We start from the raw sequence: 144,179 nt of genomic DNA on the forward strand, positions 1-144,179 counted from the left end.
GGTTGTAGTCTTTAAATAGTATTGGCCAGCCAATCAGATGTTGGTGTAATAATACTTCCTGCAGGCCATATCGAACTCCCTCTGCAGGAAGTAGTAAGCGGTGGAATGTCTGTTTCCAAAACAGCCGATGTTTACCATTGCGTACGCCTTGGGTATAGACAACCTCGGTTCTCCGTGGTGTTAGATGTGTTGCCAGCCCGCAGGGCTACTTTGGTGACGGCATAACACTTTACACACAACATTGAAAGACTGGTGGCGACCATCAATTGGAAACATACGAATGTGAGTCCGAAGTCATACAAAGTCTTTTGACTTCTATCGAAAGGGTTATTCCCGTCACTCACTGCTCCGAGAGTCTTCTCAGAGATAAACATTAATACTTGTTGCATCAGACTGGGTGGTACACAAGACTTAATAGGTTATGTACACTACTGGCCATTAAAATTGCTACACCAAGAAGAAATACAGATGATAAACGGGTATTCATTGCACAAATATATTATACTAGAACTGACAGGTGATTACATTTTCACGCAATTTGGGTGCATGGATCCTGAGAAATCAGTACCCAGAACAACCACCTCTGGCCGTAGTAACGGCCTTGATACCCCTGGGCATTGAGTCAAACAGAGCTTGGATGGCGTGTACAGGTACAGCTGCCCAGGCAGCTTCAACACCACAGTTCATCAAGAGTAGTGACTGGCGTATTGTGACGAGCCAGTTGCTCCGCCACCATTGACCAGACGTTTCCAGTTGGTGAGAGATCTGGAGAATTTGCTGGCCAGGGCAGCAGTGTAACATTTTCTGTATCCGGAAAGGTCCGTACAGGACCTGCAACATGCGATCGTGCATTATCCTGCTGAAATGTAGGGTTTCACAGGGATCGAATGAAGGGTAGAGCCACGGGTCGTAACACATCTGAAATATAACATCCACTGTTCAAAGTGCCGTCAGTGCGAACAAGAGGTGACCGAGACGTGCAACCCATGGCACCCCATACCATCACGCCGGGTGATTCGCCAATATGGCGATGACGAATACACGCTTCCAATTGCGTTCACCGCGATGTCGCCAAACACGGATGCGACCATCATGATGCTGTAAACAGAACCTGGATTCATCCGAAAAAATGACGTTTTGCCACTCGTACACCCAGGTTCGTCGTTGAGTACACCATCGCAGGCGCTCCTGTCTCTGATGCAGCGTCAAGGGTAACCGCAACCATGGTCTCCGAGCTGATAGTCCATGCTGCTGCAAACGTCGTCGAACTGTTCGTGCAGATGGTTGTTGTCTTGCAAACGTCCCCATCTGTTGACTCAGGGATCGAGACGAGGCTGCACGATCCGTTACAGCCATGCGGCTAAGATGCCTGTCATCTCGACTGTTAGTGATACGAGGCCGTTGGGATCCAGCACTGCGTTCCGTATTACCCTCCTGAACCCACCGATTCCATATTCTGCTAACAGTCAATGGATTTCAACCAACGAGAGCAGCCAGTTATTATTTTAGATCAATTTAAATACTAAAATTATTCTTGTCAAAAAGTTTGCCTTTTGCAAAACATTTTAACAGCAATTAGCATTACAGTGAGAAAAGCAGTTCATGTGTTACGTAACTGGTAGTGTAAAGAACTAGTAATTAATTTCATGAAGTATTTGCATGTTTGCTTTTGTCCATGACTGAAATTTTTCTGGATGATCGCCGGCCGCTGTGGCCGAGCGGTTCTAGGCGCTTCAGTCCGGAACCGCGCTGCTGCTACGGTCGCAGGTTCGAATCCTGCTTCGGGTATGGCTGTGTGTGATGTCCTTAGGTTAGTTAGGTTTAAGTAGTTCTAAGTCTAGGGGACTGATGACCTCAGATGTTAAGTCCCATAGTGCTTAGAGCCATTTGAACCATTTTTTTCTGGATCAGTGCTTTTACGAATGTCCATGCCTGTCAATATGTTACAACAGTAGCGTAATTTAATTTCAAAGTCAAGAGTTTTAATTGATTTCACTCAATTAAGCGAGCTGGCGACCGTTCATTTACAGCAGTTTCCAAACAGAGTCAAAATTAATCATCATTTCGGTCCAGAATTTCACTAGCTGGTTTCCGTATTATTTTGTACATTTTTTATTTCTGCCGATCGTTACTGCGCAAAGTAAATCGCACAATAACGATCTAGTTATGATAGCAACCGACTTTTTCCGGGTAATGCTTTCACTTCGGGTTCGATGCCTCATTCCAAATTAATATCAAACCATTAATAACATGGTAATACTTTAATTATTCTACCACCCAGCGAGGAAGGGAGATGTTATAAAACGACACTGCTATTATTTACTTTTCACTGAAATGACACAGCCCTAAACAGTGGCAACTCCAGTGCCTAGGCTGTTGCGCACAGTATCGATTGATCGCCAAGGTTGGCAGTGAGAGGAGGCAGAGTACGAGCAGCTCTAATTCCAGCGTCCTCTACTCGTCCAGTATTAGGATTACGAGAAGCCAGGAAAACGTGATAGCACTGTGCTGGGTTTGGGAATACGTACTGCACTAACACAAAGAGAATAGCGCTGACATGCCTTATTTAACTGCCTAAGATTAAGAAGGCAAATTAATTTTCTCACAAAAATAAAGATAAGTATTTGAAATTCGTCTATAGAGCAATAGAAAATCTTATAAAAATGCATTACACTGAGGTGACAAAAGTCATGGTATACCTCCTAATGTTGTATCGGACCTCTTTGTGCCCGACGCAGTGCAGCAACTCGGCGTGGCATGGACAAGTCGCTGGAAGTCCCTTAAAAAATATGGAGCCATGATACCTTGCAATGGTTCTTTATTTACGTGACCATTGCGGCACTCCAACTCCAGTTCTCGATACCAGTAATATCGTACTACTTTTCTGCGAAGTAACAGACATATTTTTGTGACAATATTCACATTTGGTTTTATTAATGTATAGGTGCTCCGATGTATCGATATACTACAGTGGTATGATTCTTGTGTGTATTCATTTCTGTGAGACTGTCATAATCTTTGACTTACTTGTAACCGTTTTGGCGCGAATGCGCACAGAGCAGTCTTTGTTTCACTTTGCAGAAGTTAAGTTGTTAATTTGCTATGTAAAAGAACAGTCAAGTATTGTTTTTGGTTAAAGTGGAAATAAAATATATGAAGATTGATACAAAACTGTTTCGTTGATGATGTGACAATTAAGAAGAAGTATATGTGAATTTACAAGAAGTTTAGTATAAATGTGGATCGTGAACACCAAGTCAAAAATTATTTCTGCTGTACCGTTGTTCTGATCTGGGATTGTTTGATCATTAAAAATTTCCTGAAAAACGCATTTGTTAGGTCTTCAAATATTGCTAAAATACAGATCTAGACCTCCAAGCAGTCAAAGTGGAATCACCCTAGAATCAACAAGATGAGCCATAACAACTTCGACGAAATCTACGTGGGAATCCATTCAAGATAAGTGCCAAAATTAATGATTTTTTACAGTGACTTCATTATTTCCAGTCCGACGATACCATCCACAGTCAACAACTTTGTTGTTGCCCGATAAAGCGAACATATGCTGCGTGAACAACATTATTAATCTGATTTCTAACCTACTTTGCAAGTGGTGGTATTGTTAGAACCTCCACAGCCATCTATAATTGTGAAATTGTTACCAGTGCAGGAACCGAGTAGAATAGTGCAGTGGTTAGCCCACTGGACTCGCATTCGGGAGAATGACGGTTCAAGCCGGCGTCTGGCCATTCTGATTTAGGGTTTCCGTGATTTCCCTAAATCGCTTGAGGCAAATGCCGGGATGGTTCCTCTAAAAGGGCACGGCCGCTTTCCTTCCCAATCCATTCCTAATCAGAGCTCATTTTCCGTCTATAATGATCTCGGTGTCGACGGGACGTTAAGCACTAATCTGCTCCTCCTCCTCCCCCCCCCCCCTCCTCCTACTCCTGTGCAGGTGTCTGTGCACGAACTGACCTCTCGATTATGGCCCATAAAAGTTCGATGGGACTCATGTCGGACGATCTGGGTGGCCAAATTATTTGCAAAAGTTGTCCAGAATGTTCCTCAAACCAATCGCAAACAACTGGCGCATTGTTATCCATAAAAATTACATAATTGCTTGGTATCATGAAGTCCATGAATGGCTGCAAATGGCCTCTAAATAGCCGAAAATACCCTTTTTCAGTCAATGATCGGTTGAGTTGGACCAGAGGACCAGGTCCATTCCATGTACATACATCCCACACCATTATGGAGCCACCACCACTGCACAGTGCGTTGTTGATCATTAGGGTCCATGGCTTTGTGGGATCTGCTCCACATTCGAATCCTACCATCAGCTCTTATCAACTGAAATCTGGACTCATCTGACCAGGCCATGGTCGTCCAGTTGTTTAGAGAGTCCAACCAATATTGTCATGAGCCCAGGAGAGGCCCTGCAGACAATGTGGTGGTGTTAGCAAAGGCACTTGCTTCGACCATCTGCTGCCATAGCCCATTAACGCAAAATTTCGCCACACTATCTCACCGGATACGTTAGTCATACGTCCCACATTGATTTCTGCGGTCATTTTACTCAGTGTTGCTTGTCTGCTAGCACTGACAACTCTACGTAAATGCCTCTGACCTCTGTCGTTAACTCCATGGTGAGAGGTAACGCATGAAATTTGCTATTCTCAGCACGCTGTCGACACTGTGGATCTTGGAAATACTGATTTCCCTAACTATTTTCGAAATGGAATGTCCCACGCGACTAGTTTCAACTACCATTCCGCTTTCAAGTTCTGTTAATTCCCGTCTTGCGGCCGTTATCAAATCGAAAGCCTTTTAACATGAATCATGACAGCTCCGCCAATGCACTGCCCTTTTATACCTCGTGCACGCGATACTACTACAATCTGTATATGTTCATACCGCTATCCCACGACTTTCGTCACCTCAGTGTTTTTGTTGTGCTATGTGGATGGAAGACGTATGTTCAAGACACCACCGATACCCTCGACTTGCCAAACATTATCTGTACGAGCGAATACTGGGAGCACTAGGCACGGAACTTCGTAGCAGAATGTATAACTTGCAGTATTCTGATTTATCTGTAACTATAAGTTTTATAATACTTGTGCTGCTCCAATAAAAACTGCTTCAGACAAACCTTCAAAAAACAGTTTGGATTACCAGCGTGTAAAATTAAGTAAATGTGATAGGCACTACAGTACCGACGGTTTCTGTATTCATTAAACATGCATGCCGGTGAGAATTTATCTTACGGGTCCACACGAAGGTGAAATCGATCTGACGTCTGTATTTTAGGCGCCACGGATTGGCAGAACTCAGGTTCTGGTTGACGGCTCACCTTCTGACTCCTATCGTTGCTCCGCACTTTTGCTGCGTTTCACGGATTTCTTAATATTTTGCTGAATGGGGACGGCAACGTTCGTGTTGATCGCCAGTCTTCTCGTCTCAAACCTTTGCGAGGCAACGGCGTTGGCTGCAGCGGATACACTTCCGTTGTTGAGACCTGAAGCACTCCGCGATATGTTTGTTTACTCAAAGAGGATACCCGCAAAAGCATCAACGCATACTTAAGAAAACGATCCATCGATAACAGTAAGGGCATACCTGGGCTTAGTCGACCGGAGCATTGCAACCCCAGCCCCCCCCCCCCCCCTCCCCGAAGGATAAGATGTGAAAGAAAAGGAGAAAAATTCGTATAATCGATTAATCAAGAGAAGTCTTTCGCTGTGTTAAAATAATGAAAGATTCTTTTGCAAAATATTGTGATGTAAGGATATGCGAATCGTTCTTCTCCTCTGCGGGTCAAAGATCAGTCTGCATTATGATACGAATATCAGTTAATTGAACAAATAGAATGAAGACGATGTGCATGAAGTCACAACTTAAATTCACTCCTTAAAGGCGATGGAGTGTCTAAGATGCTAATCATTAAACAACCTTGTGTTTCAAAACAGTTGAGAACACCTACACGGTATCTATCTGTCTGCCTTCATCCAAAGCTTTCAGTATGTAATGTGAGAAAAGTGCAAGTTGTGTTTCACTCAATCATTGTTTTTCGGAATATATGTTGGTTGGCACGGAGGAAGTCATTTTGTCGATACATCTCATTATGATTGAGCTCAGAATATCTTCTATGATTCTACAACAGAGAGATGAAAGTATGTCGGGCAGCAGTTTTGTAGACGACTTCTGCTGCCCTTCTAGCAAATGGGTATGCCCAGTGCTTTCGTCCAACAAGTAAACACAATTATTTAGTTTGAGGGATCTTCAATATATTAAGGTTATGAGGGGCAAGCAAATCAAAGCAAAGCCCCATGTTCTGGCCCTAATGCTTTTCATGAGCACTGCAGACTCAGGCACTTTGTTGCGAATTCTTCAGCAGTTAACCACTAGGATTTTAATACTCTCATCTGTGAGAGGAATTTCTGTCAGTCTTATACTGATACTTCTGGGTTTCCTACAGCTATCGTTATCTCGATTGGATGGAGAGTCACCTAATCTAAAAGAAAACCTCGTGTGCAGCCCACACACACCTGTGTATCAATCACTGATGTATAGTTTACACCTGATCCGTTTAGGGGGACCCTACAGTGCTCAAACCCATGGTGAAAGTCCAGGAAGTAGCAGCCTAGCTTGTCGTAGAACCTTCAAAGTCTCTGGTTGAGTCCTTCCACTCGACTCAGATCCAAGGGACCACGATCAGCTCTGAGAACAATGCTACAAATTGTATGCTTCGTTGAAATTCCATGCACAAGGCTGGTCTTCTCAACTGTTTCTGGCAGTTGCTGGAATGATCCAAGTATGACCTCAGAGCCCAGATGACAGGCATCATGTGTTCCAACGTGTGCCACATCCTTCAGTTGGTTACACTCTGTTCCCTCAATTGCTGCTGGAATAGCCTCTTCACCATGTTCAATAAGGCCCCCAGGCATACATACCGAGTACACCTAGAGTCCTTTCCTGTCCTGACATGAGTCAACACAGGTTTGCCCAAAACATGTGAACTGAGCCCCATTGACACAGTTCCCGCTTTAGTGAAAGACAGCACTCCGAATTTGTTGGTTAGGGGAATCATTATAATACCCTGAGTTCTCCCTGGTCCCCATTCATCCTGTACAGAATGCATAGACCTAATACTGAAACCCCACTCGCAGTGAAGTGGACGAGTAATGACAGATCTCCTACTTTCTGCAGAGAAGACAGGACCAGAAGAGGATAGCACTTGAGGTATCTCTCTGGATCAGGGAACAAGTAACTTTATACTAAGCCTGCCGAGTATCTTTTGAACTGTAGAGCTAAAAAAAAAAAAAAAAAAAACCCTAATTCATTGTATGAATTCATACAAAACCAGTTTTTTAAAAACTTTTCAATGTTAATTATAGTTGTCAGCAAACTCGAAAATAGAGTTAATTTATGATAAATGTAAACAACATATACTCTTTTTTTTTAAGGGAAAACTACATCTAACGCAATATATTAGTTACAGTATCTGGCACAGTAACTAAATCACAAACGCCATTTTCCTACAAATTACATTTGTACATGTCAATGGCAATTACAGAAAATTCTTGAAGTTGCACATTTATTTGTGTTGATATAGAATCAAATTCCGGATTATCTATGTGAATCACAAACGCTGATTTGCAAAGAAATAAGTTATCCAAAACACTCAACACCGGTAACTCATGAAAATATAGTTTTGCAAGCATCTGAAAATTTTCATAAATAACGTTTTTTTCACGTTATTATGCAACCAGATTAGAAAAAGATTGGTTTGGACGTGGATAGGCCTACTGTTCTCAAATATTTTAAAAGAGCACAAATAAGTTTAAGTCTACAATTAACGATAACAGTACGAGTTTATTGCGCCAGTAGTGAACGTATAAAATTTTGCGCTATATCACAATAAAAATTGGTAGCCATACAATCAATGAAAGACTATGCAGAAGCGATGCAAACAGTAAAATAAGCGAATCTAGAATTTTAAATCTTTACATGAATCTTGCACATGCGGTCTCACACAAAGGAAAATTTCGAAGTCGTCTTTTACATATAAATAAAAGTATTAATTGCACGGATTTTTCACTTAGTTGTTTCTGTGCCAACTTCTGGGATGGCATGCTGAAGAAGAGCGCTGCAGTGTGAGTTTATCTCACAAGGGGAGCCCGCCAATTGTGAAATTCAGATTCGATTCATACTGCGCATAATAAAAGCTCATGGCCAGAGGTGTAATGTGGCAAAGCACCAAGATGCACTTCTCCGCCGTTGTCGAGAAAATTGACAATTAAAAGAAACCGTTGCGGTGAAATACTCTCTACGATTAATGGTTTTCTACAGCGTCGTGGCGTAGCGGTAAGCGCTCGGGTTCGTAATCCGAATGTCGCCGGATCGAATCTCGCGCCATGCAATTTTTTTATTGTTAGCTTTTTGTAATATAAACTATTAATGAATTGCTTATGCATGTTGGTGAAGGCGGATCGCTCTCCAATTGTACCGCCTCCATTTTTTCCGTTTTTTTAACAGGGTGTACCAAAACTCTCCCGTCCGCACTGATTTTCGACGATGTTATAAGTTGCGCTAGGGACCGCATCTACCTTCTTTCGAAGTTAGCAGGCAACTATGCTGTTATGCGGCGGCTCGTTTCGGCCCATTCAACATCTGTCCTTCAAGTGTAACGAGCGAGTAACGGAGTTTATATTTCATACCTGCCACAGCGAATTTGTGTTCGTGGGGTCTCATTTCTAATTCGAACGTTTGACTTACGTTATACGTATTCGTTTCGGAATATCGTTTCTACGTCTTTCGTTAACTATACGTGGTTAACATTATGAAGACAATTAATAACATTTGTGAAATACATATTTGTTTGCGGAAAACATAATGATGTTCGAAGTCGCCAGTTTTTCCACGACAAACGACTTTCAACAACTTATTATATGCATAATTGTTGCAACTGATTGCCAGGAATATATATATATATATATATATATATATATATATACATCTGAATTACAAAAAGCAAATACTAAAAAAAATAAGTTGCATGGTGCGAGATTCGTTCCGGCGACCTTCGGATTTCAAACCCGAGCAGCGGCTGCGCCACGACGCTGTGGAAGGTTGTAAATCGTTGAGAGTATTTCACTGCAACTGTTTCTTTTAACTGTCGATTTTCTCGACAATGGCTGAGAAGTGCATCTTGGTGCTTTGCCACATTACACATCTGGCCATGAGCTTTTATTATGCGCAGTATGAATCGAATCTGAATTTCACAATTGGCGGCCTCCCCTTGTCAGTCAAAATCGCGAAAATGTGCAGTTATTGTATGAAGCAGTTTGTTACAGTTTACTGTAACATGACAATGCCCAGAGGTAATTTGTGATCCAGTAGCTGACACTCATTGGCAAATTGTGGCACATACACTGTCAGCTTCTGATGTTACATTCCCGTTTTAAGAGGCAGTAGTTGATGCACTCTGCCAGCTTATGGCACATAAACTATCAGCTTCTTATATCCTATAAGAATACTACTTAAGATCCACTGTCAAGTTATGGCACCTACACTGTCAGTGTCTGGTGTTAGTATACTACAGGGTGTCCCGCTCGAAAGAGGCCCCTCAAACGCGTGGAACTATATTGAAATTGCACCGTGCAATTCGAGACGTTTGACGTGGCAACGCTGCGCTCTGCGACATCATTTGACACAACTAGAGATGGGTCGAACTCGTTCATTCCCGTGAAGTACTTCACTCATTTCACTCTTTGCCGTGAAGCGTTCAAACGAAGTAGTTCATTCATGAAGTACAGAAGCCTGGCGAAGTTGTCCAGTTCGCCGCTCAGCCGCGGCTACGCTCGCTTCGCCTCGCTCGTACAATGAAGCTTCGTAATACTTCATAATTTTACCAACAGATGGCCGAACTATGAAGTTACGTCCACGTAACGTTTTGCGTCTTACAGCGTCTGAGGTAACTTAAATACAGCATGGTCGAAGGGGACAAAGGAAAGATAAATAGAGAAGCCTGTCACATATAAAGAAGGTATTACGTTTAACCTTGCTCGACATTTTTTCATGAAGCGCCAGAAAGAGTCTTCATCTGCCAAGTGAAACCTTATTTGTTGTGTTTATGGACTGAAAACTAGGGCTACTAACGAAATTAAGTCCAATTTTATGTTCCTTTTAAAATTTAATCCAAAATAGAATGAGTATGTTTACCACTGTCACAAAGTCTATATACCTACGTTAAGTAATTATTCAGAAGTTTTCCTGTAGATTTTATTTTTGTTGAGATTAATAACCCTCTAAATTCAAAACGTAAACTGTCACCTGTAGTCATTGGTACGATTACAGGTAAAATCCCTCTTTATTTTATTCGGAAAGCAATTTTTGTGTCTGTTCACGCTTATACAATGGCCAGCAACTCGCGATCGCGTAGAAGTAGTGAAATTTGGGGTTTCTTCGCCGATTTAGGTGATGGGTAAAGCAAAGTGCAACTGTTGTTGTAAGTGTATTTCACCGCGCGATTCGTAGACAGGCAGTAGAGGGAGGACTGAAGTGAAGGGAGAATGAGTGACGTAGCGCCAATGTAGTGGGAGAGGGAAAGAGGGTGAGTGAACGAACTAGAAAAAAAGTGTGGAGTGTGCTATCTGTGGAGGGTTTGAAGTACCAGTTCATTGAAATTGAGTGGTTAGTTCACACTTCACTGGAGTGAAGCGTTCATTTGAACGACTCATTCATGAGCTCCCCACCACTAGACACAACAGTGTGTCTCTGTGAATCGATGTGGCTGGAGCTCGGTGTTCAGTGTTTAGTGACAATGTATTGCTGTTATGTTGAAGGGTTCGTGTTTCCTGTGAAACAATATTGGGTTATTGGTTGCATTAAGACATGTCAGCGAATGTTTGTTGAGTGATTTGGCGAAAAGCATATACCGTCTAAATGTTAAAAGTTAAAGAACAAAGTGGGGAGCAGTGGAACAGTGTCGGATCTTCAAGGCGGGGGACGGCAGCCATTATTGGAAGAAAAACTGACTGACATGAAACGACGATTGTTGCCCTCTCCTGCAGAGTGCGTTTGACGTTTATCTCAGGAATGTGCAATGTCACGGAGCACATGTCACAGAGCCGTGAAGAAAGCAGGCATCTGTATCCATGTAGGTTTACAGTTGTTCAGGAACTGAATGTCAATGACAAAGACAAGCACATTACACTTTGCTGTTGGTTTCAACAGTTTATTGCTCAGAGGCCAGGAATACTACAGTACAAATGGCTCAATGATGAGGCATGATTCCACTTCCCTGGCTATATAAAAACTCAGAATACACGTTTGTGGTGTAATGAAAATCCACATGCATTGGTCGAGCACCCCCTGTATTCCCAAAAGATTCGTGTGTTCTGTGCAATATCATAGCATCACATCATCGGACCAGTTTTTTTTCAAGTCTACTGTGACAAGTGCAGTTCACATCAGTATAGTCTGGGAATTTGTAAACCACTTGGATGATCAATAACTTACCCTCAGCTGGCACCACATGCTGCACTTTTCAAGGGACCAGGATAAGATCGAATCATTTTTCACTGGCACAGTGATTTCAAAAGAACTGTGGCCCCCAGGGTCATCTGATTTAACATCATCTATCTTTTTCCTCTGGGGTTAGCCTAAAAGGCAAAGTCTACAAGAACTCACAGCTTGGAATATTTACGAGAGAACATCATCTGTGAAATCCAGGCAGTGACACCAGAAGTTCTGGCAGCGGAATTTGAAAATCTGTAACATCAACTATGTTTACAAGTCAAGGGCGGTCACTTCCAACACATTTTGCGATTCACCTATATTTCTCCATAAACAAGGTATGACATGATCATTTAATTTAATTTCCTGATTTTTATGCAAAACCTTTAAGCATAGTTTAAGTTTGTTTGTGGGACCTGTTTCGAGTGCGACACCCTGTATTTGAGGAGCAGTAGCTGATACCCATTGTCGGGTTATGGCACATACACTGTCAGCCTCTGGTTTTATGATCCATTTTTAAGGTCCAGTAGCTGACATCTACTGCCAAGTTCTGGCACATAGACTAACATCATGCAAATGGTACTCACCATGATAGAGGGGTAACAGCAGTCATCATGTCAACTGACCATCATTCCCCCAATTGCATTTGTGGTAATGATGATATTCACAATGGTTGATGGGTAATGGCAATCACAATGTCAACTGACCATCATTGTCCCAGCTGTGTTTGCAGTAATAGTAGTCACTATTATCAGGATAATAGCAGTCACCATACCTAGTGACTGTCATTGCCCCAACTGCATTCGGGTGGTAGTAGTCATTGTGATCACAATAATGGCAGTCACCAAGTCAACTGAACATCATTGTCCCATTATGTTCAGGATAATGCTAGTCACCATGTTAGCGTAATGGATGTCACCATACCAACCATCATTGCCCCCATTGGATTCAGCGTAATGGGGCTCACCATGATCAAGGTAATGGTAACTGATGCTTATCTGTGAAAAGGTGATGTATGATGCAATTTGTTACTTGTGTATTAATGCTGCTGGATGTCATGTAGTTTGTAGTGTGTGTCACCATAAGTCAATTCTTGTCAAGTTATTTTAACCTGTAAGTTAGATCAGTAATGTCATGCGTGGTTTCTTGTGTTTTGGAATGAATATGTGAATGTGTGTTTTGTACTCAAAATCCTTATGCATTTTGATAAATAATACAGACAATTTTGTTTTGGTCAATGTTTAAATTTTCCTGTGGATCAGAGATCTTTAGTTTTACTAGCACATTAAACTGCTTATGTGTTAGGCTTGTATTTTGACAAAGAATTTTATTTTGGTCCAAAGAACTTATGTTATAGATATAGAACTTTCTCTTCTGCATAGGAACTTTTCCATCATTACCTTTGACCATTTTGTGTTTACATTTTTGTCCATTGTGCCTTGCAAGAAGTGTGGTACGTAGATGACGAACTACATTTGTTGACAGGTGCAGTTTAACTTGTAACTTACATCAGCAATGTTAATATGCCAGCTGTGTGCATTACTTTATAATTTTATAGAGCAATCAAGTTACATCACTAGTTCCATGTGTGTTTTGTACTCAAAATCCTTATGCATTTTGATAAATAATACAGACAATTTTGTTTTGGTGCAATGATTGAATTTTCGTTTGGATCAGAGATCTTTAGTTTTACTAGCACATTAAACTGCATATGTGTTATGCTTGAAATCTATGTATTTTGACAAAGAATTTCATTTTGGTCCAAAGAGCATGTGTTATAGACATAGAATTTTCTCTTCTGAGTAGGAACTTTTCCATCATTAACTTTGACTGTGTTCTGTTTACATTTCTCATTTGGTGTTTTATGAAGCTATATTTGTGCATTATGAAAAATATCCAGTTTAAGTAATTTAACACATTAAATATCTTGTCAAAACACCATTTGTAGTAAAATTTGTTCTGACGAAATGTAGGAAAATGTGACATTGGTGGCTAAATATGCTACCACAGGTAAGTTCAAGACCAAAAATAATAAAAGAAGCAATAGTGGCCATTCAATAATGTTAATTATATTTTTCTTGAAAATTTATCCTTTTCCCTCCTAAAATGGTTCTTGGTCACCTTTGTTTTTGGCAACACTTCCTCATTTAGATGTAGGAGGAATTGTCAACTATTACTGCAACGTGTTATTTTTAGCTATAGTGGTTTGTACTGTTGTAGAATAATTTAGACATGGAAGTTATAATTTTGGCACCTAAAATGAAAGTGCATGGTCATTATTTAGGTGTCAGTGTAAGTTACGTAACTTCTCTCGTCCAGTAGCTGACTTATTATTTTAGCTAACATGCATTTTATAGAACAATAATACAGGCATTCTTGACGTGACAACAACATTGAAATAATCACTCTGTGTGTGTGTGTGTGTGTGTGTGTGTGTGTGTGTGTGTGGGTGGGTGGGTGGGTGGGTGGGTGGGTGTTTACATATTTTTGAGAAATAATATCGATATGGAAATAACATTGACATAAACTTCAATAAGCAGATTGGAAGGAAGTGAGCTGCTGATGAATGAGTTACATTGAATATGGATGGAAAAATAAAAAAAATAGCACATAGGAGACTGCCAATGAATTTAATGGATAATTCTCAGAGATTTCACAAAATCTGTTGCATGACACTAAGAACACTGTACTCACTCTTGTAATCACAGATGTTCTCGTGAACTCCCTTGTCCTAATAGAAAATATTATAAGAAGAAAGTTGAAAAAGGTCATGCCTGCCATGCATGACATAATCCCCCATTTTTTGCTAGAAATGTGTTCACACTATGTCTCTGATATCATAAATGCATCATTTGAGGAGGGACCATATCCTGGTCATCTAAAAATTGCAAAAATTCTACCAATATTTTAAAAAGTGGAAAATAGATGTAGCAAATTGTAGGCCAATCACATTCCCAAGACCTTTCCTATCATGCTTCCCTGGGGTACTGCTGATGATCTCATGAACACTTGCCAGGAAGGGTAACATATTATATTCTATTACTTAAATAGTCTTCAAGCCACTCATATATCTGGGAACCTATTCCACGTGCCGCCCTTTGTTAACATCCTACAATAGGACACTATTTCAAATCCTTGATGGAAATCTAGGTACATGGACTTTACCTCACTTAAACTTCCAGGCTATTAGGCTGTGGTTGATGAATGGCCTAATAGCCTGGAAATTTTAATTTCGTCCTTGGTTCTAAGGATATCATGTGAGGAAAGGGCAAACTAAATTTTGTATGGGTGATGCTTTCTAAATCTCTGCTGACTTGAGAACAGATGCTTTTCTGACTCAAGAATTCTGCTCAAGAATTCTGCAGCAAGGGCATTGTTCCATAATTTTGTGGGTCTGTTCTTTTACCCTTCTTATATACAGGAGTCATCCTCACCTTTTCCCAGTCACTTAGGACTTTGACACTGGGCCACATATTCATAGTAAATGCAATGCTGTAGAGCACTTCCTGTAAAACTGAATTGGTATTTCATCTGAACTGGCAACTTATTTATTGCTTCTCAGTGCTAGGGATGTCTGTTTCTGTGTCCTCCATATGAGAGTCTGTGCAGTATTCAAACTATGGTATGCCTGTGTGATCTTCATGTGTGACTGATTTTTTTAAATGCCAAATTTAAAACTTCAGTGTTCATTTTGTTGTCATCTATTACCACACTAGACTGGTTGAATAATGACTACACAGAAGCCTTCGAATTGCTAAGTCATTTTATACAGGACCAGATTTTCTTATTTTCCTGGCAAAAACCACAAAGGTATGATGGTGGAAGTTGTTGTGTGCTTCATGCATCAGCCTTTTTATAGACCATACCCTATTTCAATCTGTTATTAGCTGAGGCCTGTATTCCTTGGGAAACAGCTCTGAATCTATTAGCATTTTTAAATTACAGAAGCATGCAGTGAGAATACCATGTTTTAAAAAGAAGTATGAATACTGTAGGCCACTTTTCACACTATTTAAAATCTTGCACTTAGCATTCCTACAGACAATTAATCTGACTTGTTTCACATTGCAGCACTTAGAATTCCTAAACAAAAATCTCAATCATTACTTCAATTACATAACTTATGCATAAATATTACAGAACTGTGCTGTGATCAAGATGAATCTATATGTTTCATTTTTCAGTCATTGTAATTTCCCTGTGTTTGTTCATCTTGTAAATAGCAATATCACCTTGTAATTGATGTATGAGTTCACTTTCAATGGAGTATATATACTTGATATTTTGTGTTGCATATGTAATAGTGTGTGTATGTAGGAATCTACAAAATTGTGTATATTCATCACATACATATGTATCCAAAAATGTGCATTTGGTTGACTAAAACCAAATTATGTACATGATTACTTGTTGATTAATAAATAAATAATCCAATAAACATTGTGTGCTGCCGATTAAGCATATTTATTTTCGATAAATAATATAGACAAGAAAGTACTTTTACATATTTTCAATAAAAAATTATGATCATTTACATGTATTTGTACATGGGACCAATTTATACAATTCAGTTGAAGCTTATGCATTTTTGATAAATAATACAGACACAGAAATACTGTAAGTTACACCAGTATTGTCAATATGTTTAATATTTTGAACATGGTACCAATTTACACAATATTCAAGTGGTCCGACTGTTTTTAACATGGTTCCATTGTACGCAAAATTCAGATTTCTCGAACTGTCCACAGGTGTACTGCTGGTCCATAGTGTTCAACGGACACAATATTTCGGACATGTTGCCATCGTTAGGTGTGCTGACAAACTGAACTCCTGAGGGCAGGCGTCCGTCTTAAATCCCCTCCCTTCGCGAGGCGTTCTTTCCGCACCTGCATGTCAGCGGTCGTTGAGATGCTGGCGTTGGCGTCTGTGGTAGTGTCGGTGTAATTGCCTTGTCTGCCCTAGTTGTCTGTTCGTTTCCTTTGCTGAGCGTCTTTTTAATTAGACTCAATGCTGGTTCCCATGCCCTGTTGAGGTTGTAGCCGCAATCTCAGTTGATGAGTCTGTCCCTGGTACGAATTTCGATAGCCTCTCTAATGACGCTGTCCCAGTATTTAGATGTCTGTGCCAACCCCCTGGTATGTTGGTAGTCCATTTCATGAGTTTTGGACAAACAGTGCTCTGTGACCACTGACTTGTTGGGGTTGCCCAGTCGAGTGTGCCTCTGATGTTCTTGGCAACAATCTTTGATGGTGTGCACTGTCTATCCAATATAAGTCTTCCCACATTGACACAGAATCTGGTATATGCCAGCCTTCTGCAAACTGAGATTGTCTTTGACACTTCCCAATAATGCTTGTGTTTTATTTGGTGGGCAAAAGACAGTTCCTACTTGGTGTTTCCTCAATATTCGTCCTATTTACCCTGATAGTGCACCAGTATACAGTATATAGGCAGTGGCTATCTCTTTCTCTGTGACGTCTTCCATCTGCACATGCTGTACTGTAGAGGTATGTCTACATGACTCATTTTTGTGGGCAGCACTCATGGTTCTAATGATTATCTTCTGAAGAATTAGTAGCCTTGTACTGCTTCTAGAGTTTCCCCAGACAATTATCCCATACCAAATAACAGGTCCAAAATAACTGTGGTAGACTGTCTTTCTTGTGTCCATATGAGTGGCACCTGATAAAATAAAAATTGCAAAAGCTAGGGAATCAGCTGATTATTGTGGACATTTGTACAGGACATATTCCTTGCAATTTAGAGAAAAATTGCTTTCTCTGGGTCTTAGTGACGTTGAGCTTTAGTCCATTTTTGTGGAACCAGGATTCCAGTTTCCCCAGAACATTTTCTATACTATCTCGAATCTTTTCTATTTCTACATCTACATCTACATCTATACTCCGCGAGCCACCTTACGGTGTGTGGCGGAGGGTACTTATTGTACCACTATCTGATCCCCCCTTCCCTGTTCCATTCACGAATTGTGCGTGGGAAGAACGACTGCTTGTAAGTCTCCGTATTTGCTCTAATTTCTCGGATCTTTTCGTTGTGATCATTACGCGAGATATATGTGGGCGGTAGTAATATGTTGCCCATCTCTTCCCGGAATGTGCTCTCTCGTAATTTCGATAATAAACCTCTCCGTATTGCGTAACGCCTTTCTTGAAGTGTCCGCCACTGGAGCTTGTTCAGCATCTCCGTAACGCTCTCGCGCTGACTAAATGTCCCCATGACGAATCGCGCTGCTTTTCGCTGGATCATGTCTATCTCTTCTATTAATCCAACCTGGTAAGGGTCCCATACTGATGAGCAATACTCAAGAATCGGACTAACAAGCGTTTTGTAAGCTACTTCTTTCGTCGATGAGTCACATTTTCTTAGAATTCTTCCTATGAATCTCAACCTGGCGCCTGCTTTTCCCACTATTTGTTTTATGTGATCATTCCACTTCAGATCGCTCCGGATAGTAACTCCTAAGTACACTCCTGGAAATTGAAATAAGAACACCGTGAATTCATTGTCCCAGGAAGGGGAAACTTTATTGACACATTCCTGGGGTCAGATACATCACATGATCACACTGACAGAACCACAGGCACATAGACACAGGCAACAGAGCATGCACAATGTCGGCACTAGTACAGTGTATATCCACCTTTCGCAGCAATGCAGGCTGCTATTCTCCCATGGAGACGATCGTAGAGATGCTGGATGTAGTCCTGTGGAACGGCTTGCCATGCCATTTCCACCTGGCGCCTCAGTTGGACCAGCGTTCGTGCTGGACGTGCAGACCGCGTGAGACGACGCTTCATCCAGTCCCAAACATGCTCAATGGGGGACAGATCCGGAGATCTTGCTGGCCAGGGTAGTTGACTTACACCTTCTAGAGCACGTTGGGTGGCACGGGATACATGCGGACGTGCATTGTCCTGTTGGAACAGCAAGTTCCCTTGCCGGTCTAGGAATGGTAGAACGATGGGTTCGATGACGGTTTGGATGTACCATGCACTATTCAGTGTCCCCTCGACGATCACCAGTTGTGTACGGCCAGTGTGGGAGATCGCTCCCCACACCATGATGCCGGGTGTTGGCCCTGTGTGCCTCGGTCGTATGCAGTCCTGATTGTGGCGCTCACCTGCACGGCGCCAAACACGCATACGACCATCATTGGCACCAAGGCAGAAGCGACTCTCATCGCTGAAGACGACACGTCTCCATTCGTCCCTCCATTCACGCCTGTCGCGACACCACTGGAGGCGGGCTGCACGATGTTGGGGCGTGAGCGGAAGACGGCCTAACGGTGTGCGGGACCATAGCCCAGCTTCATGGAGACGGTTGCGAATGGTCCTCGCCGATACCCCAGGAGCAACAGTGTCCCTAATTTGCTGGGAAGTGGCGGTGCGGTCCCCTACGGCACTGCGTAGGATCCTACGGTCTTGGCGTGCATCCGTGCGTCGCTGCGGTCCGGTCCCAGGTCGACGGGCACGTGCACCTTCCGCCGACCACTGGCGACAACATCGATGTACTGTGGAGACCTCACGCCCCACGTGTTGAGCAATTCGGCGGTACGTCCACCCGGCCTCCCGCATGCCCACTATACGCCCTCGCTCAAAGTCCGTCAACTGCACATACGGTTCACGTCCACGCTGTCGCGGCATGCTACCAGTGTTAAAGACTGCGATGGAGCTCCGTATGCCACGGCAAACTGGCTGACACTGACGGCGGCGGTGCACAAATGCTGCGCAGCTAGCGCCATTCGACGGCCAACACTGCGGTTCCTGGTGTGTCCGCTGTGCCGTGCGTGTGATCATTGCTTGTACAGCCCTCTCGCAGTGTCTGGAGCAAGTATGGTGGGTCTGACACACCGGTGTCAATGTGTTCTTTTTTCCATTTCCAGGAGTGTATTTTACGGTCGTTACCGCTTCCAATGATTTACCACCTATGGCATAATCGTACTGGAATGGATTTCTGCCCCTATGTATGCGCATTATATTACATTTATCTACGTTTAGGGAAAGCTGACAGCTGTCGCACCATGCATTAATCCTCTGCAGGTCCTCCTGGAGTACGTACGAGTCTTCTGATGTTGCTACTTTCTTGTAGACAACCGTGTCATCTGCAAATAGCCTCACGGAGCTACCGATGTTGTCAACTAAGTCATTTATGTATATTGTAAACAATAAAGGTCCTATCACGCTTCCCTGCGGTACTCCCGAAATTACCTCTGCATCTGCAGATTTTGAACCGTTAAGAATGACATGTTGTGTTCTTTCTTCTAGGAAATCCTGAATCCAATCACAAACCTGGTCCGATATTCCGTAAGCTCGTATTTTTTTCACTAAACGTAAGTGCGGAACCGTATCAAATGCCTTCCTGAAGTCCAGGAATACGGCATCAATCTGCTCGCCAGTGTCTACGGCACTGTGAATTTCTTGGGCAAATAGGGCGAGCTGAGTTTCACATGATCTCTGTTTGCGGAATCCATGTTGGTTATGATGAAGGAGATTTGTATTATCTAAGAACGTCATAATACGAGAACACAAAACATGTTCCATTATTCTACAACAGATTGACGTAAGCGAAATAGGCCTATAATTATTCGCATCTGATTTATGACCCTTCTTGAAAATGGGAACGACCTGCGCTTTCTTCCAGTCGCTAGGTACTTTACGTTCTTCCAGCGATCTACGATAAATTGCTGATAGAAAGGGGGCAAGTTCTTTAGCATAATCACTGTAGAATCTTAAGGGTATCTCGTCTGGTCCGGATGCTTTTCCGCTACTAAGTGATAGCAGTTGTTTTTCAATTCCGATATCGTTTATTTCAATATTTTCCATTTTGGCGTCCGTGCGACGGCTGAAGTCAGGGACCGTGTTACGATTTTCCGCAGTGAAACAGTTTCGGAACACTGAATTCAGTATTTCTGCCTTTCTTCGGTCGTCCTCTGTTTCGGTGCCATCGTGGTCAACGAGTGACTGAATAGGGGATTTAGATCCGCTTACCGATTTTACATATGACCAAAACTTTTTAGGGTTCTTGTTTAGATTGTTTGCCAATGTTTTATGTTCGAATTCGTTGAATGCTTCTCTCATTGCTCTCTTTACGCTCTTTTTCGCTTCGTTCAGCTTTTCCTTATCAGCTATGATTCGACTACTCTTAAACCTATGATGAAGCTTTCTTTGTTTCTGTAGTACCTTTCGTACATGATTGTTATACCACGGTGGATCTTTCCCCTCGCTTTGGACCTTAGTCGGTACGAACTTATCTAAGGCGTACTGGACGATGTTTCTGAATTTTTTCCATTTTTGTTCCACATCCTCTTCCTCAGAAATGAACGTTTGATGGTGGTCACTCAGATATTCTGCGATTTGTGCCCTATCACTCTTGTTAAGCAAATATATTTTCCTTCCTTTCTTGGCATTTCTTATTACACTTGTAGTCATTGATGCAACCACTGACTTATGATCACTGATACCCTCTTCTACATTCACGGAGTCGAAAAGTTCCGGTCTATTTGTTGCTATGAGGTCTAAAACGTTAGCTTCACGAGTTGGTTCTCTAACTATCTGCTCGAAGTAATTCTCGGACAAGGCAGTCAGGATAATGTCACAAGAGTCTCTGTCCCTGGCTCCAGTTCTGATTGTGTGACTATCCCATTCTATACCTGGTAGATTGAAGTCTCCCCCTATTACAATAGTATGATCACGAAACTTCTTCACGACGTTCTGCAGGTTCTCTCTGAGGCGCTCAACTACTACGGTTGCTGATGCAGGTGGTCTATAGAAGCATCCGACTATCATATCTGACCCACCTTTGATACTTAACTTAACCCAGATTATTTCACATTCGCATTCGCTAATAACTTCACTGAATATTATTGAATTCTTTACTGCTATAAATACTCCTCCACCATTGGCGTTTATCCTATCCTTGCGGTATATATTCCATTCTGTGTCTAGGATTTCGTTACTGTTCACTTCCGGTTTTAACCAACTTTCCGTTCCTAATACTATATGCGCACTATTTCCTTCAATAAGAGATACTAATTCAGGAACCTTGCCCTGGATACTCCTGCAGTTTACCAATATTACGTTGACTTTTCCTGTTTTTGGTCTCTGAGGACGGACGTTCTTTATCAACGATGATAATGTCCTCTCTGGTAAGCCGTCAGGTATTTTATCGTTTCGCCCAAGGGGGGGTCCCTCTAACCTAAAAAACCCCCATGTGCACGCCACACGTACTCTGCTACCCTAGTAGCTGCTTCCGGTGTGTAGTGCACGCCTGACCTGTCTAGGGGGGCCCTACAGTTCTCCACCCAATAACGGAGGTCGATGAATTTGCAACCATTATAGTCGCAGAGTCGTCTGAGCCTCTGATTTAGACCCTCCACACGGCTCCAAACCAGAGGACCGCGATCGACTCTGGGCACTATGCTGCAGATATTAAGCTCAGCTTGCACTCCGCGTGCGATGCTGGTTGTCTTCACCAAATCAGCCAGCCGCCGGAAGGAACCAAGGATGGCCTCAGAACCCAAGCGGCAGGCGTCATTCGTTCCGACATGTGCTACTATCTGCAGCCGGTCACACCCAGTGCGTTCAATAGCTGCCGGAAGGGCCTCCTCCACATTACGGACGAGACCCCCCGGCAAGCACACCGAGTGCACATTGGCATTCTTCCCCGACCTACCCGCTATTTTCCTAAGGGGCTCCATAACCCGACTAACGTTGGAGCTCCCTATAACTAATAGGCCCGCCCTCTGTGACTGTCGGGACCTTGCCGGAGAATCGGCCACTGGCCCAACAGGCGAGGCATCCTGTGGTGGCTCGGAAACGATGTCATCACCACTAGGAAGCACCCCGTACCAGTTGGAAAGGGGTAAGGCAGCTGCCACGCGGCCAGATCCCACCTTCGCCTTTCGGCCAGGCACGCGCGAGCCCACCACTGTCCGCCATTCACCCTGGAGTGATGGCTGACCGGTAAGATGCTCACTGCCGGAAGACGCAGCGACATGAGGGGTTCCATGCGATTCCAAGGCCACCGAAGTAGGCATAGGTCTCACCACAGTTGCCCCAACGCCACTACGAGCCGACGCCTGCGCCTCGAGCTCGATGAGCCTAACAGACAAAGCCTCCACCTGCCCCCGAAGAGTGGCCAATTCTCCTTGCGTCCGCTCACAACAACCACAGTCCCTACACATGACTATGTTTACCCTACAAGCGAACGGTGTACTCGCCTTATTAGCAGCAGGAAATCGAAGTGCTCTCTCACTGACGGTCTAACCGACACTGAGCTGTTCTAACCAAACAAACAAAAGCCTGTACGATACGAGGGTCGATAGCAACGGCGATACTGTACACTACACTGTTATTAAAATAAAAGGTTGTGTCTAGTAGGCACTCAAACACGCAAGAAATTACAAAAATAAAATAGTAACTACCCAGATAACTGAAAATAAGTTGTACCTGTTTGAAGCTTGTAAAAATGTGTAACAAGCGAACGGTGTACTCGCCTTATTAGCAGCAGGAAATCGAAGTGCTCTCTCACTGACGGTCTAACCGACACTGTCAGGACTGAGGTGTCATCTGTGAACAAGACTGAATGAGCATCAATATTTAATGATAAATCAATTATGTGCAACAAGAGCAGGTAAGGTCCCAGTATTGAAGCCTGTAGAACTCCTTGGGAAATTGTTTTCCATTCAAAGTGGTAGCTGACATTAAAATAACTCTTTGTTTCCTTTCTGTCAGATAAAAGTTGAACCACTGTAATGCAGTATCTTTGATCTCATAGCTCTTCAGTTTGTGAAGTAACAATGAGTGGTTCATTGAGTCAAAGGTTTTTGTAAGATCACAGAATATTCTTGAGGCTTTTGTACCCTGGCCTAGTGATGTGCTTATTTTTTATGTAAATTCTCTGATGGCATTTATAATGCTTTTTCCTCTTTGAAAACCAAACTGATTTTTTACAAATAATGTCATTTACTGCAAGGAAATTTTCTAGTTGTTTTGCCACAAGTTTTTCAAATATTGTAGAAAAAACAGGAAGGAACAACCATTCTTAACACACTCCATTCACAAATGAAACTGAAACAGAATTTAGTGTATGATTCAATTAAAATATTCTCTCCCAAGTGGTTTACAGTGATTTTCAGAATAAAGATGGAGATGTAGGAGTATAAATTTATGTAGAAAATTAGAGAGTAAGAAATACTGATTTTTTGATAATAGTTTGTAATTTTGTACATCCAAGAACGAGGAAAAAGTTATTTAATTAATTTTTCTTTTATGGGGATCAGGTGTTAGTCCATGGCATGTTTTTGTGCCTAATTTTTCGTCTTTTAATGATGGATATATCATCGTAGGCTATAAAGACTTGAATAACAGTTTCAAACAGAAACAAGATTAGCAAACCAATTTGTGATCGAGCCAACAGAGTTGTACTGACTTGGGTTAAGGTGCTTCTAGCGAAAAATAGTCAGCAGTGTTTGCTTTATTTAGCACTAAGACCCACAACTTGTCTAATTTCAATCCTTCAAAAGAACAGAAACAACTTTAGCAGAAAAGAATGACTGAAACGAGACAGGTTATGGGCCTTAGCATGAAATAAAACAAACAGTGACAGTTCTTCCTCACTATGACCTCTGTAACAATGCTGACATGACTCTGCAGTCTGTGGTCTGATGATGTCATAGCCTGATGAAATTGTTACCTGAATTTTTACACCTCTCATGATGTCTCTAACATCAAGGAATAGAATGTTTTGAATCAATGCCTAAAGCATATTAAACAAAAATTCCCAACTATGCAAATACCAGCCATGAAACCCTGCACTGATTGATCACTCAAGTAAAACAAAAAGTTTGGGTCACTAAGCACAAACACTTCATTGGCAGTTTACTGTCTCACAAGGTTATTCAAACCAATGCACTTCTTCAAATTATCTGTTTGTTCCTGTTTTATCATGCAGCACAGTACATGACATTATTTCACTTTTTGTGGCATTGTTGATTGTGTTAATTAATTTTTAACATTTTTTTGTTCTGAAGTAATAAGATGTCTTATTAGTTAAAGACAGAAACCCATAAGAAACAGTATGTTTTTATGTTTAATTAAAATGTACCTTGAAGTGGTGTGCAGTATGTTACATGGGCAGTGATGCAGGGAAGATGAGCTCTTTTATTTAAGGAGTGAACAGGGAAAACTTCTTGACATTCGATTTCACTTCAACAAAGTATTTAAAATGAAGTAGACTATTTTTCTTATCTAACTTTATTTCACTTTTTGCCTCAAGTAGACAGGGAATGGTATAATGCAGTGTGTGAGTATATGAGGGGAGATTGGAGGAGGGAGGGAGGGGGTGGTGGGGAGGAGCTGGTTGTGAGAGATGACATGTGGATGACATGTTGAGTTGGGAAGAGGGTGGGCAGGAGGGAGGGAGTGTCAGGCACCACATTATGTGTTTGCTATGGGATTCCCACAGCTGTAATTACACCCCTGCCTCAAACTACTATCTTTTTCTGCAACAATCTGCTCAAAATCTAACACAGTTTCTATAAAGCATTGTGGATATGTTTTGCAGTTAACCTGACCATGTGTGGGTAATATTAGCTATTCAGGCGCCATAAATGGTAAAATTCATGTAACAAAAAATAAAAGTAACTTCTGTCTCTGACTCATTATTTAAAAAAAAAACACTCTTCTTAAAAAGAACACATAATTGAGGCAGCTAGGACATATCAACAAAAGTTTGTGATGATTTGATCTCTATTGGCATTTATCTATCCAGAAATGGTAAATCCAATCACATGTGACATCATGTGAATGTCTTCTACCTTCTTCCAGTGACAATGTAAAACATGTCACATGAAATAAATACATTATTATTAAAAGGATAGTTTACTACTCACTATATAGAGGACACTTCGAGTCACAGACAGGCACAGCAAAAAGACTGCTACACATCTGAATTTTCAGCCTAAAAGCCTTCTTCTAAAGTAATTAAGACACACACAGGGACAGGGGTCATGTGTGTGTGTGTGTGTGTGTGTGTGTGTGTGTGTGTGACAGAGAGAGAGAGAGAGAGAGAGAGAGAGAGAGAGAGAGAGTTGTGCTTAAGTGAATGTGTGTGTGTTCCCCACTTTAGAAAAAGGCCTTTTAGCTGAAAGCTCAAATGTATAGCAGTCGTTTTGCTGTGACTGTCTATGTCTCAGACTCAGTCACACTGTAAGGTGAGTAGCAATCTATCATTTTCATAATGTCATAAATACTTTGACATTACACTTTCTGCAGTATAAGCCCACTTACAGGGCCTTCTTCTGTCTCTTGGTTGCTACAGTGTCACATTCCATTGCTTCTCATTTTATGACAATCTTTTCATGTCTAGCAATTCTCCATTTCACACATTATCTATTCACTTAATTATTAACATTTTTTGCATATTACTGCAAATGTAAAAATTTTGTGAAGCATCTTTCAGTGCCAGTAGACTTTTTTATTTGAGAAGATATTTATGTAGGCAGTCAATGTGTTGGCCATTCACTGAAGCCATAGGTTTCCAGTGCAGACTGGTTATGTGGACTGGGAGGTTAGTATAACACATAAAAATGCACAATAATACTGTGAGGCTTAATCCATTGTGAAACAGTTAACTACTTGAGTCAGGTTGATTTATATCTCTTTTCTTAAGGCATGGTCAACATCAAATCTATGAGAAAAAAATTTAGTTCACAGTTGAGATTTAGTGTGTAGTTTATTGAATTACTTTGACTACATGACATAATAACAAAATTTTATATGTGTCTTTCATTACAAAGCCATTGCCATATGTTTTGTGGTATAAAACATAGGAATAGTAAAACTTCTTGTGGTTTAAGCCTCATAAAGTTATAATTAATATCTGTCAGTAAGTTTTCACACATAAGTACAAATATTCCTGTATCACATGAAAGTATACATCATCAAAATATGCCTCATCGATCTGTTTTTGGTCGTTTCTCAATCCATGATTTAATTGATGGTATGTTCACAACTTTGTTCCTTAGTGTTGCAAGGTGTGGATAGTCTCTGGTTATTTCAAATTCAAGATCATGATCGAAAAGTTCTTGCATAGTTGTGAAGTACAGATCACCCCAAGTCAACTGAAAATGTAAAATAGTTATTTGAAAACATAATTTAACTGTTATTCTAACAAAGAACAAATTCTAGTTACTTATGTTATAATGTGTTATTTTCCTTGAATTAATGTGTGATAATAAGAACGGTAAGAAAAGAGTAATCACAAAGTGAAATCTTGATTCACATTGTGTATTTTTGACTTCCACTATTTTTGCATGTGTGCTGACATTGTACCACATGTTTTTACTTGCCATTGATTGCAAAATAAACTTAATGGCATGAATAAGACTGTAAGAAACTTACTTTAAAGAAGTAGTACTGATACTAACTTAAATGTGAGTAATGTGTTGTTAGAAAACCACCAATCTCAGGCTACTCAAATGAGGACACTTATGACTAATTGCACAATGTTTATTGAGAACTGTGATTCAATAGATAGTAAAAAATATAAAGTGCACATGAATAGGACAATCTTCTGCAGCCAAGAAAACTTGGTATTTTTAGTTTTTTTTCACAATGAGTGGTTTCAGCAGAATTTTGCTGTCATCATCAGATCTTCAGAAAATTCTTCTTAATTCATATACATGCCACACATACAACGAGAACACTTTCCGTGGCCGTGCGGTTCTAGGCGCTGCAGTCTGGAACAGCAAGACCGCTACGGTTGCAGGTTCGAATCCTGCCTCGGGCATGGATGTGTGTGATGTCCTTAGGTTAGTTAGGTTTAACTAGTTCTAAGCTCTAGGGGACTAATGATGTCAGAAGTTGAGTCCCATAGTGCTCAGAGCCATTTGAACCAACACTTTCCACTCATAGGAATTGACACCATGCTGGCTTGTCAAACACATAAAAAGAATATATAAAATATCCATTGCACCACTGTGTGCTCAGGAGTGGATGTGATCAAATAGAGAGTGCAGCCGTGGCCTGAGCATATCATAGTTTTTCCTGTCTGTCAGAATTTTGTTTTATCAGTGAGGAACTTTCTCCTTCCAAAAACGTTCACACTTCTCTCTCTCTCTCTCTCTCTCTCTTTCCTACGCACACACACACACACACACACACACACACACACACACACACACACACACACACACACACATAGTTGTAAGGCACACCATGGAAGTCAGCAGATGGAGCCATAAGTTCAATAACCATCAGAGACAGCCACTCATTGATATGCGCACGGCCTCTTGCCCACACCCTCTGCTGGCTGTCTGACAGCTTTTAGACATGGGTCCTGCAAGTTCTAACTCAATTACTTGTTTACATATGGATTATTGTCGAGTTATTGTGAGCCACTAAATGGCTAGTGTACCTTTTATAATAAGCTGCTTTCTAGGCTTAATGAAGTCTGTCATGTTAGCCATTTTGTGATAATCTTTTGTGGGATTCTCTCTCTCTCTCTCTCTCTCTCTCTCTCTTCCCCCATTCTCCCCCCCCCCCCTCTGGCCCACTTCATCACACTCTTGGCCCTTTGACATGGCACATTATCTTGTTGAAAAATGCCACTGCCATCAGGAAACATAATTGTCATGAAGGGGTGTACACAGTCTGCAACCAGTGTACAATACTCCTTGGCCATCATAGTGCCTTGCACAAGCTCCACTGGACCTGTAGATGCCCTTTTGAATGTCCCCCGGAGCATAATGGAGCCACCACCAGCTTGCCCGTCCCCCAGTACAGGTATCAAGGAGCTGTTCCCCTAGAAGACAATGGATTCACACCCTCCCATCAGCATGATGAAGAAGGTATCAGGATTCATCAGACCATGCAATGCTCAGCCACTGTGGCAACATCCAGTGCTGATGGTCATAAGCCCATTTCACTCATAGTTGCTGATATTGTGTTAACGCTGGCACATGCATGTTTTGTTGGCTGTGGAGGCCCGCCATTAGGAGTGTTTGGTGCACTGTGTGTTCAGACACACTTGTACTCTCCCCAACATTAAAGTCTGATGTTAGTTCTGCAACTGTTCACTGCCTGTCCTGTTTTATCAGTCTGTCCAGCCTACAGCATCTGACATCTGTAATTGGCCACCCAACTGCACGACGTCTGGATGTGGTTTCAACTTGGTTTTGGCGTGTGTTGAAGACGGTCATCATAGCACTCCTCAGACACCCTAAAAGTCATGCTGTTCCAAAATGTTCATGCCAAGCCACCAGACCATCACAATCTGCCCTCAATCAAACAAAGATAGATTGCACACCTACCCCATTCGACACACTGACAGCATGGTCACTGATACCACCATGCACTGTGCATGTGTCTGATTAGTAGTAATGCCTCACCAGGTGACCCTGCTATACCCTGAATGCATTTATTTTGAGAGTTGGTGTGTAGTCATAATGTTCTGGCTGTTCATTGTATATGGATTTCTTTCTAGATGCGTTAATCAAAGGAGAGAAATATCACGTCTGCTTGTGTGCCCACTTTTGTGAACCAAGTAAAGATTTCAGTGAAATGAATCTGAGATATAACTACCTTAAAATAATGTCAAAGCTGGCTTTTGTAACAGAATACTAACTGATAATCCATTACTTTCACATACCTTACCACCTGCAAGATAACCACCATTATTTTTCACCATTGCCTCTAATTTTGCATAGTGAAATGGTACTGTTTCCTTAATTAGTTTTTCTTTCAGATTCTTTTTTCTTGATTCATTTGTTTCAAAGAAGAACTCTTTTATAGCTGTGTAAGATAAAATGAAAGAGGGGTGAGATAAATATTCGATTTAATTTTTACAGCACATTGAGCATTACTTCATTTAAATGTAACACATAAAATATATATATAATAGAGAGAAACATTCCACGTGGGAAAAATATATCTAAAAACAAAGATGATGTGACTTACCAAATGAAAGCGCTGGCAGGTTGATAAACACACAAACAAACACAAACATACACACAAAATTCAAGTTTTCGCAACCAACGGTTGCTTCATCAGGAAAGAGGGAAGGAGAGGGAAAGACGAAAAGATGTGGGTTTTAAGGGAGAGGGTAAGGAGTCATTCCAATCCTGGGAGTGGAAAGACTTACCTTAGGGGGAAAAAAGGACAGGTATACACTCGCACACACACACATATTCAACCGCACATACACAGACACAAGCAGACATTTGTAAAGGCAAAGAGTTTGGGCAGAGATGTCAGTCGAGGCGGAAGTGTAGAGGCAAAGATGTTGTTGAAAGACAGGTGAGGTATGAGCGGCGGCAACGTGAAATTAGCGGAGGTTGAGGCCTGGTGGATAACGAGAAGAGAGGATATACTGAAGGGCAAGTTCCCATCTCCGGAGTTCTGAGTGGTTGGTGTAAGTGGGAAGTATTCAGATAACCCGGACGGTGTAACACTGTGCCAAGATGTGCTGGCCATGCACCAAGGCATGTTTAGCCACAGGGTGATCCTCATTACCAACAAACACTGTCTGCCTGTGTCCATTCATACAAATGGACGGTTTGTTGCTGGTCATTCCCACATAGAAAGCTTCACAGTGTAGGCAGGTCAGTTGGTAAATCACGTGGGTGCTTTCACACATGGCTCTGCCTTTGATCGTGTACACCTTCCAGGTTACAGGACTGGAGTAGGTGGTGGTGGGAGGGTGCATGGGACAGGTTTTACACCGGGGGCGGTTACAAGGGTAGGAGCCAGAGGGTAGGGAAGGTGGTTTGGGGATTTCATAGGGATGAACTACGAGGTTAAGAAGGTTAGGTGGACGGCGGAAAGACACTCTTGGTGGAGTGTGGAGGATTTCATGAAGGATGGATCTCATTTCAGGGCAGGATTTGAGGAAGTCGTATCCCAGCTGGAAAGCCACATTCAGAGTCTGATCCAGTCCCGGAAAGTATCCTGTCACAAGTGGGGCACTTTTGGGGTTCTTCTGTGGGAGGTTCTGGGTTTGAGGGGATGAGGAAGTGGCTCTGGTTATTTGCTTCTGTACCAGGTCGGGAGGGTAGTTGCGGGATGCAAAAGCTGTTTTAAGGTTTTTGGTGTAATGGTTCAGGGGTTCCGGACTGGAGCAGACTCATTTGCCACGAAGACCTAGGCTGTAGGGAAGGGACCGTTTGATGTGGAATGGGTGGCAGCTGTCATAATGGAGATACTGTTGCTTGTTGGTGGGTTTGATGTGGACAGACGTGTGAAGCTGGCCATTGGACAGATGGAGGTCAATGTCAAGGAAAGTGGCATGGGATTTGGAGTAGGACCAGGTGAATCTGATGTAACCAAAGGAGTTGAGGTTGGAGAGGAAATTCTGGAGTTCTTCTTCACTGTGAGTCCAGATCATGAAGATGTCATCAATAAATCTGTACCAAACTTTGGGTTGGCAGCCCTGGGTAACAAAGAAGGCTTCCTCTAAGCGACCCATAAATAGGTTGGCGTGCGAGGGGGCCATCCTGGTACCCATGGTTGTTCCCTTTAATTGTTGGTATGTCTGGCCTTCGAAAGTGAAGAAGTTGTGGGTCAGGACGAAGCTGGCTAAGGTAACGAGGAAAGAGGTTTTAGGTAGGGTGGCAGGTGATCGGCGTGAAAGGAAGTGCTCCATCGCAGAGAGGCCCTGGACGTGCGGAATATTTGTGTATAAGGAAGTGGCATCCATGGTTACAAGGATGGTTTCCGGGGGTAACAGATTGGGTAAGGATACCAGGCGTTCGAGAAAGTGGTTAGTGTCTTTGATGAAGGATGGGAGACTGCATGTAATGGGTTGAAGGTGTTGATCTATATAGGCAGAGATATGTTCTGTGGGGGCTTGGTAACCAGCTACAATGGGGCGGCCGGGATGATTGGCTTTGTGAATTTTAGGAAGAAGGTAGGGGTGCGGGGTGTCGGTGGGGTCAGGAGGTTGATGGAGTCAGGTGAAAGGTTTTGTAGGGGGCCTAAGGTTCTGAGGATTCCTTGAAGCTCCACCTGGACATCAAGAATGGGATTACCTTGGCAAACTTTGTATGTAGTGTTGTCTGAAAGCTGACGCAGTCCCTCAGCCACATACTCCCGACGATCAAGTACCACGGTCATGGATCCCTTGTCCGCCAGAAGAATGACGATGGATCGGTCAGCCTTCAGATCACGGATAGCCTGGGCTTCAGCAGTGGTGATGTTGGCAGTAGAATTAAGGTTTTTTAAGAAGGATTGAGAGGCAAGGCTGGAAGTCAGAAATTCCTGGAAGGTTTGGAGAGGGTGATTTTGAGGAAGAGGAGGTGAGTCCCGCTGTGACGGAGGACGGAACTGTTCCAGGCAGGGTTCAATTTGGATAGTGTCTTGGGGAGTTGGATCATTAGGAGTAGGATTAGGATCATTTTTCTTCATGGCAAAGTGATATTTCCAGCAGAGAGTACAAGTGTAGAACAGTAAATCTTTGACGAGGGCTGTTTGGTTGAATCTGGGAGTGGGGCTGAAGGCGAGGCCTTTGGATGGGACAGAGGTTTCGGATTGGGAGAGAGGTTTGGAGGAAATGTTAACTACTGAATTAGGGTGTTGTGGTTCCAGATTGTATTGATTGGAATTTTGAGGTTTTAGGGGGAGTGGAGCTGGAAGTGGGAGATTGAGTAGATGAAAGAGACTGGGTCTGTGTGCAGTGAGAGGAGGTTGAGGTTTGCTGGAAAGGTTGTGAAGGGTCAGTGAGTTGCCTTTTGTCTTTAAATATGTCTGCTTGTGTCTGTACATGTGTGGATGGATATGTGTGTGTGTGTGTGTGTGCGAATGTATACCCGTCCTTTTTTCCCCCTAAGGTAAGTCTTTCCGCTCCCGGGATTGGAATGACTCCTTACCCTCTCCCTTAAAACCCACTTCCATTTGTCTTTCCCTCTCCTTCCCTCTTTCCTGATGAGGCAACAGTTTGTTGTGAAAGCTAGAATTTTGTGTGTATGTTTGTGTGTCTATCGACCTGCCAGCGCTTTCGTTCGGTATATATATATATATATATATATATATATATATATATATATATATATATATATATATATATATATATATATATATAGTCAGAGATTATTTAAAGAACACAGATTAGGTATTGAAAAACATGCAACAAAAATAAACATTAAAACAGCTCCATCATTCTGCAAAGTATGTTTGTGACCCATTAATTTTGATGAGGTGCAGCATACTAGTTAGAGGCCCATAGAACTGATGCCTGTAAAAAGGCATCTCCGCTCCACCATTGAAAAAAACTGACATCAAAGATACACATCAGGCATGCAGCTTAATATTTTCCAAGAATAATAGCATTTGGTTGTTAATCTTCATTTTCAACATCTCTGCTACTAATGGGACATCCTCATCAAGCATTACTTTTCCTCAACAGTAGTTGTCAATACCAGTATTATTTTTCAAATTTTGTACAGTTAAGTATTATCTCACCTACTTTTCTGAAAACTTTTATATAATTTTGTGCACAATATATTATATTTGAAGCTAAAATTTGTGGAAAGGAATTATTGCATTTTGAATATTATAATTGATAAATACTAGTTCTGAATGTGCAGTTAAATTTGTTTTCTTCATTAACATTTGAAATTATGAATTATTTGGCACTGTTAACATTTCTATTCTTAATTAAGAAATCTAGTACTGTTTATTAATTTTATTTTTGGTTTCATTTATGAAATAATAATAAAAACTAATATAAAGTCATTTGTCGAGAAAAATGTTAAACTGTTTGGAATACTGTTATTACTGCAGAGTGAGGTAGTAGTAAGCATGCCTTTAATGTGATCAGACATATTTTTGTATTTTGAGTGAACAATGTAATTTCAGCTTTGTTAATGTGAAAATTCATAAGACTGTATGACATACTGAAATGTGACAAAATATATCAACGAAATAACAAAAATTCTGCAACAACACTCTTCAAGTTTATTTAGGTCAATTCAACCATGAGGACCTAACATTTTAGAATTTCAGCTTTAAGAATCAGACCTCTAAACAAGAAGAACTGTAGGCAACTCTGCACGAAAAGCTATGTAAACTAGAAAATTTTTTGTAATCTTCACTTCTCTCAAATTTTCCATAAAAGACTTTGCTTATTGTGGACAATAACTGGAAATAGGTGGGAGGTTCATGCTGTAGCAACAGTTTTGTCATCATGATGTGTTATTCTCATTTCTTAATTTAACACTGTTTTCATAACTTATTTCACATCTCCTCATCAGCAGATAAATCAAGACATGTAATATAAATGTAATTGAACTCTTTCGGCAAAGTTTGCAAAAATCAGGCACAGAGGTCATCATCATCAGTTGGCTGTCTAACAATGAAAGCTGAGTTTGTACTTCATCAAATTTGGCTAAATGACCTTGTATACCACCAAATTCTTCCCACATAATGTTATGAAATTTGTGTTGAAGCAGATCAATGTTTTTGGGTGAGTGAACATCATAAATTTTACTAGACTATCCCAAATCTCTTTAGCAATTTTGCAGTCTCCAACACAATGTAAAGGTTTGGTGTCAAGTGATAGAATTCATTGTTTCCTTGCCTTTGCCTTAGCCTTGGTCCGTTTAGCAAGGCTGGTTTTGTAATTTCATCTGTTTCCTTCTGGCTTAAGCAGTTCACCATTTATGACATCAAAGATTTCATGACATTCTAAGATAGTTCTCATTATGATTGTCTAAGTCCCCCAATTTCCTTCACCAGTGAGTTTTTGAATTTGCTATCTTTTGTCAGCCTTTGTCTATCTTTTAGACTGCTACAGTGTCAAGTTACTATGGAAATTGGCTACTTTGTAAAAACTTTATCAACTACACACATCAGCTACCATGTTGACAAAACATTAAACGCCGTTTTGAAATGAAACACAAATTCAAGAAACACCACAAAAATATGACAAAACTACAATACCACCAGTAAATAAAAAGAAACACCCTTTCCATCACCAAAGAATGAAACTATGATGATTTATGAGATACAACTTCCGAAGGTTATTAATACGGATATGCAGGGTGTCACATCTAAACCTTTCACCACAAATATCTCTGGAACCACAATGGATATTGACAGATGGCTTTCACGGGTATGAATGTACAGCAGATGCTCATAACAGCAAATACTATGAGACATTCTAAACCATGTGCAAATATCAGTTTCAGCACAAACTTATACACTCCTGGAAATGGAAAAAAGAACACATTGACACCGGTGTGTCAGACCCACCATACTTGCTCCGGACACTGCGAGAGGGCTGTACAAGCAATGATCACACGCACGGCACAGCGGACACACCAGGAACCGCAGTGTTGGCCGTCGAATGGCGCTAGCTGCGCAGCATTTGTGCACCGCCGCCGTCAGTGTCAGCCAGTTTGCCATGGCATACGGAGCTCCATCGCAGTCTTTAACACTGGTAGCATGCCGCGACAGCGTGGACGTGAACCGTATGTGCAGTTGACGGACTTTGAGCGAGGGCGTATAGTGGGCGTGCGGGAGGCCGGGTGGACGTACCGCCGAATTGCTCAACACGTGGGGCGTGAGGTCTCCACAGTACATCGATGTTGTCGCCAGTGGTCGGCGGAAGGTGCACGTGCCCGTCGACCTGGGACCGGATCGCAGCGACGCACGGATGCATGCCAAGACCGTAGGATCCTACGCAGTGCCGTAGGGGACCGCACCACCACTTCCCAGCAAATTAGGGACACTGTTGCTCCTGGGGTATCGGTGAGGACCATTCGCAACCGTCTCCATGAAGCTGGGCTACAGTCCCGCACACTGTTAGGCCGTCTTCCGCTCACACCCCAACATCGTGCAGCCCACCTCCAGTGGTGTCACGACAGGCGTGAATGGAGGGACGAATGGAGACGTGTCGTCTTCAGCGATGAGAGTCGCTTCTGCCTTGGTGCCAATGATGGTCGTATGCGTGTTTGGCGCCGTGCAGGTGAGCGCCACAATCAGGACTGCATACGACCAAGGCACACAGGGCCAACACCCGGCATCATGGTGTGGGGAGCGATCTCCTACACTGGCCGTACACCACTGGTGATCGTCGAGGGGACACTGAATAGTGCACGGTACATCCAAACCGTCATCGAACCCATCGTTCTACCATTCCTAGACCGGCAAGGGAACTTGCTGTTCCAACAGGACAATGCACGTCCGCATGTATCCCGTGCCACCCAACGTGCTCTAGAAGGTGTAAGTCAACTACCCTGGCCAGCAAGATCTCCGGATCTGTCCCCCATTGAGCATGTTTGGGACTGGATGAAGCGTCGTCTCACGCGGTCTGCACGTCCAGCACGAACGCTGGTCCAACTGAGGCACCAGGTGGAAATGGCATGGCAAGCCGTTCCACAGGACTACATCCAGCATCTCTACGATCGTCTCCATGGGAGAATAGCAGCCTGCATTGCTGCGAAAGGTTGATATACACTGTACTAGTGCCGACATTGTGCATGCTCTGTTGCCTGTGTCTATGTGCCTGTGGTTCTGTCAGTGCGATCATGTGATGTATCTGACCCCAGGAATGTGTCAATAAAGTTTCCCCTTCCTGGGACAATGAATTCACGGTGTTCTTATTTCAATTTCCAGGAGTGTATATTTTTTTGGAATGGACACAGCATATTATACCATATGCAATCAATAACACGAGAAATCACAATAAATAGTGTTGGTTGCATCACAATATGTCAGTTAGATCATGAGAAATTAGAACACAAAGTTGATGCATGAAAAAGACATACGTGCTTTACTGAACTTTTTGACAGTACTACAATGTACATAAAGGTAACAAAATACTGATAACCACTGGCCAGAGTAAGCAAAATTAGTGGCTGTCAAAGGGTAGCACAGAAGGGTACATGCTATTTGTACATACACTCCTGGAAATGGAAAAAAGAACACATTGACACCGGTGTGTCAGACCCACCATACTTGCTCCGGACACTGCGAGAGGGCTGTACAAGCAATGATCACACGCACGGCGCAGCGGACACACCAGGAACCGTGGTGTTGGCCGTCGAATGGCGCTAGCTGCGCAGCATTTGTGCACCGCCGCCGTCAGTGTCAGCCAGTTTGCCATGGCATACGGAGCTCCATCGCAGTCTTTAACACTGGTAGCATGCCGCGACAGCGTGGACGTGAACCGTATGTGCAGTTGACGGACTTTGAGCGAGGGCGTATTGTGGGCATGCGGGAGGCCGGGTGAACGTACCGCCGAATTGCTCAACACGTGGGGCGTGAGGTCTCCACAGTACATCGATGTTGTCGCCAGTGGTCGGCGGAAGGTGCACGTGCCCGTCGACCTGGGACCGGACCGCAGCGACGCATGGACGCACGCCAAGACCGTAGGATCCTACGCAGTGCCGTAGGGGACCGCACCGCCACTTCCCAGCAAATTAGGGACACTGTTGCTCCTGGGGTATCAGCGAGGACCATTCGCAACTGTCTCCATGAAGCTGGGCTACGATCCCGCACACCGTTAGGCCGTCTTCCGCTCACGCCCCAACATCGTGCACCCCGCCTCCAGTGGTGTCGCGACAGGCTTGAATGGAGGGACGAATGGAGACGTGTCGTCTTCAGCGATGAGAGTCGCTTCTGCCTTGGTGCCAATGATGGTCGTATGCGTGTTTGGCGCCGTGCAGGTGAGCGCCACAATCAGGACTGCATACGACCGAGGCACACAGGGCCAACACACGGCATCATGGTGTGGGGAGCGATCTCCTACACTGGCCGTACACCACTGGTGATCGTCGAGGGGACACTGAATAGTGCACGGTACATCCAAACCGTCATCGAACCCATCATTCTACCATTCCTAGACCGGCAAGGGAACTTGCTGTTCCAACAGGACAATGCACGTCCGCATGTATCCCGTGCCACCCAACGTGCTCTAGAAGGTGTAAGTCAACTACCCTGGCCAGCAAGATCTCCGGATCTCTCCCCCATTGAGCATGTTTGGGACTGGATGAAGCGTCGTCTCACGCGGTCTGCACGTCCAGCACGAACGCTGGTCCAACTGAGGCGCCAGGTGGAAATGGCATGGCAAGCCGTTCCACAGGACTACATTCAGCATCTCTACGATCGTCTCCATGGGAGAATAGCAGCCTGCATTGCTGCGAAAGGTTGATATACACTGTACTAGTGCCGACATTGTGCATGCTCTGTTGCCTGTGTCTATGTGCCTGTGGTTCTGTCAGTGTGATTATGTGATGTATCTGACCCCAGGAATGTGTCAATAAAGTTTCCCCTTCCTGGGACAATGATTTCACAGTGTTCTTATTTCAATTTCCAGGAGTGTAGTTTTACATCAATTACACAATGGTACATGCCATGTACAGGACAAGTCACTGAACATCTTTAATGGCTACGACATAATTTAATCATTGCAGATTGTGCAATGCATACATTAATGTGCAGTAGTACCAACAAAACAAAGATACATCTTCTCTGTAATACACAAAATGTATGCCAGTGTGCAATCACATGTCTCACAGATGAAACACTACAAAGTATGTTTGAAGAGATCGCCATTTGCTTGGCAACACCAATGTGCACACTCCACCATGGATCCATTCACAGCTGTCAGTGTTTGTGCTGTTGTTGCAGCACATGCAGTGGCAATACAGGCTTCCATGTTGGCCATTGTTATTGGAATCTGCTGATGCATCACATCTTTCACATGTCCCCATAGAAAAAAGTTCATGGGGGTGAGGTCCAGTGTCTACACTAGAAATTGCTGAATGGGACTGTCCCATCCATTTGATCGATGTGGGAAATGTTGGTTTAGTGCATGTCGTGCCACCATGGCATTATGTGCAGGGCTTCCATCATGCTGATACCACAGTATTTGATGCAAATGAAGTGATAGGTCTTTCATCAGACCAGATAAAGTACATCTCAGGAGCCACTCATACTGTCTGTCACCCATTAAGGCTGCCATTGATGAATTATGGGCCAATAATGTGGTGCCTGCCGTGCCACCATGGCATTATGTGCAGGGCATCCATCATGCTGATACCACAGTATTTGATGCAAATGAAGTGATAGGTCTTTCATCAGACTAGGTAAAGTACATCTCAGGAGCCACTCATACTGCCTGTCACCCATTAAGGCTGCCATTGATGAATTATGGGCCAATAATGCGGTGTGATACAATATCACACCATACACTGACACTCCACTGATGCTGATGTTCAACCTGGCAAATTCATTGTGGGTTTGACCTGTAGTGCATGTGGTGTAAGTTGACATTCTGATGGTTTGTAAATGTAGCCTCATTGGCGAACATTACCCTATGCATAAAGTCATGGCCTTGACACAGAACCCACTGACAGTATTCCAGATGATTGTGAATGTCATTGCCACAGAGAACTTGATGTAGTGCCACATGATATGGGTGGATACTTATTCAAGGGATTCCCACCTGTCTCCTCATTTCATGAATATTTGCATGAGGGTTTACTGCAATGGTGGCCAGTGCAGCTATCTCTGCTGCTTCATGTGTTATGCCTCTGCGATGGATTCATAGTTGTGGAGACAGCTGTCCTGTCACTTGAAGCCTTCTAACAAATTCATGAAGGTAGGGCAGGTTGGATGACATCTATGAGGGTACCGCTGGGCATAGACCTGTGCTGTATGTGTGCCATTTTGGTGACTTTCTCTGTACAGTAATGTCACATCCAACATTTCATCATTTGTGAATATCATGTCAAATCCCTAAAGTGGATGAACAGTTAAATTAATATCATGATTATAACAGTGACACTAGTTACAGTGTACAGTACACCAGTGCTGTGTATGCGTAAATTCTTCCACACAGAACAACCTACTTCGTAGTGAGCCATTCCCACACACAGCACTGATTGTGGTCCATTCCTGTACACAACTGCAGAGGTGAAGGGTTGGCCTGGGTGATGTAAGGAGCACTGGCTGGTACTTTCCCTGTAGTCTGTACATAAATAATTGTGGCATGAATCCCTATTATTACTTTCAGCACTTGTAATAACACTGAAAGTAAGAACACATATGTCAATCACATTACAGTTACATGCAATGTGCGGTTCACGATTGCATCACAGAACCTTCAATAGCAGTTTGTTTCATTCATTTCATGTATCATATCTGCATTCCAATTTCTTGGGATGTAACTGATGTATTGCGATGCAACCAATGCCATTATTATTGTGATTTCTCATGTTACTAGTTGCATATCTAATAATATGGGGTGTCCATTTAAAAATACATAAGTTTGTGATGAGACCAATATCTGCACATGATTTGGAATGTCTCATAGTACTTACTTTTGTAAGACTCTATGATACATTCATCCCCCTGAAAGCTGTTTGTCAATATCTGTTGAGTTCCAGAGATATTGGTGGTGAAAAGTAACATTGGAAACAATAATACTTTCACATTATTGTTATTATTATTATTATTATGGTAATGTAATAGATAGGTGGAAAGAATACATTGAAAGCCTCTATGAGGGTGAAGATTTGTCGGATGTGATAGAAGAAGAAACAGGAGTCGATTTAGAAGAGATAGGGGATCCAGTATTAGAATCGGAATTTAAAAGAGCTTTGGAGGACTTACGGTCAAATAAGGCAGAAGGGATAGATAACATTCCATCAGAATTTCTAAAATCATCGGGGGAAGTGGCAACAAAACGACTATTCACGTTGGTGTGTAGAATATATGAGTCTGGCGATATACAGGGTGTTTCAAAAATGACCGGTATATTTGAAATGGCAATAAAAACTAAACGAGCAGCGATAGAAATACACCGTTTGTTGCAATATGCTTGGGACAACAGTACATTTTCAGGCGGACAAACTTTCGAAATTACAGTAGTTACAATTTTCAACAACAGATGGCACTGCAAGTGATGTGAAAGATATAGAAGACAACGCAGTCTGTGGGTGCGCCATTCTGTACGTCGTCTTTCTGCTGTAAGTGTGTGCTGTTCACAATGTGCAGGTGTGCTGCAGACAACATGGTTTATTCCTTAGAACAGAGGATTTTTCTGGTGTTGGAATTCCACCCCCTAGAACACAGTGTTGTTGCAACAAGATGAAGTTTTCAGCGGAGGTTTAATGTAACCAAAGGACCGAAAAGCGATACAATAAAGGATCTGTTTGAAAAATTTCAACGGACTGGGAACGTGACGGATGAACGTGCTGGAAAGGTAGGGCGACCGCGTACGGCAACCACAGAGGGCAACGCGCAGATAGTACAGCAGGTGATCCAACAGCGGCCTTGGGTTTCCATTCGCCGTGTTGCAGCTGCGGTCCAAATGACGCCAACGTCCACGTATCGTCTCATGCGCCAGAGTTTACACCTCTATCCATACCAAATTCAAACGCGGAAACCCCTCAGCGCCGCTACCATTGCTGCACGAGAGACATTCGCTAACGATATAGTGCACAGGATTGATGACGGCGATATGCATGTGCGCAGCATTTGGTTTACTGACGAAGCTTATTTTTACCTGGACGGCTTCGTCAATAAACAGAACTGGCGCATATGGGGAACCGAAAAGCCCCATGTTGCAGTCCCATCGTCCCTGCATCCTCAAAAAGTACTGGTCTGGGCCGCCATTTCTTCCAAAGGAATCATTGGCCCATTTTTCAGATCCAAAACGATTACTGCATCATGCTATCTGGACATTCTTCGTGAATTTGTGGCGGTACAAACTGCCTTAGACGACACTACGAACACCTCGTGGTTTATGCAAGATGGTGCCCGGCCACATCGCATGGCCGATGTCTTTAATTTCCTGAATGAATATTTCGATGATCGTGTGATTGCTTTGGGCTATCCGAAACATACAGGAGGCGGCGTGGATTGGCCTCCCTATTCGCCAGACATGAACCCCTGTGACTTCTTTCTGTGGGGACACTTGAAAGACCAGGTGTACCGCCAGAATCCAGAAACAATTGAACAGCTGAAGCAGTACATCTTATCTGCATGTGAAGCCATTCCGCCAGACACGTTGTCAAAGGTTTCGGGTAATTTCATTCAGAGACTACACCATATTATTGCTACGCATGGTGGATATGTGGAAAATATCGTACTATAGAGTTTCCCAGACCGCAGCGCCATCTGTTGTTAAAAATTGTAACTACTGTAATTTCGAAAGTTTGTCTGGCTGAAAATGTACTGTTGTCCCAAGCATATTGCAACAAACGGTGTATTTCTATCGCTGCTCGTTTAGTTTTTATTGCCGTTTCAAATATACCGGTCATTTTTGAAACACCCTGTACCATCTGACTTTCAGAAAAGCATCATCCACACAATTCCGAAGACGGCAAGAGCTGACAAGTGCGAGAATTATTGCACAATCAGCTTAACAGCTCATGCATTGAAGCTGCTTACAAGAATAATATACAGAAGAATGGAAAAGAAAATTGAGAATGCGCTAGGTGACGACCAGTTTGGCTTTAGGAAAAGTAAAGGGACGAGAGAGGCAATTCTGACGTTATGTCTAATAATGGAAGCAAGGCTAAAGAAAAATCAAGACACGTTCATAGGATTTGTCGACCTGGAAAAAGCGTTCGACAATATAAAATTGTGCAAGCTGTTCGAGATTCTGAAAAAAGTAGGGGTAAGCTATAGGGAGAGACGGGTCATATACAATATGTACAACAACCAAGAGGGAATAATAAGAGTGGATGACCAGGAACGAAGTGCTCGTATTAAGAAGGGTGTAAGACAAGGCTGTAGCCTTTCGCCCCTACTCTTCAATCTGTACATAGAGGAAGCAATGATGGAAATAAAAGAAAGGTTGAGTGGAATTAAAATACAAGGTGAAAGGATATCAATGATATGATTCACTGATGACATTGCTATCCTGAGTGAAAATAAAGAAGAATTAAATGATCTGCTGAACGGAATGAACAGTCTAATGAGTACACAGTATGGTTTGAGAGTAAATCGGAGAAAGACGAAGGTAATGAGAAGTAGTAGAAATGAGAACAGCGAGAAATTTAACATCAGGATTGATGGTCACGAAGTCAATGAAGTTAAGGAATTCTGCTACCTAGGCAGTAAAATAACCAATGATGGACGGAGCAAGGAGGACATCAAAAGCAGACTCGCTATGGCAAAAAAGGCATTTCTGGACAAGAGAAGTCTACTAATATCAAATACCGGCCTTAATTTGAAGAAGAAATTTCTGAGGATGTACGTCTGGAGTACAGCATTGTATGGTAGTGAAACATGGACTGTGGGAAAACCGGAACAGAAGAGAATCGAAGCATTTGAGATGTGGTGCTATAGACGAATGTTGAAAATTAGGTGGACTGATAAGGTAAGGAATGAGGAGGTTCTACGCAGAATCGGAGAGGAAAGGAATATGTGGAAAACACTGATAAGGAGAAGGGACAGGATGATAGGACATCTACTAAGACATGAGGGAATGACTTCCATGGTACTAGAGGGAGCTGTAGAGGGCAAAAACTGTAGAGGAAGACATAGATTGGAATACGTCAAGCAAATAATTGAGGACGTAGGTTGCAAGTGCTACTCTGAGATGAAGAGGTTAGCACAGGAAAGGAATTCGTGGCGGGCTGCATCAAACCAGTCAGTAGACTGATGACCGAAAAAAAAAAAAAAAAAAAAAAAAAAAAAAAAATATATATATATATATATATATATATATATATATATATATATATATATATATATATATAATAGTCATGTAAACAATAAGAAAAAGTTAAGATTACTTAACTGGATGTTGACCATGGAACTAATATACACAACTGGTAGTTGAGATGGTTAGTTAGACTCTGGCTATCAATATTACAGTCCATACTTAACAAGTCTTTTGACATCTTCATATCATGAAGTTTGAAAGTTTAAGAAAGGCTCTATACTTCCACTAAAATTTTAAGTCACTTCTTAATAACAACATAATCAAAAAAGATTATTATTTATCTATTTCATTATAGTCTCATAGCTACAATTTGAACCCTGGCTGTATTCATTCTTACACAAATTATTACTATCAACAGCATGTTTTTCCTATAGATCAGCATATTATTAATTTATTGAAGTTCTTCAGTACACTGTAGATTTTACTTTGGTGGTGTCAAATTTGTGATACAATGGGTATAAGAAGCTAAATACATCTGGCCAATGCTAGTATCAATTTTTTTGAAATTTAAAATTTGAAATAAAAATGTCAACTTACACCATCTCAAGTCATCGATAGCATCAACTGCTGCATCAATTTGTGCATTATCCCAGTCATTTTCAGCCAGTAATCCATATTGCTTTGCTAGGTAGCGACATATGGGAATGGACTGACCAAGTTTCTTTCCATCAACTTCAAGGACAGGTAATGTTCCATACGGTGTATCTACAGGAATATAGTTTCTATTTATTAGTATGGTAAATTAAACAATAGTAAATAACATGATTTCAAGGTGAATGAATAATATTTCATTTTAACAACATGTTTCATGTTATTTAATAAAAAATTTATAAATATATGTCTAATATATTTTTACTAGCTGTTGTCATGTTTTCATCAACAGCTTCTTATGAAAAAGAACTCCATGTGGAACAGATACTGCATGTTATTACACTCTACTTTATTTAAAAACATAATCGAAATTAGACAAATAAGAAATTATTCTTCAGCAAATAGCTGAAATGTTTAATTTTGTAACATACACAGACAACAATTAACCATAACGAAACAATACCCAACTGCACATAAAATTTATTCCATAAAAGATTAAGTTGTAGCTTAATAAATCTGCTATTTCGATATAGATATTTTTAAGGGAATGATGGATAATAAAGGAAAATTCTGGAAATAATGGACAAAATTGTATGAAAGAAAGGACACTGGTCATGTGACTGTGATGCTAAGTTCCAGTAGTTTTGAAATGTCAGGAACAAAAATTTCATTATGTACATAACTTGGTATAGTGTTTCAAGAGCCATTGCCACTAATTAATTTTATACTACAATCTCGTTTAGTGACATGTAGTAACAAAAAACCTTGTCCACCTGCTTAACTGAGTAGTAACGTGCTTGCCTACCATGCAACAAGCGTGGGTTTGATTCTTGGCTGGGTTGGAGATTTTCTGTGTATTGTATTGTCCTCATCATCTTCTCATCATCACCAAAGTGCAAGTCACCCAATGTGGCATCAACTGAAATAAGACTTGCACCCGGCAGCCGAACTTCCCAAACGAGGCCTCCCGGCCTCAATGCCACTCGATAATTTCATTTCATTTACAAGAAACCTTGAGTATGTATGTGATTGCAGGTATACCAGTCCCCAATGGCAGAAGAATCTAACTTTGGATTAACAATCTGATCTTATTTTCAAATTCATTTCCTAAGCTTCAAAGTATATGGTTTCAATTGCATAATGAAATGTCTAGCTTTGGCCACATGTTCTTTCTGTCACTAATGTGGAATGCATGTGAAGATGTAATGTTCAGAGTGGCTTGGATAGATGGTGGTGTCAAATGGCAACTAGGTCTTGGTAGGTTCCTGATAAACTCTGTGCACTGGAGTATCATCATGTCTTCTGTAGATCAACACATGGATGACACATCTGTTGTATGGCCACACAACAGGGAAGGGCTACATAAATTTCATACTTTTCTGTACAACATTCATCTGAAAATTAGCTTCACCATGATGGTGAAGGAGTGTGGAGGATTTCATGAAGGATGGATCTCATTTCAGGGCAGGATTTGAGGAAGTCGTATCCCTGCTGGAGAGCCACATTCAGAGTCTGATCCAGTCCCGGAAAGTACCCTGTCACAAGTGGGGCACTTTTGTAGTACTTCTGTGGGAGGTTCTGGGCTTGAGGGGATGAAGAAGTGGCTCTGCCCTGAAATGAGATCCATCCTTCATGAAATCCTCCACACTCCACCAAGAGTGTCTTTCCGTGTCCACCTAACCTTCGTAACCTTTTAGTTCATCCCTATGAAATCCCCAAGCCACCTTCCCTACCCTCTGGCTCCTACCCTTGTAACCACCCCCAGTGTAAAACCTGTCCCATGCACCCTCCCACCACCACCTACTCCAGTCCTGTAACCCGGAAGGTGTACACGATCAAAGGCAGAGCCACGTGTGAAAGCACCCACGTGATTTACCAACTGACCTGCCTACACTGTGAAGCTTTCTATGTGGGAATGACCAGCAACAAACTGTCCATTCACATGAATGGACACAGGCAGACAGTGTTTGTTGGTAATGAGGATCACCCTGTGGCTAAACATGCCTTGGTGCACGGCCAGCACATCTTGGCACAGTTTTACACCGTCCGGGTTATCTGGATACTTCCCACTAACACCAACTTGTCAGAACTCCAGAGATGGGAACTTGCCCTTCAGTATATCCTCTCTTCTCGTTATCCGCCAGGCGTCAACCTCCGCTAATTTCAAGTTGCCACCGCTCATACTTCACCTGTCTTTCAACAACATCTTTGCCTCTGTACTTCTGCTTTGACTGACATCTCTGCCCAAACTCTTTGCCTTTACAAATGTCTGCTTGTGTCTGTGTATGTGCGGTTGAATATGGGTGTGTGTACGAGTGTATACCTGTCCTTTTTTCCCCCTAAGGTAAGTCTTTCCGCTCCCGGGATTGGAATGACTCCTTACCCTCTCCCTTAAAACCCACATCCTTTCATCTTTCCCTCTCCTTCCATCTTTCCTGAAGAAGCAACCGTTGGTTGCGAAAGCTTGAATTTTGTGTGTATGTTTGTGTTTGTTTGTGTGTCTATCAACCTGCCAGCACTTTCGTTCGTTAAGTCACATCATCTTTGTTTTAAGATATATTTTCCCCACGTGGAATGTTTATATAAGATGCTGTGACTTACCAAACGAGAGAGTGCTGGTAGATAGACACAATAAAAAACACACAAACACACACACACACACAAATTTCAAGCTTTCGCAACCCAAGGTCGCTTCATCAGGAAAGACTTACCTTAGGGGGAAAAAAGGACAGGTATACACTCGCACACACACACATATCCATCCGCACATATACGGACACAGGCACACATATGTAAAGGCAAAGAGGTTGGGCAGAGATGGATATGTGTGTATGTGCGAGTGTATACCTGTCCTTTTTTCCCCCTAAGGTAAGTCTTTCTGCTCCCGGGATTGGAATGACTCCTTACCCTCCCTTAAAACCCACATCCTTTCATCTTTCCCTCTCCTTCCCTCTTTCCAGATGAAGCAACCTTGGGTTGCAAAAGCTTGAAATTTGTGTGTGTGTTTGTGTGTTTTTTATTGTGTCTATCTACCAGTGCTTTCTCGTTTGGTAAGTCACAGTGGGTGGGCTCCAGATATTATTCTGATTACATGCTTTTGTGCACTGAATACTTGTTTTATTAATGATGAATTACCCTAAAATATGATGTTGTATGAAACAATGAATGAAAATAGGCATATTAGGCAAATTTACTGAAATATGTTTATCACTGAAATTTGCAATGACCCTAACAGCATCAGTAGCTGAACCAAACTGTTTCAGCAGTTCATCAATGTGTTTCTTCCAATTCAATTTTTCATCAATGCATACACCCAGAAATTTTGAATATTCTGCCATAGCAACAGACTTCTGTTCAAAGTCCATATTTACCAACAGTGTTATGCCATTTACTGTACAGAATTGCATATACTGTGTTTTCTCTAAATTTAATAAGTCCATTGACAGAGAAGCACTTAATAATTTTCTGAAAGACATTTACAATTTCCTCAGCAAATTCCTGTTTGTTGGGTGAGATTACTATACTTGTATCATCAGCAAAAATAACTAGCTTTGCATCGCCATGAATATAGAGTAGCAAGTAATTAATATATATTAAGAACAATAATGGACCCATTCTTGATACTTCCCCAGTCAGAGAACTCTGCTAATTTTTGCAGACTATCTTTACTGTTAATTTTAATCTTCTGCATTCTTTCAGTTAAATATGAATTAAACCACTTGTGCACTGTCCCACTCATACCACAATACTTAATCTTATCTAGAAGTAGTTCATGATTTACACAATCTAAAGCCTTTGAGAGATCACAAAAAATTTGGTTGTTCAAAGCATTTAATATTTGATCAGTGAAAGCATATATAGCATTTTCTGTTGAAAGTCTTTCTGAAAAGCAAATTGACATTTTGTTAGTACTACATTTTTACAGATATGTGAAACTAGTCTTCTTTTGCAAGAATTTTGGATAAAGCTGTCAGAACTGAGATTGGGCAATAGCTGTTAGCATCAGACCTGTCACCTTTTTTATGCAATGGCTTAACAATAGCATATTTCAGTCTACCTGGAAAAATGGCATGTTTCGGTGACCTACTACATATGTGACCGAGAATCCTACTTATCTACTGGGATCAAGCTTTTAGTACTCTGTTGAAAATACTATCAATTCCATGCAAGCTTTTACTTTTGAGTGAATTTATTATTTTCCTAATTTCAGTAGGAGAGGTGGGCTGAGTTTCAATTTTATCAAATTGCATAGGTATTGCCTCTTCCATATACAGTATTTTGTAATGACTAGCTGGATCCTATTTTCTCTACAACCATAGAAAATGATTATTAAAAATATTTTCTACTTCTGACTTTTTGTTAATAAACTTTTCATTTTGTTTGATGGAAGTACAGTCTTCCTGTGCTCTCAGTTGCCGTGTTTCCTTTTTAACAATATTCCAAACTGGATTAATTTTATCAGAGGTGCTAATCTCAGATATAATGCACATACTTCTGGACTTTTAATAACTTTTCTTAATACATTGCAGTAGTTTTTATAATATTTGTCTCTGGATCATTACTCCTTCTAGCTATAAGATACATTTCCCTTTTCTGTTTACAAGATATTTTTATCCCTTTAGAAAGCCATGGCTTTTTAGATGGTTTCTTACAATATGTTTCACTGTTTTCTTAGGGAAACTGTTTTCAAATACTCACAAAGGTATCATGAAATAGGTTAAATTTTAATTAAGTATCAGGTTTCCCATACACCTCTACCCAGTCTAACTGTTGCAAGCTTTCCCTGAAATCTGCAATTGTTAAATCGTTATCAGAACACACTATTTTGGAGGACTGTTTTGCATTACTGAATGGAGCTATGTGATACTGTAAACTAGCTGTGCATCATGATGAGACAGACCATACCTAACAGGAAAAGCTTTTATTTGATTAAATTTATCTTGGTCTATAAAAACATTATCTACCTGTCATGTACCACCTGAGTACGAAAATCAATAACTGATGTCAAACTGAACACATACATATGAAAGTTAAGGATATTTGCAAGCTTTTGGAGCCAGCAGCTCCTTCTTCTGGCAGAAGTGTTGAAGAGGAAGGAAGATGGATGAAAAAAAACTGGTGAGGTTTGGGAAATTGGGAGAGTTTGGAAACCCAGGTCAGAGGAGAATTACAAGATGGAATGACTAGGGAAGTTTGGTAGCTGGGGAGTGCACCAGATGAGATTTTAAAACCTAAGAGCTTAGAGGTGGAAGATAGGGCAATAAGCAAGACGGAGGTCATTACAAAACAATAATACCTTAATGCTATAGTTAATAAGAATGGAAAGCTAAGTGCATTGTATGTGTGAGTGGCAGGAGGGGCAGGGGTAGACAGGTCAGAACCTGTGCCTATCCCCAGTGCAAGGCTTGCCCTATGCACCTTATTACCACCACATGTACCAGTCCTCTAACTGGCAAAACATACACTATCAAAGGGGGAGATGCCTGTGAAATGATGTCAGACACCAGCTGTTATGTAAACATTGTTCAGCCTTTTACAGTGGAATGACTACCACCAAATTATCAGTCAGGATGAATGAACATACACAGAGGGTGTACACTGGCAAATCACAATATCTTGTTGCATACCATGCTCTACAACATGCGAGTTGTGGCTTCAGTGTGTGTTTCACTACACAAGGCAACTGGATTCTTCCCCCAGACACTAGCTTCTCAGAACTCTGCAGTTGGGAACTGGCATTACAATGTGTCTTTGGTTTTTACTACCCACCTGGTCTTAATTTTTGTCAATTTCTTCGGTCTCAGCATTTCTTCTCAGTAACTATTCCTTTCTGCACTCATTTTTAGTTTTCTATGTCTTTTATTTTCTACCCTGTATATTTCCTCCCTCTGCTACCTCTGCCACATGCAGTGCCCTTAGATTCCTACTTGTGGCATGATCATTACCTTTCCTAATATGTCTTTGGTAGCTGCACCTCCATCGAATCTGGCTGGAAAGTTGATGGTGGGAACAATTTTCCACTAACAATGTGGTCCATACCAGATTTGCAGGTCATGTATTTTAATTGCATGTAGATGTTGGTTGAACTACGGCTTATGGTCAGTTTGAGTCTCACCTTAGATTTGCCACATACCACACTCATTTCATGTCCTATAACATGATGAGTGCAGTAACGTAACACTAAAATGACAAAAACTTTGCCTGTGACAAGCAAATAACCAACACAGTCACAAAATAATACTCTTAAAATTTTGTCTTTCAGATCTAACAGTCAAATAGATACAGAAATGATGCGTACATTAAGTAACTATTAGAAGTTCACAGTCTGTTATTGAAAACAGTCACTGAATCATTCACTAATCTCCCAGATATGGAATGTAGATAACACGCAGCACATTTTTTGACTTGTAACTTGTACATTACCCTGTATTTTTGAACACAGACCTGGCTCATTTCATAACATTCCACAGTCTGACTGGAATAGCTTCTTTATAAATTTACAATTATTAGACTTGACTTTAGCTATTGGTGTTCACTGACTTTTATACATTACAATTAAAGATTTACATTTCTATATACCCAAACAGTAGAGAGATATTCATTTTAATGTGCACTTTTAGATACAGAAATCATTTCTATTGAATTATGCTAACTAGTTTGCCTAAATATTGGCTTTTATTGCAGTAACAATGTTTTAACTGTAGAAGCTAGCTACTCTGAAATTAAATGAGTGCAAATGTTGCTAAAATATTTTCATCATCAGCTGTAGGAATTTTTATTTATATACCTTTTTGATCTACTTTATTGTGAAGTTAGAAATTGGGTGTATGTTTACATATGAACAATGATTTCAAATTACTGGTATTTTCTGATTATCACAGCTATCAGGCAAACTAATCACACTAACAGATTCTAAATAACCAAAGGAATGTAACAGATAATAAAGCTAATTTGGAGAAGCCCTGATTCAGTATTCAAGATTTTTATGTGCCGTGCACTTTCCGTGTGAATGATAATCCAGGGGAAAAAAAAAGGAGAGAGAGAGAGAGAGAGAGAGAGAGAGAGAGAGAGAGAGAGAGAGAAATGAGATTACTTTGGGGGGAAGAAAAACATGACAGATGGAAGTCAACCACTTGCTTTGTTACATGATTTTATTAACTCTTGCTTAATGTTTTGTCAGTAATCTCTGCCTTGCCTATTACCCTATCTTCCACCTCTAAGCTCGTAAGTTAAATCTCATCTGATGCAGTCTCCAAGAATCAGTCTTTCCTTCTCATTGTGTCCAGTAAATCTTTCCTGACCTGGGGTTCTGGGTAACTCTTCCAAACTCTCCCCATTTCCTAAACTTTACCAGTCCTTTTCCCTTATCCTTCTTGCATCCCCTTAAACCCTTTTGCCAAGAAGAAGGAGCCACTGGCTCAAAAAGCTTGCAGATTTCCTTAACCTTTATATGTGTGTGTTCTCCTTCTGTGAGTAGATTTTTTAATCTATTCTTCCTATTACTTGTATTACTCAAGCCCCTTCAGTGTCATATGAATTTGTAAGGCAGATAGATTAGAATTACTGAGACGGGGATTTGTAGGTTAAAATATAAAAAGTAAAGCTGAAATATTCCAGAATACTAAAAAAGGATGCAGAAAAATGGATAATTCTTTGGACATACATTCAGAATGACTGGAAAAAGTCTAGCCAGGCAGACTACAAAGCACATTCGCACAAAAAAGACAACTGCTTGAATGAAAGAGGCAAACCATAGAAAAATTTGGAAAAAAAACAATGTAGGAGAACAAGTAGTGACAGAATCAGCAACTCTTAGGAAGGAAGAATTATAAATGGAGGACTGAATACAGCAAACAGAATAACAGTAGCATAAAGTAGTCTGAGGAAGAGAACAAAGTGATTCACAGTTAGAGAATGGAGGAATGCTGGCAGAGGCCTTAGAATGCCCAGACAAAAATGGATGAATTGTTATGGCCTTTTACTACTAATGAACAATGTCTTACTGAACAAATATCATAGTTTCTCAAATAGCATTGTATCATATTTTCTTTTCATAAATACTTCATAATTTTGTTTTATACAACTTATTTTGCATAGTGTTGAGTAAAAGGATTTCATCATAATGACATCAGCAACAGTATAGTTTAAAACTGATGCCAGTTGTGGCCAATGGCGATGATTAAAAATTTAGGACATTATATCAAAGTTACTGTCATAAAAATAATTATCTACATCTACATCTACATTGATACTCCGCAAGCCACCCAACGGTGTGTGGCGGAGGGCACTTTACGTGCCACTGTCATTACCTCCCTTTCCTGTTCCAGTCGCGTATGGTTCGCGGGAAGAACGACTGTCTGAAAGCCTCCGTGCGCGCTCTAATCTCTCTAATTTTACATTCGTGATCTCCTCGGGAGGTATAAGTAGGGGGAAGCAATATATTCGATACCTCATCCAGAAACGCACCCTCTCGAAACCTGGACAGCAAGCTACACCGTGATGCAGAGCGCCTCTCTTGCAGAGTCTGCCACTTGAGTTTATTAAACATCTCCGTAACACTATCACGGTTACCAAATAACCCGGTGACGAAACGCGCCGCTCTTCTTTGGATCTTTTCTATCTCCTCCGTCAACCCGACCTGGTACGGATCCCACACTGATGAGCAATGAATGTATCTGTTAAGCTGTAATGCAATGAAAGAACAGTTGTCACAACAGACAGTCAGAATTGTTTTTTGTCATCTCTTGCAGTCTACATTGACTGACATACATGAAATGTATTCACAGATGTGCATATGAACAACAGTCAGTTGTATAAGGGAATAACAATGAAACTTTGTGTTGGACTAGAACTCAAATCCAGATTTCCCACATTACACTAGCAGTCACCTTAACTGCTCTGGCTATCCAAGCATGACCCACAGCCAGACACAAAATTCCATATGTCATCATTCCTACATCACGACCTATACTTGTACATACATTGCATAATTTCCATGCTGGGGAGAATGTTTTGATTGAAAGCTGCTGCCTGGTATTGGCAGATAAATACAGTATAGCAATGCCTGTGCTGTAAAGAAGAATCATGGAATGTCCCGCTGTACAAGCATACTCAGCAAAAGAAACGAGTCCTGGTGTGGCTACAGTCCTTGTGAAATACGTGAATTGCATTTGTAGTTACATCTACATCATACTCCACAAGCCACCTAATGGTGTGTGGCTGAGGGTTCTTTCAGTACCACTATCTGATCCCTCCAACCCCTTTGTACTCGAAAATAGTGCATGGGATTGTTGGTAAGCCTCTGTTTGGATCTAGTATCTCGAATTTTCTCCTCGTGGTCAATACACGAGATGTATGTGGGAGGGAAGTAATAAGTTGTCTGACTTCTCTTGAAAAGTGCTGTCTGAAATTTCAATAGTAAATCTCTCTGTGATACAGAACGCCTCTCTTGTAACATCTGCAATAATACTCTCTTCCCAGCTAAACAATCCCGTGACAAAATGTGCCACTTTTCATTGTATCTTCTCTGTCTCCTCTATCAGTCATACCTGATAGTGATCCCAGATAGATGAACAATACTCAAGAATCGGGCAAACGATGCCTTATAAGCCACCTCTTTCATGGATGAGTTACATTTAAGATTCTTCTGATGAATCTGATCTGGTGTCTGCTTTTCCCATTATCTGTTTTATATGGTCATTCCACTTAAGGTCCACTGGATCATTACACCTAGATATTTTATGGCAGATGCTGTCTCCAGCTGTTTGTCATCAATAGCGTAGCTGAATAGTGGATTTCTTTTCCTGTGTATGCACAATATGTTACATTTGTTTACATTCAGGTTCATCTGCTAGAGGCAACACTATTCATCAATTTTCTCTAGGTCATTCTGCAAATTCTGACTATCTTCTGGTGTTGCTCCTTTGGTACAGACAACTGCATCAGCTGTGAATAGCCTTAAAGAGCATCTGATACTTTCTACTACACCATTTATATGTATTGTAAACAGCAAAGGTCCTATCACACTTCCCTGTGGTACCCCAGATATTACCTTTACACCTGTCAATTTAGTTCCGTTAAGAGTGGCGTGTTGATTTCAATCGCAGGTCTGTTCCACTACTCCATTATCTCACATTTTTTCTTTAAATGGCAAATTCCTTAATCAAGGAACATGGCATCAACCTGAGCGTTGTTGTCCACTGCACTGTGGATCTCGTGGAGGAACAGAGTGACCTGAGTTTTGCAGGATCTCTGTTTGCGGAATCCATGTTAATTTTTATAGAGGAGATGTTCATTTTCCAAGAGCTGACATCAACGTTATAAGTCTATAATTGGGTGGATTTGTCTTATGGCCTTTCTTAAAAATGGGAATGACTTGTGCTTTTTTCCAGTCATTAGGTACCTTTCGTTGCTCAAATGATCTACGATAAATTACCGATAGAAGGAGAGCAATTTCTTTGCCGTAATCTTTATAGAATCTTATAGGTATCTCATCTGGTCCTGAAGCCTCTCCACTACCAAGCGATTGTAGCTGCTTTTCAATTCCATGATCAGTTATCTCAATACATACCATTTTGATGTTCATACGATGATTGAAAGGAGGGACAGTGTTACGATCTTCCACAGTGAAACAACTTCGGAAGACCAAATTCAGTATTTCGGCCTTCTCTCTATTATCTTCCATTATGGTGCCGGTGTGGTCGCTAAGAGAATGAATAGATGATTTTGGCCCACTTACTGATTTTACATATGACCAAAATCTCTTAGGGTTTTTACTCAGGTCAGTTGATAACATCTTACTTTCAAAATCATTGAATGCTTCTCTCATTGCTCTCCTTATGCTCATTTACACTTCATTCAGCTTTTGTTTGTCAGCTAGGTTTTTACTTCTCATGAATCTGCGATGAAGTGCTCTTTGTTTATATAACACTTTTCCAGATATGGCTATTACACTATGGTGGGTCTTTCCCATCCCTTAAAACCGTACTCATAACATATTTGTCTAGGGCATATTGAACGATGCCTTTGAATTTTTTCCACTTGTTCTCCACATCTTCATCCTCATTGGCGAGTACTTGATGCTGACTGCTGAGATATTCTGAAATTTGTATCTTGTCACCCTTGCTGAGCAAAGATATCTTCCTATCTTTTTTAACATTCCTTGTAGGACCCGACGTCATAGATGCTGTCACAGCCTTATGATCACTGATACCTTCCTCTGTGTTAACTGATTTGGTAAGTTCAGGTCTATTCGTTGCCACGAGGTTTAAGACGTTATGCTCATGAGCTGGTTCTTTATCTATCTGCTCAAAGTAATTCTCAGACGAGACATCCAGAACAATGCCACATGATTCCCTATCTCTGACACCAGTTTTGATGGTATAACACTGCCAATCTATACCTGGCATGTTGAAATCACCCCCTATTACAACAGCATGATCAGGAAAATTACTAATGATGTTCTGCAAGTTCTATCTGAAGCACTCTACAACTACAGAGCCTGACCCAGGTGGTCTATAAAAGCATCTGATCACCATTTGCAACCATTCTTTGATACTCAGTTTCATCCAGATTAATTCACATTCAGAATCCATGATAACCTCACTAGATTTTATTGAATTTTTTACTGTGATAAACAAACCACCCCAATGAACCATGGACCTTGCCGTTGGTGGGGAGGCTTGCGTGCCTCAACGATACAGATAGCCGTACCGTAGGTGCAATCACAATGGAGGGGTATCTGTTGAGAGGCCAGACAAACGTGTGGTTCCTGAAGAGGGGTAGCAGCCTTTTCAGTAGTTGCAGGGGCAACAGTCTAGATGAATGACTGATCTGGCCCTGTAACACTAACCAAAACGGCCTTGCTGTTGTGGTATTGCGAACAGCTGAAAGCAAGGGGAAACTACAGCCATAATTTTTCCCGAGGGCATGCAGCTTTACTGTATGATTAAATGATGATGGCGTCCTCTTGGGTAAAATATTCCGGAGGTAAAATAGTCCCCCATTCGGATCTCCGGGCGGGGACTACTCAAGAGGACGTCATTATCAAGAGAAAGAAAACTGACATTCTACGGATCAGAGCGTGGAACGTCAGATCCCTTAATCTGGCAGGTAGGTTAGAAAATTTAAAAAGGGAAATGGATAGGTTAAAGTTAGATACAGTGGGAATTAGTGAAGTTCAGTGGCAGGAGGAACAAGACTTTTGGTCAGGTGAATACAGGGTTATAAATACAAAATCGAGTAGGGGTAATGCAGGAGTAGGTTTAATAATGAATAAAAAAATAGGAGTGCGGGTAAGCTACTACAAACAGCATAGAGAATGCATTATTGTGGCCAAGATAGACACGAAGCCCACGCCTACTACAGTAGTACAAGTTTATATGCCAACTAGCTCTGCAGATGATGAAGAAATTGATGAAATGTATGATGAGATAAAAGAAATTATTCAGGTAGTGAAGGGAGACGAAAATTTAATAGTCATGGGTGACTGGAATTCGAGAGTAGGAAAAGGAAGAGAAGGAAACGTAGTAGGTGAATATGGATTGTGGCTAAGAAATGAAAGAGGAAGCCACCTGGTAGAATTTTGCACAGAGCATAACTTAATCATAGCTAACACTTGGTTCAAGAATCATGAAAGAAGATTGTATACATGGAAGAACCCTGGAGATACTAAAAGGTTTCAGATAGGTTATATAATGGTAAGACAGAGATTTAGGAACCAGATTTTAAATTGTAAGACATTTCCAGGGGCAGATGTGGACTCTGACCACAATCTATTGGTTATGAACTGTAGATTAAAACTGAAGAAACTGCAAAAAGGTGGGAATTTAAGGAGATGGGACCGGGATAAACTGAAAGAACCAGAGTTGTACAGAGTTTCAGGGAGAGCATAAGGGAACAATTGACAGGAATGGGTGAAAGAAATACAGTAGAAGAAGAATGGGTAGCTTGAGGAATGAAATAGTGAAGGCAGCAGAGGATCAAGTAGGTAGAAAGACGAGGGCTAGTAGAAATCCTTGGGTAACAGAAGAGATACTGAATTTAATTGATGAAAGGTGAAAATACAAAAATGCAGTAAGTGAAGCAGGCAAAAAGGAATACAAACGCCTCAAAAATGAGATCGGCAGGAAGTGCAAAATGGCCTAGCAGGGATGGCTAGAGGACAAATGTAAGGATGTAGAGGCTTATCTCACGAGGGGTAAGATAGATACTGCCTACAGGAAAATTAAAGAGACCTTTGGAGAAAAGAGAACCACTTGCATGAATATCAAGAGCTCAGATAGAAACCCAGTTCTAAGGAAAGAAGGGAAAGCAGGAAGGTGGAAGGAGTATAAAGAGGGTCTATACAGGGGCAATGTTCTTGAGAACAATATTATGGAAATGGAAGAGGAAGTAGATGAAGATGAAATGGGAGATATGATACTGCGTGAAGGGTTTGACAGAGCACTGAAAGACCTAAGTCGAAACAAGGCCCCGGTAGTAGACAACATTCCATTAGAACTACTGACAGCCTTGGGAGAGCCAGACCTAACAAAACTCTACTACCTGGTGAGCAAGATGTATGAGACAGGTGAAATACCCTCAGACATCAAGAATATAGTAATTCCAATCCCAAAGAAAGCAGGTGTTGACAGATGTGAAAATTATCGAACTATCAGTTTAATAAGTCACAGCTGCAAAATAATAATGCAAATTCTTTACAGATGAATGAAAAAACTGGTAGAAGCTGACCTCGGGGAAGATCAGTTTGGATTCCGTAGAAATGTTGGAACACGTGAGGCAATACTGACCGTACGACTTATCTTACAAGAAAGATTAAGGAAAGGCAAACCTATGTTTCTAGCATTTGTAGACTTAGAGAAAGGTTTTGACAATGTTGACTGGAATACTCTCTTTCACATTCTGAAGGTGGCAGGGGTAAAATACTGGGAGCAAAAGGCTATTTACAATTTGTACAGAAACCAGACGGCAGTTATAAGAGTCGAGGGACATGAAAGGGAAGCAGTGGTTGGGAAGGGAGTGAGACAGGGTTGTAGCCTCTCCGTGATGCTATTCAATCTGTATATTGAGCAAGCAGTAAAGGAAACAAAAGAAAAGTTCGGAGTAGGTATTAAAATCCATGGAGAAGAAATCAAAACTTTGAGGTTTGCCGATGACATTGTAATTCTGTCAGAGACAGCTAAGGACTTGGAAGAGCAGTTGAAAGGAATGGGCAGTGTCTTGAAAGGAGGGTATAAGATGAACATCAACAAAAGCAAAATGAGGATAATGGAATGTAGTCGAATTAAATTGGGTGATGCTGAGGGAATTAGATTAGGAAATGAGACACTTAAAGTAGTAAAGGAGTTTTGCTATTTGGGGAGCAAAATAACTGATGATGGTCGAAGTAGAGAGGATATAAAATGTAGACTGGCAATGGCAAGGAAAGCGTTTCTGAAGAAGAGAAATTTGTTAACATCGAGTATTGATTTAAGTGTCAGGTAGTCGTTTCTGAAAGTATTTGTATGGAGTGTAGCCATGTATGGAAATGAAACATCGATGATAAATAGTTTAGACAAGAAGTGGATAGAAGCTTTCGAAATGTGGTGCTACAGAAGAATGCTGAAGATTAGATGGGTAGATCACATAACTAATGAGGAGGTATTGAATAGAATTGGGGAGAAGAGGAGTTTGTGGCACAACTTGACTAGAAGAAGGGATCGGTTGGTAGGACATGTTCTGAGGCATCAAGGGATCACCAATTTGGTACTGGAGGCAGTGTGGAGGGTAAAAATCGTAGATGGAGACCAAGAGATGAATACACTAAGCAGATTCAGAAGGATGTAGGCTGCAGTAGGTCCTGGGAGATGAAGAAGCTTGCACAGGATAGAGTAGCATGGAGAGCTGAATCAAACCAGTCTCAGGACTGAAGACCACAACAACAACAACAACAACAACCATTGGCGACTGACCATCATTATGATCAACATTCCACTCTGAACTTAGGGTTTCGTTGTCATTTACATCTGGTTTCAACAAGCTTTCTGTTCCCAATACTATCTGTGCATTATAAGCTTCAGTAAGCGATACTAATTCTGGGACCTTTCCTTGGATACTCCTGCAGTTTACTAAAATCATATTAATCTTTTCTATCTCTGATCTGTGAGGACCATGATTCTTTGAGGTCACTGTGGCTGATTTGACAGACAAATAGTCTTTACTCCCAAGGGAGGTGTTCTCTAACCTAAAAAAGTCCCATGTGCACACCACATGTACTTCACTGCCTAGCAGCTGCTTCCTGTGTGTAGTGCATGCCTGACCTACTAAGGGAAACCCTACAATTTTGCACCTGATAGTAGAGGTCGAGAAATTCACATCCGATACCATCACAGAGCCATCTGAGCCTCTGGTTTAGACCTTCCACTCTGCTCCAAACCTGAGTACCACAATCAACCATGGGTATGATGCTACAAATAGACAGCTTAGCCTGCATGCCGCATGCATTACTAGTTGCCTTCACCAAATCAGCCAGCCACAAAAGGAGTCAAGGATGGCCTCAGAACCCAAGTGGCAGGCATCATTCATGCTGACTTGGACACTACTTGCAGCTAGTTGCAGCCAGGGCCTTTGATAGACTCCAACAGGGCCTCCTCCACATCATGGATGAGACCTCCCAGTAAACATACCAAATGTACATTGGAATTCTTTCCTGTCTTGCCTGCTGTCTCTCTGAGGGGCTCCATCAGCTGCCTAACATTGGAGCTCCCAATGACTAGCATACCCATCCTCTGTACTTGTCCAGACTGCGCAGGAAAATCGACCACTGACCCAACAGGAGAGACATCCAGTGCTGGCTCAGAGTTATCATCAACACTAGCATACCCATCCTCTGTACTTGTCCAGACTGGGCAGGAAAATCGACCACTGACCCAACAGGAGAGACATCCAGTGCTGGCTCAGAGTTATCATCAACACTGGGTAGCACCTCGTAGCTGTTGCTAAGATGTAGGAAGCCAGCTGCATGGCCTGCTCCCTCTTTCGCCTTCCGCCCAGTGACATGCAAACCCACCACTGTCTACCACCCACTCTGGAGTGAGGACGGACCGGTCAGATGTTGCGTGTTGGAAACTGCAGTAATGCCCCAGCCACCAAGGGATCTCAGTGGCACCAAATGTGTCGCAGGTCTCGTCACTGCTGCCCCGACTTCACCGCAACCTTGAGCATTAGCTAGAAGCTTGTCGATGGTAGCCAATGCAGCTTCCAGCTGTTTATGGACAGCAGCCAACTCTCCTTGTGTTCACTCACTACATGCACAGCCCTAACCATATCATACTGTGTATAAAATAGATACCAGGTCTCAAATGGCGCTACTGAGTTTGAAAATATACTGAAGGAGAATAAAGTAACACTAAAAGTTGCTGTGCAGATTTCTCACTGTACTCTGAGACCACATGCCATTAAACAGAAATAAATTTCTCTACTGAAGTTGATGTATTCACAGATACCTGTTATTACAAATCCTGTTTGCCGTAAAGTTACTGCGTGAGATAAATAGTCAAACTAGAATGCACTGATCTAAACTGCCTACTAGCACAAGATTAAAACTCAGTGGCATGACAGAGTTTCTGTCAATGGGAAAATTTACACTAGAAAGCCAACTAGGATGGATATTCGCAAGACTTATGCAATAACAAAAACTACGATTAATTTTCTAACCACTAATCTACACAGTAAAATACACTCGTACAGTTCATTTCTTTGCAGAAGCATGTGAACAAAAAACAAAGACTAAATTAATTTGCAGTTTATCAGACAAGTGCTGCTGCTGCTCTGCTGCGCATCCTCTCAGCTCGGCAGCTGCTGCTACATGTGCACAGTTACAAATACAAATAACCATTAGCTGTATAAGGACTGAATCTGCACTTCCCACTTCACGCAAGTGGTTGCCTTAACTGGTTTGGTTACCCATGCATGGATAACCAGGCAGAAACTTCCATACATCATCATTTCTGTGTCACAACCTGTACTTGTACATACACTATTTAATTCCCATGCAGAAGAGGATATTTTAGTTGAAAGTTGCTGCCCAGTATTGGCAGATGAATACACTATTGGAGTGCCTCTGTTGTTAAGAAAAATGAGGCAATGTTCCTTTGGACATGCATGGATATCCAAAGTGGTTTAAAATGACCACTGGCATAAAACTGGAAACCTAGTTTCAAATTCGGGTCTGGCAAAAATTTTCACTGCCATCATTCTCTTATATAGGTGATGGTTGTTCATATTCACAACTGTGAATACGTTTTATGCATTTCATAGTGACTGTAGTCACCACAATTCCTGTTTCTTTGGACATGCATACATGTCTGAAGGGACATTGCACCATTCTTCTATGTCTGAAGGGACATTGCACCATTCTTCTTAACACTACAGTCACTGGAATGCATTTATCCATTGATATTGGGCAGCAATTTTCAATTAAGATGTCCTCCCCTGTATGGGAACTACACAAAGTGTGTACAAGTACAGATTGTGATGCAGAAATCATGACGTATGGAAGTTGGGGTATGGCTGTAGGTGTTGGAAGGACAGCCAAAGTAGTTAGGGCAACCGCTCATGTAAGGGGGAAATCTGGGTTCAGTCCTGGTATGGCATAAATTTTAATTGCTGTCATTCCCCAATACAGCTGATGGTTGTTTATATTTGCAACTGTGAATACATTTCATGTTTTTCATAATGGCTGTAGCCACTGTAGTGCCTGTTCCTTTGACATGCATGCATGTCTAGATGGACATTGCACAGTTCTTCTTAACAACACAGGCACTGCAATATCATAGTTTGACTGAAGGAAACAATACCTTGGAATGTAGTGCTTAATGTAGTGCTAGGGAAAAGTGCTGTGACAGTTACCATAACCGTTTAGTCAAGAAAATTTCTGATTGAAAGTTTATTCATAATGTCTAAAGAAGGATGTCTTTGGTATCTACAACTTCCCAAAACTGACCCAGCTGAAGCTGTTCCTAATTCGTATCAGTCAAGATATTTGATAATAATTCATTTACCCCATTAATTTATGACTGCATTTTGATCTATATAATAACTGGAAAAACATTTCTAAAATAACCTTATCTGCCAATTCCTCAAGCAATAATGAACACTAGTAACAGTTCATTGATATATAATTTGACAAGTTCCTGAGATAATTTTGCTTATTTTCATTTAATTCTAGCTGTTTTGTATCAGCACATAATTTGGGACTTCGTGGAGTGAAATTGTCATTGTGCTTGACAACAAATAATGGACATTAACAAACAATGGTTTGATATCTGGGGTACTTTTCACTCCTGGATCCACATCTCAACAATATATTAACTGCAACTTAGAAACTTTCTTGGCATTATAGTGCCTCCCACATTTTACAAACTGATCTGATGAGTAAGTTGAAGTTTTGTCCTGGAGCAGTGTGGTAGTTCATGCTGCAGAAACACACCAAGAAACTGTCTGATTTGATATCTTGATACAACAAAGATTGTATTATAAATGGAGATACAGTAACTTCCTAGGCAATGTGTATTTTTATTTCAATGAAACTTTAATTATTTGTTTACATCAACATGTATGGCTTTTGTAATAATTTACGCATTATGTTACAACTGCGTAGTACACTGGTATAAAGGCTAAAACTCACTGCTATTTGCATGATATATGTCATAGGTTTACCTGGTTTAAGACTTGGCCAGTCAGCCCATTCAACTCTAATATCTTCATATTCAGCACCAACATATGCCAAAATGAATCGAATTGGCTCAGCAATAACTCTGATTGGAAAGTAAAATAATTTGTATTTTGGTGCCATGTCTTTCACTGTCTCTCTGAAACTACATCAAAAACAAATGTCATATACTGTCAACTGGGTTTCAAACAATCACAACTAGGTGGGCATAATAAAACTGGGCCAGAATATATTTATAAGACTGACATGGAACTGACCCTTGTTAATGAACTGTAGAACTGCTCATCACAGAAAATGTTGAAATAGTGATTTCAATGGACCAATCAGTTCCCATCACTTGTTTGTGCATGCACATTTCCTGCACACTATGGCGCAAGTATTTCACTGTCTCATTACATTTGAGTGAGAGACAGAGGAGTAAACATGTGCAGTGACCAGCTGAATGCAGTACAAAATGGTGCTCATGCATAATTACACAGCACATGACACTGAAAAACATATTTTCTGAACAATTTATTTTGCCCACTCCATACATTAAAAATGCTATATCACTACTGAACAGAATTATAGCATAACATATTTATCATGTACACAAATTGTTTATGCTCTCACTTTTTGTAATATTAACTTGAACTTTGTATGGATCTTACAAGAATGGCTGTTGATATACTTTCCGGGATGTGAGGTCGTGGTCCAAGAACTTTTCTGCTCCTTACACTTCGTCCAGTACTGTGCTGGACTTCCTCAGAGGCGCTGCTCCGCTGAGTCTTGCCGACTGATTCGGCAAGACTCAGCGGAGCAGCGCCTCTGAGGAAGTCCAGCGCAGTCCTGGACGAAACGTAAGGAGCAGAAAAGTTATTGGACCACGACCTCACATCCCGGAAAGTATATCAACAGCCATGTCACCCGGTCGTGAAAGCCTTCATTCTACAATCTTACAAGAATGTTTTAATAAATAGTCATACAAATGAACAATTATGTTGCATTTATCCTCTTGAGAAGTTCATTGTGATGAAATGTGAGGTTTGACAAAAACTGACATTTATTAGAGGGCTATTACACTTGAAAAGAAAATTTTTTTTCTAATCTCAAAAGTTTCATTTAAGAAATATCACGGTCAGATTATTCTTATTTCAAATGGTACACATTTCAAAAAACCAACATTACCATATTGAAATCTTTAATTTTTCTGAAGCTAAAATGTATACTATTACTATTACTAAGTCAACCTGTTACTGAAGGAAATATCTGAAAAAACAACATTCTGGTTTCTACAAAAAAAACTTGTCTAGTTTCATTAGCAAAAAGGGGGAAATTGTGTTTCTCAAAAATCTGCTCATCAAACCAGAAGCCAGCATTAGAGCTATTTGTAAACTGTTCATATAATTACACAAAATAATGTCATTACCAGATGTGTAAGGGGCTGAAGCACTTGTAAAATTCATATCTATTATATTATTATTAAATGAGTGTTCTTTTTTTAACATTTTGTAGAAACTTTTCTAAATGATTCTGTAAATATGCACTGTTGTCAGTGCCACAGAGCAGTCACTGGTAGGCAACCACCAAAGTTAGACACAGACAAGCAATATTCATTTAGTGCCCAACATTTACAGTCAGTTGCTACCAAACCATAGCTGTGTTCATTCAGATGTCACCAAATTAGCAGTAATTATTTATTCTTACCATCACTGTGCATGTTAAGACAAAAGAAGATGCATCACAAAGAAGTTATCCAAATGGGATGGAAACTGGTGGATGTTACATATACATACAAACAGACAAATGATCACAATTTCAGAATAACTTGATTTGTTCATGAGAAAGAGCTTTACAAATTGAGCAAGTCAATAACAATTGGTCTATCTCTGGCCACTAGGCAAGCAGTTATTCAGCTTGGCATTGACTGACAGAATTGTTGGATGTCCTCCTGAGGGATATCGTCCCAAAATCTGTCCAGTTGGCACATTAGATAATCAAAATCTTGAGCTAGTTGGAGGGTCCTGCCCATGATGCTACAAATGTTCTCAATTGTTGATATGTTCAGTGACATTGCTAGACAAGGTAGGATTTGGCAAGCACAGAGACAAGCAGTAGAAACTCTTAATGTGTGTGGGTGAGTACTATCTTGCTGAAATGTAAACCCAGGGTGGCTTACCTGAAGGTCAACAAAATTGGGCATAGAATATCATCAACATACAGCTCAAAAACAGTGCAGTATACTGAATGGATAACTACTAAAGGGTTCCTGCTATGAATAGAAATGGCACCCCAGACCATCACTCCTGGTTGCTATGGCATATGGCAGGCAACAGTCAGGTTGGTGGTACACCACTGTCCAGGGCATCTCCAGACATATTATCACTGGTCATCAGGGCTCAGTTTGAATTGGGACTTATCACTGAAGAAATTCTACTCCATTCACTGAGATTCTAGACTGATGAAGTGCCCTGATATGCCGTGGACAGCAGTGGGATACAAAATGACTGTTGCCTGTCATGTAGCCCAACAGCTAGGAGCATAGTATTTTCATAGCAGGACCCCCATGGTTGTCATACACAGCAACCTTACAGCACAGTGGTATGTCAACAGCATTCTATGCCCTATTTTGTAGTCCTTCATGGCAAGCCATCCTGGGCTCAAATATCAACAAGATACTACCAATCCAGACACAGTGAGAGTTTCTACTGCTTGTCTTTGTTTTTACCAAACCCTACCTGGACCAGCAAGGCCTCTGGAGCTCTCCCCAATTGAGAACATTTGGAGCATTATGGGCAGGGCCCTCCAGTCATCTTGTGATTTTGATGATCTAATGACCCAATTGGACAGAATCTGGCACAGTATCTGTCAGGAGGACATCCAACAACTCTATCAACTGCTTGGACAAGGGCCAGAGGTGGGTCAGCCCCTTATTGATGGGTTTAACTTGTGACCCTCTTTCTCTTGAATAAATCGACTAATTACAATCGTTTGTTTGTGTGTACATATATATAGCATCTACTGATTTCTGTCCCATTCAGATAATTCCTTGGTGGTGTATAATTTTTTTTTCTTAGAGTGTATATTGCCATCCACATAAACAGATTGGACAATGTTGAGCTTGGTTAAGTTACTGACCTAATTTTGTAAAACTATGGAAAAATGAAGATGGCATACCAAATTCATCAGAACTTGCAATAATGTAGTATTTGTAACAAAATAGAAGACTGTATTTTCATGGCATAAATGACACAGATGATTTCATCATTCTGCATTTTTGTAATTGTGATTTTAATTTTTTGCTCCCATAAATTACTGCTCTGTACTTGGAATGCAGGACACATCATCTAATATATATAAGACTGATGCAGGGTATGTTGTGCTGAGAAATAATTTTTAAGGAAAAATTTCAGTGTACTGCACTGTTTTTGAATTAATTAGCAATGAAGTTAGTCAAAAATTAAAGTAGCTTACCAGATACAATTAATGTAGTTGTTCTCATATCATAGTTGGTAGCACATGAGACTGCTCAGCCTTTGGCCTGAGTTCAATCCTTACTACCATCCAATGTCTAATTTTTGTATTCAGTCATTTGGTTTTAGGAAACCAAACAAAGAACACATTTGGCGACACCGTCTCTGGCAAGCAGCTTGAATTTGTGTGTGCAAAGCCCTAATTGGCTAACTGAAGTGCTTAATTAACCCAGAAACAGTGCAATGTGTCAAATTTTTTTCTTAACAATTATTTCCCAGTACAACCCACCCAGCAACACCAATACTAACTATTCAGACTACTTCTGACCACCCTGTATAATGCAGTATTTCACAACATGTAATGTTAACCAGTGCATAATGATGTAATGGTTTAAAAAATATAATTTTCTGTTGTATTATCATCTTTGATTGTACCTGACTGGTTCAATAGAACAGTTAGATCTAACACTACTTCACTTCCCATTACTAAAATTCATTATTCACTGGCCAAAGAAGCAACTTTATCTCAGCTCATGTACTCTGTCACCCTAATGCTACTTCACTTCTCAGTACTAAAATTCATTATTCATTGGCCAAATAAGCAATTTTATCTCAGCTTGTGTACTCTGCTACACTATAGAATTTTTTTAGGGTTGCACAGAAAGTCTTCTCACTTTTGATGCTTTATAATTCTCTTGGCAATGCTTGTATCAATATGATTCTAGAGTACCAAGATTCTTTTTAAAAAATCTCGTCTGTGTGAAAGGCCAGTGCAACTGTTTTCAGTTTCTTGTCTTATGGAAATAAATGGCATCATTGGTATCCAGTTTTGTGGAATCTTGTTATTCAGTCACAGTACTCTTGAATATTTTACAGTGATGCAAATGTTAAAATATTAAGATCCTCAAAACAATTTCTACAAGATTATTTTTGCTTTTTTCTTCAGTATAATCTAAATGCTTTTTTCTGTGGTTTGAATATTCTTTTCATTCCTGTGATGGTAGTTTTCCTGTATACTGTGATTCCGTATTGCATATATGGTCAAAAAATCTGTGACAGACAGTGCACATGAGGTCTTGACGTATGTACTGAGTCAGCTGTTTTCTTGCATATAGTACTGGGCTTAACTTGTTCTTTACCTGCTGTTTCCACTTTAGCGCATTATCTCTTATTATACCTAAACACGTAACTGAAGCATCAGTCCTTCCATCCAATAATACATTCAATTGTTCCTCATTTTGTTTATTGTTGAAAACTACACGTGAAGTTTTTTTCAAATTAATAGTTAGCTCATTCCCCATGAGTTGCTGTGCTGTATTAGCGACAGATATAAAGTGTTCATCTCAAATCTCTCAACTGTTAGCCACATTTAGCGCAATAATATCAGCAAGAACATCTAATTTTTATTTCATATGTCTGTACATTGTTGACAAATACATTGTTGCCTCATGTTACTTAGATGAATGTATCCAGTCTGCTGCGAGCACATAGATACAAGTATTCTGTTATTTCTTTAGTAGAATTGCATGATTAATTGTGTCAAATGGCTTTGATAAGTCACGGGAAACTCTAGGAATTACCACCCTTTTATCTAAGACATGAACAATGAATTAATGAATTCTGTTAAGGATTCATTTGCTGTTTAAGTTAATCTTCCTTTCTGGTATCCATATTGTGCTGGGGTTATTACATTATACTTTATCGGGAAAGCTATGTCCTTCATTTCATCATGTCCAGCAGACTTCTTTGCCTTTAGCTTTTTCATAACCTTTGCCACTTCCTCTTTAGTTCCTAGTTTCAAGAACAGCGAGTGACTTTGGTTTTCTGTAACTGTCATCTGATGACTTCCTTGGCCATTATGTCCATATTTTAGATTTTCTACTGTATGTATGTAGTTATTTTTCAGGATGTTGTCACTTTCTGTTTTATCTATGATATTTTCATTTTTTCTGTGTATATTTTTTTTACCTCTCTTGGTGCTAATTACATCCCAATCTGTTTTCACTTTATTTGTTGATTTTGAAGTTATCACATTTATTGATTTAGCTTTTGCCATTTTTTATCAATTGTCTATACTTTTTCTGGTACATTTTGAAAATTTCAGTACTCTCCCATCATTTTATTATTCTTAATGTAGCATTCAGTTTTGTCATTTACTTCATTACCCACTGATAATTTTAGAGAATTTTTCTTTTTGTCTTTGTTTTTGGAAATGCTATAGTGAAGAAATGTGTTATAATTCCTTGAAAATCACTGGATTTTTCCTTTGTTCCTTGTGCTTGAAGAGTGTTTGCCCACTGTTCTTTCCCCAACATTTTGTGGTTGAAATTATAGGATCTCTCTCTCCTGTCTTTCCTTTGTGAGTTCCTGCTTCCATATACTTCACATAATTGCCCAAAATTATTGCAAAATTCTGTTTGTAGAGTATATAAATTAGAATCAGAATTCGCAACTGTTTTGACAAATATTATTACTTCCCCACCCTTACACTCTGATCTGCAGAAATAGTTTACAAGAACATACTTTATGGTGAAACTTCATACTTCATTCTTTTTTAATCCATATTCAATTACAATCATTTTGTCCCAATATGTTTCATTTGCAAATGTTTATAATTTTTTATAGCTAAGGTACTGCAAATGGTACTGCAGAATTTTGAAATTAATTTCTTTTTCCATAATTATAAAATTTTCAGCCTCTATTTCATTATCATGTCCATATTTTTTATCGCTAATGTTTAACTTCCAGCTTTTTTCCTTCCTTTGTCCATACCATAAAGAAAATCACTGGCCAAATGTAGAAGTGCCAACTTTCTGTTTACTGAAATTATCATAGCAACTATTCCACTTGGCTTTTCCTGCTCCTATATGTAACTGTTGCTATGTATCAGATTGATTGGTTTTATATTTGGGTTAAATTCTAGTGATTTTGACTCTTCTTCCGCAACAGTTGTTGGACTATTATTTATTTCATATCTACTGTGGAGATGTCAATTTGCAGCCGTTCATCATTGGTTTTGCATTTGGATTTATTTGCAGTGATATGGGTTCTTCTTCTGCAGCAGATTTTGGGTTTTCATTTAGTTCCTTTATTCTTACTATGTAGACCCCGCAGTTCAGCTCATTATTCTCAGATCTCAGATCATTTTGGTTTCCATAGCTTTTGTTGTTAATGCTGAATTTTTCCCTCTCACTGATCAGCTCTTTACTCAATCTATTACACACTACTGTTTCTGCTTTCAACAACAGACGAGGAGAAACTTTTCAAAGTGTGCAATGTCCACTGGTGGTCAAATTTGAGTTTGATATTGAATCATATTTTCTGACCCACTGTACACACTTCTACAATTAGATCCCATCAAAAGGTGTTTTAAAATCTTCAATAAGAACTTTGAAAAATAGCAGATGCAACAATAACATTTTCTCCTCTAGTATGAATGAATCAAACCACATTAAGTCCATTGGTTTATTTTATTTGTGTTATTAAGCAATGCTGAGTGCAATTTAAGACTGGTGGACTGAAGTGAAGCCAGTTAACTGTCCAAACGCCATTCCTTTTCAATATTAAAGTATTGTTTTTTTGGTTTTTTATATATATTTTTTTATTCTGACTGTTACATATACTGAAATCAGATGTAGAAACTTTATTCTGTCTAGATGGAGAGTATAATAAAGAATGGATGCATATTTTTTAAACTGCTTTTCACTTTTTTTTTTTTTTTTTTTTTAGTTAGAAGAGAATCCTCAATGCCTGTGACTGATGTATTTCTCTGCTTTCCAATTCGAGGACACTCCCTTTTCCCTGTGGACTAAGATTTTGGCCAAGTATAAAGAAACACTGCAAAATTTCAGAAATATTGAATCCAAACTCATGCCAGGAAGTTTATACAGAAATGAATAAAACAACGATTTCAGGGAAAGATTGGGAAATACTTTATTACAAGAACCTTTGTAAGAATTTGAAGCCTATATACAGGATCAGTGGTCAGAAAATGATTCATCTGAAGAAATACAGTATAGTAAAAGGGTAACTGATGTGAACATCAAACTCACATTATTGACTTTTCTAATGATCCTTCTAAGTGTCTTTTACCACTTGGCAAAGTGAATACAATTATACAAAGTTGATAATAGATCTGAAGTGTCAACTCTGAACAGGATTAAACAAGAAATGAAAGGCAATAAAAATAAGTATTCCTCAGATTTGGAAAAATTTGGAGATACAACAAGACACAAGTTTTCCAACAATATTAGCAGCACTTCTTGTACAAAACTCATTGCCCAAGATATTGTTTGTGATTGTTTAGAGGAGGAGCCTGTTCTTGGGAAAACCATTGGAGATGAAGCACCTTTATGTTTTTGTTTCTACTTCTGATATTGAAGTGCTGTATTGAACAATAAAAAGGGAAATTTCAAAAAAGTAAAAGTATTTTCCATTGTATGTTACTGAAAACTAATCAAAATGCACGGTGTCTACAGTAGCTTACACCAAAAGGCATATTGTCCAATAGTAAACAACAAACCACAATTCGGCTAAAAGTCATCACATCTTGGAAGTAAAAGAAAAGATTTACCCTGTAACAAACACATTTTTATCAGCAACGTGTAAAATTTGAAAAAATTGATAAATTATTTTTTGCAGTATAAGTTTTTTGCTTCTCCTGTAAATTTTATTTTCTGTGACATTACATGTTTCGAAAATTTGCTCCTTAGTTGCACTCCAAGAATTATATGATCATTTCTACTGAGAATGGGTTTCACATCAATTGTAACATTATCATGTTCGGTTGCTGCTTCCATTAAGTGATTGTTTATGACTCATAGCTGCTACACTTTGCTAACGATGACCTGTGCCAATAAATAAAGGAATAGCCTCTCACACTACTATACACACAAGCGACTCTGATGTCTATCACATGCTGTGACTACCATGGACAATCGAACCATGCCCCCAACATCTGGGGGCCTGATGAAGCAGCCTTGCAGGACCCACTGTGACAGCAACTGCCCACAGTGCATTCTGGGTCATCCCATTCCTCCCAGTTCAGCTAACACATTCCAATCTCCCACACAACACACTGTGGGTTAGGCTCTATCGGTGTCATGTCAGGAATGGTATGAAGCATTGCATCAATATGACCCATTCATCACAGTGTGTGGCAGCTTGTGCTTGCTATCCTTTTTGCAGCTAAGATGGCAGTGTATGAACTGTTGCACTTCAGTATCATTCATTCTTCAGATAGTGCTTCAGCCTCTCTCATGAAATTGGTCCCTGAGAAAGATGGTTCTGTCCAGCTCTGTGGTGCCATCTGCATGATTCATGACAGCTACCTTGTGCCAAACATCTAAGACTTCATGCACTCACTCACGGGGTGTGATCGATAGTCGAAAGACCTGTTATCAAATCCTCATGCTCCCAGATGATGAAGATGGCTATTATTACACTCTTTGGCCTGTTAGAGCTTCTTGTCATGCCCTGTAGACTCAAAAATGCAGCTCAAGCATGGCAACGAATTATTTATGGGGTGCTTGATTGCTGTTATGCTTGCTTAGGTAATATCTTAATTTTCTCCACTGATTCTCAGAGCCACAAATGACGTCTCAGACTCATTCTCACTGCCCTCTCTAACACAAGGATGACTTTCAATGAGGAAGAATCGCAGTTATGGAAGCCAGAGGTAACATTTCTTGGATACACCCTCAGAGCTAATGGGATCAAACCAACATTATACACCATGCCGAACCTGTTTGCCAGCTGCCACCACCTCGAACCTACCATGACCTTCACCAGAACCTGGGCATCGACAATGTTTTACCTCTGATACTGCATGCCATGGAGGTTCAAGCAACCCTCAGTGAAGTCATTGTGGACCCACAGACAAAGGGGAAACGGAAATTTGTCTGGATTACAGAGACACAAATGGCGTTTGATTGTTCTACAGAATGTCTCACGATGCCTGTTTCCCTGGAATACCCTACACCAGCTACCCAGCTTACCATCACGACAGACACGAGTAATTTGGCCATCAGGGTAGCCCTTGAGCAAGAGCTGACAGGTGATATGCAATCCTTCCATTTCTTCACCACCCAAGAAACTCACAGCCTTTGAAATGAAATGGTCTATATTCATTAATGACTGTCAACCCACAACAATTTCTGTCTTATTTAATGACAATTCCTCCAAGCTCAAAGCTGAACGCTGATAAATTCCTACTTCAGATGCCAGTGTCCTCTGAGACTTGTCCCAGCAAAGGCTTCAGTTGCTCCTTTCCATATTGATGCAATGTCCAATCTCTGTCTCCACAACCTCACTCATTTGGGAGATCGACAAACAATCTGGCTTGCCACTGAGCACTGTGTTTGCCCAGCCGTTAGGCATTATGCCAAGCACGGACATCAGCATGCCTCAATAAGGTGGGCCACCACACACAACCACCCCTTGGCAACTTCGACATACCGCATGGACACTTCCTTCACATGCACTTGAACCTTGCTGGACCTCTCCATGACTGATCACAGTTTATGCAGAGTGGAAGCTGTGCTAGTCACAAACATCACAGCAGGATTCATGGCCTGAGCCTCTGTTATGGCTTGGTTCTCACGTTTTGGTTGCCTGGGTACCATCTACAACATTCAGGGCAGTAAGTTCGAATCTTAGCTCTTCAGAGCCCTCAGTAAGTTCTGCAGCATATTCCGCCATCGTACCAAGATGTACCATCACCAGAGCAATGGTCTTGTGCAACAATGGCACGACAAAACGAAGGTTGCATGGACTGAGGCCCTTCTGTGGGTGCTCCTCCCCGTCTGTATGGAGTTCAAAGATGACTTACATGCCTCGCTCACAGAAATACTTTACAATGGGACTCTCACACGACCAAAAGAATTCGTTCTACCTACTCCCAGGCCCAATTTGATGGAACACCCCATGTTGGTGCAGCATTTGAAGAATCTGTAATTCTCTAATGACTCCCCTATCTGCACATTTGGCCCAAAAACCACTCATCCACATGAACCTTGCAGTCTGTGTGTATGTCATGCTCCACAATGACACCATTCTGGATGTTAAAATGGGGTAGTCACTCCATCAACACTGATGTAAATGGTACTTTCATGACAGTCTCCATCATCAGGCTGAAACCTGAGTGGATCCTCTCCACTTTGGATGACCCAATTGTTCTTCAGAAAGATGACACTTGTGATGACTCACACCTAACAGTCTCACGACTTACTGAACCAGTGTCTATTACAGTCAACATCCACAAAGTTCGACCAGACGAGGTTGTGGCAAGACTCCCTGTCCCTGCTAGTCACTATCAAACTGATGTGTACCTTCCACTTGCTGCCAACTGTAAAGTCTACTGCTGTGTCCTCCCAGCTTTCTTCAGTGGGCGAACTCACTATCATCCTGCCAGCTAACTCTCCACACCTCTCACCAGCCACGGCTATGCCATCACCACCTCCACTGCCCCCACATGGCCCACCACCATCGACAGCAGGAGCAGATCTCCTCGAGCCCCCAGTACCTCATGCCACGGCGGGCCTCATCACCTCGCACCATGGTTCGTGCCATACCATCTGTGTTCCATATCTAGGAGACAGCCACTACAAGTTCTGGCAGCACTCACTGCTCGATGATGTCGACCTTACAGCACAGCACACCCTCCGCTGCTCTGCACCCTGGAGGGCGGACGGGGGGGGGGGGGGGGGGGGGGGGGGGAAGCAGGTGGTGGCCTCTGTGGCGACACCGCCACAAATTTGATCGCTGCTAACTTTGTTACTGGAAGAGTCGAATACCCATGACTGTGAGAGGCATTTTGCACTAGAATATATTATGAGGTGTATCGTGCAGTGTGCGAATAAAAGCTTTGTATCCATACTTGCTGAGAAATGCAGCATTTCCAAGATTACTTTTTGTCAATTTTCTGTTTAAAACGAAAATAAGAAATGAACTATGGTTGTAGTGTAATACCAGTATCTAAAAAATTTCATTTCCTTGCACTCGTGAAAACACCTTTGAAATTATGAAACAGTTGTACAAAGTTCCTGGATAGTTTCTGTATACCGGGTGCAGCTGCTTTGTATGTCTAATGCACGATTTTGTAAATGTCTCTATGGCAATACCTCCTCATTGCTCTGTAGACGGCTATTGTTTTCGCCTAGCTGTCAAAAGCACTGCCAGCTTTCAGGGATTTCCTTAAGTTGACTCGACTGTAGCAGTGTCGTGGCAGTAAAGAATAAATGTATTAAAATTTCGTGCATGATGTGGCATTTCTTCACGCATTTCAGTGTTTATGACGTCACATTTGAAACTATGTATCGTACAGTGATATGTTTGTGTATGTACACTCAGCAGCATATGTGGCTAGTGTCTAGGAAATATCTTGCGAACAGATATAGTAGAAATAATGCGGCAGTTTTTCACGTATCTCAGTGTTTATTACGACATATCTTCCAACGTAGGTGTCATAAAATTATATAATTTGTGCGTACGTTAAGTGGCATATGTGGGCATTTTCTGCAAATTGTATTGCAAATACAGTAACATAGAAGTAACAAATTTAAACGTCATGCACAACGCGGTAGTTTTTCAAGCATCTCACTGTTTATGACGTCATACCTCCTGAATTATGCGTGGTACCATAACATTAATTCTGTAGTCGCAATTAGCGGCATACGTTGATACTGTCTACAAAATTTTTTATGAATACAGTTTGTAGCACAGAAGTCATAAGTTTATGATGCAGCAGTTTTCACGCATTTCATTGTTTATGATATCATATCTCCTGAACTCTGATGGATTAGTGGTTCTTACCCCCTCAGCGATTGTTGCCTGACAATAAGGCATCTGAGTAGCAAGTTTAGTTGAAATTAGTCCAGTGATTCAGGAGGAGATGTACAACATACACATATACATACACACATCCATTTTTATAATGGACCTGTGTACAGATATAGAGTCCAGTGTTTTACTGGTGCATTCACATATCTATACAAGGGAAACTACGTAAATACACAAGTACTTGTAATGTTCCTTATTTGCACAGTCTGATTCTTTTATAATCCTCAACATCATGCCACTTTAGTTTCTCTGAAACGCGATCGAAAACGACAGTTTGCTATATGATGTATACTAGGACGATTTTCTTGACAAATTTTGTCACTGCCGACTACTTCCGGACGATCCAACACTTTTCTAATGACATCGCAAGGCCGCAACCGCACTCACCATGATCCTACCCCTCTAGAGTGTAGCGTGTGCTTAGGCGTACGATGCAGAACTACTAGGGACCGTTCAAAATCATTCGATGAAACATGAAGCAGGAAAGGACGTTTATGCGTGTTCATCCCCCCCCCTTTTTTTTTGCGGCCTCCTGCGGCGTGTGTACGGTGAGGATGCGACAGTGAAACGCACGTGAGTAAAATGACGATGGATCCTTCAACGAACCGCCAGTTTGGCAACACGATTGGTGCCACCTGCGCACCTTCGTTGGACACTTTAAAAGGTCTGTGAACAGAGAGATGCATCTACCCTCCAGCCAGAGGGACAGCACTTTCGACACACCTCTGATTTCGCAAGCGGCCAGCAGGCGCTAGTGTGGAGTGGACTGTTTGTCTCGCCTGCAGATAGTGATCAGTGAATGAGTATCTCTGTACGGGGACATTTTTAAAGTGCACAAGGCAAAGGTGCTCGAGTGGCACCAAGTGTGTTCCTGAACTGGGAGGTATTAGATGGACCCTTTGGCATTTCATTCATATGCATGCCAATGGCGCAACCCTCCGTGCACACGCCAAAGGAGGGCGCGAAAAAGGAGGGATGAAAAACTATTAACACCCTTTTCTACATCAGATCACGTTCAGATTGCGCCGAATGGTTTTGAACGGTCCCTAGTGGCTCCACCCTGTATACGAAAGCAAAACTTGTGCTCGCACTACACTCCAGAGGAGTGAGATGACCTTTAATGGGATTGCAGTCTCACGATGTGCTTAAAATAGGGTTGAGTTGCCCAGGAGGCATTAGCACTGGCAAAACTTGTCAAGAAAGCTGTCCTGTTCTACATCGCACGGCAAAGTATCGTTTTCGAGCGCGAAAGGTATGAAAATGGACGCCCCTATGGAAGGGGTGTGAGCAGTGGCGGGGCTATCTTTGGTTGCGCACTATCGATTCCCTCTGGCAGAAGTTTGTCTTTGGAGCCTGGGCCAGCTCAGGATATAGCGGGCAGTACGGAGGGAAAAGGAACAACAACGTTGGGCACGGCACGCGGAAGGGCGCGTATTAGCGAGACGTTGGAGAGACGACAGCGCGCACGGTGTGTCTGAGTACGGGCGGCAGTTAGCGCTCGATCGTACTGGGGTCAGTAACAGCGGGCCGGCGCTGTGGCTTCTTGGCAACCTCGTGTAGCTATGCATGTGCTCGCTTCCGTGAAGGAACACGATGTTACAATCGGACTAAGCAACGTCTGGTGTCTTCGCCACATCGATCCAGCAGCTGGCATCAAGTAATTCAAGTCCTACCAACGATTAGTGAAATATAATGATGATTGCTCTTCAGGCAGCAAAGCGTTGTCTGGCGTGAGGTCAGTCGCTTGACGGCGCGTTTCGGGGCGGGCCTGCCCGTTGCCAGCGCGCCGTAGGGCACTGAAGCTCGCACTGGGGCGTATCGCTTTCCAGTCGGGTGTGCCGCGGCAGTCCTCACAGGGGAAGTGATGCGTCTCTCATAGCCTCTCCTTCCCAAGTGGCTCTTTCCGCCTTCCCGTGGTGCCAGATGTTAAGCTTGGCATTCTGCCTTGCGACAAAAGGGAGAGCTGCGACCCAACCCGATGCGAAAGCGAAGGGTGCGTGGCACAGGGGGAGCTGTGTCGAGGGACCGAACACCAGTCCCTTTCTGTTCGCAGGGCACAGACCAGCAGGTGCTCTGCATGCCGGCGACTTCGTTTGTCGGCGTGGGATCACGGCGCGAATCGGCAAGGGTGCTTCGCCGCGCCCCTGGGTAACCGGGGCGTGTTCTGCCAAACGCAGGAGGTGGTGACATCGCCTGGGCAAGGTTAGATGGGCCCAGACCGCTGAACGACTGGGGGACCGACCCACCACCTGAGTAGGAGTGGGTCCTCGGCCTTCTGGTGGAAGCTCGGGCAAGTAGGCGGCGAAGGGCGAGGAGTGCGGGGTGCAGTTGCCGAGGAGCGTCGTGTGAAATCGTCGACGACGGGGCCATCGATGGGGACCAGTGCGCTGGTGACGGCGCGCTGAACCCGGCAGCTCTGGAGTGCCCTTGACCTAGGGGCGAGGTCGGTGGGCGAGCTGCAGAAGTCCCCCCCCCCCCCCCCCCCCCCATGCCAGAGGAGCCGGTCCGGGGCAAGAGACGGGCTCCCACCCCCTTTTTTGATCACTCGTAAATCATGGCGACAAATGAAACGAGTGATTCGTGTGCGCCTCAAAGGTCTTCCGCTGCGCCTGATCCCTCTCCCCAGGACGAGCAGGGACAGGCAGAGAATGAGACAGTTATGGAGAGGTACTCGAGAATCTCGTTGCTCATGGAGCAACAAATAAAGAATGGCAAAATCAGCCAAGCAGGACTTGCCATCATAAAAAATGAGCTGGCTGCATGGGCTATTGTCCACGCCAAACTTGAAGGAAGAGTAGAAGAACTTGAGAAAGAAAATGACAGGTTAAGGAGGCAACCGGCAAAGACGTGGGCAGCTGTGGCTGCGCAAGCGCCCACAGAGTACGACTAGAGACACCACTGACAAGGTCACAAAAAGGACAGACACAGCTGTCTTCCTCAGGACACTACCTGGGCAAGACACAAGTGTCAAGAAAATACAGGAACTTTTTACAAAAACTATCGACCCCGTCAAAGATAAGATCAAAATTAAAAAGGTAAAACCAAGCAGAAACTCCGTGATCGTTGAAGTTGCCTCGGAAGAAGATAAAGAAAAGCTACTGAACAACCAGAAATTGAACTCGGTGGTCAAATGTGAACCACCGAAAAAAAGAAACCCTCTCGTCATATTATATGACGTACCTGCAATTATGACGAATGAAGAACTAGCAGAAACAATTAGGTTACAGAACTTTGACTAAATGAAAGAAGATGAATTCAAGAACAACTTTAAGTTAAAATTTAAGACTGGTCCGCAGGGTCGTGATGTTGTTCATCACGTCGCCGAAGTATCGGCGCCGATGTGGAAAAATGTAACAACAATGGGCAGATTGTATGTTGGTTTCCATGCCATCAATACAAGAGACTATGTCGTGGTACCTCGTTGCCACAACTGTGGTGACCTGGATCACATCCTAAGGCTGTGTACCAGGGAGCCGGCGTGCACCAAGTGCGGGGAGAAAGGTCATAGCCGCAAAGACTGCAAGGCGGCGGCAGTTTGCATACCATGTAGGAATCGAGGAAAAAAGTCTTGTGGAACCACCGGTAGAAACTGCCCCACATACAGAATGCTGGAGCAAAGACTGATCTCCAGGACTGATTATGGCTGAGCCCAGCATACCGAACAGGATGCCAGAGCGAAAGTCCCCGAGCAAAAGGAGGAGGGATGCCATGCGGGCAAATAGATTCAAGGACTTTTTGAGGTCGCTTACGGGAGTCATCAAAACTGAAACAAAGGACATGGCTATACAAACTGATTTTCCAACAATGGATATAGGAATACAAACAAATCTCCCCATGGCAGAAACTCTCTCCTCTGGAAGCCGGGAAACAAAGCCGAAACCACACCAACAGCGGCAAGGGCATCCTGCGGCTCCAGCAACTCGTAAGGACAGTAACACTAATAACCAACCAATACAGGAAAATGTAGTGACGAGCTCTAGTATGAGCCCCACCACTCAGTGCACACCAATAGTTAGACTACCACCGGTCGATCCGGTTAGGGTGTACCCCAACTTGGAGTACACCATGCAGCTATCCAGATTGGAGCAGCCGGCTACCCTGACCACTGCCTTATGATATGTGGTCCGCGTAGGACATGAAGACGGCAGAAAAATAACCTTTCCGGTTATGGAGGCTGTTGACAGAATCCAGCTAAAATCAGTGAATCTCCCCACCGACTTTGGAGCCTTGCGAGACCTGCTCAAGAAAGCATTCGAAAGACGAGGAGAGAAATTCGACCTTGACGACAATTATCAACAATCAGTAGTGGCGCATGGACGAATTGCATTTGACTGGAGTAAGACCTGGCCACATGACCGAATACATACATACTGGTACATAATGACAAAAATTACTATAGGGCAGCTTAACACACTTAACAGCAGACTTGTAATGCAAGAGCTCCGAAGGGAGGTGGAGGAGAGGAGACTTGATGTACTCTGTCTACAGGAGCCATACTCCCTAGCTGGGAAAATAGCTTTTGCTGCCGCAAGCTGGCAAATAGTCAGTAGATGGGATGACCCGAAGGCGGCAATCATAATCACTAACAAACTCTTGAGAGTCACCACACTCTCGCAGTTCACAACTAGCCACTGCAACGTCGTGGAGCTTCAATTCCCTACGGGAATTATAACTCTCATTAATATGTACTTTCAATATGGGGACAATATAGAACTTCACATAGACCACCTAGCGAGAGTTACCACGGCGTTGCGGGGAAGAGAAGTCATAATAACTGCCGACATTAATGCAAAATCCCCCCTGTGGTACAGTGGCACAAGAGATGCAAATGGTGAAAAGGTTGAAGAATTTATTATGGCATCACAACTTGTGGTGGCTAACAGACCCAGCAATCCTCCCACCTACGCTGCAGGTGGAGGACAGGGCACAAACATTGACATCACCCTTGTAACTCCGAATACAGCCAATAACCTTCAAAATTGGAGAGTCACAGAGAATGCCACCACAAGTGACCACAATCTGATAACTTTCACCATAGGAGAAAGAGAGAGCCACTGGGCCACGGGGTGGGAAACACAACTAAATTATAAAAGAACCGATTGGGAACGCCTAGCGAGGGAGTGTGACATTCCTCCATTACCGGAAGACGACATGCACTTAGACATGGCCGTAGATCAGAGGGCGGGGGAACTGGTGAACGCAGTGACAAGAGCGGTGAGGGCAGCCGTACCTACTAGGAGGAGGGCCATGGCGGCCTCACCGTCACCATGGTCTGCCGAACTAAGCGAACTGCGTCAGTCTGTCAGAAGGCTGAGGAGGTACTATCAGCACAGTGTCGTCTGGCAGGAACGACAAAGGTGGCAGCTGCTGTATAGGGAGGAAAAGCGAAAATTCCAAAAGGAACTGCGGGAAGTCAGAATGAGAAGCTGGGAAAACTTCGTGCTCAACCAGCTAGTCACGGACCCATGGGGGCTCCCATATAAGCTAGTTAGAGAAAAAATCCGCTCACCTCTGGAATTATCTACAGTCAGGTACGGGGATAGGATGACGGAGTCCTGGCAGGAGACTGCAGGGGTCCTCCTCCACTCCCTGCTGCCTGACGACAATGCGGATGGGGAAACAGAGAGGCAGCAGCAACTCAGAGATCAAGACCGAGAAATATACACCAATGAGACGGCTGTCTACCCCTTCTCAGAAGAGGAGGTAGCAACCCACATAAGATCTCTGCAAAGAGGAAAAGCACCTGGGCCAGACGGCATTGTGGCGGAGGTGGTGCAGTTTCTGGCGCCCCAGCTGACTGCACCACTAACACATCTGTACAATGAATGCCTCAGACAGCGTAAGTTCCCTAAGATATGGAAAATGGCACATGTAGTCATCATAAAGAAAGGACCAGATAAGGATCCCGCAGAAGCGAAATCCTACAGGCCGATTTGCCTGCTGGATATATTTGGCAAAATATTGGAAAATTGCTGGCTGACAGACTGACAGCACACCGAGTGTTGTGCGGGATGAGTGACAGGCAGTTCGGGTTCAGGCCGGGGCGGTCGGCATCTGATGCAATCGCCCTGGCGGCCGAGGTCTGTGGCTCGACCCCGCACAAATACGTGGTTGGCATCATGGTTGACATCAGTGGCGCCTTCGACGACCTGTGGTGGCCTTTGCTCTTCTCCTGCCTGCGGGAGAAAGAGTGTCCAGGGCCGCTATATGGTTGCCTGAGGAGCTATTGTGAGGATCGGGAGGTTTGGCTATCATCCTCTAGCGAAAGAGTTGGCAAGACAATCACTAAAGGATGTCCCCAAGGCTCCGTCTTAGGACCCCTCTTCTGGGACATCCACAAGGAGCCTCTGTTAGATAGCTTACAACAGAGTGAAGAGGTGCTAGAGGTGATAGCTTACACGGATGACCTCCTCCTGTTGGTTGGCGGCCGCAGCCGCGAAGACATTGAACCAAAGATAGCGACAGCACTAGACAAACTCCAACAGTGGTGCCACGCGACTAAAATGACGATATCGCCCAGCAAATCTACTTACCTCCTGCTAAAAGGACATCTCATTAGAAATCCGACTGTCAGAATAGACGGTTCACCAGTTCTTAGACGACGCGAGACACGCTACCTAGGAGTCATCATTGATGAGAGGTGGAGTTTCGGCAAGCACATTGATACCGTCACCCAGAGAGCCCTTCAGATACTAAACAATCTCATCTCAATAGGTCATAAAAGATTCCATCTTCCTCCACACTTAATCAGACTATATCACAACAGCATCCTAACTTCAGTCGTGGGTTACGGCTCGGGAGTCTGGGCGCACAGGCTCACGAGGGTAGTGCCCGCCATGGCAGTGAGAAGGGTCCAGAGAAGCATGCTACTAAGAGCTGTGGGTGCTTACAGAACATCTCCAGGGCGGGCCCTATTAGTCATAATGGGGCTCTGCCCTCTGGACATCAAGATAAGGGAACAGGCGGCCTGGTACTGGGCCAAAAGGGATAATTACGAAAAGATTGTAGATATTATGGGTATCAGAGTGGGGGACAAAAGAGAAATAAGGAAAAGAGGGGAGAAACTCTGGCAGGAGACCTGGGCTGTAGAAGAGGCTGGACGACGAACCTTCCAGTTTCTACCTGATGTGAGGGAACGCCTGGGTATGAAGTACTTCGAGCCTACACGAGGTCTGATTCACTTTCTCACTGGCCATGGACCCTACCCGACATACTTATGTCGATTTGGGAAAAGGGCAACACCAGCGTGCGATTGTGACGATCCGGAGGGTACACCCGAACATGTTGTTTACGAATGCCCTCTCTTCAATGATGTCGCAAACACACTACGAGACAGACTTCCTAACCATGACACGTATCAACTGCTAAGACGTGAGTAAACCTTTCAGACTCTAAACACCTTCGCAAACGAGGTGTCTCGAAAAGTTTTAACTGAATATTTAAGAGAGATACAGTAAGAACAAGGAAATAATTATTACCGATTGTGACCAAGAGCCCTGGTCCCATACCGCCTGTGCGTGGACTGGCCAACTTCACCCGAGTTGGAATCCGCCATGTACAGGACTAGGGGGAGTAGGGACCAACCACCGATTATGACACACCGAATATGACGTAGGATAAGTTACTTTGTAGGACTTAGTTATAGGAAATTAGAATTGGTACTGCAGCGATTTATAACGTCGAGGCCTGCCCAGTGCCAGGGCCATGTTCTTCGGGGTTAGCTCGAAGAACAAGGCATATTAAGTAGGTTTATATTCTTACTGGCACACATGTGACGCTGCAGAAAATACATAAATTCAATTAGTTATAGGAATTAGATATAAACAGTAGATATAGATATTAAATGCCCATTGTTATTAGTGTAACTGTAGCTCACTATTAAATTAAAAGCTAGCTGCACAATTCAATATAAATGTATAACTGTTAGGACCCACTAATGAGCTTAAGGTAGTGGGTCAACTTGTATAATTATAATGGTTATCAATAAAGAATTTTTTAAAAAAAAAAAAAACAACAAAAACGTTGCAAGGACTGTGATGTGACATTTCATGCCTCTTGTTAAGTGTGTGCTTCGCTCCTTAATAGTACTGTTCTTACTTCAGTTGGCATGTGTCTAAAACATTGATAGGTGTGCGCAGCCTTACCGAACGATCCATATTCCGTGTCTAAAGACTGCCATGTGCTACCTTACAGGCCCACATGAGGTGCTCCATGTGATGCTTGTGTTTTAATGAGCCAGTTTCGCTTGCATAATTCGTGTACGTGGTTCTGCTTAAAGGAATAAAATCAGTTTTATTATTGTCAATTTTATCGAAGTAGTTTTCTGTAAAAGTTTGAGTATTAAGATGAAGTAAGGGTTGTTTGGTTCAATGTTGTCGCTTCTGATTTATGTTTCAGAGATTGGAAGCAGTGGGCCACCGAAGTGCAGAGCCTCCCCTTTTAAATTACTAGCGGGCGTAAGGGCGGTGGACTTCGTCTGAGCTCGCGTGTGCTGTTTGGTTCCGATTTCGGTGTTCTGAAAGGGATGGAAGCACAAACGGAGTCCACATCTTAATTCGAAGATAAATACTCAGTCGCCTCCACCGTTCGTGGCCAATTCGCGGCCTCACAATCTCGGACCTCAGTTATTTTACAAGCTGCAGTTTTCTAAAACTTCTGGTGGCTCTGCAAGGTTGCCCGCGTTAAATGGTTTAAATATTTGTCTTAAGAATTTTGAGGGACTTCTAGAAGAATGTGTCTTAATTGAAACCGTTTTCTAAAATTGCTGTGCAATTCAGCCTTAGTGGCGTATGTCAATTTTGATGGGGAAATAACCGGGTTCTTATTGATCAAACTGTCTATAACCTTGTAAAGTTGTTTGGTAATATCTCGCCCGGGAGGGGCGGTTTTTAATCTACGTGGAAATAACAATTGATTTCCTGGTTATTTGATGTAAAGTTTATTTTAAATGATTTACTTGGCCCGAGTAGCGGTTTTTTAAATGTTTGCAGAGAGATTAATTCGCTTGTGGTTTCATATAACAAGCAGTTTATAAAATTGGCCTGAGTGGCGGGTTTTTAAAACTTTTTAAAGAGATTAATTCATTTGCGGTTTTATATAACAAGCAGTTTGTAAAGTTTGCCTGAACGGCGTTTCTTAAAGAAATTATTATCTGATTTATGATTGTAATTCTCTTAACGATTTATCTATGATGCAAATAAATATGTTGAAATGAAATGGCCACTGTATGGGTCAAGTCCTTCCACTCCCTTTAATATAAAGGTTAAGGAAATTTGAGTTCAAAATAGAAATAACGTATCAGGTTGGTTTCATTGATACGCTTTATGCCAACTCCTGAGGTCTTTTTTCGTATTGATTCTGTTTCTACGTTTCCCTGGGCCACCCATAAGAAACCCTCGGTTCTGACGTCCATCGCAGAGGCTTAACGAAGGGATGAAATGTTGGTAAGAGGGCGTGTAACGACCTTCCCATCCTGTGACTCGTCCGCAATGGCGTTGGGCCGAATTGTGGTGAAGTTTGTATCCAGTGTGAAATCGTTAATGCACATTACATCTCACACGATCTTCTGAGCTCTGGCGTTTTATTTGGATATGTAGATACCTTGCTCTTTGAACCGTCGCCGAGCCCAAGAAGGGTGGCGTTGCAGGGCGCCACGGTTTTGCACCCTTACAGAGGAAGATCGAAGGCACCTTTGAACCAAATTTCAAACTTCTGCATAGCAATAGGAGACAATTGCGGGGTTCAAAGAAGCGATAGTTTAATTGTGTTGCGCACTGTAGTTATAATAATGATTCCAGTAACTGGTATTCTGTCAGGGACATCATCTAAAATTACAGTCTGCTTATCTTTGATAAAATTGCTTAAATGGCTTTTCACCATAAATGATGACATAATGTATTGCATTTTACAAGTGGAACTGCTTCACCCAGGCAGGGGAACGGGTGAGAGATTTGATGCTTATCGCTTTTACAGACCAGACGTGTGCCTGTAACTAGCGTCCGTTACGAAAAGATGAGTGTACTAATTAGTCAATATCGACAAGTGATTTTCAAAAAAATGGTTCAAATGGCTCTGAGCACTATGGGACTTAACATCTATGGTCATCAGTCCCCTAGAACTTAGAAATACTTAAACCTAACTAACCTAAGGACATCATACAACACCCAGTCATCACGAGGCAGAGAAAATACCTGACCCCGCCGGGAATCGAACCCGGGAACCCGGGCGGGGGAAGCGAGAACGCTACCGCACGACCACGAGCTGCGGACAAAGTGATTTTCAAATAGGGAATCTGTGTACTATGAAATCGAGCGCAGAAATGGGCTTTTCTGCATGTGCGACGTTTACCAGATACTACAACCATGAATATGTTCCTAAGGACGTGTTGTCCGCAGCTCGTGGTCGTGCGGTAGCGTTCTCGCTTCCTGCGCCCGGGTTCCCGGGTTCGATTCCCGGCGGGGCCAGGGATTTTCTCTGCCTCGTGATGACTGGGTGTTGTGTGATGTCCTTAGGTTAGTTAGGTTTAAGTAGTTCTAAGTTCTATGGGAATGATGACCATAGATGTCAAGTCCCATAGTGCTCAGAGCCATTTTTTTGAAAGACGTGTTACAACTGATCAAAAATGTCGCAGCATCAACGCAATCTCTATTCCAGCCGAGAAACTTTCGTGTTGCCCTAACTTTCTTAACAGGTGCAAATACGAGGTGTCACGTCCCTCGTTGTTTGTCCTCCCGGCTAGAGAAACGAGAACGTCTCGTAAGTTTGCGTCACGGAAATGCTGAAAAACTTGGATTGGCAGACTCATGAACATAGACGCCAATTATAACGCGAAAACCTACTTGCAAATTTTGGAGAACCATTGTTAAGTGAAGAATCTAGAGATTCTTCGTCACCCTACGTATCGCTCCCATACGGATCTCAGAGATAAGATTAAAATAATTACGGCACTCGCAGAAGCACGAAAGCCGTCATCTTACGCGCGTTCCATGCTCGACTGGGACGAGAACAAACCATAATTTGTGGTATCGTGTTAAGTACCCTCTGCCATGCACTTCCCAGTTGTTTCAAACATGCAGAATGGTGCACCCAGAGAGGGGCAGTGGAAGGCACTCAGCCACTTCGCAAAAGAAGAAAAAAAGTCTGACGAAGCCAGGGCGTATAATTATATTGACTATACAGTAGCACGTGTAAACATAATCATCTGTCATGAAATCTTAAAAATATTTTGGCGTCGCTACTGTCGTCCTAAAAACTGAAAATGTCAGATGTCTTTTCGGATTGTAAAAGCTTCCATTGGCGCTGTAAGCCAGTTCGCTATGTTTTTTCTCATGTTACTAGTCAACGAAATAGGCCCCTAATGAAATGTACAATATCTATTAAAAATGAGATTATTTGATTCTCATCACTAGTAACCCAACTGGCGTGTATCCCGAAGATAAAATCACGTTTTGTGCACGACTATTTGCTAGACCAGAACAAACTGAAATTTGTGGTAAGGACTATGGGACCAAACTGCTGAGGTCATCGGTCCCTAGGCTTACGCACTACTTAATCTAACTTACGCTAAGGACAACACACACACCGATGTCCGAGGGAGGACACTAACCTCTGACAGGGGGAGCCGCGCGAACCGTGACAAGACGCCTTGACCGTGCAGCTACCCCGGGCGGTAGACCAGAACAAGGAGGAGAAAATGTCCTCCATACATTTCGAATGGTTAATACGAAAAATAGTTCAAATGGCTCTGAGCACTATGGGAATTAACTTATAAGGTCATCAGTCTTCTAGAACTTAGAACTACTTAAACCTAACTAACCTAAGGACATCACACAGCCCGCATCTCGTGGTCGTGCGGTAGCGTTCTCGCTTCCCACGCCCGGGTTCCCGGGTTCGATTCCCGGCGGGGTCAGGGATTTTCTCTGCCTCGTGATGGCTGGGTGTTGTGTGCTGTCCTTAGGTTAGTTAGGTTTAATTAGTTCTAAGTTCTAGGCGACTGATGACCTCAGCAGTTGAGTCGCATAGTGCTCAGAGCCATTTGACATCACACACATCCATGCCCGCGGCAGGATTCGAACCTGTGACCGCCGGTTGCGCGGTTCCGGACTGTAGCGTCTGTAACCGCTCGGCCACACCGCCCGGCTTAATACGAAAAGCCACATCGAGATAAAAACAAACTTCGATATACGTTGGTTGCTGCTTCTGCGGTTCATTCACCTGTTTCAGCTCTTTACATGTTTTCAAAAGCGTGCACAGTGTATACAGGATAGAAACTTCGATTGAGTGTCTAGTTAATTCTGAGTGTACAGTATGCATCTGTTACAAAGCAGTCTCAACACTTATCATTAACCTTGATGTTACGTCTAGCATCAGACTTAATTCTTATTACTTACTCTATTCGAGTTCAGACGCTGTCCCCTAGTTTAATGCGAGAGCTTCTTTCACTGCGTAACGGCAGACTACTGTGTAAGATAACTCTATAGCGAAAGATGCATGGAGCGAGTGGTTACGATCGGCTCGTGGCACATTGGCTGCTGGGACAAGCCCCGCCTCCTCCTTCTCACAGAGCAGCCAACTTACAACCTACAAAATAATCGAACATGTAACAGGTTAATGCGTCACAGAAGTGTAACGAAAGTTGATGGCGAGCCTCTAGACTCTAGAAGGACCAGGTGCAGCCTCCTGGCTCACTTTTCTGAGTGACGATAATAACCACGACGCACAGCACCGCACTCGAACCAACACTGTTTTCACAATGGCTACTTATTGCTACGGCAACATCACGCAACTAAGGTTGGCAGTGTGCATTTAGCCAGTTTCAAGGTCAACACGATTCAAGCGAACTGTGACGCCACTGACAGCAAATGAAACATATTAGATTTTCCTCCCATTTCCGTTATGGAAAGTGCCTATCTGCATACAAGTGCAGACACGATAACCCGTAACACAGAGTCGATGCGATAAAAGTATCCCTGTATACCACAAGACAGTCTGCTCTGTTTCCTAACTTCCATGATTTCGAAATTCTGGGCATTTAACGTAGCCTATCACAAACCGATGGTGTTTACCAGGCACGAGAGACAGTACAATGCGCCCGATATCCGTGGTAAATGAGAGCCGGGAAAGAACTCTGTGCCGCAGGGTTTTCTATGTAAAATGCATTAGGATTTATCTTGAGCCCTGCATCTTTGTCGCTTGGAGTTCTTTTTCCTGTCTTTTCAGTATCGGAAAGAGGTGGGAGAGGTTATAACTTCAAAGCACGAACTCAGATACAGTTTATTTATTTTTTTATTTATTTACTCGTCTACTTCCGTAGGACCAAAATGAGGAGCAACGCGTCAGTACATGAAATTACAACATAAACGTAATAACAGATAAAAGTAAACGTTCATTGACCTTAAAAAAGTCAGTCCATAAGTTTAAGTAAACGCTATCAACAATACAATAAAAATCAGCTTAATTTTTCAAGGAACTCCTCAACAGAATAGGAGTGGTCAATGAGAAAACTCTTCAGTTTCGATTTGAAAGTGCGTGGACTACTGCTAAGATTCTTGAATTCTTGTGGTAGCTTATTGAAAGTGGATGCAGCAGTATACTGCACACCTTTCTGCACAAGAGTTAAGGAAGTGCGATTCAAATGCAGATTGGATTTCTACCGAGTATTAACTGAGTGAAAGCTGCTAATTCTTGGGAATAAGCTGATATTGTTAACAAGCAACGACAGTGAAGAATATACATACTGAGAGGGATATGTCAAAATACCCAGACAAGAGTTTCTTAGCCAAAAATATCCTTCTAGAATGAGAAGAGTTACCCCATAATACTATACCATACGACATAATCAAATGAAAATAAGCAAAGTAGACTGATTTTCGTGTCGAACGATCACTTACTTGAGATGCCGTTCGAATAGTAAAAATGGCAGCATTAAGTCTCTGAACAAGATCCTAAACGTGGGCTTCCCACGACAGTTTACTATATATCTGAACACCTAGAAATTTGAACTGTTCAGTTTCACTAATCATATGCCCATTCTGTGAAATTAAAACAACGGATTCTGTTGAATTCTGTGTTAGAAACTGTGAAAACTGAGTCTTACTGTGAGTTAGCTTTAGTTCATTTTCTACAAGCCATGAACTTACGTTATGAACTGCACTATCTGAAACAGAGCCAGTGTTGCACACAATATCCTTTACTACCAAGATAGTGTCATTAGGATTACCCATAATATTAGAGGGCACATCATTTATATAAATAAGAAACAGGAGTGGCACCAACACTGATCCCTGCCCCCCCACCCTCCCCATATCACCTTACCCCACATCACAGCCATTCTCAACACTGTGAATAATGACCTTTTCCTGTCTGTTGTTAAAGTAAGAGTTGAACCAATTATGAGCTACTCCCCGTATTCCGTAATGGTCCAACGTCTGGAGCAATATTTTGTGATAAAAACAAACAAACACCTTAAACAAAACAAAAAGATGCCTAGCGTTCGACATCTTTTGTTTAATCCATCCAGTACCTCACAGAGACTAGAGAATATAGTATTTTCACTTGTTAAACGACTTCTAAAGCTGAACTGTACATTTGATAGCAAATTATGTGATATAAAATGATCAATTGTTCTTACATACAAAGCCTTTTCAATAACTTTAGCAAACACTGATGGCATAGAAATAGGTCTAAAATTGTCTACATTATCCCTTTCTCCCTTTTTTACTACTGAGTACTTTAGTAGTTCAGGAAACTGCTTAGTAGGCAGTTGCATTAACCACTGTGCCGCCAGGACACAGTTTTTATTGCAAATGCGTGAACTATTCCGGCACCCTCCACGGCCAACCCACACCCCCATCTAGCACCACCTGTCTGTAGTCCCGCCCATGTCCTTCACGCTCGGAGCCGGCCGGTGTGGCTGAGCGGTTCTAGGCGCGTCAGTCTGGAACCGCGCGACCACTACGGTCGCAGGTTCGAATCCTGCCTCGGGCATGGATGTGTGTGATGTCCTTAGGTTTAAGTAGTTCTAAGTTCTAGGGGACTGATGACCTCAGATGTTAAGTCCCATAGTGCTCAGAGCCATTTGAACCATTTGAACCTTCACGCTCGGTAATTTTATATTGCTGTTGAAGGTCGATCGTAAACGTGCATCCACACTGAAGGTTGTGGATTCATTGCCCATCGAAGTGAATCAGTTATATGAATGTTTGGCGTCGGTTCTTTCAAACATGTCCCAAAGAACAGACACCATTGATTCAGTCCACAGCTCGTCGTCTAGTGGCTTGCATTGCTACCTCTGGATTATGGAGCCCCGGGTTCGATTCCCGGGTGGGTTGGGGATTTTCTCTGCCTAGGGACTGGGTGTTTGTGTTGTCCTCATCATTTCATCATTCGTGCAAATGGCGAGATGGGCTGTGTAAAGTTTGGGAATATCTATGGGTGCTGATAACTGCGCAGTTGCGCGCCCCACAAACTAAACATCACCATGCATTCATATGAAAGAAAATAGTTGTTGCTCAAGAGACTTTAGAGATACGGAATAGCCAACATGGAACTGGTCCAGAAAATGTTTACAAGTTTGACATGAAACAAGTTCACTGTTTGATGAGCATGAAAAGGATTGCTCTTTACAGACGATACTGGGATCGGCCACCATTAACATCGATGCACCACACTGCATGATCTAGCAAACTAGAAGAACTAAATAGCAACTCAGCCAGAGGGATGGCAGCGTTATTAGCGCTATCAACGTTGTGCTGTAGTTCTTCCAGTGTATGGAGATTATGCAGGGTGGTCCATTGATAGTGACCGGGCCAAATATCTCACGAAATAAGTATCAAACGAAAAAACTACAAAGAACGAAACTTGTCTAGCTTGAAGGAGGAAACCAGATGGCAATATGGTTTGCCTGCTAGATGGCGTTGCCATAGGTCAAACGGATATCAACTGCGTTTTTTTAAATAGGAACCACAATTTTTTATTACTTATTCGTGTAGTAAGTAAAGAAATATGAATGTTTTACCTGGACCACTTTTTTCGCTTTGTGATAGATGGCGCTGTAATAGTCACAAACGTGGTATCACGTAACATTCCGCCAGTACGGACGGTATTTGCTTCGTGATACATTACCCGTGTTAAAATGGACCATTTACCAATTGCGGAAAAGGTCGATTTCGTGTTGATGTATGGCTATTGTGATCAAAATGCCCAACGAGCGTGTGCTATGTATGCTGCTCGGTATCCTGGACGACATCATCCACATGTCCGGGCGTTCGCCGGATGGTTACGTTATTTAAGGAAACAGGAAGTGGAGGAGGAAATTACTGTTTAACGTCCCGTCGACAACGAGGTCATGAGAGACGGAGCACAGGCTCGGATTAGGGAAGGAAATCGGCCGTGCCCTTTCTAAGGAACCATCCCGGCATTTGCCTGAAGCGATTTAGGGAAATCACGGAAAACCTAAATCAGGATGGCCGGACGCGGGATTGAACCGTCGTCCTCCCGAATGCGAGTCCAGTGTGCTAACCACTGCGCCACCTCGCTCGGTGAAACAGGAAGTGTTCAGCCACAAGTGTAACGTCAACCACGACCTGCAACAAATGATGATGCCCAAGTAGGTGTTTTAGCTGCTGTTGCGACTAATCCGCACATCAGTAGCAGACAAATTGCTCGAGAATCGGGATCTCAAAAACGTCGGTGTTGAGAATACTACATCAACATCAATTGCACCCGTACCATATTTCTATGCACCAGGAATCGCATGGCGACGACTTTGAACGTCGTGTACAGTTCTGCCACTGGGCACAAGAGAAATTACGGGACGATGAGAGATTTTTTGCGAGCGTTCTATTTAGCGACGAAGCGTCATTCGCCAACAGCGGTAACGCAAACCGGCATAATATGCATTAATGGGCAACGGAAAATCCACTATGGCTGCGACAAGTGGAACATCAGCGACCTTGGCCGGTTAATGTATGGTGTAGCATTATGGGAGGAAGGATAATTGGTCCCCAATTTATCGATGGCGATCTATATGGTGCAATGTATGCTGATTTCCTACGTAATGTTCCACCGATGTTACTACAAGATGTTCCACTGCATGACAGAATGGCGATGATGGATGTCCGGCACATAGTTCGCGTGCGGTTGAAGCGGTATTGAATAGCATATTTCATGACAGGTGGATTGGTCGTCGAAGCACCATACCATGGCCCACACGTTCACCGGATCTGACGTCCCCGGGTCTCTTTCTGTGGGGAAAGTTGAAGGATATTTGCTATCGTGATCCACCAACAACGCCTGAAAACATGCGCCAGAGCATTTTCAATGCATGTGCGAACATTACGGAAGGCGAACTACTCGCTGTTGAGAGGAATGTCATTACACGTATTGCCAAATGCATTGAGTTTGACGGACATCATTTTGAGCATTTATTACATTAATGTGGTATTTACAGGTAATCACGCTGTAACAGCATGCGTTCTCAGAAATGATAAGTTCACAAAGGTACATGTATCACATTGGAACAACCGAAATAAAATGTTCAAACGTACCTACGTTCTGTATTTTATTTTAAAAAACCTAACTGTTACCAGCCGTTCGTATAAAATTGTGATCCATATGTTTGTGCCTATTACAGCACCATCTATCACAAAGCGAAAAAAGTGGTCCAAGTAAAACATTCATATTTCTTTACGTTCTACACGAATATTTAATAAAAAATGGGGGTTCCTATTTAAAAAAAACACAGTTGATATCCGTTTGACCTATGGCAGCGCCATCTAGCGGGCCAACCATAGCGCCATCTGGTTTTCCCCTTCAAGCTAGACAAGTTTCGTTCTTTGTAGTTTTTTCGTTTGTCGCTTATTTGGTGAGATATGTGGCCTGGTCACGATCAATGGACCACCATGTATACGTACACTTTACCCCTGGATTTGCCCATAGAGAAAATTACATGGAGGGGGATCAGGCCATCTTGGATGTGAGAAAATTTCACTGCCCTTGTTGACTGCCCTGTCCTCATCGAACTCATCACAAATTCAATCAAAGTTTGTGTATGCAGAGCGCACGATTTTCCTCGCTAACAATATCCATACAACCGGTCCATTTTCGAAGGTCTAACGTTCTCTTTGTGTTTGCAATTGGCTTGCTAGCTATTAAAATTGAGGCGGTTACAAGCAAAGGGACATAAGTGACAAAACCAAGCATTTGAAAATATGTGCACCATATTGCAATGGTAGAACCATCAGGATTTGGTGGCAAGGCATGGGGTGATTTAAATTACTTCCTGGAAGTTATTTGAAGAAGTACTTAACAAGAAGTGTTTTCTCTTCATATGCAAAGTGACGCAGGTGCACAAACATCTCATTGATTTCAAACGTTTTGTACACTGTTCTGATCCAGTTACGGCGAATCAGAATTTGGCAGAGGCATGGGATAGCAATATGCACAGATGGCGGTAGTATCGCATACACAAGGAATAAAAGGGAGGTGCATTGGTGGAGCTGTCATTGGTACTCACGTGATTCATGTGAAAAGATTTTCGACGTGATTATGGCCACTCGATGGGAATTAACAGAATTTGAACGCGAAATGGCGTTTGAAGCTAGGTGAATGGGACATTCCATTTCGAATATCTTTAGGGAGTTCAGTATTCCGCGATGCATAGTGTCAAGAGTGTACTGAGAATACCAAATTTCAGGCATTACCTCCCAGCCACAGGCAATGCAGTGGCCGCTGGCCTTCACATAACGACCGAGAGCAGCGGCGTTTGTGTCGAATTGTTAGTGCTAACAGACAAGCAACATTGCATGAAGTAACCGCAGAAACCCGTGACGGACGTACGGCGAACGTATCCGTTAGGACAGTGTGCCAAAATTTGGCGTTAATGAGCTGTGGCAGCAGACGACCGACGCGGGTGCCTTTGCTAACAGCAGGACATCGTCTGCAGTGCCTCATCTAGGCTCGTGATAGTATCGGTTGGATCCTGGACGACTATAAAACCATTGCTTGGTCAGATGAATCTTCAGTTAATAATAGCTGAGGTTTCGAGTATGGCAGAGTCCCACGAAGCCATGGATTCAATTCGCCAACGAGGCACCATGCAAGCTGGTAGTTGCTCCACAAAGATGTGGTCTGTCTTTACACGGAACAGAGTCAGTCCTCTGGATGTTCGGCTACTTGTAAACTATTTGCAGCCGTTCATGTACGTCAAGTACACGAGCAACGACGAAACTTTTGTGGATGCCAATGCGCCTTGCCACTGGGGCACAATTATTCGCAATTGCTTTGAAGATTATTCTGGAGAATTCGAGTGAATGGTTTGGCTAACCAGATCGCCAGACATGAATCCTATCGAACATTTATGGGACATAATGGAGAGGTCAGTTTATGCACAAAATCCTGCAACGGCAACACTTTTGCAGTTATGGACAGCTATACATGCACCATGGCTCAATGTTTTGGCTCAATATTTCCGCAGGAGACGTCTAAAGACTTGTTGAACCCATGCCACATCAAGTTTCTGCACTATGCTGGGTGAAAGGTGGTCCGACACAATATTAGGAGGTAGCAAGCTGGACTCGTATTTGGGAGGTTGACGGTTCAAACTTACGTCTGGCCATCCTGCTTCAGATTTTCCGTAGTTTTGCTAAATAGCTTCAGGCAAATGCTAGGATGGTTCCTTTGAAAGGTCACGGTCGACTCCCTTCCCCATCCTTCCCAAACCTGATGGGACCGATGACCTCACTGTTTTGTCCCCTCCCCCAAGTCAACCAATCACTGGCGTTAATATGTCGATGGTGGAGGGTTGTGGGGGCGAGGGGGGGATGTAACGCCTGCTATCCACATTAGCTAATCGTGCCAGATTTGGCTGTATTGTGTACCCAATGGTAGTCCATACCAGCATGCAGTGTATTGGGTCTGTATGGCGATAGCGAATGCAATCTGGATTTGTTTGATCTCCTAGGAACCTCCGCGCACACACTTACGTCCATCGTGACGCAGTACACAGAACTGGGCCTCATCTGAACAGATGACATGGCGCCAGTACTACGTCCATTGTTGTCGTTGGGCGCAGCACTGTCACCGCGCCTCCCTCTGTTGCTGCGTCAAGGGAAAGCCTCAACAATGGTTGCCCTGCTGACCGTGTGGGTACTTGCCTCGCTGCAAACAATCCCACTTCCAGACTCAAGGTACTGCTCGGTTATAACTGAATGTAGCTACTCACGGAGATCCAGTGTAGATTGTCTAATTATCAGATGGCAGCAAAACTTGGTAGATATGCTAATGCAGTAATGTGGAACAGATTTACGCTGGGAAAAAATTAGTTCCAACTTTGGCCACCAGGTGCAAAACAGGCGATGCAAATGGAAGGATGACGTATAGAAATGTTTCCATAGGTAATAAATAGGAACAGGATGTTGGCAGAAAATGTCAAACGAGTGAGACAGGACTAATGTTGATTTTATTATAAACCGTTACGGCTTGTCAAAGGATAGCGTGGATGTCATATCGTCGTACAGTGTATAGCGCCAGATTTGCACCTCGTGGACAGAACTGAAATTACATATACATTGAAGCATGTAAATTATGATACATCAATTTGGAGGTGTGTCATTTACCTTCAGTTAGATCAGTATCAAAGGAGCGTGAGAGAAAAATGGTCAGTAAAGGCTCATGGTGAATGACAGGCAATGTCTGACTTAGAGACTGAGTTTCCCTTGGGGAAAATAAACAGAGGAACCGAGGCAAGTGTGCACAACATACGAGTACATTACCACACAAAACGGCGCTATGAAAATTACATCCCTTCATGCAAATAATGGGCGTTCGAGCCCTGTAATTCCTTAGAACTTTGTAACCTTGGGTTCGAGGCTAGGTGATAGAACGATAGAGAACTGTATCCAAAAAAACAATGAATAAGTTCACCTTCGTAGTAAGCGCCAATCCTGTTAATGAACAAATCACATTTTTCACAACTTTCAGCTTTAACTGAAGTATTTACGCTTTTTTCCATTTATACTTCATGAACCTTCAGACTTTCGGTAAGCCAGATCCGAGGACGCAGGCAGCCGTGACATTCACTGTTTACGCGCGTTTCGTTTACAGGGACAAGATAAATTGTTATGGAGGGAAAGAAACGTACATATTAAGCGCTGCGTTTCTCCGTGCGAGAGGCCTTATCACCACACCTCGCTCCTCTCCAGTGCCCCCGCCTTATCTCCGTTAGCTAACATGATTGCCAGACGATTTATCATCTGGGGCTCCCCTGTCGTGCTTCCGTCGCATCTATGTTACTTAACATTCTTATTCAGGTGCTCCAAGCAACCGCATCTTTTTTTAGACGTGTCGGATAAGCCAGCCATTCTCTACCAGCGCTAAGCGCGGGAAAAACACTTGACACAGGTTTTCGCATCTCCCACGCAGAGATAAGTTTCACGACTTGTAACACAGCAGCAGCAAGAATTCAGAGTGATGCAGGAAGATATTTATACATTTATTCCAGTTACAGGCCACAAAATATTTTACCAGGTTATTAATTTCGGTCCATAATAACCATCATTAGACCTGAGAACACACAATTTTCTTCTCACACCGAGTCAGCGTAATTGTGTAAAGATGGCATAACACAAACAAGCTTTATCGTATTTACATACATCACAAGCTCATGCCAAGTTTGCATGTGCAATGTGTGCGATTGTTCTTGCTGACAATATCCATATAACCGTTCCATTTTCTAATTTCTAACGCTCTCTTTGCTGTTGCAGTTGCGCTGCTGGTCATTAAAATTGAGGCGGTTAGAAGCTTAGTGGTATAACTAACAAAACTGAATGTTTAGAGACAAGTGCATCACTCTTTAGTGGTACAACACATCTGTTCGATGACAAACGTATATAGGTATACAGGGTGATCTGAACTGTTTCCTAGCGGTTATTTGAAGAACTACTTAACAAGAAGTGTTTCCTCTTTGGATGCCATGGGATGCAAGTGTATCTACATTTCTTTGACAGTTCCAAACGTTTTGCACACTGTTGCGATCAGGTGATTCGGTGCATTAGAATTTGGCAGATTATAAGCGTGTTTTTCACTCAGAACATCAAAATGGAAGATTGGAAGGAGGTGAACATATTGAGAAGAATGAAGAAAAAGAACAGACAGGCAGCAAAAATGCTAATAGTGATGGTTTACTGAAGTATTCTACAACAACTTCCTCAGTCTGTAACGACCCTCATTGCTTTTAGTAATAATGCAGGAGGTTGGGACAAGAACAAGAACATCATTAAGCTTTGCATCTATCTCATAAAGCACACCTCACTGAAGATCATTGACGCAAGTTCTTGATTTCAGGCCACTCCTCTATGGAATTTTCATAACACTGTCCTCATTGATGGAACGACCAACCTAAGAAGATCTAACCGTGGATGCCCAGGCTCGGTGATAATACAGTTGAATGCACTGTCACTACGCGCGATAACAACACGGAAATGTCAGAATCTTCAGCAGTTATTTCCATTTTTCCTTCCAATTTACCATCAATTCTATACAAATCTTAAGCACAAATCAAAAACATCTCTTTCCGAACTGTATGAGAGATCACCAGCAGGTGAAGGACCAGGCACATAATCTGCTAATGACGTGGTGCCTGCTGATGGTGCTACATGGTGTTCAAAATAGACATTTCCCGTAATAAAAACAAATGGGACTATTTGCATGTGTATGTGCTAAGATTTGCTTAGAAATTTATGTTTCTCTCTGTAACCCGATTACATGTTTAATCAATAAAAGTTACGTGAATGGATTAGTGTAATCCGTGAAAATGGACGAAATATTGAATTACATTGTTGCAGCTCACTCCAAACTTGAAGTTAATGAAGTAAAGGGACATAAGCAGAGTTGCAAAACTACCTTAGGCTACCATAGACTATCATAAGCAAGCGTAGATTATGGTAGTTTTCCTAGTAGCCTTGGTCTGTTAAGGTCGCACACGCATTACCTGTAATTTACATGTGTTGCATACCTATTGGGCCTTACCTCATATTGACCACTTTGTTTACGTATGGATCAGTATCTTACTAGACTCCTCTAGGAACTGGGAGCAGTGAAAGTCTAAAAACTGAGTGAGGTCGGGTGTGTAACCTACGGATCATTTTAGTTTTACATAGTTATTCTCCTGTCTGTTACTTAAAAATAAACGGTATTTATAGTAAAACTGAAATTTTGAATGTTTCATTCACGTTTTATTCAATAACTGTCGACTTGTAACGTGAACAGAGTGATGTTGTTGTAAAAATAAGAAATAAAACGATACAGGTTTATCATATACCACTAGAAATTCCAAATTACTCAAGTGAAAGGTAAAATAAATAAAAATTCTAAAGAAAAATGTGTCAAACATAGCTTCAGTACTTCGTTGATCCTTTATAAAACAGGTTTCTGTTATGACAAACATCTGGTTTTATGACTAATAACTGGTTCAAATGGTTCAAATGGCTCTGAGCACTATGGGACTCAACTGCTGAGGTCATTAGTCCCCTAGAACTTAGAACTAGTTAAACCTAACTAACCTAAGGACATCACAAATATCCATGCCCGAGGCAGGATTCGAACCTGCGACCGTAGCGGTCTTGCGGTTCCAGACTGCAGCGCCTTTAACCGCACGGCCACTTCGGCCGGCACTAATAACTGGAAACTCTTGCTTATGATCACGACGAAGAATATTCTATTGAGTACAGAATAACATTAATAGTATAAGAATTTCTTGTATTTGTGTATATAAACTGCGCTAGGTTCAAAAGTAATTGCTTTGCTTACACAAAAGCGCAGAAGTTTCACCGTCAACCAATCTTTGTTACCTATAAACTGCAATTTATATTCTGTAAGGATATAAAATACGCAATGGACTAACATTGAATGATGTGCGCGGTCCAATTATGCGCAAAAGAAACAAGCATACAGAGAGAAGTCGTCGCTTCCCAGTTTCTCTCTTACACATTTATTTATTTTTCCTACACTTATAAATGCCTCCAATACTGCCGGTAATCCTATTATTTACTACGTCATTTATGAGCTGTATCAAAACTACCGAACTGGAGTTTTGGCAGAGAGCAACTCTAGATATAAGAGACATCCTTGGCAACAGGTGCACGTAAATGCTAACTAGATTATTGGTCAAAACATTACCGAACACACGATTATGAATTTACTTCTCTGGTATTGTACCTATGCCTTTATTAATAGCCACTGCACACGATGTTTATTGCACACAATGTAACAAATGAACCTAGAATTTTAAATTTGATGCAATCTTTGGAGCTCATTTACTCAGAATCACGATTGAGTAATTTGCATCCCTTTGCGTTTAAGCGCCATAGTTGGAACACGTCCGATTGACATGAAGTGCTTGAAGACGCTTATGATTAGCATTCCAGCACAACTACATATACTGTATAAATGGGAGTTCTGCACATTAAGAGAGACTGTACAGTGAGTTTCACATTCAGAAATCGCATTTGAATGTTGGTTGTCCGTTAGAAGATGGTGTTATGCTTCGTATAGGAACGAGGAACGTGTGGAAATTTGGCAGCAGCAGGATCGTATGGCCAGTAGGGACAACGGTTTACCACTCCGTATTACTGCCGCTCTCATTGGTCGGGATACACCGAATGTCGTGCGAACGTGGTGTCCACGGGTTCAGGAGGTCCATACTCAAAACCGTGCAAATCTCGGAGACCCTGCGCTACTAGCACTCGCGAAGACAGACAGATGGTTCTCCTGGTCGTGCAGGCACAGGGATGTCATTTACTGGGTGGTTATAATTAAAGTGCAGCTAATCATGGAGGTCCAGTGTAGGCTGTAATTGTCGTATGGCAACGTAACTTGGTAGATATGCTAATGCGTTTGTGCGGAACCGATTTACACTGAAAAAAAATTGATATTTGGCCACCAGTTGCAAATCTTGCTCTATACACTGTACGACAGTATGACATCCATGCTATCCTTTGACAAGCCATAACGGTTTATAATAAAATCAACATTCGTCCTGTCTCACTTGTTTGACATTTTCTGCCAACAACCTGTTCCTAGTTATTACCTATGGAAGCATTTCTATACGTCATTCTTCCATTCGCATCACCTGTTTTGCACCTGGTGATCAAAGTTGGAACTAATTTTTTCCCAGTGCAAATCGGTTCCACATTACCGCATTAGCATATCTATCAAGTTTTGCTGCCGTATGATAAGTAGACAGCCCACACTGGATATCAGTGAGTAGCTACATTTAGTTATAAACGCGCAGTACCTCGAGTCTGGAAGTGGGATTGTTTGCAACAAGGCAAGTACCCACACGGTCAGCACGGCGACCATTGTTGAGGCTTTCCCTTGACGCAGCAGCAGAGGGAGACGCGGTGACAGTGCTGCGCCCGACGACAACAATGGACGTAGTACTGGCGCTACGTCGCCTGTTCAGATGAGGCGGAGTTTCCTAGGAGATCAAACATATCCAGATTGCATTCGCTACCGTCGTACAGACCCAATACACTGCATGCTGGTATGGACTATCATTGGGTACACAATACAGCCATATCTGGGCACATTTAGCTGATGTGGACAGCACGCGTTACATCCCCCTCCCCAACCCTCGCCCTCGAATTATTAACGCCAGTGATTGGTTGACTAGGGGGAGGGGACCAAACAGCGAGGTCATCGGTCCCATCGGGTTAGGGAAGGATGGGGAAGGGAGTGGACCGTGACCTTTCAAAGGAACCATTCCAGCATTTGCCTGAAGCGATTTAGCAAAACTACGGAAAATCTAAAGCAGGATGGCCAGACGCTGGTTTGAACCGTCGTCCTCCCAAATACGAGTCCGGCGTGCTAACCACTGTGCCATCTCGCTCGATAACGCCAGTGGTGCTGTGTATTAACTTCGCGGTCTCTGTGCCATACTCTGTTGAAGTTGGCACTCGACTTTCGAGAAATATATATTTTTGCGGACTTTTTGTTAGATATGATGTATCTAGAGTTCACTGCACAAAATTTGAATAGTTCTGCAGAATTTTACGTAGAAAATAATAGTACTCGCGCAAAATTGTAATATCGTAAAAGGAATTATTTGCCATCTAGCGAAAAAAATACATTAGAAAGGCACTAATTCGTTCGCTACAGGACCGACAGCACTGTCGTAAGATAAAAAGGATCAGATTATCAGGGGGACGCTTCTGTTGATCCATAATATCACAATATACTACAGATTTCAGCTGGAAATACCATCTGAAATATTGTTCCATGTTAAAACAGTAATATATGAAAAGAAAATGCCGACATACTAAAAATAATCTTACACGAAACTGTAATGTACAGTAGTGCTCTTACTGCAAAACACATCTGTATCTTACGGTAAGATAATGTTATTGTGAGTGAAAGTTTAACATACGTATATACATTTTTACAATATTCTACTGACAGTTTGAAACATGAGACATTACGCGGTAAAAAATAAAAAAAGGATTGAAGATTAGGGTTTAACGTCCGGCCGCGGTAAAAAAATTTCTGTTGTTAATCAGGGCGAAAAAGATATGTCATGTTCTTTTGCTTACCAGGCGACAACCTTTGTTTTGCTCCATATTCAGTAATTTCCTAATCTATAAGATGTCTATTGGGTTACATGTAGTGCTTTGTTCGATGTAATGAAGGGCTTTATCAAATGCATTTTTAGCGTTTGTATGTGATACTCGAATCGTATAGTCATTGTCTACGTTGTTGGCATCACCTTCATCGTTCTCATCGGTTGTTAGAGTTACAACGTCAATTATTTGGTCGTCAGTTAATTCTGCTCCCGTGTGCAGACAATGTCACCTCACTTATGTCAATGGGCACAATGTCCGGTGGTAAAGGCAGCATCACATGTTTACGTTTAGTTGGTGCCAAAATTTAGTTTTACACACTGTAATACGTAAGAAGAACACTGACACTAATTTATAAAACAAAAGAGTGCAGAATAACACTTAATGATCAGTTAGAAACGAGTTCTTTCATACCAAAAGTGATCGAATTATCACACTAGAAACGGTCGACTGCTACTGATCCATATCTTAAGACGATGAGTCATCGAAAAGTCCATTCCTGACTGTAGCAGTGACCCGAGTACATAAACAAACACCGGAAATAGGGTGGTCGGACTAAGCGGAGAGTCGGACCATCCGAGGTCGGATTAGCGAGGTTTTACTGTGTGATGGCAATTCTGAATAGCTCTCCAAGAGTTCTACAGAAAACCGTAATGGTATTTTTTTGTACAGATAGTAGGTTATGGGATAATTTCAATGATGTAGCTACGAAGCCTACTCGGAAAGTAAGGTCCGATCTGTCGCAAAATGGAAACCACAGTGAAAATCAAAAATGTTTTATTTGCAACAGTTAGCTACACCTTCCAGCTACTTCTCTACATAGTCGCCGCTCCGATTTAGACATTTGTCATAGCGTTGTACCAACTTTCCTGTAACGTCGCCATAGAAGGAAGCTTCCTGCCAATTCTCTACGCTTGTCTACAGCTCGTTGTCTGTGCCAGACAGATGTCTTCTTAGCTAGCAGCTCATGCGAGCAGAGATGAAACTCATGGAGAGTCAATTACGGGCTCTGTTGTGGATGATCATACACTTCCCATCGGAAACGCTGCAGGATCATCTTCATTGCCCCTTCACAGTGTGGCCGAGAATTGTCATGCAGAAGGAAACGTATGACAGTTATGTATTGTGGGCTGCCTGACATCAGGCGAAATCTCACACCAGGCCCTCGTACCTGGCGAGAGACCTTATTGTTCTAAGCATCTTCTCGTGCTCACTGTGCACTCAGAACTGAAATGAGCGATGTGACGCGATCGACGGCCATACGAGAGACACTGCCCAACACATCTGTTCAAAGCTTCATCGCGTTTTCACTGTGGTTTCCATTTGCCTCATCGGATCTTACTTTCCGAAAAGCGCTTGTAGAAGCGTGCTACGGATGAAGTCTGCACCGAGTACCATCTCCATTGGAGTGGCAAAACGTTTTAGGCACTGTGGCATAACTTTTAAAAAACATAATTTTTTCTGTGTTTCATTCCTGACACCTATTGGAACGGATGGGCAACTAGAGACTGGCCTGACACTTTCTCATCTATAGGCGCATTTTAGCGATAAAAGAGTTCGCATACAAATAGTATTCTTACTCAGTACTGACTGCACTATTAACTGAAAAGGTCAATGTTAGAGTGCTTGGACTGGTTGCTACAAAAATCGGTACGAGTTGCAAAACTTTGGAACGTGCACTGATGAGCCAAAACATTATGATCACCTGCTTAAAAGCGCATTGGTCCACCTCTGGAACGCAATTCAACAGTGATTATACGTGAATGAAGTCGACAAGTACTGGATAGGTTTCCAGAGGATTGTGGCACGAGGCGCACAAGTCACACACTTCCCATAAATTGTGGGCGGTTGGTTTGTGGGTGCGGAGCTGGCGCCCGATAGCGTCCCAGTTGGGTTTTATCAGATTCAGTCAAACCGAATTTGATGGCCAAGACATCAATGAAAGTTCACTATCACGCTCCTCAAACCACTGCAACACAATTCTGGTCTTGTGACACGGACAGTTATCCTGTTGGAAGGGCCATCGCTGCTGGGGAAAACATCAAGCATGAGGGGTTACAGGTAGTCCCCAATAATGTTCACATAGCCCACAGTGTCATGATTCCCTCGATTAGTACCGCAGGTCCCATGGAAACTCAGGGGAATACTGCGTACAACATAACACTGCTCTCACCGAACTGTGTCCGTGGAAGGTGCATGATTCAAGAAGCTGTTCTCCTGCATGGCGGGCTATCTGGACACGACCATCGATCTGGTTTAACAATGAATGGGGTTCGTCCAACCAGGCTTCACGATTCCATTGATCTGCGGTCCAATCGCGATGATCCCGTGCCCACTGTATTCATAACTGACGATGTTGTTGGGTCAACATGCGAACACATAGGGGTCCTCTGCAGCCGAACACCATGTTCGACACCGTGCGCTGAACGGTGAGCTCCAAAACACCTGTGCCTCCGCCATCAGTGTACTTAGCCGTCAGATCTGTCACAGATCGCCGCCTATCATGCTTTAGAGAGCGGTCCCTATGTTCTGCGATGAGATACGGACGTCGAACTTCTTGCCGCTTACTCGTGGCTTCAGCATTCTTCAACCTCTTTCCGTAAATGCTTACGACAGCAGGCGATGCTTACGACGCTCCCAGACACTGGGCCTTTATTAAAGTAGCTTAAGTCGGCGGATTTCCGCATTTGCGCCACTTATGTCGCTAGAACGATTCCCAATTAGCCTCTGCTCCGCCCATATACACTACTGGCCATTAAAATTGCTACACCACGAAGAAATTTAACCGACAGGAAGAAGATGCTGTGATATGAAAATGATTAGCTTTTGAGAGCAATCACACAAAGTTGGCGCCGGTGGCGACACCTACAACGTGCTGACATCAGGAAAGTTTCCAACCGATTTCTCATACACAAACAGCAGTTGACCGGCGTTGCCTGGTGAAACGTTTTTGTGATGCCTCGTGTAAGGAGGAGAAATGCGTACCATCAAGTTCCCGACTTTAATGATGGTCGGATTGTAGCCTATCGTGATTGCGGTTTATCGTATCGCGACACTGCTGCACGCGTTGGTCGAGATCCAATGACTGTTAGCAGAATATGGAATCGGTGGGTTCAGAAGGGTAATACAGAACGCCGTGCTGGATACCAACGGCCTCGTATCACTAGCAGTCGAGATGACAGGCATCTTATCCACATGGCTGGAACGGATCGTGCAGCCACGTCTCGATCCCTGAGTCAACAGATGGGGACCTTTGCAAGACAACAACCATCTGCTCGAACAGTTCGACGACGTTTGCAGCAGCATGGTTATCAGCTCGGAGAGCATGGCTGCGGTTACCCTTGTCGCTGCATCACAGACAGGAGCGCCTGCGATGGTGAACTCAACGATGAACCTGGGTTCACGAACTGCAAAATGTCATTTTTTCGGATGAATCCAGGTTCTGTTTACAACATCATGATGGTCGCATCCGTGTTTGGCGACATCGCGGTAAACGCACAATGGAAGCATGTATTCGTCATCGCCATACTGATTTATCACACTGCCTGATAGTATGGGGTGCCATTGGTTACACATCTCAGTCACCTCTTGTTTGCATTGACGGGACTTTCAACAGTGGACGTTACATTTCAGATGTGTTACGACCCGTGGCTCTACCCTTCATTCGATTCCTGCGAAACCCTACATTTCAACAGGATAATGCACGACCGCATGTTGCAAGTCCTGTACGGGCCTTTCTGGATACAGAAAAGTTCGACTGCTGCCCTGACCAGCATATTCTCCATATCCTTCACCAATTGAAAACGGCTGGTCAATGGTGGCCGAGCAAGTGGCTCGTCGCAATTCCCCAGTCACTACTATTGATGTACTGTGGTATCGTGTTGAAGCTGCATGGCCAGCTGTACCTGTACACGCCATCCAAGCTCTGTTTGACTCAATGCCCAGGAGTATCAAGGCCGTTACTACGGCCAGAGGTGGTTGTTCTGGGTTGATTTCTCAGGGTCTATTCACCCAAATTGCGTGAAAATGTAATCACGTGTCAGTTCTGGTATAATATATTTGTCCAATGAATACCCGCTTATAATCTGCATTTCTTCTTGCTGTACCAGTTTTAATGGTTAATAGTGTACTTCCCTTACTGCGTCACCTACTCTCAGAGCCACAGGCAGCATTCAACATCGCGGTGGACAGTGATCATAATGCAGTGTATATCAGATAGTTTAGCTGTTTTAGAGCGCACCGATCTGGTTAAAACCTCAGAAACGGCACTTCCCACAGTTGTAAGAAGTTTAGCTGAGTATATATTACGATGAGATTTTGAAGGTAGTATTATTATTGCAGAAATTTCACACATAATATGATTTCCGCAAGGTGCCTAAGTTGGACATTTTTTTGGATTCTTACATGTCAGGGTGGAACATGTATTTCCTGAATCTGTTCCCAACCTCATTGCAGCGTTTAGACTTTTCTTAGCTTCCTGCGTTTCGGCAGCGTCATGTGAGAGGAGTCTTTTAAAATTGAAATTAATTAAGACGTATTTTAGGTCCACTGCGAATCCAGCACAACTCTACTTTGGCAATTTTGTCATTCGAAAAAAGTGCAGCTAACGTTGTCGATTCTGACGATGTAGTTTCAAAATTTGCAGCAGAAAAAGTTGGAAGAAAAAGATTACAAAGTATATGTGTAAGTCAAAGCTATCGAGTCAAACTCGGTAACTTTGCCCTCTGGTAACAGGGCGGTCCGACCACCAATTAGTTAGCCTCCTGCACAAGATTACATAGTGTTTCGTTTTCTAATTTAAGTTAGCTATTTAAAGTAAAATGGTGGCAGAGGTAGATTTTGCGGCATAGCCATTTAAAGTAAAATTGTGGAAGAGCTAGATTTTGTAACATACATACGATTTACAATACGAAGCTTTATGTAATCAGAAGTACTCTGGAGATGCCGTGGTAAGAATTCGCGGTTCTGTATATATTTACTAGCTGCAGCAAAAACATGTTTTCAGAATAGGCAACGTATTCGAGAAAGAGGACTTCAAATAGGATGCAAGACAGACAACACAACACAGAAAAACTGAGAACACCGGAGACATGAACAGATAAATTCAACTGATCAGGAATATATGAACTCACATGCAACACTTGTCAGTCAGTATACATAGGAGAAACATGCAGGAGCTTTAAAACAAGATACTCAGAACACCTCAGACCCCTAAAAAGAAGCAGCACCCATAGCACACTTGCTTACCACCTAATATCCCCTAACCACCGACCAATTACAATAGCAAGAGATTTAAAAATACTGAAATCCAGCCACAGTCTACAACACAAACTGACGAAAGAAGAGAACGTCCACATACAGAAGGCAACAGTAGAAGACAAACGAGTTTTAAATGAAAACACTACACTCTGTAAAGGGACGTTATTTAATACACTAAAGGAACTAGCGGAAAAGGCAACACAGACAGCTAAAGGAGCTTACACACACACACACACACACACACAGAAAGAGAGAGAAGAAGCAAACAAAATTCATATTCAGTACCAAACTCTCTCCGGAAAAAATGAACACCGACGGGGTCAGGTAACATAACAACATAGTGCTCACCGCGTTTAGCGAAGTAAAAAGGCGTTTATAAAGAACGAAATTACACATTAACATGTGCGTTCAGTGTCCCCAGAACACAAGAGAAAAAGGATCAGTCACAATAAAATGTGAGTAGTAACACATATTTACGCAAAACATTTTGACACTCCAAGACACTGTTTTTTTTTTTTTTAATCAACGGATGTGTTAACTCGCCGATGAAATTCACATACACTTTGCAGGTGACAAGCTATCAGAGCAGGATACCACACAGTTGCTCCTGCAAAATCATATAATGTAAAATCATGGTAAAAAGCAAAACGAACAACTTTTTTTAGACCTCAGTTTGTTAGACTAGCTACAACCTAAAATATGTTCACTTTTTACAGTTTTCAATTTAAAAAACCCACTGACGATGGCACAGAGGTGCTGAAACATGTTTAGGTAAAAAGAAAAAACAGTGTGTTTACAAAAATGTGGAACCTATGTCTTATTACTTATTTTAACGTTTGGAGCACTACGATAACCACATACCAGCTCCAGACCATATATTAAACAGAAGAATATCATGTTGTTGTTGTTGTGGTCTTCAGTCCTGAGACTGGTTTGATGCAGCTCTCCATGCTACTCTATCCTGTGCAAGCTTCTTCATCTCCCAATACGTACTGCAACCTACATCCTTCTGAATCTGCTTAGTGTATTCATCTCTTGGTCTCCCTCTACGATTTTTACCCTCCACGCTGCCCACCAATGCTAAATTTGTGATCCCTTGATGCCTCAAAACATGTCCTACCAACCGATCCCTTCTTCTAGTCAAGTTGTGCCACAAACTTCTCTTCTCCCCAATCCTATTCAATAGCTCCTCATTAGTTACGTGATCTACCCACCTTATCTTCAGCATTCTTCTGTAGCACCACATTTCGAAAGCTTCTATTCTCTTCTTGTCCAAACTAGTTATCGTCCATGTTTCATGGAATTCTATTAAATGAAAAGGCACAGATTTGGATGACGGCCACACGGGATTAGCCGAGCCGTCTTGGGCGCTGCAGTCATGGAGTGTGCGGCTGGTCCCGGCGGAGGTTCGAGTCCTCCGTCGGGCATGGGTGTGTGTGTTTGTCCTTAGGATAATTTAGGGTAAGTAGTGTGTAAGCTTAGGGACTGATGACCTTAGCAGTTAAGTCCCATAAGATTTCACACACATTTGAACACATTTGGATGACATGTCGTTATAGCTTATTCGGAAAGAAGTGGGTAACAATCAGACAACAAAGAACTCGTTAACTAAGTAGGTTTTAAGGATTATACGCAACAATACTACTCACGCCCGTTTGTACAGTTTGGTTATGCTTGTGCTCGTTCTGACGGTGTTCTTGGGCAGTCGTTGGTCTAATGTAGCTGATATTTATGAACCATACCACCTATAAAAATGTAAGGTCTTCCAGAATTGACACCTGTTATCGGCTTGAAAGAATTTAAACTGAACAATGATGGAGGCATTCTCTTCACTCCGTCTCATCCTCCGTTCCAAAATTTGAAATTTTGGACAGAGAATTTAAAATATAGCATATCTGTCAAGAACTCTCGAAAAAAAAACACATTTCTACAAATTCGGGTGCCTGCTTCACCAGTTCCTTGTGAGAATGTGTGCTTCATTATTGCCATTATCTCATAAGGCATAAACTGTCTTCTGCACAAAAAATGTTATTAGAGTTTCCTGTAGAACTCTTGGGGAGCTATTCTGTTGTTTTCTTGGCGAAATTCTGCGGAACTATTCAAATTTTGTCCAGAGCACTCTAGAACTATGCGTAGCTATCAAGAACGCCGAAAAAATGTATATTTCTCGATAGTCGGGCGCCATCTATGCCGTTATGTGCCGTTATCTCTCAACAAGAGAAGACCAAATGTTGTCCGCGCTCCCCTGACGTACCTGAATACAGAGTGTATTCGACTCTTGCCCTGGGCAGCAAGTTCTGCAGATCTCTCGCCTACTGCAAACATCTGCTCGTGCAGTACCCTAAGGGATTAATGACATTTAGCTGCTAGTGGACACTGATTTACATGAACCACTAGTGGACACTGATTTACATCAACGTGGGAAGTTGAAAACTTGTGACTGACTGGGTTTCAAACCCAGACACCACATACACTGAAGAGCCAAATAAACTATTACACCTGCCTAATATCGTATAGCGCTTCCGCGTGCACCCACAAGTGCCCCAATACGACACGGCATGGACTCGACTAACGTCTGAAGTGGTGTTGGAGGGAATTGACACAATGAATCCATAAGAGCACGTACGGGTGGAGATCTCGTCTGAACAGCACGTTGCAAGACATGTCAGATAAGTTCAATAATGTTCATTTATGGGGAGTTTGGTCGCCAGCGGAAGTGTTTAAACTCCGAGGAAAACTGGAGCCACTCTGTAGGAATTCTGGACGTGTGGGGTGTCGCATTGTCCTGCTGGAACTGCCCAAGTCCGTCGAAATGATGTAGGTGATCAGACAGGATGCCTCCGTACGTGTCACCTGTCAGAGTCGTATCTAGGCGTTTCAGGGGTCCCATATCACTCCAACTGCACACACCCCACGCCATTAGAGAGCCTCCACCAGCTTGAACAGTCACCTGCCGACATGCAGTGTCCATGGATTCATAAGGTTGTCCCAATGCCCGTACACGTCCATCCGCTCGATACAATTTGAAATGAGACTCGTCCGACCAGGCAACATTATTTGCAATCATCAACAGTCCAATGTCGGTGTTGAAGGGCCCAGGCGAGGCATGAAGCTTTGTGTCGTGCAGTCATCAAGGGTACACGAGTTGCCTTCGGCTCCGAAAGCCCATATCGATGATGTTTCGTTGTATGGTTCTCACGCGGATACTTGTTGATGGCCCAGCACTGAAATCTGCCGCATTTTGCGGAATTGTCTTCTGTCACGTTGAACGATTCTCTTCAGTCGGCGTTAGTCCCTTTCTTGCAGGATCTTTTCCGTCCGCAGTTATTGCGAAGATGTGGAATTTTACCAGATTTCTGATGTTCACGGTACACTCGTGAAATGGTTGTCCGGGAAAATCCCCACTTCATCGCTACCTCGGAGATGCGCCTACTATAACACCACGTTCAAACTCACTTAAATCTTGATAAGCTACAACTGTAGCAGCAGTGACCTATCTAACGACTGCGCCAGACACTTGTCTAATGTAGGCTATGCCGACCGCAGCGCTGTATTCTGCCTATTTACATATCTCAGTATTGGAATACGTGTGTCTACACCAGTGTCTTTCGCGCTTTAGCCACGCGTTGCAGCGAGACTTACTCGCCAGCACTCCTCAGCCACTGCGATTGATAAACTGTCACTGAGTTGAAGCAGCCTGAGATGACGTACCCGTATCTGTCATCCAAGCACATAGTTCAACTCTGTTCCCGGCCAGGTTACAGGTGTTGTTGCTTTCAGTTATTTCAGGTTGATGTACAAAATTTCACACTCTCTTCTTGCTTCCAAGTCATCTAAAACTTTAATCACGTATTCTTCCTACTGTACTATATAAGCACAATCAGTTAATTTTTTTATTTTGTATCCTTTCTGGTGCTGGAATTTCAATGACACTCTGAACATTGGGCGAATGCTTGAGATTCAGTTTCCATGGTGTATGAATCATACACATTGAGACACATAAATTATGACGGATCAATTTACAGGTGTTTCATTCTCCTTTAGTCCGATGCAGTTTGGGTTTCAGAGGAGCAGTAACAGGAAAATGGATCAATATAGGCGCTTGGTGAATGACAGGCAATGTCTTACATGTCAAATTCTGTTGGAAAATTAACAGTGATCTGCAGAGTGCTGCCTTTGGTTTATGAGTGTGATGTGTTTGCAGCTTATTACTGTGCTTAACATATTCGGTTCTTTGATTATTATATGCTGACTCACAGTCTGGATATCCCTTGGGAAGAATAAGTAGGGAAACTGAGGCAAGTGTGCACAATATATTTTACCACACAAGACGGCGTTATAGAAATTACGCACCTTCATGCAAATAATAGGGTTTCGAATCCTAAAATGGCTTAGAACTTCGTAACCCTGACCTTGAAGCTAGATTACATTTCATGATACACTGGTGGATATTAGTACGAGGGTTATTCGGAAAGTAAGGAACGATCGGTCGCGAAATGGAAACCGCAGTGAAAATCTGATGAAGTTTTGCACAGATGTGTTGGGCAGTGTCTATTATGCTCGTCCATCGCGTTACGTCGTTCTTTTTTGTTCTGAGCACACAGGGAGCACATAAAGATACCTAGAACAATAGTGTCTCCCGCCAAGTACGAGGGCCTGGTGAGAAATTTCGCTCGGAGCTATGCAGCCAACATTACATAACTGTTGTGCGTTTTCTTCTTTACGACAATTCTCAGCCGCATTCTACAGGGGCAATGAAGATTCTCCTGCATTGTTTTCAATTGGAAATGTTTGATTACCCACAATACAGCCCGTAATTGTCTCTCTCTGTTCCATCTCTGCTCACATGAACCGCTGGCTATGAAGTCAACATTTTGGCGCAGACAACGAGCTGTAGGCCAGCGGAAAGCACTGGCGGCTGCCTTCTATATCGAAGGTATTGGAAAGTTGGTACAACGCTACGACAAACGTCTAAGTAGGATCGGCGACCATGGAGATAAGTAGCTGTTGCAAATAAAACAGTTTTGATTTTCACTGTGGTTTCCATTTCGCGACCTATCGTTCCTTACTTTCTGAATAGCCCTCGTATAAAGGAACGTGGTTATTTGTGGAAAAAACATGTTTACTTTCGTATTTGGTATTTCAAGCGTTTTTCCCGTAAAATTTACAACAAATCAAAAGAAAATACAATGTTATTTCCCCACTAGAATTAGACTAAGTACTTAAAAACCGGAAAAAGGCGGTCTTTCGGATAGGAAAGAGCCAAGGCTGGTATAAAGGCAGGTCCGCTACATGACGCGCAGTGTGGTAAATGTGAACAGTTGACTACAGTTAACAGCGTGGAGGTGTGTGTGTACTAACGTTGTGTCTACTAACGTCGTACGGCAGGTATTGTGTATATAATGCTTCGTGGAAAGCCTCTGTCGAGTGACGAGCAAGCAAGTATTAAGGCGTACAAAGAAATGGGTCTATCTAATCGCCACACTGCTGAGAAATCAGGGCGTTCCGTTGCGCTATTGATAATTTTGTCAGACTTGCTGCACAGTACCGCAAAAATGGCAAATAAGGCAGGACACGAAAATTGTCAGCATCACAGACACATGTCATTCCGCGTAAAACAAAACGAACAGCTTGTGTTCTTCTCAAATCGTGGCTGATTTGCAGTCATCAGTCACTTCCAGACGCGTTAGACAAATCCTTGCTCAAGACGCGAATCTGGCATTCAAGAAACGGTTCCATAAATCACCTTCAAACAATGCGCGTAAGGAGCCCCGTCTGAAATTTGCGGAAGAGCGTACGTCGTGGACCGTAGAATGGAACAAAATAGTTTTCAGTGATGAGGAGAAGGTTAATTTGGATGGGCCAGATGGTTTTTAGTATTACTGGCATGATCTCTGCACAGAAGAACACGTTGGGTTGAGTAGAAACTTTGGCGGTGGCGGCGACTTGTTGATCTCGAGGGACGACAGTTTGAGACTGTGGCCCAGCTGAAAACTGCAATTCGAGTGGAGTGACCTCAACCTCGGAAGAAGAGATCACCACCCTTATACATTTGCCTAAGAGGATTGTCGCGATTATCAAGAACAATGGGGGTTCGACTAAATACCAGATCATAGTTGTGATCTAGTTACTGTATACGTTAGGTTATTCCGGCAACAACAATATTAGTAAGTGCCTGTATACAAAATAGCAATTATTCATCTATATGAAATAAAATCGTCATAACTTCTCACCGGTTTGCGTAAGAAGGTTCAAAATGGAAGGCTGGCCGCGTGGCATGATGGATATTAATATGCGAATTGTAGCGACGAAGCCGACTTCCATTTGGATGGTTTCATCAATAAGCAAAGTTGGCGCATTTGGGGGACTGAGAATCAGCATTTCGCTATCAAGAGGTTTCTTCACCCTAAACGGATGACTATGTGGTGTGCAATGTCTAGTCACGGAATAATCGGTTCGATATTCCTCGGTGACGCGGTGACTACCGATTGGTACATGAAGGTTTTGGAAGATGATTTCATCCTCGTTATCCGAAGTGACCCTGATTTCGACAAGATGTGATTCATGAAAGACGGAGCTCGAATCCAGGGAAGCAGGAGAGTGTTTGATGTCCTGGAGGAGCACTTTGGGGACCACATTCTGGCTCTGGGGTACCCAGAGGCCACTGTATTGGGCCTCGATTGGCCGCCATATTCTCCGGACCTGAACACGTGCAACTCCTTTTTGTGGGGGCTATACTAGAGACATGTTATTCAGCAATAACCCCAAAACCATTGCTGAGATGAAAACCGCCTTTCAGGAAGTCATCGACAGCATCGATGATCCGACACTTCAGCGGGTCATGCTATTCCTCTACGCCACATCATCGCCAATCATGGCAAGCATATCGAAAATGTCATAACATAAATCCGAATGTCTGTAGTGAATAAACTGTCTGCACGCAGCAGTTTGTAACTAATTAATGTTTGTTTTCTTATAGTTCAATAAGTGTCATCCTGTATATACACTACTGGCCATTAAAATTGCTACACCAAGAAGAAATGCAGATGATAAACGGTTATTCATTGGACACATATATTATACTAGAACCGACATGTGATTACATTTTCACGCAATTTGGGTGCATAGATCCTGAGAAATCAGTACCCACAACAACGACCTCTGGCCGTAATAACGCCTTTGATACGCCTGGGCATTGAGCCAAACAGAGCATGGATGGCGTGTACAGCTTCAACACGATACCACAGTTCATCAAGAGTAGTGACTGGCGTATTGTGACGAGCCAGTTGCTCGGCCACCATTGACCAGACGTTTTCAATTGGTGAGAGATCTGGAGAATGTGATGGCCAGGGTAGCAGTCGAACTTTTCTCTATCCAGAAAGGCCCGTACAGGACCTGCAATATGCGGTCGTGCATTATCCTGCTGAAATGTAGGGTTTCGCAGGGATCGAATGAAGGATAGAAACACGGGTCGTAACACATCTGAAATGTAACGTCCACTGTTCAAAGTGCCATCAATGCGAACAAGAGGTGACCGAGACGTGTAACCAATGACACCCCATACGATCACGCTGGGTGATACCCCAGTACGGCGATGACGAATACACGCTTCCAATGTGCGTTCACCGCGATGTCGCCAAACACGGATGCGACCATCATGATGCTGTAAACAGAACCTGGATTCATCCGAAAAAATGAAGTTTTGCCATTCGTGCACCCAGGTTCATCGTTGAGTACATCATCGCAGGCACTCCTGTCTGTAATGCAGCGTCAAAGGTAACCGCAGCCACGGTCTCCGAGCTGATAGTCCACGCTGCTGCAAAAGTCGTCGAACTGTTCGTGCAGATGGTTGTTGTCTTGCAAACGTCCCCATCTGTTGACTCAGGGATCGAGACGTGGCTGCACGATCCGCTCCAGCCATGCGGATAAGATGCCTGTCATCTCGACTGCTAGTGATGCGAGTTCGTTGGGATCCAGCACGGCGTTCCGTGTTACCCTTCTGAACCCACCGATTCCATATTCTGCTAACAGGCATTGGATCTCGACCAACGCGAGCACCAGTGTCGCGATACGATAAACCGCAATCACGATATGCTACAATCCGACCTTAAAGTCGGAAACGTGGTGGTACGCATTTCTCCTCCTTACACGAGGCATCACAACTTTTCACCACGCAACGCCGGTCAACTGCTGTTTGTGTATGAGAAATCGGTCGGAAACTTTCCTGATGTCAGCACGTTATAGGTGTCGCCATCGGCGCCAACGTTGTGAGAATGCTCTGAAAAGCTAATCATTTGCATATCACAGCATCTTCTCCCTGTCGGTCACATTTCGCGTCTGTAGCACGTCATCTTCGTGGTGTAGCAATTTTAATGGTCAGTAGTGTATTTCCACCCCTAAGATTGTCTTGTTTCTTTAAGTACCAATGCTAATGATAAAATGAGAATGTATTTTGTTTCGCTTTGTTGTAAACTGTACAGCAAAAAGGCATTCAATACCAGATACGTAAACGAACATGTTTTATCCACAAATTACCACGTGCCCTTATACTAATTTCGACCACTGTAGAAAACAGCACGCGAAAAGTAATGAAAAAGTTCACCTTCGTAATAAGAGCTAATCCTAACCGTTAATGCATAAATAAAATTTTTCACGTCTTTCAGATTTAACTGACGTATTTACGATTCTTTTTTCTTTCATTTATACATCTTGAACCTTCAAATTTTCGGGGCATCTGCGACTTTCACCTATAGTGCCGGCGTAGTTAACCTGGCACGATAAATCGTTATGGAGGGAAAGAAATAAGCATATTGTGCGCTGCATTTCTCCCGCCAGATGCCTTATCACCAAACACCGCACCTCTGCCGTGCCTCCATCCTACTCTATTGGCGAAAATGTGTGTGAAATATTATGGGACTTAACTGCTAAGGTCATCAGCCCCTAATCTTACACATTACTTAACCTAAATTATCCTAAGGACAAACACACACACCCATGCCCAAGGGAGGACTCGAACCTCCGCCGGGACCACCCGCACAGTTCATGACTGCAACGCCCTAGACCGCTCGGCTAATTCCGCGCGGCTACTCCATTAGCTAACATGACCGCAAGAAGGTTTATTATCTGGACCACTCCCCTGTCGCGTCTCCGAAGTGTTTTTATTACCTAATGTTATTATCTAGGTGCTATAAGCAATGGCATTTTCTTTTCAGACGTGTCAGATAAGCCAGTAATTCTCCACCAGTGATAAGATCGGAACGTCACTCAAAGCGACTGACAAACATTGTCAGAGGTTTCGATACTTCCAATTGCAGAGATATCAGTCTCACGATTTGCGACACAGTCGCAGCAAAAATCCACAGTGATGCAGGAAGGTATTTATATATTTATTCAAGTTACGGATCACAAAAGTTGTTACTGGGTTATTAATTTCGGCCAGTATCGACGATCATGAGACCTGAGATCAAATATTTTTCTTATCACACCGAGTCAGTTTAATTATATAAAGAGGGTACAGTAAAAGTAATAATCCAAACAAGCTTCGTCATGTTTACATACAATGTAAGTGCCACATACAGAGTTCTAGCAGACATGTTGACTCTCAAGGTCGGTAGAAAAATAAGGTTGGGCAGTAAACGTTATGTGCCGGTACTGGATGACGCTGTGACGTCACTAAGAAACAGCAGCAGCCACGGGAACAGTGTTACACAACATGTCGGCTGCGCATTTAAGTGATGTAGTTGTGCTACGTTTTAGTTTATATGCAAATAATGAAGTGTAAATTGCCATTCTGTTATTGCTAGAATCTTACTGCTACATTTTGTAATTTTTCCGGCTTCGAAACAGACACTGCAGATTTTTAAAAAAAATTCAAGCGTCTACCGAATCTAAACATTCAAAAAAAGCGCTAAGTTTAGTCTGTTTTTCCGATTTTCTGTCAAAGTAAATGTTCGCATTCAACATACAATTGGTTCTGAGAAAAAGTTTAGTAAATAAACGAGTCTATTTAACGCACATTTTCGTGTTGCATTCATCAAAAGTTTAAAAGAACTTCAGCTAATAGGTGGACACTGTCGTATTTATTCCAGAAATTATACGAGTGCCTTATTTGTAGAAAGCATTTGTATTGGCTAGTCTAACTAACACAGTCTTCAAAATAACAAGGTGGCGGTTGAAACTGCGGTTTATTCAAGAACGCAAGATTCACACTGCACTGAGAAAATTGCGTAATAATTTTTGTGCGAAACGGCGAGCAACACAATCCACTTGAAAATATCCTCTCTGACCCATCATAACCGCCTTAGTACCTATTATAGACTTCGTAATTGATTGAGTGGAAATATTTTGCCCAATATTCGATTAATTTCACGAGACGCAAGTGCATTTTTATTACTTTCTTCATCGTAACGACAATTGACTTCGAAGATCGTTATTACGAGCTGGCAACTTCTTGCCTATGTTTTGCAGTTGAGCATTTCTTCTCTGTAGTGCCGCTATTAAATTCTGCAAACTGGCTTTATCTGAATCATTATAAACAACTTCATCTGCAAATGTACACTTATCAGCACTCTTCTTCCGTGGTGAAAGCTTATCTGAAGCACTTTGTTCTTCTATGGATCTCGCGTTTGTTGAAACGTTCCTTCTCTTAGTCTGTTGCATGTGGTATACTATGATTGGCGCTTCTACTACAGGGTAAATTAAACGAAGGAAATGCCTCTAACATTATAAGTTTTTTTAAAAAAAAATGACGTACGAGGGTAATCTCAAAAGTTAGGCTAATCTCAAAAGTTAGGTCTCCTACACAGACCTGTTTATTTCTCCAATGGTTTACATCAGTTTACAGCTCGAACATTTAGCTATCTTTTGACGTAATCACCATTTCTGTCGATGCATTTTTGTAGACGCTGTGTCAGTTTTTGTATGCCCATGTCATACCAGCTCGCCGCCTTGCTGTTCAGAAAGTTATGAACCTCTTCCTTCACCTCGTCGTCGGAGCTGGATCGCCGGGACCACAATTAACGCTGACAAGTACTGATTCTGAAAAAACTCAAACTGGCAATTCAGAACCGGAGAAGAGGAATGTTGAGCAAGGGCATACACATTCTCCATGAGAACGCTCGCCCACACATCGCTCGGCAAACCGTTGCTCTCCTGCAACAGTTTCAATGGAACCTAATCACCCATCCACTCTATAGTCCTGGCTTGGCGCCCATTGACTATCACCTGTTCCCTAGGTTAAAAGAACATTTGGCCGGAAAGCGATTCAGCTGCGACGACGACGTGAAAGAAGAACAGCACGGCGGCGAGCTGGTATGACATGGGCATACAAAAACTGCCACAGCGTCTATAAAAATGCATCGACAGAAATGGTGATTATGTCGAAAAATAGCTAAATGTTCAAGTTGTAAACTGATGTAAACCATTGTAGAAATAAACAGGTCTACGTGCTTATAAACAAATAGGAGACCTTACTTTTGGGTTACCCTCGTATATTGTAGCATTTACAACGTCTTTTCTATAGCATTTCGTCAGGCGAATGTTTTGCAGTCTTGTATCGCGAGGGAAAGCATGAACTAGTACCTAGCTTTGCGATTATGGGAGTTACAGCACAACCTGGCATTGCTCACACACACTCAGAACACTTTTAGTTGCAAATCGCTCACTACACAAAAGTAACTAAGCTAAAACGGCAACATTTACGAAATCACTCAGCTTCCAACAATCACACTAAGAAAAAAAAGAAAAAAAACGTACACACGACGAAGAAAATCTGAACAGGACGTAAATCGGTAGATATGATGTGCATATACAGAAAAACGAGTTGTTACCATTTCAGAAAAACTGTATGATTTATTCAAGAGAAGGAGTTTCACAAATTGAGCAAGTCAGTAACGCACTGGTCCCTCTCTGGCTCTTATGCGAGCAGTTATTGCTTTTGATTGACAGATTTATCGGATGTCCTCCAGAGTGATATCGTGCCAAATTCTGTGCAGCTGTGCGTCGGGTGGTCAAAATCCGAGCTGGTTGGAAAGCACTACCCATAATGCTCCAAATGTTCTCAACTGGGGAGGAAGCCGGCAACCTCGCTGGCCAAGGTAGGGTTTCACAAGCACGAAGACAAGCAGTAAAGACTTTTTATTCCTGGGATTCACAGTCATGTTGAACTTTATAAAAGACATCATATTTACGCCAGTTACTGTAACAATTTCTTTATTTCACGATTACAATTTCGGCCTCAGGCCATTATCAAGTGCTGATTTTTGTGGCTTTAAGCCATGTCAACTTAAAACGAGCTGACACATTTATATGTCGTTGCCATTACTATTAAATACATTCGACGCAGTATGTAACAGCGTCATGAATGTATTTTAATAGTAACGACAACGAGATATAAATGTGTAAGCTCATTTTAAGTTGACACGGCTTAAAGCCACAAAAATCTGCACTTGATTATGGCCTAAGGCCGAAATTGCAATCGTGAAATAAAGAAATTGTTACAGTAACTGGCGTAAATATGTCTTTTACGAGGTATGTTTTTTTAAAGTAAGAACCGTTTTGCCACACCGCGGCCGCAGCGCTGCGGTCGATGTTCTGCGCATGCGCACTGGGTACCTACATCGGTTGTCTACGCACTGATGCCATTACAGTCCGATTCTTACTTGTTTGCGTTGTGTAGTGAGTGTTTAAGATGCCTCCGAAAATCGTGAGTCCCGCCGACTGTGAAGTACGGGCTGTTATAAGATTTCTTAGTGCTAAAGGCCCAAAAGCGATTGATATTCATCGTGAGATCTGTGCAGTTTACGGAGAGAACATTATGAGTGATGGAGTGGTAACAAAGTGGGTGAGAGCATTTAAAGATGGCCACACAAATGCGCATGATGAACAACGGAGTGGGCGTTCTTCGGTCGTTAATGAAAGTTTGGTGCAGGAAGTGGACAATAAGGTGAATGAAAACAGACGCTTTACGATTTCCTCCTTGCAGGAGGACTTTCCCCAATGTTTCTCATAGTGTTTTGTATGGCATTGTGACCGAGCACTTGAATTACCGAAAACTGTGCACACGTTGGGTACCGAAAATGTTGACAGATGTGCACAAAACCAAACATTTAGACAGTGCATTGACTTTCCTTGAGCGGTACCACAATGACGGTGATGATTTCTTAAGCCAAATTGTTACGGGCGATGAAACATGGGTGGCCTACGTCACGCCAGAATCAAAGAAACAGTCCATGGGATGGCGGCATTCAGAGTCACCCAGAAAAGTGAAGTTTAAGTAAACAATTTCTGCCTGGAAAATCATGTGCACAGTTTTTTGGGACAGAAAAGGAGTATTGCTCTTGGAGTTTCTGCCTTGTAATGAGACAATCAATGCAGCAGCTTACTGTAAAATGTTGCACAATCTGCGCCGTTCAATTCAGAACAAAAGACGTGGTAAGTTGAACAAGGGCATCGTTTTGCTGCAAGACAATGCCCGTCTTCATGTGGCGAATCAGATCAAAGATCTCATCACATCTTTTCGATGGGAAACTCTAGGATCTAGAGTCTAGATCATCCTCCGTACAGCCCCGATCTTGCGCCCAGTGACTACCATCTGTTCCTGCACTTGAAGAAACACCTGGGCGGTAAGCGTCTTCAAGACGATGACGAAGTCAAAACAGTGGTGATGCAGTGGTTAACAAGTCAGGCGGCAGACTTCTATGAGGAGCGTATTCAAAAACTGGTACAACGTTATGACAAGTTCCTCAATATTGATCGAAATTATGTAGAAAAGTACATTAAGGTACAGGCTTTCATGTAAAAATAAAATAATTGAGATATCTTAGCATGTCTTTTTTTAATTTCAAAGCGGTATTTACTCAAAAAAACACGCCTCGTATGAAGCAGTAGAAATTTCGCCGTGTTCGGACGGGCATTATCTTGCTGAAATGTAAGCCCAGGATGGCATGCCATGAAGAGCAACAAACCAGGTTGTAGAATATCATAGCTGTACCGCTGTGCCTTAACGGTACCGCGGATGGCAACCGTAGGGGTCTTACTATGAAAAGAAATGGCATCCCAGGTCATCACTCCTGGCTGTAGGGCCTTATGGCGGGCGACAGTCAGGCTAGTATCCAGACATGTCTTCGCTTGTCATCAGGACTCAGTTCGAAGCGGGACTCATCTCCGAAGACAATTCCTCTCCAGTCAATAAGATTCCAGCCCAAAGAGTTGCCTGGAGACACCCCGGCGAGCGTTGGGATACCAGCGTGACTGTCACGGGTCATACGACATGACAGCCACATAGTGATGCTCCCGGATGCCATTTCTTTTCATAACAGGATCCCTTTGGTTATCATCTGTGGCACTGTCACGGCACAGCGGTAGTCGACGACATTCTGCTCCCTGTTTTGTTGCCTTTCGTGGCAAACCGCTTCAGCAACATAATGCCAACCTGGACACGCCGAGAGTTTCTATTGCTTGTCTTTGTGCTTGGGAAACCCCAATTTTACAAGAAGGTCGCCAGATCTCTTCCCAACTGAGCACTGCCTTACAGCTAGATCGGGACTATTTTGTTCTAATGAGCCAATTGGACAGAATTTGGAATGATATTCTTCAGGAGGTCATACAATAACTGTATCAATCAATGCCAATCCTAATAACTGCTTGTCTGTCTGTACATGAACATCATATCTACCGATTCCCGCCCAAATCAGGAAATTCCTTCGTGGTGCGACTTCTTTTTCTTTTTGTCCTGGAGTGTACAAATAAGAGCCGGAAGTGTTCCTCTCTGACGTTGTGTCCACAATGGCGGAAACGCGTATGCAGCTGCTCACCCTAAGTAAATCTATGACGTATCTTACTAGAAACATCTTTGCTGGAAGTGTACAGGTGGTAATTACATTTTATACAAGGACAAACTTTCTTTGGTCATTACTTCGACTGTATCATCTTTACATATGCTGATCGTGTGTGATTAGGAATGAGTTCTTAGGTCTGAGGATGCTCATTACTGACCAAAATTAATAACCTGGTATCCAAATTCTATGACCTGAAACAGGAATAAATATCAGTCTGCGATGCCAGCAGTACTGGTATGCAAAGGCAGTTTCTCCATACTGCCCTGCAATGCAGATAATTGTGCCGCATTTTACAAACATTCAAAATAACAGGTTATTGACGTAACACTGTGTGTTTTTGCAAACATTTGACGTAAACCTCTTTCATTATGTCGCTTTTTACATGTCATAAATTGACATGACAGTTTTCTTTAAAAGGTGACAATTATTGAACTATATGAAAAAAACGTAAATTAGTTACAAACTACGGAGTGCACATACTTTATTCAACATGCAAACGTCACTGCATATATTCAGATTTAGGTTATGACCTGTTCAATATACCTGCCATCACTGGCAATGATGTGGAGCAGACGAACAGCAAAATTCTGCGTGACCCGCTGAAGAGTCAGAACACTGATGCTTTCAATGACCTCCTCAATGGCTGTTTTCATCTCAGCAACGGTTTTGAGGTTATTGTTGTACAGCTTAATATAGCCCCACAAAAAGAAGATCCGGAGAATATGGCTGTCAATCGAGACCTATGCCAGTGGCTTTTGGATACTCCAGAGCCAGAATTCGGTCCCCAAGCTACTCCTCCAGGACATCAAACACTTTCCTGCTTCGATGGGGTCCGAGCTTCGTCTTGCATGAACCACATTTTGTCGAAATCAGGGTCACTTTGGATAATGTGGATGAAATCATCTTCCAAAACTTTCACGTACCGTTCGGCAGCCACCGTGTCATCAAACAATTTCGCACCGTTTTTCCGTGACTGGACATTGCACACCACACATTCGCCTGTTGAGAGTGAAAAAACATCTCGATCGCGAAATGCGTCAATTTTGCTTATTGACGAAACCATCCAAATGAAAGTGGGCTTCGTCGCTGAACCAAACCATACAGGTGCACACTACTACTCATCATGCCCCGCAGCCAACCGTGCAGTTAGAGCGCAAACCGTTCAGAAGTTATGACGATTTTATTTCATGTAGGTTAGTAACTGTCATCCTGTAAATACCCTTTTCCACTCTGGTTTTCTATGCAATATTTTGAACTTTCACTACAATAATGTTGAAAAAGATTATTTACTTTACATCGTTATTAAAACTACCTGAGATGACAGGCAGCCTGGCTCCCAAAATAAAGAAAGGAAAGTAATATCGAAAAAAGAAAATGGAAAAATGAATAAAACCAGTCAGTGAAATGAAGTATTTCTAAAAGATATATAGATCAAATCTGGTTTTTGGAATCCTTCAGAGGTAGAGTGATGTGAATCGCTTACTTCCTTTACTCGTGTCAAAGATTAATCTGCATTAAGTCTCGTATATCAAATAACTAGATCTATGGAACCGAAAGAACTAGATATGAGCAAATAGTGTGGCCCAAAATTACGAAAGGATTGAGAATTTCAATATGTATTACCGAAATTCAAACAGGAAGGATCTATAGAACACATTTGGTGTCAAAGAAAAAAATTTATCTTGTAATATAGACACAGGCTACCTAATAGTGATGGGGCACAACCAGAGCTGGCAACGTCAGCATTGTTGACAGGATCCCAAGGTCAACCTCAAGATCACCCTCCACTTCCCCCTCTGTTCTCGGTCAACTAGGTGAGGTACAAGTGGCAGTAAATTCGAAGGGATATTATTCTATTCCCCCCCATGAACCAGGGACCTTGCCGTTGGTGGGGAGGCTTGCGTGCCTCAGCGATACAGATAGCCGTACCGTAGGTGCAACCACAACGGAGGGGTATCTGTTGAGAGGCCAGACAAACGTGTGGTTCCTGAAGGGGGGCAGCAGCCTTTTCAGTAGTTGCAAGGGCAACAGTCTGGATGATTGACTGATCTGGCCTTGTAACAATAACCAAAACGGCCTTGCTGTGCTGGTACTGCGAACGGCTGAAAGCAAGGGGAAACTACAGCCGTAATTTTTCCCGAGGGCATGCAGCTTTACTGTATGGCATGGAGAGCTGCATCAAACCAGTCTCAGGACTGAAGACCACAACAACAACAACATTTATTCTATTAGTCTAGAAAGCCGATGCAGCCTGCATGGTTGCCACATTTCCAAAGTATATTTAGTACCTAATTAGTTATCTTAATGGGTATAATCTATGTCCTGTCTTGTATTAATTACTGTAATTTATGACCCAAAGGAGTCTACCCGTTCTTAGCCGTATCTCATTGGCTATAATTTATGACCAAAATATATGTCACCAAAGACTTTTCCCCCTTCAAAATATAGTTGCAGCAATCTAGTCACCTACCCCCACCAGTCATCTTGGCTTACAACTTGGAAAACACACTACATGCACCAACAACATAACGTTAATGCACAATTATTGGTGAATTATAACCTTTAATAAAGAATAGTCTTTTTAAGGAATCTGACCTCACATTATGATCACATTCGAACCCATCACACTGCACTTACTGATGTGTTATAATTTTTTAAAATATATCTGCTGTAAAAAGTGAGTACTCAATGCTTTGTACTCCATGGAGACACAGGCACCGTGTGCCAGGCCAGCTCCACAGACGTTGGGTCTTGCCAGAATACGGCCATGCTGTGCAGCCAGCATGTCTTACAATGTACTCTTGCTGCCTCATTGTTTATACAAGACCACGCAGCAGCTCCTGCGTGCCTCACTCAGCCACCATCATATGTTGGCCAGCAGCAAAGGGGGCATTGCATCCCATACAAACACCTCATTGTATTGCAGGCTACTGGTTGTCTCTAAACGCTGCCACTGTATTTTACTCAGGCAGGCGACTCATCACACACTGCTCTGAGGCAATATACTCACACATTTCTAGGTTACATGACTCATCACATTGACTGTTCATGTCTTATACCGTATAAGCAAGTCTTCTGCCTACAGACAGATTTAAATTCCTGACACGACCAGAATACTAGATGATTCAGATGGCTCTGAGCACTATGGGACTTAACTTCTGAGGTCATCAGTCCCCTAAAACTTAGAACTACTTAAACCTAACTAACCTAAGGACACCACACACATCCATGCCCGAGGCAGGATTCGAACCTGCGACCGTAGCGGTCACGCGGTTCCAAACTGAAGCGCTTATAACCGCACGGCCACACCGGCCGGCCACCAGAATACTAGTCCACAGCAGATGTCACCCAGTTTGTTGCTTCACAAATGCAGTACCTTGAATAAACAGAGATGATGTAGTACATGCATTCTACGTGCACAAAGTAGCAAATTTATAACAACCTTTAGCAGATGCCACCCAGTTTGCTGCTTCACAAGTGCAGTACCATGAATAAACTGAGATGATATAATACATGAATTCTAGTGCACAAAGTAGGAAATTTATAACCACCTTCAGGGTTATTTCTTCTTTACATAATACCAGAATACTATAAGTTAATGGACCCTCACACAATGCCTTGACATAGTTCCCACTTTAAATTTACAACTATCTGCAGGGGTAAGTGTGCACTACATAATTCCTGCATGGGGTGCATCAATGGACCATCACACAACACCCTGACAGAGATGTCATAGTAAATTAATAACTTTATAAAGAGTTATTTGTTCATCATAAAATGCCTGCATTCTATACACTCTAAACGTCCTTCAGACACATCATAGTAAGCTTACAACTTCCCACAAGTCTTATGCCTCCAGACACTACATGCATTCAGTACTACAATGCAACCTCGCAAACAAGTTTGCTGCTCCTGAATAAATAATGGATCCATGACAGTTGCATCAGCAGCCTCTCTTGTCTCCTGTTGCTTGAAAAAATGGCGGGAAATTATCCCATTGGCCGCACGGGTGGATTGATTGTGCACACATCCTGCGTTCTCCTTCTCCACACAGCACCCTGAGGGTATAAGTAGGAAAAGTCGTACATCCTGTTACTCTAACCCTCAGCAGTAGCTATGAAACGTTTTTATGACAGATCTGGTGATAGTGGGGATGAAAGGAGCAGATATCCTCATTTGGATTGTGACAATATTGTAGATACGTATCTGAAAGATTTTATATGTATGGGTGCTTGTCCATAATAGCCACAATCTAATGATTCTTTTTTGTTACCGATCACAGCATAACGTCGCCACTGATGGACGATGACACATTTGACATCCTGATATAAATTTTTGCTCGTTCGGAATGACTGAACCAGCTTCATCAACCAATAAAAATTGCATGAATGTTTTTTTTTTTTTACTTTGATTATATGATTTTATGTTTTTTTCCCATAGGACTGTTGAATATTGTTGCTCATATGGAGATGGATGAGTCCACTCCAGTGGCTCTGCATTTGCTTATCTCAGATGAGGCTCGTCCATAGGTCGTAGAGTTACATAACTAGCATGATTCTCTCTATCAATCTATAGGTATGTATGAATTTGGTTGGTGCATAAGTTCATAGGGTTTTTCCATAAGTTTAATAAACACAACAAGTACACATTACAGAGTCTTTAGTCATCAATAATGTATTCTCCTTCACTATTTACAACAGTCTGCCTACATTGGGGTAACTTTCCGATTCCGCAACTGTAGAAAACACATCGTTTTGAGGCGAAGAACCTGTCGAGCCATGTTCAGAGTGCATTTTCATCCAGAAAGGAATTTCCTTGAAGGTTGTTTGACAGAGAGTGGAAAAAGTGAAAATCTGAGGGTGCAAGATCAACCTAACTACTGTATAGTGTTTTCTGGCAGTCTAGCAGAATGTTGGCAGGCATTGCTTGACGCTGTCTTCCTGTTCGTTGTTCTTGGATTGCGTCTGTTGACAGTAAACGTCAGCAGTGGTGGTTACACCTCGAGGAAGCAATTCGTAGTACATCACTCAGTGACTGTTCCATCAGATGCGTGACTTTATCTATTGTGAGTGGGCACAGATCTTTGCATGGGGAGTTGCTGCTCTGTTTGAGTACCATTCTTTTCTTTTGCTTATATTACCATAAATATACCATTTCTCGTCACCAATAACGATACAAGATAGGAATGGTCGGTGTTGTTCACGAGCCAACTGATGACGAGCAAGTAGAGATGCATATATGGCTACCTGCTGATTTTGGTGATTTTAGCTTAGAGCATGCGGTACCCATACACCCGAGTTTTGAACCTTGCCCATTGCATGCATATGCTGGAAGATGATCGAATGATCACAGTTCTCAATTCATACTACTATGGATGATTGTAGAGTTACGTTTAAACGATCATCATCAAACCCTGAAGGTACTGCTGAATATGGAGAGTCACTAATCGCAAAACCGTCTTTTTCGAGAACAGAAAACCATTTACAAGATTTGTCAGAAATGTTCCGATTCCTCCAGTTGGCACTCCCTTTTCTGGCGTCCACAGCTCCACTCACTACCTCTAAATTACAAAATGACAATATGTAAACTCAAATAACAACAGTGAACTACAAATAAAAAAGATAATTTGTGAATAAATCCATAGCAGTCGATATACGAGTACCAACATGCAAAACAGAAAAGCTATGAACATATCCACCAACCTAATATTTATATCAGATACTAATAGAGTACGTCATTGTCTGTTGTATTTTATAGAAATATCGAGTGAATCCTTGACTTCCCCCAGCACATGGGGTCGGTGTTTATCCATGCGGCGATATATCAGGGAGCGCCTGATGAAGAAGAGCTCACCCTTGTATAGATGATGGGAATTTCTTGACTGTGATTGTAACCCACTTTTATTTGCGTCGATTACAGCGCCATTTATCACGCAACGATAAGATTGTTCCATACAAAAGTTGCTTATTTCTTCCGAGAGAATCTCAGTCTGCAATAAAAATTGGGGTTCCTATTAAAGGTTTCAAAGTTGACCCCCTCCCGCTATCTGGGGGTGGGGCCGGGGGTGTGGCGTCATTTGGTGTCCCACTTCGAGACGAATAACCCTTTTTGTAATCCGATGTGCAGTTTCCCATATTTTTCCCAAAACAGTTTTAACCGCCCCATCCTGTACAGCTGCGATCTCGATTTTGCTCTATTTTTATCGCTGATAAATAAAAGATAGAGCCCACTTTTGTTTATTAATACGAATGTATTTTTTTCATAAAAGCTACAGGTCGCTCAGTTGAGCTAATTGAACTTTTTCCAACATCTTTCGAGAAAGCCAAGAATAATTAACACACAATTAACGTTAACAAGGATACTATATATCTAAGGCGTCATGGATTTCGTCCTGTCTATCTCTTGTGCTCGCACAGCACACGCAACAGTGTCCAGTTAATAATATGCGACTAACGATCTCCAGTCGTTCGTGATGCTCGTTCACCCCACACGAAGAAAGGAAAGAAAAGAGAGGAAGTCAAATTCCTTCCGAATACAGTTAAAACCTTACATAACAGTATATTAAAGGTGCACCTACCGTGATTGTGCTGGTGGCTGAAGTATGAAAGTAAAACATGTACAGTTCTGTGGCCTTACAACGAGACGATTCACCTAGCCTGGCACGGATATGGATGATCTGTCCCTTTAGGTAGGAATGAAGCTGCACTTCTAGCCGTGTGAAGAGGGGATCCTTGTGCCACACAGAATGAAAGACTCGGGAGAAGTAGAGTGAGGCACAGCGTAGTATTCTCGACATTCCGAGAACTCCACGGTCAGCTGCATCAGTTCATGAATCGTCGAATGGGCGCTCAGGAATCCAAACTACTCTTTTTCTTGAATGTTTTCTAATGGCCTCTTCAAGTACAACCTCTAAAATAACCAGGCTAATTGGCTGGTAACTTTTAGGGGACTGTGGACCCAATCCTGGCTTGGGAATAGCCACAATATTAGCTTGCTTCCATGCCCCCTGATATCAGGGTTGTGTTGAAGGTAGCTACTTCGTTCTCAAAGGCAGTGGGTGGTAGTTGCCGGAGCATGTTGTTAATTTTCAGATTACACCTCTAACCTTTCTGTGACTGTGGTCCAGGGGTAGCGGCTTTGACTAGGAATCACAACGTTCTTGGCCCGGGTTTGACTCCAGCCACTGCTTAATTCTGAAATGGAGGCACACTTGTTCTGCCAAAGGCTTTGTCCAAGAGGGAAGAACAGAGATTCAGATTTCCCGTTTGAGGTGGGAAACACCTAAAACGTGGAAGAACGAGCAACGATCAACGGCAACGGCATGAGGCTGCAGAGGACAATGAAAACTACTGCATTAAAGACACACAAGATGTAACGACAGAATATGTGAAACGTAATTTAAAAAGAGACACATTGACGTCTTCATTGGCAAATGATTCCAGATTAGCTCCCATTCGGAACCCCGGGGACAGACTGCCAACGAGGAGGTAACTATGAGCAAAAGACTGGATAGCCAGCGAAAAGGTAACATTCTATGAGTCGGAGCATGGAATATCAGAAGTCTAATTTTGTTAGGGGAGCTAGAAAGTCTGAAAATGGAACTGCAACCGCTTAATCTACGTATACTGCGGGTCAGTGATGTGATGTGGAAAGAAAATGAGGAATCCTGTTGAGGCGAATATAGGGCAGCAACAGTAGAAAATGATATAACGAGAGTAGGACTCGTTATGAACAGGAAGGTAGGACTGAGAGTTACTTACTTTCAGCAGTTCAGCGACTTGGTTGTTTCCGTCAGAATCGATAGCAAACCAACATCGGCAAAAATAGTTCAGGTATACATGCTTAGGTCAGAAGCAGAGGGTGGAGAGAGATAGAGAGAGAGATAGAGAGAGAGAGATAGAGATAGATAGAGAGAGAGAGAGATAGATAGAGAGAGATAGATAGAGAGAGATAGATAGAGAGATATAGAGAGAGAGATAGATAGAGATATATATATCTCTCTCTCTCTCTCTATCTCTCTCTCTCTCTCTCTCTCTCTCTCTCTCTCTCTCTATATATATATATATATATATATATATATATATATATATATATATATATAGAGAGAGAGAGAGAGAGAGAGAGAGAGAGAGAGAGAGAGAGAGATAGAGAGAGAGAGAGATATAGAGATATAGAGAGAGAGAGATGTATATAGAGATACAGAGATATATATAGAGAGAGAGAGAGATAGAGAGATATAGAGATATAGAGAGAGAGATAGAGAGAGAGAAAGTGTATGAGAGAACTAAATGGGTAGTTTAGCATGTAAAGGGATCTAATAAATCATGGGGGATTCGCATGGGGTAGTAGGGCAAGGAATAGCGGACAGGGATATGGGAGAGTATAAGCTTGGTAGTAGGAATGAGAGAGAAGAAAGACAAATTGAGTTCTGCAACACGTTTCAACCAGTAATAGCAAACAGCTGTTCGAAAGTCGCGAGAGACGAGATACTTCGAAAAGGTATCGATATTTGGAAAAGACCCAGCTTGATCGTCGGACGAATCAGTATGGAAGGAAGCAGGATTCTAAAGTAGTTCTCTGAAAATGTAGATACTGCAATAATGAATACCGGTACTACAGTAGGCATTTCACTGGAAGAGCAGTGGACATATCTAAAAAGCGCAATAACAGAACTTGGACAGAAGAATATAGGCACATGGAAGGTAAGTGCGAAGAATCCTTGGGCAACAGAAGACATACTTCAACTGATCGACGAAAGTCGTACAAAGAGGTTCAGGAAAAGACCGGAGTCAACTTCAGAATGACATAAACAGGAACCGCAGGGCATCCAAGGTAAAATCGATGCAGAAAAAAATGTAAAGAAATCAAAAATGAGATGGTCGTCGGAAGGATTGATTCATCATATAGAAAAGTCGAATAAGCTTCAGTGAAACTAAAAGTAAAGATCAAGATTAAGAGTGCAGTGGGTGTTACACTGTTGTCGGCCGTTGTGACCGAGCGGTTCTAGGCGCTTTAGTCCGGAACGCTGTGCTGCGACGGTCGCAGGTTCGATCCTGTCTCGGGCAAGGATGTGTGTGATGTCCTTAGGTTAGTTAGGTTTAAGTAGTTCTACGGCTAGGGGACTGATGACCGCAGATGTTAAGCCCCATAGTACTCAGAGCCATTTGAACCATTTGTTACACTGTTAAACGCAGAGGGGAAAGCCGATAGGCAGAAAGAGTACATTGAAGACATCTCCATCTACACGATTACTCTGCAATTCACAATTAAGCGCTTGACAGTATGTCCACCTAACCAACTTCAAGTTATTTTACTATCGCTCCACTCTCGAACAGCACGCCGGAGAAACGAACAATTAAATCTTTCCGTGCGAGCTATGATTTCTCTAATTTTATTATGATGATCATTTCTCCTTTTAGATGGGCTCCAATAAAATATTTTCACACTCTGAGGAGAAAGTACGTGATCGAACTTTCGTAAGAAAATCCTGCTACAACGAAAAATGCCTTTGTTTTATCAATTGCCAGCCCAATTCGCTTATCATATAGGTCGCTCTCTCACCCGCAATTCGCGACAATACAAAACGAGCTGCCGTTCTTTGCACTTTGTCGATGTCCTCCGTCAAATCTAACTGATGAGTTTCCCACACAGTGCAGCAATACTCCAGAAGACGGCGGACGAGCGTAGTCTAAGCAGCCTCTTTAGTAAACTTGTTGCATTTTTTAAGTGTTCTGCCAATAAATCGCAGTCTTTGGTTTGCTTTTACCACAACATTATCTAAGTGATCATTCCAGTTTAAGCTATTTGTAACTGTAATCCCTAATAATTTAGATGAATTGACAGCCTTTATATTTCCGTGGTTTATCGTGTAACCGAAATTTAACGGATTCCTTTCAGCTTTCACGCGGATGAGCTCGCACTTTTCATTATTTAGAGTCAACTGCCAGTTTTTGCACCATACAGATATTTTGTCTAAACCATTTTGCAATTGGTTTTCGTAATCTGATGACCTTACGAGACGGTAAATCACAGCATTATCTGCAAACAAGCTAAGTGAGCTGCTCAGATTATCTTCTAAACGCAGATCAGGAACAGCAGAGGACCTACAACACTTCCTTGGGGGACGTCAGATATCCTTCTGTTTTACTCGAAGACTTTCCGTCAGTTACTACTAACTGTGATCTTTATGACAGGAAGTAACGAATCCAATGGTACAACTGAGATGGTACGCTGTAGGCATGCAATTTGATTAGAAGTTGCTTGTGAGAAACGGTGTCAAAAGCCTTCTTGAAATCTAAAAATTTGTAAACAGTTTGAAGTCCCCTCACTCACTTCCTGAGAATAAAGAGCTAGCAGTGTTTCACAAGATCGATATTTTCTGAGTAATACACTACTGGCCATTAAAATTGCTACACCAAGAAGAAACGCAGATAATAAATGGGTATTCATTGGACAAATATATTATACTAGAACTGACATGTGATTACATTTTCACGCAGTTTGGGTGCATAGATCCTGAGCAATCAGTACCCTGAACAACCACCTCTAGCCGTAATAACGGCCTTGATACGCCTGGGCATTGAGTCAAACAGAGCTTGGATGGCGTGTAAAGGTACAGCTGCCATGCAGCTTCAACATGATACCACAGTTCATCAAGAGTAGTGACTGGCGTACTGCGACGAGCCAGTTGCTTGGCCACCATTGACCAGACGTTTTCAATTGGTGAGAGATCTGGAGAATGTGCTGGTCAGGGCAGCAGTCGAACATTTTCTGTATCCAGAAAGGCCCGTACAGGAACTGAAACATGCGGTCGTGCATTATGCTGCTGAAATGTAGGGTTTCGCAGGGATCGAATGAAGGGTAGAGCCACGGGTCGTAACACATCTGAAATGCAACGTCCACTGTTCAAAGTCCCATCAATGCAAACAAGAGGTGACCGAGACGTGAAACCAATGGTACCCCATACCATCACGCCGGGTGATACGCCAGTATGGCGATGACGAATACACGCTTCCAATGTGCGTTCACCGCGATGTCGCCAAACACGGATGCGACCATCATGATGCTGTAAACAGAACCTGGATTCATCCGAAAAAATGACATTTTGCTATTCGTGCACCCAGGTTCGTCGTTGAGTACACCATCGCAGGCGCTCCTGTCTGTGATGCAGCGTCAAGGGTAACCGCAGCCATGGTCTCCGAGCTGATAGTCCATGCTGCTAAAAACGTCGTCTAACTGTTCGTGCAGATGGTTGTCGTCTTGCAAACGTCCCCATCTGTTGACTCAGGGATCGAGACGTGGCTGCACGATCCGTTACAGCCATCCGGATAAGATGTCTGTCATCTCGACTGCTAGTGATACGAGGCCGTTGGGATCCAGTACGGCGTTCCGTATTACCCTCCTGAACCCACCGATTCCATGTTCTGCTAACAGCCATTGGATCTCGACCAACGCGAGCAGCAGTGTCACGATACGATAAACCGCAATCGCGCAGGCTACAATTCGACCTTTATCAACGTCGGAAACGTGATGGTACACATTTCTCCTCCCTACACGAGGCATCATAACAACGCTACACCAGGCAACGCCGGTCAACTGCTGTTTGTGTATGAGAAATCAGTTGGAAACTTTCCTCATGTCAAAACGTTGTAGGTGTCGCCACCGGCGCCAACCTTGTATGAGTGCTCCGAAAAGCTAATGATTTGCGTATCACAGCGTCTTCTTCCCGTGGGTTAAATTTCGCGTCTGTAGCACGTCATCTTCGTGGTGTAGCAATTTTAATGGCCAATAGTGTATTTGTCAATAAATCGTTTCTTCGTTTTCTTCGAGGTAATTCATAACGTTCGGACACCGTACATGCTCCAAAATCCTACTGCAAATCGACGTTAGCGATATTGCATAATATACAGCAAATTACTCCTATTTCCTTTCTTGGATATTGGGGTGACTTGTGCAACTTTTCAGTCTGTAGGTACGGATCTTTTGAAGAGCGGTCGGTTGTATATGATTACTAAGTATGGAACTATTGTATCAGCATACTCTGAAAGAAACCTGATTGGAATACAATCTAAACCCGAGGCCTGACCTTCATGACATGATTTCACCCTTTCAGACCTGAATATTTTCTGGCGAAAAGAAAACTTTTCTTTATATGGTAATGCTCTTGGCTGATTTTTTTTATGATTGTAGAGGCAAGATTCATACAAAAATATGTACCAATTTTCAAAACCTACTTTGTATACTTTGCTTCATTTTATGGACTAAAATAACCAATTACGAAATATTCTATATTGTAATAAACAGGAAAATGACCATTCAGTAATTTCCATGAAAAATAACACTAACAGTATTCGCTTATACAGTGGGACATAGAGAACCACCAACATCCGTGTATTCTGATGGTCACGAGCTGCTGCGCACTGCTACATTGACTTCCTAATATTTTCATAGCGATGCCCAATGGTAAAAGGAACCAATTATTAATTTATTCTGGCTGTCAAGTGTAACCCCTACCCATACTAACTCACAGGAATTATCTACTTCAATTTCACTGCAAGGTAAACTTCTTCTGGCAGCAATAAACACTCCACCACCTACTGTATGTCATCTATCCTTTCCAACAGGTTCGGCCCTTTGTAAAAATTTCAACTGAACTTATTTCCAGCTTTAGTCAGCTTTCCGTAACTATAAGGATTTGAACTTCATTGCTTTCTATTAGCGCCTGGAGCTCTGGTTCTTTTTCAACACAGCTATGACCGTTTACAACTACAGTACCAGTTGTTGCTAGGTCTGCCTTCCTGTGTTTGCCCTGCGCCCATTTAGAGTGACGCCCTTTCTGTCGTTTCCTGAGACCCTCACACCTATGAACCGCACATTCCCTTCCACACAGATCCCGTTACCCGTGTAGCCACTTGCTGTATTTAGTGTACTCTGATCTATTAAGTAGAACCTGGAAACTGACCACCCTATGGTGGAAATCGAATCTGCAGCCTACGCGGTCGCAGAACCATCTGAGCCTCTCATTCATACCCTCCACTCAACTCTATACCAGAAGAACACATTCGGTTCTGCCTATGATGCTACAGATGGTGAGGTTCGTCTTCATCTTGCAGACGAAACTGGCATCCTTTACCACTTCAGCTAGCCGCCTGAAACCAGAGAGAAAGCGACACACATACACTCCTGGAAATTGAAATAAGAACACCGTGAATTCATTGTCCCAGGAAGGGGAAACTTTATTGACACATTCCTGGGGTCAGATACATCACATGATCACACTGACAGAACCACAGGCACATAGACACAGGCAACAGAGCATGCACAATGTCGGCACTAGTACAGTGTATATCCACCTTTCGCATAAATGCAGGCTGCTATTCTCCCATGGAGACGATCGTAGAGATGCTGGATGTAGTCCTGTGGAACGGCTTGCCATGCCATTTCCACCTGGCGCCTCAGTTGGACCAGCGTTCGTGCTGGACGTGCAGACCGCGTGAGACGACGCTTCATCCAGTCCCAAACATGCTCAATGGGGGACAGATCCGGAGATCTTGCTGGCCAGGGTAGTTGACTTACACCTTCTAGAGCACGTTGGGTGGCACGGGATACATGCGGACGTGCGTTGTCCTGTTGGAACAGCAAGTTCCCTTGCCGGTCTAGGAATGGTAGAACTATGGGTTCGATGGCGGTTTGGATGTACCGTGCACTATTCAGTGTCCCCTCGACGATCACCAGTGCTGTACGGCCAGTGTAGGAGATCGCTCCCCACACCATGATGCCGGGTGTTGGCCCTGTGTGCCTCGGTCGTATGCAGTCCTGACTGTGGCGCTCACCTGCACGGTGCCAAACACGCATACGACCATCATTGGCACCAAGGCAGAAGCGACTCTCATCGCTGAAGACGACACGTCTCCATTCGTCCCTCCATTCACGCCTGTCGCGACACCACTGGAGGCGGGCTGCACGATGTTGGGGCGTGAGCGGAAGACGGCCTAACGGTGTGCGGGACCGTAGCCCAGCTTCATGGAGACGGTTGCGAATGGTCCTCGCCGATACCCCAGGAGCAACAGTGTCCCTAATTTGCTGGGAAGTGGCGGTGCGGTCCCCTACGGCACTGCGTAGGATCCTACGGTCTTGGCGTGCATCCGTGCGTCGCTGCGGTCCGGTCCCAGGTCGACGGGCACGTGCACCTTCCGCCGACCACTGGCGACGACATCGATGTACTGTGAAGACCTCACGCCCCACGTGTTGAGCAATTCCGCGGTACGTCCACCCGGCCTCCCGCATGCCCACTATACACCCTCGCTCAAAGTCCGTCAACTGCACATACGGTTCACGTCCACGCTGTCGCGGCATGCTACCAGTGTTAAAGACTGCGATGGAGCTCCGTATTCCACGGCAAACTGGCTGACACTGACGGCGGCGGTGCACAAATGCTGCGCAGCTAGCGCCATTCGACGGCCAACACCGCGGTTCCTGGTGTGTCCGCTGTGCCGTGCGTGTGATCATTGCTTGTACAGCCCTCTCGCAGTGTCCGGAGCAAGTATGGTGGGTCTGACACACCGGTGTCAATGTGTTCTTTTTTCCATTTCCAGGAGTGTAGTTAGTACCGACGTGAGCCACCACTTGTAGGTGGCTGCACCCTGTGCATTTCATGACATCTAGAAGCATTCTGTTCACATGTGGAATGACTCCTCCCGATATGTACACAGAGTGCACACTGGATGCCTTCCCCTGCTTGCCAGCCCTCTCTCTAAGGGTCCCCAGTACGCTCCCAACATTGTAGTTCTCAGCTACCAGTAACACCACCCTCTGTGAATGTCGACACCTTGAGGGCCGAGAGGCTTCCTCTGGAGCAGAGTGTACGACTGCATCTGGCTCATGAACTTCGTCAGCCACTGATAGCGCCTGAAACCCATGTCCGGTCCCCCACAGTGATGTCTACTGGCAAGAGCCTCAAACTGTGTGGCAGAAACCAACGTGATCTGGAACTGGGGGCGAAGGGTCACCAACTCAGCTCGCATCTGAACACTGCAGACACAGACCCTGCCCATGCCAAAGACAGCAAAACTCTGCACTCTACGTATGAAATGATAGAAGAAGAAAAGTGGGTCATTATGGAAGACATAGGGGATGCAGTATAAGAGTCAGAGTTTAATTGGGTTTTGGAATGCCTGTTACTAAATTTCTAAAATCGTTGGCGAAATTACAAAATAAATGACTACTCATATTGGTTTGTAGCATTTATAAATTTATAATACTGGAGACATGCCATCAGACTTCCGAGAAAACGATCGCAGTGACAGCAAGGGATATAAGTGTGAGAACCTTCACAGAATCAGCTTAACATCTCATGCACCCCAAGTCCACTCAAGAACAATATTCAGAAGACTGGAAAATAAAACTGAGGCTCTATTACACGATGATCAGATTAGTTGTAGAAAATGTAAAGGCAACAGAGAGACGGTTCTAACGTTGCGACTGGTAATGGAACGAAGACTTAAGAAAAACTGAGGTACTTTCATAGATTTTGCTAGAAAAAGCCTTTGATAGTGTTACATGGTGCAAGATGTTTGAAATTTTGCGATATATAGTAGTAAACTACAGTGAAATGTGTGTAATATTGTAAGATGGCAAGAACTATGCCCCTTACATGAAGTCATTAAAGATCACTGAACTCACGTTGAGCGAACAGTAGGGCTGAACAAAAATGACTGACAAGGCACAATGCATCTTGTAGAGACGTATTGGAGTAATTAATGTTGGGTGATGGTTTTAAAGTAATTCTCGCGAAATGAAAACTTTGTGGAAACGCGTCAATTTACTGGAGGCTAGTATATCCCAGGGAAGTATTCAGAGTTGACCGCGTCTGGGTGGTGGCGCGCGGCTGGGGAGCGGCGAAGGGAAGCGACAACAGGCAGCTTAGGGCAGCTCAAACTCTGAGAAAGTGGTAATGGGGCGTGGCCTCCAGCTGCCTTAAGGTGAGTGACAGTGAGAGGGTGGTTGACCCCATGCTGGTGTACTGGGAAGCAGACGGAGAACTTGTACACCTGTTGATAAATGTCCGTCGTCCCGTTTTCAGTGAAACATGCGAGAAAGCCGCCCAAAGCTACGGTGGAGCGGTCAACAGAGGCCGAAATATGCTTGTTCGTGACTATAGCAACTTCACGCTGAATTCACGTCTGCAGAGTCTGAAGTAAATCAGGTGAAGAGTGACAGAATGAAATACGCCGGCCTCCGATGGGAATGTGGGACCAAGGAATTTGAAGTACTTTCCTGGGAGTCAGAATTTCGGAAAAATTGGTGTTGTATGCAGATACTAACATTGATGGGTGGCCTGGGAGGAGTTAAATAGCAGAAGTTGAAAGGAAGGGAAATTTTGTGAGAATTTGTTCACTTCCCAGAGCAGGCATTGGTCGGCACTGGGAAGCGACGCATAATTAACACGACTTGCGCTGCAATTGGCGAAAGTGATTTTGCTAGAGGGGAAACCGAGGTGAAGAGCGGACTGGCAGAAGTCTCCGTAGGGCTTTTTCCATTCCAAGCTAGCCTAGAGTGCGGACGTGGCGTTCTTTACTCAGCTTGCCTAAGAGAGAGTGAGCATCTCTGCAGTTTAGGACTTAGCAAACGGAACGATTGAGCTTGGAGATAGAAAGTTTTCGTTCAGCTATGTACTGAGCAAGGTAGCTAGGAGTGAATAGACGAGCGCAGCCTTGCAGCACCACGAGGCTGGCTGACATCCTCACAATGAGGCCGCCCAGCCACGCTGAATTCGGTGATATTGCGCCCGCTCCGGCTTGAGTTAGGCCACTGATTAATTTGTTGGATAACGTTGGAAAAGTTTCCATGAGGGTTTCATGGGCCGTGCATTGTAGAATTCTTCTCGCACTTCGCATTACGCGTGGGTCAGTCAATAGGAATTAATTCTGATTTATCGCGCTTTACTCCACGTAAACGCAATTTATTCCCACTGCGTGTTAGGAGAGTCATGTAATGTGATGATTGAAGGTCGTGAGTTAAAATAAATTTGTACTAATCGACTGCATCTGTTTTCAATCAAGTAGTTGAACCCCAAGTCACTTTCTTAATTAATTTTATGTTCAACATTTGCATCTGATGTTCAATAGCTGAATATAACATCAATGTCCACCCCTTTTTAATTAAAAGGGATCAATTCTGAATCAATTAATGTCAACAGTTCAATCAGGAGTCACAGGGCCTTATTACTTTCTTTGCGTTATCTGATATTGCAGTAGTTTTGCACTCTCTATTGATCTGTTAGTATATTACCTGGGGTGAACACACGCCAAAACCAGATAAATGACGGGGGATGGGGGGAGGGGGTATTACAATATATGGCAAGTACAAGAACCAAGAAACATAAAAAGAATGGAAGACCATAAACGCAGTGCTCGGATAAAATAGGATAGAAGATAGAGACGCAGCATTCCCCTACAGTTAGATTTGTACATCGTAGAAGCAATAAAGAAAATATCAAGTGTGGGATTAAAATTCAGGATGAAAGCATATGAGAAATAAAATTCGATGATGACATTGCTATCCTCAATGAAAGAATATCAGAAATAGACTAAAATTCGGTGATGACATTGCTATCTTCAGTAAAAGTGAAGAAGATTTACAGGACCTATTGAATGGAGTGAACAGTCTAATGAGCACATAATATAGATCGAGAGTAAGCTGGAGAAAGACAAAAGTAATGAGGAGTAGCAGGAATGAGATTAGCAATAAACTTAACATCAAAATTGTGGAGGATGCAACATATGATGTGAAGGAGTTCAGCTACCTCAGAAGCAAAATAACAAAACTAGATAGGCAGCGACAGTTCTGGCACACAAAGGATGATGCCCTTCCTCTCCCTATGACGTCATCAATGAGTCATCGAATTTCTCTGCCCCTCCTCCCTTCACCCATCTCACATTAGCCATCTGCTCTGTTTGAAGTGGCGGGAAATTCAAAAATTAATGGGAAATTAAAAAGTAGTCAGCCCTTTCCTCCCACTCCCAGAACATCTCTGTGGAAGTAGGACTGTTGTCTCAAGTATAAATTGACAGAAAATCCGAAAATACAAGATGGTACACTGCCATGCTGGCAGAAGTAGGTCACTTTTGCTAAATGTAGAATTCAAGATGGTCATTGGGTTTTCACCACCCCCTTTGACATATGGAAAATGCTCTACTTGTAAAATGACAGGAAATTCAAAAAACTGGTGCAAAATGCAAAATATCTCAATTGTGCAAGTGTGTCTTTCCCATTTCTATGACGTCACTTCAGAATTACGGCTGTTGTTCTAAGTAGAAATTGGCTGAAAATTGAAAAAATCGAAGAAGATGCATTAAAACGCTGGTGGTACTAGGTCACTTATTCTAAATAGAGAATTCAAGATGGCCACTGAACCACTTCGCATGTTTTCCTTAAGCTATTATTCACTCTGAGATGTATGGCTGTTTAGAGCTGTCAGTTGACCTCTAGAGGACTGGGGTTTCCCCCTCTGACATAACCATTTAAACAGTTCTCAACCTAAGGGAAGTCTGGTGGGAAATTTAAAATTGCCAACACCTATATCGCCGGCCGCGGTGGTCTCGCGGTTCTAGGCGCTCAGTCTGGAACCGCGCGACTGCTACGGTCGCAGGTTCGAATCCTGCCTCGGGCATGGATGTGTGTGATGTCCTTAGGTTAGTTAGGTTTAAGTAGTTCTAAGTTCTAGGGGACTGATGACCACAGATGTTAAGTCCCATAGTGCTCAGAGCCATTTGAACCATTTTGAACACCTATATCACATAGCATCGTGTTATATGAATTCAAAAACTGTAAACCCACTTCTCCCTAAGTTTAAACAATGGCCCTTCTGACCTTACAGTTCAAGCAAGTTGTTTTGGAGCTTACTTTAAATTTGTGTGGTTGTTATTATCGTGTGTACTAACGTGTCCTAAGTCCATTAGTGCTATGTTTTAACAATATCCATCTGACATTAAAGTCAATTCCCTCCCCACTCTGCCACTCTGACATCACAGTTTAAACAATTTAACCACTCACCAGCTTCTTTAAATTTTGAACACAAGTACTCACTTCTCCTATGTGTAAAATGACGGGAAAATTCACTTATCCTTGCCTAACGGCAAGAAGTTCAAAATCTACTCACCCTAAGTTTAAAATGACAGGGAACCCACTGAACAGCAGAACTTCAGAGCAGCACTTGTTGGGCCCCCACCAGATGTCCTAACTTTAAAACTGTATAACTCACTGAGGCAACCTATATGGTTGTCAAATATCCGTCAGTGTTGTGGGTGGTGGGGGAAGAAATAGGGGAGATATTCATTTGCATCTTTATCTAAACACAATGATCCCAGTGCCACAGGATTCCGTGACGGAGGTGCACTAACTACATCCTCTACTGTTGCCACCTCATTGCGTGCTGTTACGGGCGATTCAGTAGCCCAGACCACTGTTCACACACTGGTAGCGTCCACTCTGGCCAGCTGCTTGTATCTAAGTCACGTGAATATGGCCAGAGCTTGTCACGCACCACACGACGTCTCGAGATTCCTCATTAGCAACAACTTTCTGCTGCACGTTACGTATCTGAAGAGGCTGGCGCCACCTCATCAGTTCGATATGGCGTCAGATGTTAGTCTCCTAGTGTTCGACACCGGTTGGACACCTCGACAAGGTCTGCACATTATTTCGCAGTTAATATCTGTGCAATGGCCTGTGCTTCACGACCATCACGAGCTGCATGCTACCACCACGACTGTCTTCCATGCAATATGCTCCCATCTATGCCCGCATTCACCAACACCAGCACCGTCACAGTGTATTTATCTCAAGCATCTATGCACCCGTGCAGCCGGCACGGTAGCTCAGCGTGTTCGGACAGAGGGTGGCTGCCCTCTGGAAAAAAAAAACAAAAAAAAAAGAGTGAATGGATCCACGATGAACCTGAACAAGCTTCATGGGACTTCTGGCACGAACAAATACAACGACCAATAACGGACAAAATGTGATTAAAAAGAAAACAAAAAAGGGATAGCGTCTTTGGTTCAAATGGCTCTGAGCACTATGGGACTTAACTTCTGAGGTCATCAGTCCCCTAGAACTTAGAACAACTTAAACCTAACTAACCTAAGGACATCACACACATCCATGCCCGAGGCAGGATTCGAACCTGCGACCGTAGCGCTCGCGCGGTTCCAGACTGTAGCCTCTAGAACCGCTCGGCCACACCGGCCGGCAGATAGCGTCTTTGATAGCAGTCAAAACTTCCTCGCTCCCGGGTTCGAGTCCCGCCACTGCTTAAATTCTGATTAATAATCAGCAGTGGCGGCCGAAGACTTCCGGCATAAGTCACCCTCATTCTGCCAACGGCCTTGTCAAATGTTATGACGGGAGAAGGATTTGTTATGAGCAGGAAGGTATGGCAGAGAGTGTATTGCAGTGAACAGTTCAGTGATATGGTTGTTCTTATCAGAATCGACAGCAAACCAACACCGATAACGATAGTTCAGGTATACATGCGAGGCTGAAGCTGAAGAAGAGATAGAGAAAGTGTATGAGGAGACTGAAAGGGTAACAACTACGTAAAGGGAGATGAAAATCTGATAGTCATGGGGGATTGGAATGCAGTTGTAGGGGAAGGTTCAAATGGCTCTGAGCACTATGGGACTCAACTGCTGAGGTCATTAGTCCCCTAGAACTTAGAACTAGTTAAACCTAACTAACCTAAAGACATCACACACATCCATGCCCGAGGCAGGATTCGAACCTGTGACAGTAGCGGTCTCGCGGTTCCAGACTGCAGCGCCAGAACCGCGCGGCCACTTCGGCCGGCTGTAGGGGAAGGATTAGAAGAAAAGGCTAAAGGAGAATATGAGCTTGGGACATGGAATGAGAGAGGAGAAAGACTAACTGAATACTGTAATAAATTTCAGTTAGTAATAGCGAATACTCTGTTCAATAATCACAAGAGGAGGAGGAATACTTGGAAAAGGCCGAGTGATACGGGAAGGTTTCAGATAGATTACGTCATAGTCAGACAGAGATTCAGAAATCAGATACTGGATTGTAAGGCGTACACAGGAGCAGATATAGACTCAGATTACAATATAGTAGTGCTGACAAGTAGGTTGAAGTTTAAGACATTAGTGAGGAAGAATCAACACGCAAAGAAGTGGGATACGGAAGTACTAAGGAATGACGAGATACGCTTGAAGTTCTCTAAGACTATGGCTACAGCAATAAGGAATAGCTCAATAGGCAGTACAGTTGAAGAGAAATGGACATCTCTAAAAAGGGTCATCACAGAAGTTGGGAAGAAAAACATAGGTACAAAGAAGGTTACTGCGAAGAAACAATGGGTAACACAAGAAATACTTCAGTTGATCGTTGAAAGGAGGAAGTACAAAAGTGTTTCGGGAAACTCAGGAATACAGAAATACAAGTCGCTGAGGAATGAAATAAATGGGAAGTGCAGGGAAGCTAAGACGGAAAGGCTGCATGAAAAATGTACAGAAATCCAAAAAGAAATGATTGTCGGAAGGACAGACTCAGCATTCCGGAAAGTAAAAACAACCTTCGGTGACATTACAAGAAAGGGGGGGGGGGGGGGGGGGGTAACATTAAGAGCGCAACGGTAATTCCACTGTTAAGTGCAGAGGAGAGAGCGGATTGGTGGAAAGAATACATTGAAAGCCTCTAAGAGGGGGAAGATATGTCTGATGTGTTAGAAGAAGAAATAGGAGTCGATTTGGAAGAGACCGGGTATCCAGTATTAGACTCAGAATTTCAAAGAGCTTTGAACTATTTACGATCAAGTAAGGCAGAAGGGATGGATAAAATTCTATCATAATTTCTAAAATCACTGGGGAAGTGGCAACAAAACGACTATTTGCGTTGATGCATAGAATGTATGAGTCTGACGACGTACCATCTAACTTTCGGAAAAATATCGTCCACACCATTCCGAAGACTGCAAGAGCTGATAAGTGCAAGAATTATCGCTCAGTCAGCTTAACATCTCGTGCATCCAAGTTGCTGACGAGAATAATATACAGAGGAATGGAAAAGAAAATTGAGGATGTGCTAGATGATGAACAGTTTGGCTTTAGAAAAGGTAAAGGCACGAGAAAGGCAATTCTGACATTGCGGTTGATAATGGAAGCATGACTAAAGAAAAATCTAGACACATTCATAGGATTTGTCGACCTGGAAAAAGCGTTCGACAATGTAAAATGATGCAAGATGTTCGAAATTCTGAGAAAAACAGTGGTAAGCTATAGGGAGAGACGGGTAATATACAATATGAACAAGTGCCAAGAGGAAATAATAAGATTGGACGACCAAGAACGAAGTGCTCGGATTAAAAAGGGTGTACATCGAAGTAACAATCACGGAAATGAAAGAAAGGTTTAGGAGAGGAATTAAAATTCAAGTTGAAAGGATATCAATGATACTATTCGTTGATGACATTGCTATCCTGAGCGAAAGTAAAGAAGAATGGAATGAACAATCGAATGGGTATAGGATATGAACTGAGAGTAAATCGAAGAAAGACGAAACTAATGAGAAGTAGCAGAAATGAGAACTGCGAGTAACTTAACATCAGGATTGATGGTCACGAAGTAGATGAAGTTAAAGAATTCTGATA

General features: G+C 42.5%; 1 protein-coding gene across 1 annotated transcript; it reads right to left on the bottom strand.

Annotated features, from left to right (window-relative positions):
* Positions 1-26,255: 26,255 nt before the first annotated feature.
* On the bottom strand, positions 26,256-87,357 carry LOC126455506 (glutathione S-transferase-like). The gene is made up of 5 exons (XM_050091257.1): positions 87,201-87,357; positions 62,509-62,666; positions 43,756-43,923; positions 29,191-29,333; positions 26,256-26,662 (listed from the first exon to the last, which is right to left on the bottom strand). Exons 2-5 carry the CDS (start codon positions 62,642-62,644, stop codon positions 26,495-26,497), a joined length of 615 nt encoding a protein of 204 aa, XP_049947214.1. The 5' UTR covers positions 62,645-62,666; positions 87,201-87,357; the 3' UTR covers positions 26,256-26,494.
* Positions 87,358-144,179: the final 56,822 nt, after the last annotated feature.

Source organism: Schistocerca serialis, chromosome 2 (assembly GCF_023864345.2).
Source record: "Schistocerca serialis cubense isolate TAMUIC-IGC-003099 chromosome 2, iqSchSeri2.2, whole genome shotgun sequence".
NCBI lineage: Eukaryota > Metazoa > Arthropoda > Insecta > Orthoptera > Acrididae > Schistocerca > Schistocerca serialis.

Bases quoted from the DNA above. Each gene is read 5' to 3' on its own strand.
- LOC126455506 (XM_050091257.1), bottom strand. From the start codon at position 62,644: ATGGCACCAAAATACAAATTATTTTACTTTCCAATCAGAGTTATTGCT. The intron at 29,334-43,755 runs GTAAGTTGACAT...TATCTTACACAG, and splicing joins TATCGATGACTTGAGATGGT to CTATAAAAGAGTTCTTCTTT. The intron at 26,663-29,190 runs GTATGTGAAAGT...TTACATTTTCAG, and splicing joins GTTATCTTGCAGGTGGTAAG to TTGACTTGGGGTGATCTGTA.